Genomic DNA, 144,179 nt, shown 5'->3' with positions numbered 1-144,179 from the left:
AAGCTGATGAACACAGTTAGAAATAAATAACCCGGATCCACCAATGGATGGGGGTGGGGGTTGGGATGGGGGGTGGGTCCCTTCCTCGCCTCTGCTACTTTCCACACAACCCAACAGCCAGGCATTCCCCAGCTTTGCCGGTGGGGTAGGAGTGCTGCAGAGGTCCCAGGATTAGACACCACAGGACTGGGCTCCTCCTTTCTATCTAGGTAATCCCTGCTCACTCTTCAGAGAGTAGCACTACCATTGAGCATGTCTGGAAGCCTGACTTACCTCTTCTCACCAGCCCTGTCCCTGCATACTTAGACCTCTGTGCTACTCCTCACGGAGCTCCCAACCCTCTCTTGGCAACATCCACTGACTTCCCTGTGAGTAACTGTGCTGTGGGACCCCCCTCCCCAGGATGCAAGCTCCCTGAGGGGAGGACCGTGTTTGCCTTTCTCACTCATGCCTCTTCAGCTACTGGCACAGTGTTCTGCACTTCGTAGATGCTCATTAAAAATGCTAACTAAAACCATTGAAGTAATAAAGAAAATAGTAAATTGTAGCAAACTATAATGCACAAAAATCCCTTCATTCATCATATCCCTATCCGAAGGCCATTAATACCAAAGATTTTCAAAATTCTTCCAGCTTTACCCTCCTATGAATGCATACATTTGCGATTGGGTTTATGTGGTATATGTAGTTTTGGATCCTGAGTTAACTGACATCATAACACTGACATCGTTATAGAACCTTTTTCATATTAATGATCTACTTGCAATTTGTATATAATGCTTATAAAAACACTTCAATGAACATCCTTTTGTATAAGGTCAAGTCTATATTTCAGGTTGGGCATATTTTTGGAAATGGAATGACAGAACCCAAGACATAATGCATTTTTCTGTATATTATAAAACACCAGTCATGCTACTGAAGCATATGTTCTATTTCAGCCAGCGCATGGACCCAGCATCTATCTGCAAAACAAAGTGAAAACGGTTGTCAAGAATAGTACATATTTTTAAACTTTGGCCAGAAATAATAATGAAACCCTAAAAATATTTGTTGGTATTTGGTTAGTATTGTGGTAGGTATTTGGTTAGATTATGCAAATCGGGTACCTATTATCCATTTGTATAGTCACAGAGACTGTGGGAAGATGCAGCGATTCTTTATCACAGTGCTACAAATGTAGCTCCTCTTTCCTGTCTTAGAAGTTCTTTTCACACACACTGGCAAACCCCATATTCCCTCACCCTATCTTTTTAACTTTTCTTGTTTTATTCCACTTCCTTTTCCTTTATCTGCTGTGATAAAACAGGGACTCCCAAGAGGCACAGGCTGAAGAAAGTTTGGGATAATTTCACAAAAGAGATAAAAGCTGATCTTTACTATAAAACAGATGAGTACTTTGTGGGACTCTAGATGGAAGCTTTTTCTTCTTCTTCTTCTTTTTTCTTTTGTTTCCTTCTCTATTGCTAGCAAGTGAGCCTATGGAAATGTCTTTGTCCTCTGGTACATTCTGATGTCTTCCAAGTAGAGCTGCAGGACTGCGTTCCTGAGCAGAATACTTATTTTTCTCAGTGAGATTGCCAAGTAATGCGTACCTCAAATTGTACAGAAGCTGTTCATTCATTCATTCTTTGAAAGGGGTTTGTTATGTGTGTGTGGTATGTGTCAGGGCCCCCGATAGGAAAGATCAGTCCTACCCTCAGGGAGCTTGCAATCTAGTGGAAGTGATAGAGCCTGTAATTGGGAGTCACCACAAATGGGACAGGATGCGGCAAGAGGGCTGCCCAGGGTAGTGAAATCCAGTGAATCCTCTGATCCCAGAGGACCAGGTGTCTTGGGGAGGTGGTGGGGGCTGTGGGAGTCACAGACACAGTAGTGCATTTACCTTCTCTGATATGGTCTCACACATCTCTGAGCCACACTGCTTTGGGCACAAACCCTACCACTTTATTTTGACCAAAACCTTGGAGAGCTGGGGAGGACACGGGAGGAGCCCAGGCTTTGGAGACAGAAAGACCTGGGTTAGAAATTCAGCTCTCCCACATTCGCGCTCAGTGACCTCAAGAGACTCCCTGCACTCTCAGAGCCTCAGTTGCCTCCTCTGTCAAACAGGACAAGTAACACCTAAGCAAGCGGCTAAAGTAGGATGTTCACGTCGAGCACTGTGCGCAGTGTGGATGCTGCTCGGTGTAATCGTGCCACATTTCACCCTGGCTGCTGCTCAAAGGCTGCGTGTCTATGCACACCGCCCAAGGGGTGGGTGGCAACACGCACACCCCGCCCTCTGTGAACGGGTGACCTCCCTGGCCACGGAAGCAGACAGGTCATTTAAAAAATGTAATTTTCGCATTGACATCCTTCATGCTAAGTCCAGGGCAGGCTTGTCCATTCTGCTCAGAGAGAGCTCGGGGCAGTAACCCAGAAAGGAGAGGCAGCCCTCACTTTGCCATTCTGCGCCCGGGCTGCTGACAAAAGAATTGTGCAAATGAACCTTTAAATCCGTAAATAGTGCCCCCACAATGCCGGGAAGAATGCAGCGGCGACAAAGGGCAATATTCACAGTTTATCTCAGGGTGATGGATCTGAATGGACGCATGAACACGGGTTTGTTAGAGAAAGAGCGGGCCACAGCCCCCCGCCGGGAACCCAGTGGCCGCAGTCTGCAGTGCAAACAGTCAGTCTAAATCCCGAACAATTAGGGGAAACCAAGCTGCCTTTATCTGAACTTCAACTTGTTCTCATGATTGATATGGGAAATGAAAAGTTGTACACTGCTCAGGAAGGCTCCGCTCACCCTCGCTGCACGCGGGGCCTTGGAGAAGGCACATAATGTATATTTTATACACACGGCGTGAGTGGCCATGCGCCACCCAGGTTAGTGCATCAGACTGGCCTGGGGCCATTCACTGGTCCTGGTCCCCGACCAATCAAACTTCTCTCTCGGAGTTCTCTGAAAAATCCTACCCAGTAACCTCAGTAAGCCACGTTCTCTAAATTTGCTCTTAGATATACAGGTGCATTTTTTTTGTGTGTGTGTGTGGCAATTAAGTCAGGTGTCATTGCCTGGGTCTCATCCAGTCTGTGAATCTGTCTGCTCCTCAGCTTTGTCAGCTGTAAGATGGGGATAGGGCCAGCTTCTCATAAGTGTGCATAGTGTTGCTCATTTGGACCCTAGCCTGTAGACAGGAAGTGTGTATTCCGCCCTTCAGTATCTATAGCACCGGCTTTCGCTCAGTACCAGTTGCTGCTGGGTAAGGAGGATGGTATGACAATATGGGCCAGCCCCTGCCCTCCCAGAAAGCTTCACTGTGACTAGTATGCAGAGCAAGGTGGCTGGCACCCTGCTCCTCAAGGGCAGGCACTGCGCCTGGTTCACCTTGGAGGAGTCTATGGTCTCTTGGCTCTGGGAGAAGCTTCCCTAAGTGTTTGCTGAGCTAAAGTGGACCACACGCCATGGCAATGGCAACTGATGTGGTGTGAGGAGGAGGAAGTCTCAGAGCTGGGTCTGGAAGGATGATGGGATTTGAGAGGCTGATCTGAAGAGAAAGGGCATCATTCCACCCCAAAGAAAGAGCACCCCAAAGACTGACCCTTTAGCCACAGGGGAAGCTGGGGAGGCTGGAAAAGTAAATAGCCCATTAAGGGCTTGGAAAGTAAGGTCAAGAGTTTGCTTTTTGCGCTGCAGGTAATAGGGAGTGATACAAGGTATTGGAGCAAGAGAGGACCTTCGGACTCATGCTCTGGGAAGAGTCCTGGGATGGAGGCTGCCTGGGGTGGTACAGTGGAGCAGGAGGGGCCTGCACAAGTCAGAGTCAACCAGGCTTGGCGACACATTGCATGTGGGCAGAGAGGTCAAAGGTGACAAAGGTTGTGAGCCTTTGACTCCTGTGCCCATTCATTAATTAATGAAACTCTTTACCCCTTTCCAGCAGAAAGGAATGTCAAAATTCCACACGCTCCCTCACTAGTTGCCAGGAAATTATACAATCAATCAATTAATTAACTACTCACATGTACTTCAGTTACCCACATGTCATTCAATTCTTGCCACACGCTCACATGGGAACTCTTCTCACTTATAATGTTTTACAGAGAGGGAAACTGAAGCCCCTATTTTCACTTCTTCACAGGTGAGGAAACTGAGGCCTGGGCAATTAAATGATTGACTCGCCCCAGCCGGCGACGGGATTTGAACCAGGTTCTGTCTGTCGACAAAGCCATTCTCTGTTCTTTATGCTAAAGTGCCCCTGGCGAGGCTGGCCTGGAGGCGTGCATGGGATCGCACAAAAAGACCTGCACTGAGGCCACCGCCTGCAACAGAGACTTCCAAGGACCCTCTTCAAAGCAGCCAGAGGCATTCAGCACGCCCGGCATTCAGGCTGGAAGTATTTCCCATTGTCCCCACCATCAGAGGTAAGTGACATCTTGAACGGCTCAGGAAGATTAAATAGCCCGGCTCCTTCGGAAAGCTTAAAAAAAAAAGAGTGAGAGAAAGAGAGAGGGAGAGAGAGAAGAAAGGGGCCAAGTCGCCATTATGGAGCTGGTCCTTTTTGTCGGTGAAAGAGCTTTCAAGGAGCACTATTGGAAGAAGCCGGCCCAGATAAGAAGACAATGACAGAGAGCCGGAGAACTCCGAGGAACCCGGGGCTGGGCGCCGTGAATGCGGATTACTGCGGCTTGGAGCCGCCAAAGAAAAGGGGAATCCTGGTCAGGATGAAAATGAGGAATTACTTTTTTCCCTTCCCCTCTGAGCCTCCAGTTCACTGCGCAGCAACAATGCGTGATGGGGGGCACTTGACATGCCCCTCTTCCAGGCCATGTTGGCGCCCCATGTGGGGCTCCTGGGGAACAAGGGCGGCGCAAACCCAAACAAAGCCGATTTTAACCCAATAAACTCACCCCACATTCTCGAATAGAAACGGTGAAAACTCAGGCTGCTGAGTATCTGTCCACTGCCCCAACACATGGCAGAATAAGGCGTCTGGCTTGGCATGTGTTTGAACATATGTAAACTTTGCCATCTGTAAGATTTCCTTCTGCTCCGTTTGGCATTCAGTGAGGAAGACGTTGGATCCTGATGGCGACTGTCAGGACTTCCCCAACAGAGCTTGTTGTAGAGGTGACCCAGGTGTGTTTTGATTGCACAGGAAGGCAGGCGCAAGGGGTGGCAGGTGCTCACTTCCTAGGAGCATGATTTGCTTTTTAAGTGTGCACTGTCCTAATCTATCCCAATTGCTTGTACCTTCAACTTTCAACCAGGAGCATGCACCAGGAGCCACTGGGGAAAAAGAGCTGTAGACTGCACGTCAGAGGCTTTGAGTTCGAGTCAAGGTAACAACTTACTGATGGTTTTGCAAGAATCACTTTGCTTCTCAGAATTTTTTTTTTTCCTACAATGTTTTGAGAACCCCGTTGTTTGGATAAAGGTAGTGAGTACTTTACATAATGCATTCTCTGCATCCCCACAGTGCATAGCATATAGTAGGTGCTTTGTAAGGACACGTAGGAATGAAAAGAGTCTGATTGTGCCTCCTCAGAGAAAAATAACGTAAGGTAGTTGCAAAATTGTTTTCAAGCTGCTAAGTGCATTTTCAAATGCAAGGTGTACTATTTATTATTTTACTGTATTTTCTTTGTGAAAGTTAGTAATTCAAAAAACCACTTAGTAACAAGTATATATAGAGCCCCAGTCCCTGTATGAAATTTACCCCAATGAAAATTCAAGACTGTATTAATTTACACAGGGTCGCTAAAGGTTTTAAACTCTCTTATCTTAAAAATAAGCAAGAGGTAGGTGCTGAATTCAGAGATGCGCTTTTCTGATGAACAATGTGAATGGTGAACCTGGAAACACTTCATCCCTTGACACGAGTGTCCACTGTTTTTCATACCCATGGGGACCTTGTGTGTATTGAAAGGATACCAGCTTTTCTACCTCATTGTAACTCATCACTTTAAATTTGGATTTTGCTTTCTGTACTTTGCCTTATTTTTTTTCTCATTTAAAAAAAAATCTCTTTCTAACCATTAAATACTCAAAGAATGCCTTGAGAATTTCATGTCACAGTGGAGAGAGAAGTGGAAAACTGTAGATGAAGAGCTTTTCTAGCCTTCTAGAATCCCTACCTCTTGGATTCTGGTGGCCAGTGTGAGTCTCACTTTGCAGCCCTCACTGAGAACATCTGTCCTTCCATGTGGAGGACAGAAACCCTCCCACAGCCACCCCACTTGGCTATGGATTCACTCTCACATGGATTCAAGGCCAGGACCCTCCTGAGACTAGAAACCTGCGACTAGGGCCAGGACAGTGAGCTGTGGAACAGGCACCCCTCCACCCAGACCCCCGTGAGAGTCATGGAACTGCCTGGGGCTTGGGTTCTTGGACAAGAAGGCCAGTGCTTTGGAGGAAAGGACAGAATGAGCCGGGAGCCTGAAAACTGTGCAAGGTGCTCTCTGCTGGGAGAGAACAGGCTGGGCAGCAGCGTCACTGACAGCAGACAAGTGACAACTGGCGTGGGCCATGGAGTCTCAAACTGGACCACCACCTCTCTGGGGTGTCTCCTGTGCCCCGACTCTACAGGTGCAAGATGGGGCTGTAAGGGCACCACCCCCTCTACTGCTGTGAGATCCTTAGATCACGTATGTGGACCTGAGGACTGGGCCACCATGAGTTGTGGAGAGGGCTCAGATGAATGGCAACTAGTTCTAAAGGTTCCTTGGCTAAAGAGTGGGAGGAAAGTGGGAGAAAGGCTGGTAGCTATGAGAGACTGATGGAAAAGTTTGAGGGCTGTCCATTACATCTCTTACAGAAGGTTCACTCCAGGAAACGAGTGTTCAAGAGGCTTTGTGAAGGGAGGTATGGGGAAGCTAATATCTGGACTTGTTCTGCTTTGCCTCCCCTGTCCCTGTCCTGCTCTGGGATTGCTGGTGGAACACGAATGGCAAAGAGACTTTGTGCTCATGCCTGACTTAGATGAAGAAGGCCTGGGATGCATGCAAGAAGAGGGGGCATGATCATTGTTAAAATGCTGTTCTGGAATTCACTTCTGTATTTAGCTTCAGTATTTGCTGGCTTCCCAGGTTGTGTGGTGGATACAAACACCACTTTCCAAGTCCCGGTAGCTCATGTCAGCCAGCCAAGACTTGCTGCTCTCTCAGGTTGACTATTGATAACAGGTTTTCTAGAGTTCTGCACTGCTTCATGAGCTTTCTGGCAGTTTTTTTTTTTTTTAAGCCAAATTTTCTAGTGGTGAAAAATATTAATCTTATAACCACAGCTACTGAGTTCTTGTTAGACAGAAATAAATTTTGACTTTCAAATGTTTCCAGTAGTGAAATTTCTCATGTAAAATGCATATTGCAGTTGATGGTACAGGGACACACTAGATGTAAGAACCAACATCTTGTGTTTCTGGATTTTTTTTTTTTTTGCACCAGAGCTTGAATCTAGGGATGCTTAACCACTGAGCCACATCCCCAACTTTTTTTCTTTTTGAGACAGGGTCTCACTAAGTTGCTGGGGCTAACCTTGATCTTACAATCCTCCTGCCTCCGCCTCCTGAGTTGCTAGGGTTCTGGATTCTTTCAGTTAATAGCAACAAACATACTCCAAGTACACTACCTGGAATAACATGGAAGCAGTTGAGTTGCCAGATTCATGTTCTGTACGCTGTAGTCTGCCATGTTACACTAACAATAGCCTAGCTCCTTTCCAACTGAGCTAAGTGTGATCCTTAATGGATTACTCCTATCGTCCGATATCTGAGGTTGTCTCAGTCCTTAGAAGACTCAGCTAATCAAATCCAACTGTAAGTGGCTGCCACAAAGAGATCCTTCCAAATCCACAAGTAGGATGGAGAGCAACTTCGGGAGTACCACAGACACGTAGGAGGACAATTTCAGTCTTCACAGAAGCATAAGGCTGCCTCCACAAGAATCTAAGAAATGGAAGGCAAGAGCAGACGATCTTATTAAATGGAACAAGGAACTGCAGTGCATCTTCTTCCATAAGAATCTATCTTAAGACCAAGGAGGGAGAGCTGTAGCTTCCCAGCTCTATATTCCTGGTTTTCACATTTGCTATTTCCCATAGTTAGTTCTTGGATCTGACTTCTAGGATAGAGTATTTCAGATCTCCAAATTCTCTTTCTATAGAGCAAACCTGTGAAAAATCTGATGTCTTTTCTTCTGGAAGGACAGAGATTCCAGTGGCCAGTTCTTTGTCTTTCCTTGCATAGTACAACCTTTTAAGCAAGAACTCCCACTATGCCCATAGAAGCCATCCTCTCCCATGAGTCCCTGGGGCTTGGCCTGGGCTGAGCTCCCTGGCAGTCCTGCCACTGCCTGGCACAGCGTCTTCAGCTTCAGCATTACTCTGAGCTTTGGGGACATCAGGGACCTCCCAAGGCTACTGCTGCCAAAACTCAGATTGCCAGGACCCTGCTGGCCACGACAGATGTCAGAGCCAGGCCTGTGGCAAGCATTCTGCTAAGGACCTCCTTGGTGCCTGGTAACCAAGGGCCAACCTCAGTGGACATGGTACATGGGACATGAAAAGCAGTGTCCCCTGGGGACTTTCCACATCTTGACTTAGGGGACAAGGCTCATAACACATGACCCCTGGGGATATAGTCTAGGCTCAGCAAGACAGAAGGAATGACTGGTTCTAGCCACTTTCCACCCTTGCTGGCTGCACCAAGAATGAAGGTCATCAATGCTGTCTCATACTTGGCAAAACCATTCCAGGGCACTGCCTGGAAGGCCTGTTTCATATTTTCAGGTCCCCACCACTGATTGGCCACTTTTCATGTTTCTTCCTCTCTCTTCTTTTTAGAATTGAGGTGACATCTGTGAAACACAATGTGAGCCACGTCGCGGTGAACAACCCAGTGAGTTCAGGACATTCACAGTGACGTGGTGCTCTTACCTCTGTCTCATTTGAGAACATTTTCATCACCTCCAAACAAAACCCCATACCTGTTAAGCAGGTATGTGAAATAAGGATTTCCCTTTCCCCTTACTCTCTGGCAATCCCTGATCTGCAACCTGTCTCTGTGGATTTCCCCATTCTGAATATTTCATATAAATGGAATCATAAAATATGCAATCTTTTGTGTCTGACTTCCTTCACTTAGAGTGGGTTTTCAGGATTTCATGTTGGAGCATGTATTCACAAGTACTTCACTCCTTTTTGTGGCTGAGCGATATCCATGGTATGTATTCAACACAATTTGTTCATCCATTCACCCATTAGTGGACATTTGGCTACTGTGAACAGTATTGCCATGGACATGGGTACATGTGTATTTGTTTAGTTGCTACTTTTCAAATTTGGAATGTAAAATCAGGGATCTATGGGATGGAATTCCTAGGATATGTGGTGATTCTGTATGGTTGTTGTTGTGGTTATTATTATTATTATTATTATTAGATGCCAAGGACTGAATCTGGGGTGTCATGCAGGTTCTACCACTGAGCTACATCTCCAGGACTTTACATTTTTTGAGGAATCACAAAATCATTTTCCAGAGTGGCTGTTCCAGTTTAGAGTTCCACCAGCAGTGTACCAATGTTCTGATTTCTCCACATATTGACACTTGTAATTTTCCATTTTTTAAATTATAGCATCTTTGTGAATGTGAAGTGGGATCTCATTGTGGTTTTGATTTGCATTTCCCTAATGGCTAATGACACTGAATATCTTTTTATGTGCTTGTTGGCCATTTGTACATCTTTGGAGAAATGCCAATTTGAATCCTTTGCCTATTTTTAAGATTGGGTTGTTTGTCTTTTTGTCATTTAGTTATAAGAGTTTTATATCTATAATATATAAAACTGTGGTTTGTCTTTTCACTTTCTTGGTAAGGTCTTTTGATGTACAAAAGATTTTAAGTTTGACAGAGTCCAATTTACCTATTCTTTCATTGTTCATGTGTTTGGTGCTATATCAAAAATTCCATTGCCAAATACAGGGTCATGAAGATTTACTCTCATGTTTTCATCTAAGTTTTATGGTTTTAGTTCTTATATTTAGGCCACTGATTTATTCTGAGTTAATTTTTATATGTGATGCGAAGTCATTTTATCTTCCTCATTCTGGAACCCAGGTGAAAGATCCATCCTCCCTCTGGGACATGTCATTTTCATGGTAGAGGGAAAAAACAGATTCTGGACCTTACGAGAGCTTTTAAAAAAGCTATTTTTAGCATTTGTTATATGGTGTGTCTGCTCCTGTTGCTTTGGTCAAAACTGGCGTCAAAGGGGCATGAGTGTTCTTCAGGAAATTATTGAATAAATCCACAGCCAAGGGCAAAAACATATAATCTCCTACAGGGAGAGAAAGGTACATAATTGGCACCAATGATGTGATGAGCTACATGTGCCCTAGGAATGATGCTGCATGAGTCAGAAAAATAAAATTCAGAGTGCAAATACTTCATGTGTAGGTAATATTTGAACATTACGTGTGCAAACTTATCCCTTACCTAAAACTGCTATGGCCAGATGGTTTTAGAATTCAGATTTTTTTTTTGTTATTTTAGAAAAGAAATAAAGTATATTTATCACATGTTTATTCAATAATACCCCCAGCAGGATCCAGGGCAGTATCTTGTAATTAATACCCTAATATTTTTGCAGCAAAAAAGATGGCTGCCCACAAAGTAAAGCCTCACTTCAATTCAGATCAAATTATTTTACATTAATTTTTGCTGCCAAAATTGTAAAGTAATTTTAGGTCAACTCAGGTCTCATTGCAAAATGAGCTTAAAAAAATACAGGTCTTCTCCATTTTTCTTTTTCCCTCCCTGGGAGTTTCTTACACTTTAGACTTGCAGACAAGTGATCATTGACTTGCGTTTTGGAGAGTCAGATATATTTCTTAAAATAATTTAGGAGTGTTGTCAACAACCTTGTGCCAGTCTTCTCCTGATTGTAATCAGACAAGACTTTTCCAAGAAAGCTGAATGACTTGTGGGGTCCTATTTGTCACTGGCTGGTGGCCATATAGTGGCCATGGGTTGAGTGGCATTTCTACTCTGTAGGAAGCTCTAGGTGAAGGGACAAGAGCATGTATGTGGCCTGGTCCCTGCTCTCAATCACTTATGGCCTGGTGGGGGTGACAAGCCGGGTTTCATGGCATGTGGCTGTAGAGTTGGGCTCTAAGAAGAGCTCAGATGAGACTAGACTGGTGAGGGGTAACCAGGGAGCTACTTGGAGAGGTTCAGAGATTTGGTTCAGGGAAGGGAGGCTCTGAGCATTCCAAGTGGGGAAGAATTCAAGGAGAAAGTTGCTTAGGCCAGAGAGCCCAGACAAGGCCTGTAGAGGAGCCCCAGGCCATGGGGTGGAGAACCTCCTATGCCCAAGACTGGTTCAGAGGCCGATCTTCTACTTTGATATTTATGGCCAGAACACTTTTATAACAATCCCTTTTTAGTGGAGTTATTACAGGCCATCAGACGTGTTTGCTGGAAAGTTTAATTAAAATGGGCTTCCCAGGGAATTTTTGTAGGGAGCAACTGAGTTTAAGCTGGTCACTTGGCACATAGTAAAGAAGGTTCCTGACTCCAGGGAGGGGTCTGCCAGAGGCAGGAAAGGATGCGAGTGGGGATAGGGAGGCAGGGACAGAAAAAGAGTGTGCTTATAGAATCTTGAAGGAATTCATGTATGCTGTGGGTGAGCAATGGTTCCTGCTGTCTGGGAGCCGGTCTCCACCAGGCCTTCAAATTCAGCAGATTTCTGTTGCTGACCTCTTCAAGGGGATCTTCCAGAAAACTGCTCCCTCTTTGTCTAAGTCGGGTCTCCCTCCCTGTTTCCTGTGGGCACCTTCCTCAGACCTGCAGAGGCCTATGGCAATTGAAAATCGCCTTGTGAACCAAAGCTAACAAGAGGTAAATTCTAATGGGAGGTGGACCAGAAAGACGAAGCAGCTCCAGGGAATGAAGGCATCCACAGGGCCTCACTGAACACCTACTATGTGCTGGAAGAGACACAGGCAGTGTTGTTGTCCTGGATTTGCTCTCTGGTTGGTGACCCAAGGAGTTCTAGCAATGCTTATGGAGAATCCACCATGGTCTGAGCCCTTGGTGTGAGACCAAGAATAGCTGCTTTGTGATTGGCTGGCATCCGTGGTACATTTGTAGGGAATTCTGACAAAGCTATGATGGGATTAAATGACAGGCTCGATGATTGGAGGACCTAAGAAGACACCATGCTGTGTGCATTTGGGCTATGACCCGCCCTGCCCAGGATCCCCAGAGGAACCGAGACACAGAGATAGTGCTTCTGCACTCAGGCATTTTAGGGCTTAAAGACTTGGTTTCCTCTGCTGAAAGTCTGAAAAACCCTGGAGTAAATGACCTCATTCAGGAAGCGCTCTGCAAGCACTGGAGACCTCTGGGGGCCCTGTACTGCTGCTCACTACCCTGCCAATTCTCCTTTATTTGATGTCAATTCCACCAAACCCTGAGCATTCAGAAAGTGGCACAGAGAGGAGGTGGCACCTGTGATTCATTCAGGGTCCTCTGTAGCTATAAAGTATTGTCTATCAGTGATAAATTTGGGGACTTGGGCTCTGATTGGCCTAAGGTTGCTCCAAGTGTCCAGGATGCCTTGCTTCTCCCACGTGGCTGCCCGTGGCTGGGAAACCTGTGGTTCTTGTGGAGAGACTGGCTGCCCGTCTGCATGTTCATACCCTGACTGAAGACAGACACTGAGGGCCACTCTTCCATCTGTGATCTGAGATAAGGGGGAAGGGAGAGTACTACTGGGTATCTCAGGCTAAAGGGAATCCTCAGATAGGGCCACAGAGATGGAAATTTGTTTTGGGGGGAACTGATAGTAAACGCAATAATGTTGGGTAGCATGTTGGGCGGCAAAGGAGCGTCCATCCAGATGGGAAGCCCAGATTAGGCCTGAGGATGGGCTGGGAATCTCAGGCCCAGGAGTGAATGGGGGCCCCAGCCCCAGGCAATGCCCTCCCATCCTCTGTGAGCCTTCTGTCTGGTTTGTTACCCCAATCTCACCCTGCTGAGGAGGTGGCTGCCAGAGATCTCCTTGCAAAGGATAGAACATTCTATTCTCCTGTTCAGAATCCATCGACGGCTTCCTACTCTCTGCTGGGAGCCGTGGGATATCCAGGTGCAACACAAATCCAGCTGTGAAGGTTTTCAGAGGAGGCCACGGGTGAGCTGAGTCCTGGGGTCGAGAGATGTTTAGAAGACAGTCATCACAAGTGCTTGGCTGGGGAGGCAGAGTGGGGGGCAGGGCACTTCCAGGCAGAGGAGTCATGCAAAGGTGTGGAGGGACCTGGTGGCAAATAGAGCCATGGGGCTTGCAATCCAAGGGTGGGAGGGCTGGGGTGGGGAGAAGACTCAGGCGAGAGAGGTACAGGAGTGGGTCCCAAAGGTCTTGTAGATAGTTCACATGGCATTGAGAGACCCATCTGGATGGATGCCTATGGTGATATTGCATATAAAGAACAAGTTGAAAAACATAATCAAAATTAGTGTCTTTCTGTATTTGCTTTTCTGGCCTCCTTTTCCACTCACTATTACACTGTGAACATTTTCATACAACACGAAAATCCTCCGGGAATGTTTCTGGGACTGCATAATACATAATTCATTAAATAGACACATCAAAGTGTTTTTCCTATTTCCTAAATTTGCAATATTTATTTTTATTTGTTAATACTAAAAATGATGTGGAAACAGATGTTCTATGTGTATGTCTTTGATTGGTATCTCTAATAATTTTTCTAGAATTGATTTCTGGAAGGAAAATGTCTGAGTGAAGAGGTGTGGACATTCTTTTTAATATTTTTTTTTTTAGTTTTAGTTGGACACAATACCTTTATTTTATTTATTTATTTTTATGTGGTGCTGAGGATCGAACCCAGGGCCTCGCATGTGCTAGGTTGCTCTACTGTTGAGCCACAACCCCAACCCCAGAGTGTGGACATTTTTAAGCCTCTTGATTCCTGTTGGTACATTGCTTCTACAAAATATTATGTACGCTTATATTATCTACCTTCAGAACACCAGAATACTTGCCTCATTTTCCCCCTGTGGACAGTGAGATCAGCCATTTGGAAAAAGTAGACATTTTGAGAGGAAAAAAAATTTCTAGTTACATTGATTGGATTTTTATTGATTTGAGGAAGTCAAACATTTTCAGATATTTATTGTTTTTAGTTAGCTTTTTGTTGCTGTGACAAAAAATGTCTGACAATAATAACTTAGAATAGTAAAAGTTTATTTTGAGCTCACAGTTTCAGAGGTTTAGTGTGTGGTGGGCCGAATCCATTGCTCTGGGCCCAAGGTGAGGCAGATGGTCACGGCAGAAGCGCACGGTAGAGGAAGACTGCTCACCTCCTGGCATCTAGAAAGCAGAGAGTGAGGGGACAGGGCCACATGAACCCCTACAGGGCATGCCCTTAGTGACTCACCTCCTCCACCCGCACCCCACCTGCCTACAGTTATCACCCAATTAGTCTGTTCAAATTAGGACAGATTGATCAGGTTGCAGCTCTTGTAATTTAATGATTTTACCCCTAAACATCCTTGCATGAGCTCAGGATCTTTGGAGAGGATACTCCATATCCAACAGTTATTCACCTTATATATTTCTTTTGAAAATTGTTCACTTCTTTTCCCCAATTTCAGGTGGACACAATATCTTTATTTTTTATTTTTTTGTGGTGCTGAGGATCGAACCCAGTGGCTCATGTGTACTAGGTAAGCTCTGTGTCACTGAGCCACCACCCCAGCTCCTTTTCCCCAATTTCAGTGGGATGATTTTCCTTATTTACTTAGAAAAAGGCTTTGTGTATTAAACATCTAACTATTAGTAGTTGTTTAGTTTTTTTTTTAAAGTCTTGCATTCACTTCATAATCCCATGGATATTATAATTTAAATATCTAGATGGTAGCTTCTATCACACTTAATGACTGGGTTGCTAGAGTAAGGGAGGCCAGGAGGGAAAGGGATCCCAGGGAGGCTGGTAGGTTTCTGGCTTGAACTTTGTGGAGAGGTGAGGCCTTCAGACGACCAGGAAGCTCAGGAGGAAGTAGCAACGTAAGGCCCTCAACGTGCGTTTGGTCAACTGCGGCGGAGCTGTCTGAGAAAGTTAGGGATCACATCTGAATCTCACTGCTTATATGTAGCCGAGAAGTTTTATTGGAAGAATAAATAGATATCTTGATTTAGACCTCAGAGAGTTTACAGAGAGTTCTGGGAGGGGACATGAGTTGTGACTTTTTGTCAAGGTCAGAAGTAGAGCCCAGGTCTCCCAGGTCCTGTTCAGGGGCTTGCACCTTAGAATCAGATGGATTGGTGGGGTCAGGGTCAAACCTGTGATGTAAATGATTTTTCCACTTCACTATGTCTTTTAAAAAATGGAAGTCTCATCTTCATACCCTTCCCAACCTGTCATTGCCTTCTCTATGTCTGTGGAGAGGTGGGCCATTTTTGGATACCGTGAGCAGAATTAATCTTGGAGGCGGGCAGAGGAACTTATGAAATGTTTATCATCACAAATCTGCTCTCCATCTGTATTTGTGAATTTAGTCTTTTCTACAAGTGGCATTAATATAGCATAATGGACTTTTCCATTACACTGGATTAATTCATAGGAACCAATGTGGTGGGCACATTAACGAGGCACAGAGAAATTAAAACCTTCAGCAATTTGTTCCCATTCTTTCACATTTAGAGGGAGAAACCACCACCCCAAACAACAGCATGCCCACTTTGTGAGCAGAGCTTTCTTTTTTTTTTAAATATTTTTTTTAGAGATTGATGGACTTTTAATTTATTTGTTTATTTATATGTGGTGCTGAGAATTGAACCCAGTGCCTCACACATGCTGGGCAAGCACTTTACCACTGAGCCACAACTCCAACCGCAAGCAGGGATTTTTTTTTTTCTGCTTCTGCTTTGTGACTTGGTAAAATTGGATAAAACCCTGATGTTTTATTTTATAACATGCCTATAATTTGCCAACTTGGGCATAAAAATGCTCTCCCACCAAATAAATCATGAAATAATGTTTTCTCCTTGGGGCTGGATTATTTCTACAGGTATTCATCATGCAGGATTTGCAGTGTTGGGGGGCGGGCAGAAATGTGCCTGTGCAGGTTGCCAAGAGCCTGTCAATCTCTTTGTCATCCTGCTGTCTTGCTGTCTCTGCAGCAGCAGCCTCTCCTTGCACTGGGTTCAGGGAGGAAGTCCCCATGCTGCTGGTCTTAGCATCGTCTGCTCAGAAGGTCCCCCACTCTGCATGCTGCTCCATGGCACATGAGGGACAGGTGCAGGTTTTCCCACCAGGAGATAGAACTGGGCAAGCTGCCTGCTTGTCATAGTCTGAAAAAAGCCTTCACTGGAGGCTCAGCCTTATGTCCTCCTCACTCCTGCTAAGCATCATGGCAGTGAAGGAGGTTGTGAAACTGAAGGACAAGAGGGGACAGGGTCCCAGGTTTCTCTGAAATTAGACACAGAACTTCTTTGAGAGCCTAAGTCTCCTCCAGCTCAAACAAAGTTTGAGAGAGAGAGTCCATTTGCAGCAATCTCCATGTAATCCTAATTTTGGGTCAAAAGATCACTTTCAGAATGCCAGATGTGATTTCAAATGACAAATAGTTATTATTAAAAAAATTTTTTTTTTCAATGCAATGTGAGAACTGAATCTCTGATGTACTTATTTGCTCTGATTGAGTTAGTTATTCCAAACTGTAGAATTCCATGTCAGGACTCAATCACACACAAATGTGAAGAAGAAAGGGCCTGAAGGAATACCCACGTGCCCGTGGTCCCACATTCCTGGCCTGGGCAGGCCTGGTGGGGACTGTGCAGTGAAGCCCAGCCAGCTGGCTGCTTCGGGGACCGCCAGCCCCTCTCCAGGCCTCCTGGGCGTTGCCTGGAAACCATTCAACAATGCCTCCCAAGCAGCCCCCGTGATGATCTTTTCTGAAGTGGCAGCTCCTTCAATTATTTTATTTCCATTATATTATGTTAATTAAATCAGCAAAAGAACAGAGCACATGCATGTCCAAAGTGGAGCGGCTGTGAAGGGTTAATCGGAATGGCCCTGGCTGTGCCGCAGAGCTGAGAGAGCGGGAAGCTACACCCTCTTCCACCTGGCCCGGTCCCCACGAGTGTCAGGAAACATCACAGGGCCTCTCTCACATCTATCTGCCTTAAGCTTGGCCTCTGTTCCTGCAGCTCTCCAGAGCCGCTGGCTGTTTCTGGTGGGTGTTCTGCATCTGCAGCCCCTGTGGGAGGGATCCTCGGGCCCTTTAAAAAACCATTTAGCACTACAACCAGCCTTCATAAAGCATCTGCTTCTAGAAAGCGAGCTCCAGCTCACTGGCGGAGGCCAAGACAGTGCAGAAGACATGTCACCTGAACACTGTCAACAATGATTTTAAAACAGCACAGTGTTTTGTTGCAATAAAATTTTATTGAATCTCCAAATAACAGCAGGACTTCTTTGTCAGAGCTGGGGCAGGGGCAGCATCTTTCAGGCAGAGCACAGGCTGACCGCCAGTGTTTAGAGCTCTTCCTCCCCAGGGGTCAGAGCCGTGGCTGATGCTGGTGGATGTCACAAGAGGACACAGCTCTCTGGCCCTGATACCTGTGCAGATGGCTTCAGGGTCTTGGAGATTTCTGCACTTGAGACAGATGCCTTTCTCTCTCCATTTACTTGACTATGTAATGGACATAAGCTCCTTGTTTGAGATGTCTACACTGTGGGAAGGTGGTTCCTTTGGTGAGGCTGTCCACGGTGTCTTTGCGTTTTAGTAAACACAGCGTTCAGAAAGCATCTCTCTCCTCTCCTCCAGTGGGTGGTGAGATGTTGTTGAGGTTACCATTTCACTCCGGGGCTTCTCTGTGTTTTGCAAAGCCCTGCTAGGGACCCTGGGGGTCTTCCTCTGCCCTTGTCTCCTGCGTGCTTGAGGCCTGTGGTTTCCTCTGCAGTCCGTGAAGGCAATACCACAATGATCCCTTAGATTCCCTGCAGCTGTGGCGTCCTCTTATTTGAAACCATCAACAAAAATAGCAGTGCAACGCCTTGTGTTTAAGATGACTGCCCAATTACTCTAAAGTTTATTTCCTGCTCCCTCGCCTTTCCAACATTGCAAATCTCCTCAGTTTTAAAATTAAGTTGTAAATGAGATTTGAGTTCCACATCATCCGCTTTGTTCTCTCTCCAAGAGAAAGTCGAATCTACAGTTCAAAGAAAACGAACACATAACTGAAATTCAAAGGCGGTTGGAGGGATTTTCTTTCTCCTAATCTTGGTTGCTGGACTTGCCATCTGATTAACCTTCCACAGCCACCACTGGGAAGAAGTGAGTCCCCCATGCAACATTCTCAGACTTTCCCCTTGTTCACAGGCAAAGCCCACAATGGCACTGCCACCGTCATTGCAGAAATCATCGACTGTTTCCATCTTTAACTTTTTAAAAACTCTCTTGACTACACTTGGAAACCCATATTCTTGTATCCGCTTTGCTGAGCAGGAAACCGAGGCACAGACAATTTTTGTAAGTTGCTTAAGTACTTACGGCTAAGTGATGGGCCAGGACTCCAAGGCAAGCCGTCTGCTTCCACAGCTCTCTGTCATGATTCCTGATCTTGACACCTCTCTTAATGATCTTCCACTTCACGTTCCTCTGGGTGCTCCAGTCTCCTTCAAGGCCACCTCTATCCACATGCTTTTGGTGATGGGGAATCCGTTCCCTTTGAGGACATCCTCTCCCCATTCTGTGCACACATGTGTGCTGGCCCCTCTGAGTGCCATTCCTCATGCTCAGTTCTGGGTCTTACAGGTGCACACACCACATGGCTCCACTGCCCAAGGTGCTGCCACATCCTGGAACAGAACGTTTGTTAGAAAATTCTGTCTTTATGCGATTGGAAGAATCTCTTTGTAAATAAAGTGATCTGATGAGTCTACCCCAGCCGTCCTGCTGTCCTGGGAGGAGGTCTGAAGTTCTCCATATTGCTTCTGGTCTTCCCCTGAGCTGGCCTGACCCAGTCAGGAGTGGCGAGAGCCTAGGTCTTGAGTAGGGAGGAGAGTGAAGAAAGCTGAATGTTCCCAGAGACATCAGGGATCCTGGGGTAACTGGAATCCCGCTAAAGCGGAAGAATGGAGGAGAGAGCAAGTCAAGGTGGCTCTGTGGGGGACAGGGTTGGGGGCAGTGGTTAGAAATTCAGGAGAAAACTGGGTGAGATCAGCAAAATGTGTTTCAGTGGTATTTCTCGGACTTGGAAAGCTCTGGTTTTTTAGGTGAGATTCTCCTTTAAACCATCCTCCTCGAGACCACGAATCTCCGTCTGTTCTCTCCATTGGTCAACAGACATTTACTGACTAGCAGGTATCTTCAGGTTGCAAAGATGACACTACCTCTGCTCTCAGAGACCTCAGGGTGGGAGACAGAGTGGAAAGCTCTCTGATGACTTGTGCGGAGAGGGAGGGAGCATCACCTCCCTCCTACAGGGCTTCCGCCTTCACAGAGTAAGTAATTGCTGACCTGGTTCTCAGAGGATGGAGAGAAATTTCACTGGTAGAGAAAGGCCTCCAGGCAGAGGGATCAGCGTGTGCAAGACGAGAGGCATGATTTGGCGTGTGCTCATGGCATTGTGCGTCGGGACGGAGCCTGACAGGAGGTGGGACTGGACCAGGAAGCACACTTGGATGCCATTTGAAGCCTTTGGCTCTGTGAGGAGAGAGACCTGGATGTTCACAGACCCCTTTGCCACACTGAAGCTGGAGGGTGGATGCAGTGGCCCTTGCAGCAGATGCAGGCGAGTGCCCACAGGAAGCGCATGCACGGAGATGCCTCAGGGCCATCTCTGACCGCGCTCAGGCAGGAGAGCCAAGCTTACGGGGCTGTCTTCAAGCTCCATTAGTCTGCCCACGTCTTTTTGCTTCAAATCCCACTTCAAACACACAGCGGCTCCTCAAATTCATAATGATCTAAATGATTTATAATCCTGTTGGGAGCCAGCAGGGCTCCTATCGGGTGCTAGGGTGGCTCTGGTGCATCTGGCTGTACTTCCTGGTGAGTCTCTTTCTCTTTGTGTGTGTGTGTGTCTCACACACATGTATGCACATGCACACACAAGCACACACTTGGCCACATAGTCCTTGCCTTGCCTTTAGCCCCCTCTGTGCCCATGTGGGTCCTCCTGGGAGAGCCCAGTGACCCTGGTCAGAGGCCAGTGCCCAGTCACTTTGGTGGAGTGTTTCTTCACATCTGGGGGGTGAACTTGTGTGCTTAGTACCAACTCATGCACTTTACCTGCATCCTGTCTAACCTCCTAGGGTCTTTTAGTGAGGGGAACCTAGGGTACAGATAGGTCAAGGGACAGGTGCCCATTCACATTAGGTCAGTGAGTGGAGGAACAGGATTTGAACCTGTGATGGTGGGCCCTTTTACTCTATCCCAGGACCTGTCAGGCACGCGTTACCAGCTCCTCTCTTCTCTCCACACCTGAGGGAGGGATGAAGAACACACCCGTGTGCATCTTGCTGTATTTGATTCTCTCTCTCTCTCATGCCTTTTGTATGTGCTTTTTTTTTTTTTTTGCCAAGTCATTTGAGGATAAGTTGCTAATATACAGTTTCACCCATGACATTCTTCATCTACCTATAGCATGACAACAGCTTTATTTCAGTGCTGTGAGGATGATTCTGGAATACCGTATGTACAAAGACCCTCATGTGATGCTTTAAGGCATTAGCCTGGCTCTTCTTTAACTGGCCATTCAAACTTGAAACTACTTCTTTGCCCCTCTGAGCTTCAGTTTCTTGTTCTGCAAAAAGCGAGATGGTCAATCCTGCTTTGTTAACCTGGAGCGAGCTTGGAGAGAATTAAAACAGGCGATGAAGGGAAAATAACTTACAAACTCTGAAAAGGCATGCATGTGGCAGGAACTGTTCCAGACCTCGTGGTGTGTGCAGGTGGGGGCAGAGTCTCCCTTTAGCAGGTTTGCAACTGTGATCTTAATCTGGAATCATGGCACCAACTTCTAAAATGCTCCTGTTGATTTCCTTTAGGGAAGTGAGGAAGCATATAATTTTTGGTTTAGACTTTACAAGGCATGTGGCGATCATGACCTCCCAAATGGACCTTTTGAACATCTGTTCCCCTGACTCACCAGCTCCAGGAGGGCAGACACTTTGCTTTGTCCACTGTGCATCCTTAGCCCTAGAGCAATGCTAAGCATGTGGTATATTCTTAATAAATGTTTATGGGAAAGTTTTCAAATTATTAGCCATAACTCTTACACTGGAAGACACATGAGAGACGACAGGGAGACTTTATATCTGTATCCACATTGCTAAGCATAACATGACACAAAGCCTATCAAGTGATTGAACAATTAGGAGTCATTATTATATCCTGACCTTAACATTGACTTGAAAGTTTACAGTGTGATTCTATTTCATTTCATACTAATTATATTTCCTCTAAGTAAATACAAATTGAATGCCTTGCAGTCAGCTTTTGCTAGATTATGCTGTAGTAACAAACACCCACCACAATTTCACTGGATTATAAGAAAAAAAATACTTATATGTTTTTGCAGGTTGTCAAGCCAGTTGAGGCTCTGATCCAGAACTTTCTCATCCTGGGACTGAAAGAATGACCTCTTACCTTCGTCTTGCAGCAGAGGGGGAAAAAAAAAGGAAAGGTCAAACCAGGCAATTGACAGTGATGTTGACTGTGGCAACACCACTTCTGCTCATATCCCACTGACCAACCGAGTCCCATGACCAAGTCCGGGGTCCATCATGGGGTGAGGTGTGTGTGCCATGCAGGGTCCTGCACATAGCATGGCAGGGGGCGGCACACCATCCTTATACAGCAGGGGAAGTACAGTCTTCTATAGGGACATAACAACACTCTGACCTCTATGGAGATCAAATGTCATCTCTTTTGAGGTTCCATAATCCCAGAAGACCTGATGAGAATTTAAGATGAAGCCACCATTATTAGAAATCAGGAACCTGAGATCCTGAAAATCAAAGGGACTTCAGCATGGATGCCACAGGGGCCATTTCCCCTGACTGTATCACATTTAAATAAGAACCAGAGAGCTCAATTTTTCTTCATCAGTTGTGTGGAACAGAGAATGAAGTTCCTTCTTCACCAGGTTGAGCTTTCCCCAGGCTGCCCAGCACAGGTTCCAGAGGGTACCAGTGGTCAGAAGCACTCAAGGCTGCTTCCCTCCAGGAGCCCACGTAGAGACCTGGGTAACAAGTGACAAGACCTACGATGCAGCTGCCACAGGACATACCCAGGGCACCTGCAAATGTATAAGGGGTGGCCCTGCTTCCATATGGAATGGAGAAGGCTTTCCAAAGATGGTCTCAAGGGAATGGCTAAGGTCCAGATGGGCAAAAACATGGCCTTCTGGGAATGGAGGGTGGTTCCAGGTGAACTTGGAGCAGGGGTCAGGTCAATTGGTGGGGCTGCAGAGGTTGGATGGAGTCAGAGGATGAAGGGCAAGAGTGTCGTGTAAGAGTCTGGACTGGGTGATAGGGAGTCAGGGAGGGTCAGACTTTTCTTTTAGAAACACCACTTTGGAGAGGATGTGTTGAGGGGTGGGGTGGGGCTCAAGATTAGATTTCTCCCTGTGACAGTGACAATAACCTCCTCCATTTGTACACCCTTTCTTTCTACCACACATGTGCACTGTACACCTGATGGGACTCCCGCACCCCTGGGTAAGAGCTGCGGCCCCTGGTTCCCTGTGTGAGGTCTATGGCCCCTGTGTTGCAGAGGAAGAAACAGAGACTCAAATTGATTAAGTCACATGTCCGAGGGAACACCCTTGCCGGTCTGCTTTACTTTGTGTCCCTCTTTCTTTCTGGTCAACCACTTGCCTCTTTAGACAGGTAAGAAATGGAGGTCCCCACTTATCCCAAAGGTGGTTGGTTGTCCTCTGTTTAGCAGCCAAGTCTCACTCTCAGCCTAGGGTCTGCCTTTGGTATCGTGTTGCCTCCCTTAGGAAGGACCCTGGAAAATGGTTCAGCAAGTATTTGTTGGTTGAAGGAAAGGTCAGGTCTGGGCTGCACAGAGCCACCTGCATTAGAGCCCTCTGTCATGCCAGTATTCTGTTTAGCAAGAAGGTTTGTCAAACTGAGGCCTTGATTTTTAAAGGGTGCTGTTGTTATTTGTGTATTTTAAAATTATAGCCTTTTAAATTTTGAGATAATTGTGGACTCTTGCTACTTTGTTCGGCTGCCTGCACGCTGGGAAACCCTGGATGGGTTTCTCTTCTCTCACCGGGGAACTGGGGATGTGAATGGAGTCTGCCATTGAGTTATCCCAGCAGAATTCCCAGCACATATTAGGTTGCCTGATTATTCTTGCTCTAGGAATGAATACTCTTAAGCTTGCTACATTTGAATAAGGGGTTTCATGCCTTCCTCCAAAAGGAGGGCCATTTTCCAGATTTGGTACCAGAATCAGTATGGGAGTGGTATGGTTGTCCGCGGGGGTGGGGGCAGGAACCCTGGAACCTTCATTGTGTGGGTGGGCTGCTACTCCCCAGGCCAAGGCCTCTGATGATAGTCCACATCACATGTTTCTATAAATGAGAAGCCACAGAAAGCCTGGCTTACCACATCCCCACTTTGCTGGGGCCCTTGTTCAGAATACAACCTGTTCAGCTGTCCAAGATGGACGCAGCCTGGCCCAAGTTGCCTGGGGCCCTGGCGTCTCCTTTGACATTCTCTTTTTTCACCCTCCAACAGAGAACTCCCGAGGCACTGGGGACTGGCTGTAGTTGCTACCAGAGCGGCTGCTGCTTCCGGGGTCCGGGGCCCAGCCAGTCACTCTGTGAAGATGAGACGCTTCTGAGCCCACTATTGCTTGTTCTTGATCCCTCGGTGACTCATTTCCTGTAGCCTCAGGACTCTTTGGAACTTGTCTGAAGAAAGAAGGGCAGGCTCTGCCCCTTCCCGAGTTTACTTCCCTCTGAGCCTGAGGCCCCTTGCAACGGCTGCTGTCATGGCTGTGGTTGGGTGGCCTCCTCACCCCAGCGGAGCCTGGGAGTCCCCCAGAGTCCGCCTGGAGGCCCTGGTAGCGTGGGCCTTTCTCATATGGCTGCAAGGAGGTCACTGGGGTCACTCTGTTGTGAATGCTTCATCATTTCTAAGGTCAGTGTGAAACCTAGTACCATTATTTGTTACATGATCCAGTCACTTGGGCTTTTTCTTTCTGGAAGAATAACTGAAATAGAACCAATTATTAATAAAATTTCTAATTATGCACTATACGCTATGGAGGCAATTGCCAACATACACCATATGATTATGTTCCAGAAGGCTATAATGAGTTTTTTGTCAGAGAAGACCACAGCATTTTTTTTTCTCTTGAAGTTTTTAGAGAACTGAAGACTGTCCCATGGACATTTCTGGTCCTGTGGGTCCCAGGTTGGTCTAAAAGGCCTCAGAAGTCTCCTCCTAAGTCCTTCATTTAGGACTGATATCAATTCTAAATGGAAAAAAGGAAACAATATTTCATCAAGAATGATGTTTTGGTGGCCACTTTCTCTCTGCCAACAGCGTTATCCATTATGCTTTAAGGTGACGCTGATCTTTCTCTTGGAGACACGGGAGGGAGACTGGCCAGCCCATACTTCATCCACTGCTTGGCCTGTCCCCTCTCTGAGACCTGAATTAAATTTGAGTGATGTTTGTTGTGTTCCAGGCCTCTGCTAGCTCCATGGAAGATATGGAAATAAAAAATGACAGTTTCTGCCTTTGGGGAGTTTGTTGTCTAGTGAGGGAGGCATCCGGAAATGGTTGTAACAGAATTAAAAAGCACTTTGAGAGCAGGGGCTGGGGAATGGGGCAGGTGTGGGTGGCTGATTATTTTTAATTAGAAGGTTTAGAAAAGTCTTCCTCTAGGAAGAAGCACTTGAGATGGGCCTTGGAGGATGCTAGGGTTTCAGTAAGTGGGTTGGGTGGTAAGGCGGGCGTGAAAGGAATTTCAGGAGAAGGAGGGTATTAGCAAGGTTTAGGCTGGGAAAGACCAAGGTATATTTGGTGAGTGGTGGGCAGGGCCTTTGAGAGACTCAGGGATTTGAAAGGAAACACACACTGTGTCCAGGCCGGAGGGTCCTGTGGGTGTGGAATTGACCTGCTCACCTTCCTCATGCCAGTCTGTGCTATGTGCTGGGGATTCCAAAGAGAAGTAATTCACAATCTGGCTATGCAGAGCCTATGGTTTTGCTGTGGTGGTTAGAAAAGTAAAGAATTGTAAGACTATGATTGGTTAAACAATATAATAGAATTAAGACTCTAATAGGATAAATCCTTATCGATATGATAGAGATGAGGTCAGAGGAGGAAACAGCTATCCAACCTGGGAAAGAGAGTCATAGAAAGCTGAACAGAAAGAAGGCCCCCAAGCTCTGAGTCTTGAGGTGTGGTAGCAGTTCAACTGAGCTCTCCTCGAATTTCTCTTTGTGCAGTTGTTCTCATCTTTAGATCACGCCAACCAGGGAACATTCAGCAACGTCAGGAGACAGTTTGGATTGAAGTCAGGATTGAAGTGTGTGGACTGGTGCTGCTGGCATTTGGTGGGCGGAGGCCAGGGAGCCTGCTAAACATTAGAGTGCATGGGGCAGTCTCCATGACAAAGAATGATCCGGTCCCAAATGTCAACAGCACCAATATTGAGAAACCCTGAATGGGAAATGCATCAAACTATACCAGACAGGGTACCAGGAGATGATTGAGTGGCCACCAGCTTCCTATGGCTTTGGGCAGGTGAAACGTGTCTCTGTGGACTTCATGCTAGGGACTGAATGTTTGTGTCCCCCCAAAATTCATAAGCTGGAGCCCTAGTTCCTAGTGTGATGGTATTTGCAGGTGGGACCCTTGGGAGGAGCCAGGGTGAAGTCAAGGTGTAGTCCCCATTGTGACTTAGTGTCCTTACACATAAAAAGACAGGTCATCTCTCTCAGTCGCTCTTTCTTGCTCTCTTGCTTTCTGAGGATACTTGATTTTGGACTTGCCAGGCTAGAACTGTGAAGATGCAGTTTCTGCTGTTAAAGCCACTCCAGCTGCAGTATTTATGCTAAAGAATCCCGTGCACACTGAGTATTGTGCTAGATGATAACAGAAAAATGTAATAAGTTTTATAATATCCGATTCCCTCACTTGGACCCGATTCAGCCAATTTCCTTCACATTGGTACTCAGTCACACACAGCCATGCTCTTGGCTGGAGAGACCCTTCCCCTGGCCAAAGCCCCATGCCCTTGGCCTGACTTTTCTAGCCCTCCCTGATAGCATTCCAGTGACCATTTCTCATTGTTCTATGACTCCTTTCCTCAGACTCACTGTGTACTTGTGTTAACTGCAGGAAAACACTGTTGTTCCCCAAATAGATACCTCTAGAGGATGGAGACTGTTGCTAAAAGCCTGATCTAAATGCCTAGTTCAGGTAAGACCCAGTGAACAAAATGGCAGACAAATAAATTGACGTTTTAAGAAACTCTTAGAAATATCAGAAGGCCACACTGAGGAAGATAGTAAGGCAACAACTCCCATGACCAAAAATAGAGGAAAACATTTCCTTAAAGAGGCAAAAGGGCTCTCTCTATGTTGGCAAATCTGAGGGGCCAAATTTGAGATGTCACTCTAAAGAGATGAGACGTGAGTTTTGGGATGGTCACTTCTAAAAATCTGGGTCACTTCTTTGTGGTTCTTTTGGCTTTTCCCAACAGCCCTGAATAGCAGGTGGGGGTGTATCAGTTAGTTAGTGTTCAGGTGACACTGTAGCAAAGCATCCCCAACTCAATGATATGCCACCAATGCAGTGAAGCATATTGTAAGTACTTTCTCAGGATCTGCCTCTGGATCAGCCAGAGTCAGCTGAAGCCTCAGCTTTGGCTCTGAGACTTCATCGCAGGTCCAGGTCTGTTTTTCTTTCTTGTACCCATGAGCCATCCAGCATATTCTTTTCATAGCAGATCAGGACAGCAAGGGGAAGTCAAAGCCTATGAGAGCGTTGAAAGCAAGCCTCTGCACCGTGTCTGCTCATAGCCTATTGGCGAAGGCAAGGCAGTTGCCCAAGTCTGAAGTCAGCTGGGCTGGGACATGCACCCTCCCTGAAGGAGAGGGCCAGCGGTACACATATGCACCAACAATCGCCTCATCCATCACAGGTGGACGTGTTCCTCCTTTTCTTTAAATCTAGGAAGCAACCTCTCCCTGAAATCCCCCAGGATCCCCTGATGTCACATTGGTCAGAACTGTATCTTGTGCCAGTCCAAACCAATCACTGTTGGCAAAGGAGAATGGAGTCACTATGATTGATGAGACCAATTGTCACCAGGCCCTGGGCCAGGACCCTCTTTCTCTGAATGCTGAATGGAGCTGGGCTCTGCCAGCAAGGCACTGGGGGTAATGATGATCGAGGAGGCAGTCAGTGATGCCTGCCCAGCCCCCAACTCTGAGCAGTCAAAATCACTCCCTCTCTGGGTGGAGAGGAGGGCTGGAATAGAAAATCTCTGTGCGGCTACAGTGAGTGAGAACCGTGCCAGCTCAGGTCTTTCAGGCATGGCTAGCTGGACACCCTCGCCTCACCATCCCCCCAAGACAGCCTACCCAGCACCCCTGAGGCAACCCCCTTCCAGGCAGACTCGCTGGGCGGAAGGCTGTGGGTGCTGGTGCTGCCTTGCGGTTCCCACAGCCCAGGCGCCCTGCTGCACTGGTCATTCCTTGCTCAAGGGCTTCTGTTCTACAAAGTGATTCAGCAGCTTCCCTGAGCTGGGAGACCAAAGAGCCCTGGGTTACTGTACCCTACGCCCCCTCTTCTCTGGGCTTCCCATCTCCACTGAGAAATATTCCAGGAGTGATGCGTATTCTTGCCCAATTTCCTTTGCAAGAAAGGGGATGAGGAGCAATGGACTTCTGGGTGAATTTGGGCTGGCATTCAGCTTCCCGGAGCACCCCAGGCTTGCTCTGGGCCCCTGGGATCCTCCAGGAATGTCCAGCTGAGCCACTTCACGGAGGCAGGGTACCTAGGTTCTCACCCTAGAACAGCTTCTAAGTTGTTGAATGAGGAGGTTTTGCACAGCCTGAAGCGTTTGTGATTTGGGGAATCTTGCTTTTTCTTTCTTTTAATTTTCTTTTAAAGAATACAAATTATGAATGAGTGCCAAGTTTGGTAACAAGTCTGTGACAAGTAATTTTATGTGGCCACTTGGCTCGGCCACGATGCTCAGATATTGGGTCCAATGTATCTGGATGTTTCTGTGATTCTGGGTGAAGCTAACATTTACATGGGTGGACTTGGAGGAGTGTGGGTGGGCCTCATCCTATCAGTTGGAGGCTTTGATAAGAAAGAGACTGGTTGCTGGTGAAGAAGAGGAAGGCATTCTGACAGCAGCCAGCCCTCAGACTCGGGCTGCAGATCTCCTCTGGGTCTCCAGCCTGCTGGTGTGCCCTGCAGGATTGGTTCTTACCAAGCCCACACACTCACATGAGTCAATTCCTTTAAATAAGTACCCCCTGCCCTTCTTCCTTGCTCCACACCCTGTTGGTCCTGTTTCTCTGGAGCATGCTAGATAATGAAGGGCAAGTGAGGGGCTCTGATGTCCAATGCCTTCACTTCTCTGTGAAGTCCTCCTTGGGGCCAGCCTGTCCCCATTACTGGCCCTCACTCTCCCTCTGTCAGATGATGCTGAGAGTTGGCCCAAAGGAGCCTGACTGGCAATGAGGCCCCAGCACATAGCCCCGCCACGCCACTGTCACCGTGGCTCACTCCTGCAAGTCTTCAAGCACCTCTCTCACACAGTACAGTGTCAGGGACCCTGGCATTGTCCCCACACCCCTGGGCCACACATGGTGAAGTTGAACAGGACCCAAGGTTGCCGCAGACCCCGAGCCTGGCCACGGTTTGCTTCTGTGCTAAGTTCTTGTCAGCTTGCTCCTTGCTGGGAGTTGTCACCTGGAGTTTGTAGAACAAGAAAAATGTGGTGGTTCAGAGATTTTGAGCTGCAGTGAAATGCCCTCGCCGGGGCTGGCTGTTGTCTGCCTACTGAAGAGAAGGCACCTGCCCAGGAAGTGTCTGGGGTAGAGAGAATCAGGCATGGAGCTCGTGGAGCTGGCTGCTGGTTGCAAGGTTGTTCTGAGGGGCTGAGTGACCCTCTTGGTCCCTTCTTCTAGGTGGTCTGAGCTGTGTGTTGGGACTTCTCTGTGTGATCTGATATCCTTCCAAATGTACTATTTCCCAGCAGAGTTGGCCACCCCCATGTGCTTGGGGACCTGGCCCTTCTGGAAAGACAGAGGGATGAGGAGATTGCACACAAACTGGACCACAGACAAAGAAGCAAACAAGTAAGTAAGTGAACAAAGCCATTAGTTGGCATTTTTGGTTTGCAAGGACTGTTCCTATGCTTTGGGTAAGCATTGGTGTGTGCATGTGTGTGTGTGTTCAGGACTGGGGATGGGGAGGAAATGACCCTTGCTTGCTTTGGACACATTCTGCAGGGACCCCTTTGGACAATCCCGGGCAAGCAGCCGGCTTACGGGCTGCAGGAGAGGGTCATCGGGCCTTCAGCTTCAGAGGGAGAATTCCTCCGTCTGGCTGGAGAGCAGACAGTGCATGAAAAATGGTGGCAAGGGGTCAGGAGGCGAAGGCAAGAGAGAAAACACTTTCATCTATTATCCCGGGGTCAATGGGCTCCCTCCCATCAGGGAACCTTGAGGCCGGATGAATGGCCCATCGCAGGAGGTGCAGCATTGTGTGGACCCGGAGCCCCACATCACAATCCCCAGCTCAGGACAATAGCGCCTAAGAAAGTGGTGGGTGGCTGGCCTCCCAGGAGCCTGCCTCTTCTTATCAAAGGGCTTTCACCGGGAACGCCCCGGCCTGCTTGGGAAGGAGGCCGAGTGTTTGTCCAATAATGTGGAGGCATTTCGGGCCCCTTCCAAATTCCCCGTCATGGCGATTAGGTGGCCCGTATTGAATTTCATCCAGACCCAGTGTGGGTTTCTCAGCTGTTGCTGCTCCCCAGAAGCCACACATATTCTTTGAGTTGGGTCATTTTTGTTTGAAGAACAACACATTCCTGTTTAAAATAAAGTCCGAATCCTGTGCTGAAAAGGAGACACGCATTTCCTCAAAATAGGAAGCCTGGACGGCCACATACGCCCATTCAACCACAGCGGCCTGTGTCCCAGGGCGCCGGCTCCTGGTTGGGGCAAGACCCGGGTCTTGCTGTCTTCCTGGCACCTACTGTCCTGCAAGTCAGTTGTGAATCTGATATGGTGCCTGCCTTGGTTGGGTTGGGACTGGTTTGCTTTCTGTGTGTACAGACAGATGTCCGCTGAATGGAGAGAACCCAGTATCCCTGCAGTTCCTGAGGCTCTCTGCCACCTTAGGCCCAAGGATGGAGCCTGAGATAGAGGTGAGCAGTGGCCAGAGACTGGGTTTTGTGGTGATTGTCATACCTGGCGTGGCGCCTAGAAGCTCAGATCCTCAATGAGTATGCTTAGTACTGAGCAACCCCTGGGCTTTGGGTCCAGCTCTGATACTTATTACATGGACACCCCCTTGACGATGGTGGCTTTCCTGGTGAGAAAAATGCCTGTCCACAGGCCAGGACTTTGTATGAAATGGAATTTGTTCCTCATGGCCTCTAGCCCTGTGAACGGCTCTTAGGCACAATCGGTTGGTAATCGACTGAGCGAATCTGTTGAGTGCCAGGCCTTGTACAAGGAGCTGAAGAAACAAACACACAGACTGGTTTGCTGTCTGTGCTGGGGACGAATTAATATAAGATGAGTGGAAACCTGTGTCATGACTGTCATGGATGAGCTACACGTAAAGCACACGTTGTGCTGTCAGCACCTTGAAGGAAGGGTTGTGAGGAATTTGTCTCCAGAACACAGGGTGAGTCAATGATGGTGCACTGGGTTGAACAGTGCCAACCCAATCTGTGTCCACCCAGAACCTCAGAGTCTGGCTTTATCTGAAAACAGCATCTTTGCAGGCCCATCTGGATCAGGATGGGTCCTAGACCCAATGGCTGCTGTTCTTTATAAGAAGGCCAAGCGGAAGCAGACAGAGACTGGAGGGATGAATCTGCAAGCCAAGGTGTGCTGGCCTCTAGTAGCAGTTAGGAAAGGCCATGGACTAGTTCTCCCTTGGAGCCTCCTGAAAGGACGAACTCTCACAACACCTTGGTTTTAGCCTTTTGGTCTCCTTCACTGTGAGAGAATAATTTTCTATTGTTTTAAGTCACCAAGTCTGTGATAATTTGTAATGGGATCCCAAACAATTAAATAGTGTGCTGTCCATGGAGCTGCATGGAAAAGAAGGAAGGAAAGTTTCCATGGTGGATGGAGTGGGAACCATGTCAAGGGGTTAATGAAGGAGCCAAGTGGAGCTGGGCACCACAGAGAAAGGGGTATGGGGGGAGAGAGGTATGAGAGCATGGGAACTGCAGCCTTGGGAACAGTGCATGACGGGAATGGAGGGCAAGTGGAGCGGGGAAGGTGGGGCAGGGCCAGCCACGGGGAGAGGCGGAAGGTGGGCTAAACAGAGAACCATATTAAGAAGTTTGGATTTATGCTGTTTCTGCCTTCCTTGCCTCTTTATCAAATCTATACACCCCTCTAAACCCAACAAGGTGAAAAACTGAGGCAGGAGGATGGCTAGTTCAAGGACAGCCTCAGCAACTTAGCAAGACCCTGTCTCAAAATTAAACAGACAAAAAGGTCTTGGGAGGTAGTTCAGTGGTAAAGCACTCCCCTTCAATCCCAGAACAAAAAAGTGAAAAACAAAACAAAAACAAAGAGACAAACAGCAACATAAATAAGTCCACACAATCATGCAGAACCACAATAGGTCAGTGGATGTTCCAGGAAAAACCAAAAAGATTAAACTGCCCATTTCTCCACGATAATCACAGAAAATAATAGCACATATAGATGCCAGATTATAGTGGAATGATATGTACAGGTAAAATTTTACAAATAAATTTTTAATGAAATAAAATGGTGCATATTAGAATAATCTACTTTCCTTTTCCATAAAATGCATAGCAAAAAAGGAAACAGCTTTCTCTACTGCGAGGGATTTCTGATATTGCAGAAATACTTTTTCAGTAAATTACCAACATAGAGATGCTTCTTCTATGGATTGTTCCAGTTTGAAAACCAAGAGCTCAGAAGTACCTTTGTACTGTAGGATTGAGAAATTCTCTACCAATGAACTAATGCACAAATAATAAATCTATCTATTATCCATCTACCTGACCATCCATCCATACACTCAATCTGTCCATTCATCTATTTTCCAATCCATCCTTTTTCCATCCATCTATCCACTGGCCCATCCACCCATCCACACACTGATCTATCCACCATTCTCCAATCCATCGCCCAACCATTCATCCACCCATCCATCTGTCTGTCCATCTATCATCCACCCATCCACCTATCCACCATTCACTCAACCATCTACTCAAAAGGAATTCCTGATTTCTGTTCTAGTTCAGGTACTGCTCAAGTCCTGTAGGAAATGTGGTGTCAGGCCATTTCCCTTGTCCTGAGAAGTTCATAGTAGACCCCGAGCGGTAAGTCACATAGCTTGTGTCTGACGTAAGGGAAACAATTGACCCACTGAGTAATTTCCCTGTAGTTTCTGAAATTAAGCTTCCTGAGATCTAATTAATTTTTTTGAGAAAAATTTCTAAAAGATCCTTTGGTGGCTATTTCCTTCTGGTTCAGAAAGCTGATCCCTGATCCTCTCCCACTTCCCAACCTTTATAGCCAGACCATGAATACATTAGTGGGTCCCATAAATTCTGAGTCCTCTTCCAAGAATGCTTTTCCTTGTCTGACAAATGCCTCCTTGCCCTTCAAGAGGGGTCAGGTGGTTCTCCTCTGTGACTTCTACCTGACTCTTGGAAGAAGTGGTTCTGTCTTCTCTGTTCACAGAGCACCATGTGATTCCTGTAGCCCGATCACACCATGTTGTAATGACCTTTCCATAACCTCTTTTCCTGCTGCACAGGCAGGACCCTGCCTGATTCAGCACTGCATGGATGAGCTGGAGATATCAGTGTGCTGTAGACAAGGACAGGTGGTGGGACCAGGAAAGACCTTCCATGGGAGGTGGACCTGGGCTCCAGCATAACATAAGTTAGGATGGAGAGAAGAGAGAGTGGAAGGGAATGTTCTAGCTGGGGGAAAGGTCTTGAACTGAGGCATGGACAGAGTTTGTGTCAGGTGTGCCTCAATAAAGGGAAGGAGACATGACCATGGAAAAGGAAAAGGAAAAGAAAAAAAAAATCCACGAAAGTCCTATTGGAATGGGTCTTAACATGCAGGCAAGAGAGTTGCACATTTTTTGTTTTTAAATAAGGAATAGGAAGCCATTGATGGTTTTAGAGCCAGGCAAGTTAGTTTAATTCAAGTTCTTAAGATTTTAGGACCTAAGAAATCCAGCTGGTGACTAGATCTTGTGGTCTGATGGAAGGGATGTCAAACACCCCAGTGCTCCACAGGGCTGCATTCCTCCTTGTCATTTGCTTCCTGAGCGAAGCTGGTGCCCATATTCTTAAATGCCTTCCCAAAGGCTCTCTTAGTGACCCCATTGGACATTGTTTCCAGACTGCTGCAGCCCCTCTGCAGATGCTGTTCCTGTTTCATCCTTCATGCTGGGCCTCTCCTTTGATCAGGAACCTGTGGGTGGCAGGTGTATCTTGCTACATAGGAAGCCATCCTCAAACCCAGTGGCTGAAAAGATCAACTCATTTTGCTATTGTTTCTCCCTTTGCTGGGCTCAGCTCTGGGTGTCTAACACAGTAGTAACTACCAGTGGCAAAGGGGTTGGTGTCATTAGAAGATTCTCTCACTCACCTGTTTGGTGACTGAGCTGGAAAAACTCAGACCTCTAGGGCCAACAGCTGGGGCCATGTCATTTTCCCAGGCACTTCATGATGCCTTCTCAGTGAGGTCTTTAATGACTAGTGTACCCATTAGTTACATTCAGGGCATAAGCTCCCTAGATTCCAGGGAGACTGAGTCATCAGGGTGCCTCTTTGGCATGTCCAAGACACCCCTTGAAATGTAAGCATCAGGTCCTGCTAAAGGGTTGTCTTCCCTGCAATCTGACTTACACAGGCAACTGGATGGTGGTTTTAGAAATCTGGCTACATGCATGCCTCTCCCCACTTTGCTGGAGTGATGTCCTTTTACACTCTAACACTCAAATGTCTTTGGACCATGCTTTCCACAGAAAGGTGTAAAGTGGCCTCCAGTAGAACAGCAGGGAGGTGGGTCTTCAGTTAACTGAAGAAAACCATGGAAGACTGTCAAACAGATGCTTTAAAGCACTTGCATACCTGACAAGAATTGCTGGGCTGGGGATGTGGCTCAAGCCGTAGCATGCTCGCCTGGCATGCGTGCGGCCCGGGTTCGATCCTCAGCATCACATACAAAGATGTTGTGTCCACTGAAAACTAAAAAATAAATATGAAAAAATTCTCTCTCTCTCTCTCTCTCTCTCTCTCTCTCTCTCTCTCTCTTTAAAAAAAAAAAGAATTGCTGTGGGTCAGATTTAGCTTGTAGGAGGTGTATAGCTATGACCTTGACTTTAACCAAAAAAAAAGCCAACCACTCACCTCTGTATTCAAGAGCCTCCACCCATGGTCTCTTCTGGCACCTATTGTCCCTGTTCTCCATGCTCTCTAAACGCTAGGGCTTATCTTAATTTGACCAGCGGGACTTTTGCTTCCTCCTTCCATGATCCCAGTTGTCTTTCCTTCCACTGGACCACTTTCTCTAAGCAGCAGAACCTCACTTGGGCTGTCATAGCCCATCCTTCTCACACCTGACCACCTTCTAGAGTCTTCCCTCAGTCCCTTCCTTGATCATTAAAGTTATTCTGCAGAACTAATTTATCATAGGGTCTAAGGGCTGTCTCTTTTTCTGTTCTCTTGAAGTGCTGAGGAAATGTTTTTTTTCTGCTTCTCCTTTCCCTTCACAGCTACCATGGAAGTTTCCAGAGTTCGGGGACCTGGTACTAAGCCTCTTTGCCTGATGCTTCTAAAGACTTACCACAAAGCTGGCTCAGGATAGGTGCTCAGTAAGCCTCCAAATGGGACTGAATTTCTTTGAGAAATTTACAAGTTTCTTTTCCAGCTCTTGTGAATGTGGTATGAAGGTTGAACTTGGAAGCATCAAGGTAATCCATGAGTTGCTCTTCTCATTTGGACTTTGGGTGTGAAATTATCTTGCTTATATTGGAAGACCCTTGATGTTGCTCTGTGTCTGCGGAGCCCTTTGGCGCTGGCCCTGTACATCTGCCGGGCTGCTTCTCTGGCATTTGTGTTGTCCCCTGCCTGGGCAGCTCTGGTCTTCTCTCCTGCTGGTTTCCTCACAACTTATTACTCAGGTCTGAGCATCTTTTAGGTACCCAGAGTTTTCTGATTTGTCTTTAAGCAGGGAAGTTTGGGTCCATGACAGATCATAATGCGGTATTAATCAGCTTCAGAAGAGACTCAGATTGTCCCAGTCTCATCAGTCTCTGGGATGTCTTTTGGCAGGAATAGCTGGATGGACAAGGATATTTTTATTAAAATTAGAGAGATTGAGGAAGAGCAGGCATGGTGATGGAGGAGGAGGCAATGAGGAATTCGGAACATTCTTAATTTGAGTTGACTATTCACTATCCAAGGGGAGATGTTGAGTGAGCTGCTGAATACATGGAGATCAGCTCAAGTTGGGACTTTGTTGCAGAAAATGGAGATTGCTTTTTAATATCCATCACCCCATTTTTTTAGTAATGAGAACTTCATTCATATTCCTTAGCTTTCCATGCAGCCATGTGGCTATTTATTGGCTAATGAAATAAATAATCATAGGGAATACTCTTTAAAAAGGAGTCATTACATTTTTTCCTTTCTTCATCCTGACCTTTGTAAATTGTCTGTGATGACTGGTGCTCTGGCAATTATCTTGGATCAGGAGGACTAGTGCTGTGTCTTATAGAAGGTGAAGGTGGAAGATGGAGAAAGTCTGTCCACTTGTTTTAGTCAGCTTTTTTATTGCTGTGACCAAAAGACCCAAGAAGAACAACTTAAAAGAGGAAAAATTTATTTTGGCTCGTGGCTTCAGAGGTTCAGTCCACAGTTTAGCCAATTCCATAGCTTTGGCCTGAGGTGAGCCAGAATATTATGACAGAAGAGCATGGTGGAGGAAAACAGCTTAGGCCATAGCAAGAAGAAGACATAAATAGTTCTGCTCCAGGGACAATATATAAACCCCAAAGGCATATCCCCAAGTGGCCTTCTTCTTCCTGTCACACACACTTTACCTGCCTCCAGTTCCCACCCAGTTAATCCATATCAGCAGATCCCTGCTCTGATTAAGTCACACCTCTCACGATCTGATCCTTTTACCTCTGAACATTCTTGCATTGTCTCTTACATGAATTTTTGGGGAACACCTCATATCTAATTCATAACATTTTACATCTGACCTTCAAAACTCATGCCCATCTCACAATGAGAAATACATTTAGTAAATACGAGTGTCCCCACAGTCTTAGTAGTTTCAGCATTGCCCAAAAGCTTAAGTCTAAAATCTCACCTGAGACTCAATGAAAACTCTTAGTTGTTAAAGTAAAGAACTAAAGTAAGTTGCCTATATCCAATATATAATGGCCCAGAGTAGACATATCTATTCCAAATGGAGAAATAGAGGCATAGAAAGAAGGGATGAGACCAACGCAAGTCCAGATTCTGGCTGGGCAAACAAGTCCTATAGCTCCATGTTTAGCATCTAGGGCAGATGGCATCACGATGTTCTTCCCAAAAGGCTTATGTAGGTCTGCCCCTGTGGCCTTCCTGGTTGGAATCCCTGTGGCCTCTCTCTTGGATTGTCTCTGCTCAATTCCTACAATTTTTCCTTAGAAGATGTTTCACGTAACTGGTATCTTTCAATATTAGGGTTCTTCACTGTAACTTTGACTACCTTCTCAAAGCTTATGCAGAATCCTTTCAGGGGCAACCAATAGGGACTCTGCTACACTTTGTCTGGCCTCCCAGGACTTCCTTTAAAATCTTGATGGAAACCTTCATGACCCCCTAACTTCAGCATCCTGCAAACCCAAAGAATCAGCACCACATGGTTGCCACAAAACCCTGTCACCATCTCAAGCAGTTGCTGAGACTCTAGGAACCATGGCTGCAGTAGCCTATGAGTGCTTGGGTGGTACAGCACAACAACAACAACAACAACAAAACCTTTCTAGGCACCTCATGTGAACAGTGTGTCCCCATGGTCTCTTCTAAAGGGAATTTTTACTTGAGCCTGAGATGGGTGTGATCTTGCCAATTCCTGAGATGCTTGTAAGTCATCTTTCTTATTGTCTCTGTGCAAAGTACTTAGCATCTCTTTTAATATTTTTAGCACAACTTTCTTAAGCCCAGATTCACTTGTACTTTTCTGGCTAACCTGCACATTTTTTCAATCTTTCTATTTTGATTTATGCTTCTAATTATCACAGTAAACATAACTAAAATCCGCCAGCAATAGCCATGCCACTGACTGAATGCTGTACTGCTGACTTGAAATTTTCTCCACCAGATTAATTGTCCATCACTTTTAAATTTAGCTCACAGAAAATCTCAGGACATAGACAAAATGTAGACAACTTCTTTGCCAGAATGTAACAGAATAGCCTCTATTCTAATTTCTAGTAGAGTCCTCCTTCTCCTCTGAAACATCATAAACTATGTCTTTACTGTCCACAGTCCTGTAGGCATTTGGTTTTCTGAGCTCCCACTAGAATTACCTATTAAGCTCGACTCACAACATTCTGAAGCTTTTTCAGTTTATATCTCTAAACTTTAAAAAATTCCCCCCACAAACCAGCTCCAAAATTTTTGAACCACATAGTCAGGTTAATCACAGCAATGACCCCACTTTTTGTTACTGATATCTGTTTTAGTCAGCATTTTTTGTCACTGTGACCAAAAAAATCTGACTAGAACAACTTAGAGGAGGAAGAGTTTTATTTTGGCTCATGGTTCCAGAGGTCTCAGTCCATGGTTTGCGACTCTATAGCTCTGGGCCCAAGGTAAGGCAGAACATCATGGCAGAAGGGTGTGGTTGAGGAAAGCAGCTTAGGACATGTAACAAGGAAGCAGGAGGAGAAAGCTCTTCTCACCAAGGACAAAAACATAAACCCGAAAGTCACTCCCCCAGTGACTACTTCCTCCCGTCACACCCCACCTGCCCAGAGACCACCCAGTGAGTCTCTATCAGTAGATTAATCCAGATTATGTTATACCCCTCATAATCTAATCATTTCACTTCTGAACATTTTTGCGTGTCTCAGCATTAGCTTTTGGGGACCACCTCGTATCTAAACCATAACTTTATTGGATGATTGTGTTTTCTCTACACAAGCCCCAGATGCCTATATCTGCATTTCTTTTATATGGGAGCTAAGTAATTTTTCATCTTATTCTATCTTATTCTACTTTAGGTTATACTTTCAACTGACATACAATAACATTGATCTTTTTGAGGGCATACAGTTTTACGAATTTTAATGCATGTATAGATTTGTGCAACCAACAAGGACAATTAGGATCTAGAATGGTTATTTCACCCTGACTAACTCCCTTGTGCTGTTCCATGGTAGTTACACCTCCCCACTTTCCTGAGCTACCTGCTTACCACCGATCTCTTCTCTATTATTGTAGTCCTGTATTTTTTAAGAGTGCTATATCAATGGAATCATACAGTGTAAAACTTGTAAATACTGGCTTCTTTCATCCAACACAATGCATTCAATATTCATATATATTGCTGTATGAGTCATTTTTTCTATAACTGAGTAGAATTAAAGGACATTCAAATTTTTTCCTAGGTTTTAGAGATTATCAATAAAAATATGCATGCAAAGATTTTTGCATGTATTTAAGTTTCTATTTTTCTAGGGTACATACATAGGAATGGTATTGTTGATCTACATGGTAAGTGTATGTTTAACTTTATAAGGACCTGTCACCCTGTTTTCTGGAATGTCTATATAGTTTTGCAGTCACTAGCAATGCATGAGAATGTCACTCATTCTGTATCCTCATCAGCTCTTGGTGTTGGCAGGATTTTGTATTTTATTCATTCTAATGGGTTTGCTGTGCTTACTTCATCACGGTTTTAATTGCATTGTCACCTTTTCATCTCTAGGTGAAATGTTTGCTTATTTTTTTTTTTTTGCCCATTTTTATATTGAGTTGTTTGCTTTGTTACTGTTGGGTTTGGAGAGTTCTTTATATGTTCTAGATATAGTCCTTAGTTGGATATGTGACTTGAATATCTTTTCTCCCAGTCTATAATTTGGCTTTCATTCTTATAATAGTTTCTATTGTCAAGCAACTGTTCTGAACTTTGATGAAGTGTAGTTTACCAAATTTTATTTTATGAATCATAGTTTTGTCTATGTTTTTAAGCCATATTTTTCAGACCTAGTGACTCAGAGAGAGTCTAATTTTGATGAGATATGCCACCAACGCATAGACAGTATTCAAAGACATGGCATTGCTTTGGAGAGATGCACTCGGAGGCCGTGGTCCAGGCTTTCCCACCTCCCAAGTTGGTGCCTTCCTACTGCACCTCATTGCCCTGTCAGAGAACATCAGCCCCAGAACTGCAAGGAGGTGCTAGCCCCTGCCCCACCCTGGGGAAATGGCCCAGGCTTGGTCCTTGCCCAGGCTTGGTCCTTGCTTCCACTCAAGCATCCCACAAGTACTAGTTGAGCTTCTATTGTGAGCTGAGTTCCCTCCTACGTGCATAACATGTGTCATGCTGGGCCAGTCAACAAGGTCTCTTCCATTCTAGAATGCAGAGACAGACTGTAAATAAAAAATAAGAACATGCCCAATAGTGGCAAGTGTAGTGATGTGACCCCAAGTCTCTGCACTTGGTGGCTCCAACGTGGCCTCTCCAAGCAGGCTTTTTCTCATACAGACTCACCTCCCCCATTCCTACTCCTGGCTGGCCTCACAGGAGTCATCCAGCGAGGTCTCTGGGGGCCCTGAGCTCACCAAGACCAGTGCTCAGAGGACAGGCCTGTCTTATTTAAGCTCCGCTACTGCTGTGTTGAAAGTCTTCTTTTTTGAACAAGGCCCTCCCTTTTCATTTTGCTTTTGTCTTGGGAGGAGGTAATGAGTCTTACCCCCACTGCATCCAGACAGGCAAACACATGAAAATAGCCACCAAACTTGCCATCTCTGTATGCCACTGACCATCCTGGTGGACAAACTGGGCCACTTATTTTGATTCCATTAAAAACCTATCCTTAAGGTATATTGCCCGCTTTGAGAATCCACTGGACCAATAATCCATTGAGAGTTGTTGAGTCCACCAAACCTACCGTCCCTTTCACCGTCACTATAGGTCTTCTCGCTTGGTTAGGTTTTACCTAGCAGAATTGCAAATCCCCCATTCATAGACCTTACAACTGTGTCTGGCGTTGGTGGTGGAAGATGGATCCTGTCACCAGGTGTATAGTCAATGAGTGCTGTCAGGCAGAGTGCTGGTCACCTGCTGTATTCTTGGATATTCGATTCTGTCATGATTGATTTCAGAGCTGTAGGAACTGCAGCTTTTACAGTTGTATGGTAAGCAATGAGGAGGGTCCCTGACCACCTTCAGTACCTCGGGGAGGGGTCCTGGTGTTACTGTTTGGACCCTGATTCTCTGTGTTAAACAGGCATGGGCCTTGTGACATCTTCAATCACCTTCGGTGGCACAGCGATCCTCCCCTTCTCTAGTGATCTGTAGGCTGGATGTACCTGGTGCTCAAGGTCTGGGAGACCCCCAAGTGCAGGAGGCCCGTGGCCTTCCAGGGACGAATATCCACATGGAGAAGGCAGCAAGGATAGGAGTCTCTGCTTCTGCAAGGAGAAGGAAGCTCTGTACATTCTTTGGACTTGGCCCCTCACTGCCTTGGGTGAAGGGGATCAAGCAGAGCCATTGGAACTGGTGGCACTCTGGGAACCGGAAACAGGCTGTGTGGCCCACGTACTGGCCGCTCTGCCCGGCCCTTCACCCACATTCCTCCCTCGCCGTGGGCTCCTTTGGAAGTGGGCTTCCGGACTCTGACACATGTTTCTTTGTCTGGCCCCAGCTGTTCGAATCTGTCTTCATTCATTAGGCAGGAAGGGAGTTCTCAGAACTGCCTCTGCAGTCTGATGTCATGGGGCAGCCACTCTCAAATTAGAGATGGCAAGGCAAGTCCTGGGGACCCGTAGGGAGCACCCACAGCCCTGGAGGCTTCTCTTCTGGCATGATCTCTGTCACAGCCTGAATGGCAGGTGTCATTATCCTCGTGATACAGAAAAGGACACTGAGACACAAAAAAGCCAAGAAGCATCCCTTCTCTATATACTTAGGAAAAGGCAGGAGCTGAGCCCAGGGGGAGTGTGAGTCCAAAGTCACCTCTTGGAGCACTTCACCCCCTGGGTTCCTATCAGCAGACAGCTGCAGCCGTCTTCCTGCCCTTGGTTAGAAAATATCTTGACCTCTGGGAAGCAGCGTGCTGTCTTTGGGGAGCGCACAGGTTCCTGCCTGAGGCAGGCTCACTCTCCACCAGCGGGGCCTTGTAGCCCAGTGCCACATGGGAGGTGGTGGGGGCGGGCAGCACTGTCACCCATAACTGCACAGACACATTAGTCAGCAGGATCCTGCTCCTAAAGCTCTCTGGTGCTGATAGCAGGAAAGGCGTGCACTGGGCACAGCTTAATTAATTCTGACCTCACAGATGGCGGCCGCCTGCTTGGAGATGACTGCACACAGGCCAGGAAGGGACAGTGGCGGAGGCTGAGGAGCAGGGTGCATTTGAGTGACCCCTTCGCTCTGCCAGGATGAAGTTTATTCTCCAGTAATCACAGGGGACGTTCATCTTAACTCTCGCTTGCTGTCATCCTTCTGGGAGAGGCTGCCTATGATCCCAGTTTCCATAACAGAAGGGAATGGACCTCTTTGCTTTTAATCTCATAGCAATGTCTCAAATCCTTGCATCTTTTTATGGGAGACCTGAAACATCATAGGAAATCTATACCCAGGGTCCAATCACCTGCAAGGACAAAGGGGACATCTGGTTATGTGACTTTGAACATGTCAGGATAGCCAGGCCTGCTTCATCTTCTTCTACCCAGGGGCCTAGAGGCCTCAGCATCCTGAGAGTCCTCAAATTCTCAGTGCCAAGGAGGAGCGCAGGCTAATTCTCAGCAATGGAGACCCTAGAATTCAGAAGGGCAGGCTTTTCCCGGAGTTGAGGTCATTTCCAGAGTTTGGCAAATATCTGCCCCATTAATTGACTCACTTATATCTTACAATAACAATGAAGGATACCCCATTTCATAGGGTAGGCTACCACAACACAGAAAGTTAGACTACTGACACAAGGTCACACAGCTACTGAGTGTCAAGGTCAGAGGACATCCCTTTGCTCCACCTGGACCACTGACATTTCAGGCACACCCTTCCTTTCTCCAATCCCAGTTGTCCTCCGTAAAATGAGGAGGTTGTGTGTGGACACTGATTCCTCGGGTTAATAATGGCACCTGCATCATAAAAGCACCCGAGAGGACTGTAGTCCAGTACCTGCCCAGGCCTTTCTGTGCTCATCTGCAGTGGTCCACATTGTCTCCAAGCTGGAGCTCAGAGATGGCAAAGGCTCTGGCCCCATTCTGAGGGGCTCACGATCTTCTCAGAGGGAAGGCACGTTAAAAAGAAGCCATTAGGGCTGGGGTTGTGGCTCAGTGATGGAGCGCTTGCCTAGCACATATGAGGCACTCGGTTTGATCCTCAGAACCACATAAAATAAATTAAGTTTTTTTTTTTTTTTAAAGAAGCCATTAAAAACAGGCACACACACTCCGACAGGCAAGCGAGCAGGGAGTGGTGGAACAGAGACAGTGCTACCTCCTGCTGACACTGACCAGCATGCATCTTGGCCCTGGAATCCTCACCTTTGACATGCAATGGTCCTAACCTACACTCTGCAGAACTGTGGCCCTGTGACTTCTGTCAGGAGCCCAGTGGATATAAGAGATCTGCAGAGGGCCTGGGCTTCCTCCAGCGACCCTGGTTTCTTCTAGGTCATGTCCACCTGCCCCTTTCTCAGCCCTTTCCAACAGATCACCTCGGGGGCTGGTGCCCTCCACTGGGGTCCTCTGCATTTATTTTCTCTTTCTCTGTGATTTGACCCCAAGTTTCCCTTCCAGGTTATCCTGGCACATTGAACCTTCCCCAAGTGGTTGCATGTTGGGGTGGACAGCAGCCAGGGCTCTGGAGGGCCAGAGGGTGTAGGCTTGAGCCCAGCTCTGCTGCCCAGGTGGGTGTTAGGCAAACCTCTCTGAGCCTCAGCTTTCCCACCCACACAGGAGCTCTCCTGAGAGCACTTGTTTTACAGGGCTGAGGGGATGCAAGCAGGGACCGGAGAGCACTCCAGGCTGAGACAGAACTAAGCGAGTGTGCCCTGCCTGCTCTCTCTCCTGCTTTCTCCTGGTCCTCAAATGCAAGGTCAAGGACAGCAGGCTTCCCACCCTGTATTTCCTCTTCAGTTTTTCACATGCTAAGGAGGGATAGCCCAGGACCGTTTGTTCCCTCTGTCCCCAGTCCTGAAGAGGGAGTCCTGGGGGCATCCCACACCAGCTGTGTGCTCATAAGCAAATGACTTACCCTCTCTGGGTCCAACCTTCCCCAATGGTAAGATGGGGCTAATGATACCTTTATCACAGTTTTTTGGAGAAGAATAAATGAGGTGACCTAAGGCAAGGACTTGGCACATGATGGACCTTCCTCCTCCCCTGTCTGGAGGCTCAGTGTCTGCAGCCCTGAACACACTTTGGACTGTAAATGTCCCACTGACCTTTTCTGCCATGGCCTGAGGAGTCCTCTTGCTCCAAGGAGGGTCTTCTTCCAGGGCTGTGGCCTTACCGCTTCCCACCACCCAGGGCCCTGGGTCCGAGGAGCTGGAGTCCACAGGGATGAAGGTACCAGCTTTTGGGGTGGACTGCATCTTTGGTATCAACTTTCCTTCTCTCCTAGGAGTGTCTCACATTAGCACTCTAAGTCAGGCATTCAAAACTAATGAAGAGGACAATGACAATTTTAAGTGACAAATGCTGTCTTTGCACAAGTGCCAGGGACTTGCTAAATATGTCACTATCTGGCAAGATGGAGACAGTGACCTCAAGTGGCCTGAACCGGCTTTCAGGGTCAACCTTCTTGGCTGCAGTTTACAGAGGACGATTCACAGGCTCCGGACAGACACTGGGGACCTGCCGGCAGCCAGGGCTCCCAGCTCAGGGGCAGCTGGGGCTCACCGTGAGGGTGTCGGGCAATGGGGTTAGCTTCCTGAGGCCACGTCACAGCCCACCCAGCAGGTGCCCCAGTGCCCCGCTAAGGCCTGGCCCTCCTGTGGCCCAAGTGCTCCCTTGCTCATGTGCCCAGGATCCGGGCATTCCTCGAGGTCCACTCCTCCTCATGCTCCAGGTCCTCCCTGGGCCCCTGTTCTCCCCGTGGTCCCTGTCCACTCTGATCCACACCCTCACTGGAATACTCACCCTGCCTGGGTCCACAGTCACATCTTGGTCTATGTCCCCCCATGCTTTGGCCCCAGGCCGTGGTCTACCTTTCTATAAAGGCCTGTTCTGGTCATGGTGAGAGGATAATTGCTCCTTTCTCGGTCAGAGGCTTGTCAGCAGTTGAGGCTGGATCTTACCCTAGTCAAGAGGAGACTGACGGCCCGGCTTTGAGCAGTGAGCAAGGTCTCCCATGTCACCGCCAGGTCTCCCTTCCCTGGCTGTCCTGTGCTAGTGCCCTACCTCAAACCTCCTCCCCACCTCTGCTCCACTGGCAGGGCCTGCTTCCTCTCCCAGGTCCCCTCACAGGCCACCTGTCTCCAGAGAGAAGGCCCTGGTGCCCTCAGTCACACAGGCACCCTTCCCTGTGCTCCTGCATGCCTGGCTTTCCTCTGTGGCAGTTCCCAGAAAGTGTCATGTAACTGTCCCCTCAGTAATCTATGAACACATGAGGGAAGAGGCTGGCCTCGGTCACCTATGTGACCAGGTGTCTGCAGACACTTTAGAACAATGGCTGGGGCAGCCAGGTGGCCTGGCTTTTGCTGTGGGAAAGTAAGCCTGGAACTTTTGGTGGCTTGGCTCAACATAGGTTAGTGTCCCACTCAGGAGGACGTTGGGCCCTGGGTACGGCCCTCCTCAGCCATGCTGCTTGGAGCTCTGCTCTCAGGAGCTGGAGAGGGGATGTAAAGCTAGACCCAGAAGAGGTGCCTGTCACTTCCACCCATCTGGGTGTCCCCAGGCAGCTGCAGAGCAGTCTGGGAAATGCTGCATAGGTTCGACCTTTGAGGAGCACTCCACTTCTCTGTGGAGAGCTTAGAGAGGTGGTCCCTGTGTGAGGGATGACTTCCCAATGGAGAGGTCTTCATTGAGGAAGCTTCCTGGCCTGGAGCCTTAGAACTGGCTAGCAGAGGGAAATACTTCACCTCTGCCAGAGACTCGAGTCCAGACAAAACTCAGCTTTTTGAAAACAAGGGGCAGGGCCCTGGAAGCTCCCGTTTAGCCCTGTCAGTCTTGAAGCAGCGCGGGGTTCCCAGCGCTCAGCGTCCTTTGTCCTCTGTGAGCCCCCTTAGCCTGGAGAGGTGACTTCTTTATTCTCGGGAGCTGCTATTTATAACTTCCAAAGGACCCCTACTCCTTTGGTTCTGTACCGAGGCTCAGAAAAAGAGTCTGCCCTCCCCCAGGAGCCCTCCCCACAACACCAGGCCTCTCTCCCCCCCCAGAGCCATCCCGTAAATAAAGGATGAAAGGCCCCGTAATTATTACCATTCGACAACACAGAGACTGTCAAAACCAGGAGTCCAACAAAAGCCTTTACATAAATCACAGCTGATACAATGGCTCCTGGCTGAAGGGGAGAGGGGCTTAGCGTCTCCGCACTGCTGAAAGAAGGTTTGTGTCTGGAGGAGGAATTGCCAGAGTCAGGCAGCCCCTGGGGAAGAGATGGGGCCTGGTGTCTGAACAGAGGGCAAGCCCGTTACCCGGCTTGCCCAAAGACAGAGGCTGTGGAATGGAACGCGAGAGAAGATCCAGGGGCAAACTCCAGATGTGGCATCGCCATGGTGCCAGGGTGGCCCAGATACTTGGGACTATGCAGGTCACACACTCCACCAGCTGGTTACAGCCTAGCCTGGCAGGGGGCTACCTTCTGCAAGGACACGCTGTTCTGCGGGAGCCCGGCAAGGTTCTCCGCAGCCAGCGACGGGGAGCAATCAGCGGGTCGTGGAGACGTTCAGGGCTCCAACAGAGGAGAGGCCTGGCTGCCCCGGCTGCCCTGGAAGCTTCCGGAAGGTAGATATGCCTTGCAGGAAGGTCACTTTCTAACAGGCAGACAGGAGAGTAGGATTCTTTGGGCACCAGTTCTGTGGTCGTATCAGGTCACATTTCTTAGAGTGTGTCCCCAGAGCTGAAATTCCTTAGTGACCCTGTCAAGGAGCACTGATTTGAAGGACAGGGACCTCTTCAGGGCTTTGCAAATTTCAGAAAAGCAGGAAAACTGGCGAAAGCTTCCGCATCTTGGGGCGTAGTTATTCTTTTTGAACAAGCCACTCGGCGGCACATCAAGAATTCATCGGCCTATAACCAAAACTGGTGGCTGCTTAGGTGACATCAGCTTAACTCCTACGGCTTCCCCCTTGGAAGATAAACAATTCATTGTCTTTAGATATTTAAAGCAAGGGAAGGAGGGAGACCCAGGACCGGGAGCCATGATGTGGGGTGTCTGGTGCAGAGGACACCTGCAGCAGGCCACACAGACCCATGAGAGGAGCTCTTCAGTGCACCTCCTGGGTGGAGTCTCTGCCCCACTGCTTGTGACATGGTGATGATCTTGGTGAGTCATTGAACCTCTCGGGGCTTTAAGTACAGCAGAGTATTAACGGGGCTGTAAGGATGAACTGCCATGTCCTGCAATCCCAATGTGAGAAGGATTCGTTTAACGTCACCTTAAAAAGGTAAGAAGGCTGAGGCTCAAAGGGGACCCGTGGGCTGGGCTCCCACAGACAGAATGGCAGAGCCATATTTTTCTCATGCTGGGTGTTTCGGCCTCGGGATGCTGGGATGTGACCAGGAATCTGATCCCCCCCAGAGTTCCCAGGGGATCCTTCCTGCAGCCTGGGGGCCACTCATGAACAAGCAATCAGACCCAACTCTTTCCTACCACGGGTCCTTCTGCTCAGATTGCCCTCAGCTGGTGGGGGTTGTATTCCCAAGTGGCAGGATCCCTTCTTCTCCAGTCCACAGGGGCTTGTTGGGGTGCAGGGCACAGCCGGAGGCAGGTGGAACTGCTTTCGCAGGCATGGTCGGGTTCCCTCTGATCTCTATAGGCCTGGTGAGCCTTCACCTCCTTCCCCCAGAGCGTGGGCTCCACATGGTACTGCCACGGTGTCCCCTGGGTCATGTACCAGGAGACGCTATGTGAAGGGTCCCTTTGGACTCGTAATCCCCTGTGCCATTTCCAGCAAGCTGCACCCCAGTGTTCGGAATAAGGCATCACACCATGCAGGACACATGGAAGATCCCTGACCACACATTCTTAGACACCAGTGAACGATCTGGGGCAGACAGTGGACCTGGTGTGTGTGTGTGTGTGTGTGTGTGTGTGTGTGTGTGTGTGAAATACAGGACACAAGTCTTTCATGAGAATAGAGTGGACCGGAAAAAAGGGCAATGGAAATAACTGGTCTCTGTGGGGGCTTGAGAAGCCATGGGAAGGAAAGAGGCTGTGGGAAGTAACAAGAGTCAGACTGAAACTAACCTACCAGGAAGCACCCCACTTACATGGAAAATAGTGCCCCAACTCTGCTGTCAGGACCCAGGCAGGCTGCAGTCCTGGGCACTGCCATTCTGGGCACTGTGGTCCTGGGAGCACAGCCGCAGGCCTGGGAGCCGGAGTCCTGAGTCCTGGGTATTGGAGTCCTGGGCACTGTGGTCCTGGGTGATGGGATCCTGGGAACTGGAGTCCTGAGATCTGAATTGGGTGCTGCATTCCTGGGTGCTGAAGTCCTGGGCCCTGTGGTTCTGTGACCTGCAGTCCTGGGTGCTGGGCCAGGCTGATCCTAAAGGACTGTCACAAGAGATTGTCCTTCCAGAGGCTACAACCTGGGCAGGCAGCATGATGGTTTTCAAGTTACGGTGTGCCACCCATCCGTAGATCCTGATGTCGATTTGGCATTTCAAGATTTGCCTCAAAAATATATGTGAAACACACACACACATACACACACAATAGAAAAGAAATTAGAGTGCATTACACATAGTAATGTGCATATGACTTCCCTAAACTTTTGTTACATGTATCTATAGAGGGATACACTCTACAGTACCTATTTTATTGTATGGCTGAGAAGAGAGTTGGGCATTCTGCTGTGGCATTGCAGTCTCTGGAGGAAACTGAGCACTCTGCTTGGCAGAATGGAATTCAAATGGCTGCTGTGGGACCCAGGGCACGTTGCTCCCTCTTGAACCTCAGATGAAGCCAACAATGAGGCCCTAGCAAGCCACTTCAGTGGGGTCACATGAGATGGCACTTGGGGAGGATGATTTCATATGAAGCAGGCTCAGCAAAGGTGCGTCCACCTGAAGTGGGGTTTCACGGTGGGGCCAATCAGGCTCCAGTGATGGAGCTGTCCCCTGTCCCCTGTTGGTACCTCTGTGCCGCACTGCCGATTGCTCTGTCAGAGGTCCCTGTGTCCATCCACATTGAAGTTCAGGACAACCTCCCATTTCCACGTGGGTCCGGGGACCTTCTACCCCCCAATCCTGTGTAGTAAATTGAATCTGGTACCAAGGCTTGGGGGTGGGAAGAGGGACAGGGCAAGTGCTGAAGACATCTGTCCGTTCGTCTGTCCGTGGAGCTGTGCTGGTGACTGGACCACCCTCCGCTCGCCTGTTCATTCCCCTTCACGCCACCTGACAGACTGACTCACAGAGCCAGCCTGGCCAGACCTGCCCCCTGAGTTGGTGGCACGGGGGAAGATGAGGGAATTAACTTCTGGCCCGCTGACAGTGGCGCAGCCTGCCAAAGCCGCCCGGGTAATTTGGTTCCTTTCCTTTGTTGACTTGGTGCCAGCGCACAAGAGCGGATTAAGCAGGGAAATTCTGCATGGAGAACTCTCCCCCTTGGCGCTCCGATCCCATTGTCTCCTGAGAGTGACAGCCGCTGGTGGTGCCAATGCACACCGCTCCACTGGCACATCCCCAGAACAGATCAGCTTCCCGTTCCTGAAAAGAAGGATTTGCTAAAGAACTGGAGTCAAAAGAAAGGAGAGGCAGGAGAAGACCAGGCGGTGGAGTAAAAGTTATGCCTGGTTTGTTAATTGAAAGAGCAAGGTCCTCTGGTGCTAACGTCAGTGCCTGCAGGCGATGGAGGAGGATTTCGATTCTGCCCACCCTCCCTGAGCACCTATGGGTGCCAGGCACTGGGTAGGTGCTGGTAGGTGAGATGGAGATGAGCCACTAGAGCCTCTTAAGAGATGTGTCAAGGAGGCCTACATCCCTAAGCACACAGCATAAAAAACTGGGATAATAATAGCAAGTTGTTTATTGAGTGCTTATTATGTGCCAGGTGCTGTTCTAAGCATTTTATTCACATCAACCTCTTTAATGATCCTAATAACCCTGTGATGTCCATCTGATTGTTATCATTATGTCCCTATTCTAAAGAGGAAGGCAACATAGGCATGGAAGGGGTGGGCTGCCAGTGTTAACAACTGCGCTCTGAAAAAGCACAGCATTTGTCAATTTCCATGGTCAGGCAGCTCGCAGTCCACCCTCACCAACAGTTCTCTGGGCTCTCATCTGCTTTGTCCTCTTCAGGCTGAGATGGGTCCAACCACTTTTGGTTCAAGAAATCTGTGTTTCCCATGACTCGTTTTCTGATGCAGAATATGAAACATTGAGCCCCTGCAGTGTCCCAGGTCAACACTTCTGTAGCCACTAACATGATTTGTATCCTCTTTTTGCACATGAATTTTTACTGCATGGCAGAATGTTTGTGCAAAATAGTTAAAATTCTACAGCACAAGAGTAAAAACACAGGGTCCTGCTGCCACTTTCCCCTCCTGTGTATCCTGGTGCTGCTGCCTCGCCATTTCAACCTAGGTTTCCCAGCTGTCCTGTTAGAAGTCTTTAGTGGCTGCCACCACTACAAATCAAGTCCGGGGCTCTTTAGCCTGCATTTGAGACCTGCCAAGTGCTTGTGCATGCATCCATCCTATTTGTATAGACAGGGACTTTGTATTTCTGAACATCCCATTTTATTAGTTGTTCTAAGTTTGCAATGACACCTCCCTCGTGAAATTTCCCCTTGTTCCTTGCCTTGCCTCACAAGGCTGGACTTGATGCATGTTATTCCAGGTATTTCTGCATAAAAATCCACTTTAAATGTTCTTACATGAGCTTGGCATTAGATAAATTGTTCTAAAACATGAAACGAACCATAGAATTATCCATTTAGGAATTCCAAAATTCCCCTTCAAATATGCTTTGCCAATTTTTGATATTTAAATAGTTCAAATCCAGTTTTGCTATTGAACTCCCATTCTTTGTGATCTATAGGGATAAAAATGGCTTCAAGGGAAGGTATATGGGGCATCTCACCCACTAAGCTCTGGAGGTGCTCTACAGAGGCCCTAAATGACATCATAGCACACACTCTCTATTACACATCTTCATAGGTGCAGTAGCTTGTTCTTAAGACCTCGTTTCTGGCTATGCCCTATTCCATAGCAGTTGTTTCCTACCTGGGCTCCAATCTGTCCCTTCACAGTTCACCCTCTCCACTGTAGCCTAAGGGAACTTTCTGGAGTAGAGAGACACAGGCACGTCAGGATTCTGCTTCCAACACAGCTGACTTGCTACCTGAAAAAATAATGTCCAAGTACAGCATTGTCAAGCCCTCAACAAGCTGACTTTTGTGTTTCTTTCTTGCTTTATTGTCCAGTATGACATTTCCTCTATTATGCTCTTTCAGGTTAAAGTGGAGACAAAGACGTGCACCAGAATGCTATGCACAGCTCTTGCCCTAACAGATGCCATTAGCAGGCTCTTGTAAAATATCACTTTGAACTTCAGAATAAATGTATTTAAGAACAGACTCCAACCATCCATCCAGGATACACTCCATCCATCCACCCATCCATCCATCCATCCATCCACCCATTCTTCCATCCATCTATCCATCCATTTATTCATCCATTGATCCATCTATCCATCCTTCTGTACATTTACCCAACTGCCTATCCATCCATCCATCCATCCATCCATCCATCCATCCATCCATCCAACCATCCATCTGCTCGTCTATCTAACCATCCATTTTTTCAGAAGTTAATTGCTTGCTTTTTCTGTACCAGACTTGAGCTCTCATATTGTATGAGCTCTGTGGTGCTCATACATTGGGGACCAACACAGTCTTAGGTCCCATGGAACTTAGAATCTAGGAGGGTACTATGGCTATTCCCCCAACATGCTTGTGCATTGTCTAAGACTCCACAGTGTCCTTCTTCTAGAATGTCATTATTTGTGTTTTCTATCTCAAAAATGCTTCATCAATGTTAAGACCTAGTTCAAGTCCTTCTTTCAAAGACCAACACCATCTGGAGGATACAAATCCAAAGAGATGTACAAAAAACCTCATGGAGTCAGACAGGTCTGTAAAAGTTGTGTTTCTCCTTTACTACCTGTAGGATTTGAAAAACAATCACAATCTCCCAGGGCCTCAGTTGCCTAAACTATATAAAGAGAAAAAAAAAAAAGAATAATTGCTTATCTCATCTCATAGGAGAGTTGTGAGGTTCAAGTAAATGTTTAAATGTCTCAGACAACTGACATTCTGTTAACTTCTTCCTTCCTTGTACATTTTCTAAGAGCCTGCTCTGTGGCCCAGCCTTATGTTAGTCCTGTGGTCCAGATTTCAGTGGACCCTTCCTACAGAAGCATGTGGCTGAGAGTGGGTAGCAGGTTTGGAGCGATTACTGCACAGTGAAAGATGTGTGATGGGAGAAACCAGCACTGGGGGCCGGGTCGGGGGGGGGGAATCAAACAGGAAAACCATGTGATTCAAAAATAACTAGAGCAAACACTAACATCACACTTGCTATGCAGTTTGTGCTGTTCTAAGAGCACAGAATGCATTAATCCACTTAATTCGTATCCTAGTTTGAAGTAGGCACATTTGTTATCCCTGTTGCACACATGACAGAAGTTTCAGCCAAGACGGCATGGCTGGTAAGTGGTGGGGTACGATGTAAAGCTGGCACATTTATAAATGAGGGGTACAGCAGGGTGAGTGACGTCCCTTTTGACAGGAGTAGTGAGTGAGGTGGTTGGCATGTCCAAGCAGGAGGGAGCAGCCATGCAGGCCAGCTGAAAAATCTGCAGTCTCCAAGGTTTCTCAAAGCAGGGACAATGTGGGACAAAGCCAGGCCTTCTAGAAATATGGTCTCACCTCCTTTCTTCTCCTCCTTCCTGCATTTCCTTTCATCCCTGTGGACACAGCCATGCTCCTGAACATTGGCCTTGAACAAGTCTGCTTCAAAAAATGGTCAGAGATTAGACCCAGGTTTTGGTGTAAGGAGTCATAACATTGCCTGGCTGCGGTCACCCATTCTGACCCAGCACATCCAAAGAGTGTGTGGGGAGAGAGTTGTCATTCCACTAGATATTTACCTATTGGACTCTTGGATACATGATAAAAAGTTGCTAAGTGGCTAAGTGACATCTTTTTCTTTTTGTCTGTATGACCCTAAAAATTTGAGTATTTGACACCATTCTGTCAATAATTGATTTAATTTGCCCCGAGCTGATCTTTGCTAAGCTTCCAAGCTGGGTGAAATCAATGATGTCTTTTCTTGACTCTCATATTGTATTGCTTTAGGGAATTTTTCTCTGAAAAGCTTGCATTGACTTTTCCTAAAAGAAGAAGTGACTTGTTGGACTGTAAATGAAATCTCTTTACAGAGAAACTGGGAGGTGTCCACAGTGAACACACAACAGCCTAGACCTTGCACTTGAAAGAGTTCCCAGAGATCATCCAGTCCAGCAGTTCCCCGATCTGATCAGCCACCAGAATCATGGGGGAGCTGTGGACAGAGAGACCAAGAACAGGAGCAACAGAAACTGAAGAATGAAGTGTGTGGGTCTCTGGATGCCTGGGGCTCTGTTCATGAAGACTATGTCTGGGGGCTTCTGGAGGCCCAGCTCTCCCATGCAGCTGACACCCATAACTGCAAATGTCTGAGGACACATGTCGGGGCTGAAACACAGCCTGAGATCCCAAGGATACCCTTTTCTTTTCCTGAGCTTCAGAGAAGGACATTCTGTCCATGTAGTGTGTCTTCAGGGTTATATCTGTGCAGGGGGACACTTTGTCTTAATTTTCATGAAGTCTGGCTTTTATAGGCACATGGGGACATTGCTACGAAATCCCCAACATTACAAATGAATTAAGTGTTGTTCTGACTAATGGTCATATCACACTGCTCCAGAGATAGTCCATTCTGCTGTGGGAACCCTGTGATTGTAAGTTCCACTTCTTTCCTCCCTTTTCTATTACCTGGTGATTATGAACCCTGCCCCGGGACCTGCAACCTGCTGAATTTCCAATCTCCCTTTCCTTGTGATGACCCTCAAGAATTTGGAAAGAGTCAACCTGTTCTCCCCAGTCTTAGCTTTCTTGGTAAGAATAACTCTAAATCTTTCAGCCATTTCCTGAATAACCTGGTGTTGATTACTCTTCCCTGATGGTGATAGTCATTCATATCCTGTATCATCTTCATGGGTTCATTCATCTGTCTACTCATTCGTCAGTGCATGCTGGGAAACTGGCTCATGGTGCATTGGTGAACTTGTCTGAGTCTAACGAGACAAAATGCTCTCACATACAGGCTACACAGAGAAGGTCTACTCCTCACAGACAGGCAGCAGGGACAACAGAAACCTAGGCTCCTGACAAGCTGGTTCACCTGGCTCAGGAGAACTTCCTGGGGTGGCTGGAGTCTGACTGCATGTGCCTCACTTGCACGACAACTCAAGGACCCAACAAAGCAGCCCTCCCTGGGTGATATACCTTGGGGGTCACATGACATGCTAAAGCATTAAAGAGTATTGGGCTTCTAGTGTGGGGGTGATTGGAACAGAGCCCCAGTGCTTCTGGCCAGCCCCTCTCTCTCAAGATGCTGGATCCCTAGCACCTTCTCTAGGTATTCTCACAAACCGTGAGTGTGAAAGAAAAGAGAACTGGGTTGGTCCCAGGTCATCCAGAGAACTGTCTTTCACACATGGAATGCCTGGTATTGACAGTCATTCATCAGATTGTTACCAGTGCCTACTACATTTCAATCTCTTCCCAGGGCTTGAGGATATACTGATGAGCAGAATAAAACACGTCTTATTTCATGCATCTTTAAAGATAACAGACACATAAACCAATGAAAAGGAGAGAATTTCAAACAGTGTTGAACGCCGAGCACTTTGTAAGGTATTGAGAGGAGGGGAGATGACAAGATACTTTCTGCAAGTTGCTACAGTCTAGTGGGGAGAGTCATCCAATCCTAGAATCCCCACCTGGCATGGTTAATCCTGAAATCAAGGCTTGTCAGAGGACTGGAGCTGGGGTGGAAAGATCTAGGGAAGAAGAGGAGGGCGCCTTCTCTCTGAGATCAGGCTTCTCTCACTGGGAGCTACCTATTACCCAGTTGGGTTAGGGTTTTTCTTGTTTGTCTTAAATAACTCCGGTTTTATTATGTTGTCGCAAGGTCATGCTGGGTAGACTTGATTTTGAGTCTGTAGTTTTTCTTTCTTCTTTTTTTCTTTTTTTGAGTGGAGGGAGAGTTCCAGAAAGAAAAACAACAACAACAAAAAAGAATCCCATGTTGCAATCCCCATCTCTGTCTGGGGGTCTTGGAGCTGAAATAGCTTGTGCACTAACTGTTAAGCTATGCAGAGATGGGAGATATTTGGCTCCTTCAATCTGGTAGGCTTGGCAAGGCAAGTTCTTGGTAACAATGACTTCCTATATACCATCCACAGTATAAAAACTGTGGCCTGTGTTTTGTCTTGCTCTGTGCCCTCTGGGGCCAATTCCAGCGCCGAGCTCCCTTTGAAGTTTCTGAGCCTGGATCAGCTTCACAGACTCTGAAGCCAGATGAGAAATGGGCCCATTATTAATGGGGGCAAAGCATTTTCACCCTCTTCACTCAGTGTGGGTGGCATTGGGCTTCCACGGGATACTCAAGGGCAGAGTGTCAGGCTGCTTGGAGCACTAGTGCCAGGCTTGGCACTGGCTTCTCTTGGGACCTGTTGGCACTGAGTGTCAGTGGACCAGTAATGACTTCTCTGTGTGTAGCTGCTGCTCATGGGAGGTTACTATGGCTGGACCATGGGCTTCAGGGGTCGTGTGTGAGCAGAGCTGATTCATTCATTGTTTAGTTGATTGATTTGCTCATTCAAACATTTACTGAGCGTCCACTTGGTGCCAGATCCTGTGTCCCTCCACTTCTCAAGGAACAAAAACCTAAGATTGTGGTGGAGAAGATGGGCGTGTCAGCCAATTCCTGCAAAGCCCAACCATGGCGGCCAGGGTGAGTTCTGGGATCTGGAGGTGAGGCTGGATGCAGGAAGTCACCAATTCTCCCTGGCTTGGTGCTGGGTAAAGGCTCTGTGGAGGGGGTGGTGTTAAACTCATTTCAAAAGGTAACATCAGAAACAAATCTGGGTGTGCCACATTGACACAGGAACCTGGGTGTGCCACATCGGGACCCAACACTTCAGATTCTGCTCACAAATTCTATCCAAGCCTTTTGCCTGGCCCATTGCTGGGCATGAGAAACGTCTTCCTGACCTAGTTCTATTTAGAAAGCTGCTAGGGAGACCAGAAGGGGTGCCCTGGTCTAGTAGTCTCAAACCTGAGTTTGAGATGATTCCTCTCTTCCCTTCACTGGGGTTGGTCTTATTCACCTATAAAACTAGAAGCACGGACTGCTTCAGCAATATTTCATCTTTGAACAGAAGAGTGGAAATGGTTGACACAGGGATAAGGAGCTGGCATGTCCTGCCAGGGGGCCTCCTCCCTGGGGCCCCCCAAAGGAAAACTGGGCTTCCCAGAACATCACACTAACCCTGTGATCCAGTGACTTCCAAAATCCCTTCCAGCTTAACACTTGGACTTGGAGCTTATTCTGAGTCCAAACTCTAATTCCCAGCTGTGAGGCCGTGGGCAGTTCACTCTTCTTCCCTTATATTCCCATCTGTACGGTGACAGGATCATACAGTCAACCCCAGCTGGAAGCCTCACACCTTCTGATTTTACAGACCAAGATCTAAAATCCAACCATGCTGACTGAGTAGGGGCATCTGGTTCTCAGAAATGTTGCTGTCTACCAGTTACCTCCTGTAGACCAGGCCCAGGGAGATGGCTGCAGACTCTACTCCACCTCTTGTAAGGTAGTTAACATTTCCATTGTCTTAGAGATGAGAAAACAAGCCTGAAGATTCTAAAGGACCAGATGAATTTCTCCAGAGTAGTGGGGAGACATAGGGGAGGGGAGGGGGACTCTGCCTTTCAGTCTGGGGCTCTTTCTGTCTTTCCAAATCTTTTCTCCCACGGGAAATGTGGCCCTCTTCTCTGAAGGTAGCTACACAAGGGGCAACCCTGGGCCCAGCCCTAAGGAGCCTCTGAGTTCTCTGATGTCTGTGGTCTCTGCTGGCCCAGAGTGGACCTGGCTGCAGTCAGGCCACACACCCAGCAATCCCACCTGAATGATGTGTCTCATGGGAGCTGCTTGACTGGAGGGGCATGAGGGGTTGAGAAGTGTCACCTGGGGGAACCCTGGGCTCAGAGTCAGGGAAGCCTCCGCTTCATTCCCCGTGGGGGCTGGCATGGGGTGCCTCAGGCCCACTCAGAGTGTCCTTGCAGTTTGCGTTTGGAGCAGTGAATGTTATCCAGGAGGTAGAGCTTAAACAAGGAAGGCTTAGGAGGAACGGGCATACCCCTGTGTGTGTGTGTGTGTGTGTGTGTGTGTACGCGGGCCCGTGTGTGCGCTCCAAGCAGTCTGACACTCTGCCCTTGAGTATCCTGTGGAAGCCCAATGTCACCCACACTGAGTGAAGAGGGTGAAAATACTTTTCCCCCTTTAATAATGGGCCCATTTCTCATCTGGCTTCAGAGTCTGTGAAGCTGATCCAGGCTCAGAAACTTCAAAGGGAGCTGGGTGCACTCGGCGTGTTTGCACCGTGGATTTCTGTGCAGGAGGCCACGTTTGGAGGAAGCCTAAGGACATGCGCACATGTTTCTGCACCCAGCAGGGGTATGGCTAGTGTGTGGCATGGGTCTGTGTGTAGCGTGTGCACTAGAGAACTGTGCACAACCTGGGCATGGAGACCGCCCACTCGGAAGGAGGCACTGTTTGGGAATAGAGATCTAGTTGATATTTATTCCTAGCACTTTTCTTGCCTCCCAGGTGATAAATGGTTCTTATTTTGCCTATTACTTCAGGTCCTGTCCATAGGATGAGCTAGGCTGTCTAGTACATGCTGTTTTGGCCCCGAGGAAGGCCCTTGTTTTGAACAGAGCAAGGCCGGACTTGGATGAGAAGTATTTTCAACCCCCACAGGGGCTCGTAGCAAGCTGAAGAGTCTTGCTCTCTGAGCTCAGCAGGGAGCAGGCTGGATCCCTGGGCCGGACGGGCATGTGTGGTGCCACAGGACATTAGAAATGCAGCTCCAAGGGCCTGGTGGGAGGAGGCTGACTGGGGGTTCTGGTCCTGAGGCCTCTGTCCCCACGTCTCACCTTCCCCATGTACCAGGACCAACCGCCTTCCTCCTGCAGAGCCAGGGAGAGTGCAGTTATGTCTTCCCTGGGGTCTGAGCTCCTTTGGGATAGCTGCTATAAAACCACTGGGGATTATTATCACAGGGACTCCAGAAGGTCACTGGAACGAAAAGGTGCATGCTGCTGTCCCCAGGCCTGGGGGCACCTGCCTCATGCTCGGCTTCTTCTTCTGGTCTCTGAATCCTTGAGCAAGGCCGAGGGGCTCCATGTCCTGCCCACCCCGTCAGAGAGAGATTCCGGGGAGTTGCTGGGCTACCCGTCTGCCCATCCAGAGGCGGCCTTGTATCCTCGAGGACACTGAGGACCAGAGGCCTCATTTCCTGTGATGGTGGGCAGCAAGGCCTGTATTAGGGAAACCTTCCGCCAAAGCTGCTCTGAGGAAGTTCAGCAAACACCCACCTTGACCAATTGTGAGCCCTTGACAGAAGGAGCCGGTACTGGGAGTCCTCTGCTGCAGGCCCCGGCCCTCAGGCTCCTGATCTTACTTCATCTAGACAATCCTGCAGGAGGCAGGACTCAGGACACATGGGCCCTACTCTGGAGAAACGCTTCGTCCCTCCCCGTAGTCCTGTACCCACGATGCCTGGCCTCTGAGACGTTTCATCATCTTCACTGCAGAAGAGGGTCTTTCCATTTTGTTCTGTGGTTTCTCTGGTCTCCATGTTTCTTCTTGTCTGATGCAGAAGGTGCTGACTGTGCTCCACTGGTCCCACTGGGGGGTGAGGTGAGGAGGGGAGGCTCAGTGTGGAGAACCCTAGTCCACTTAGCACTTGGTCCTCGCCACGCCTCTCGGGGATTCCTCTGGTTATCAACCCTGCATCCCTCATGGGACCGTGCTGCTCTCTGGCCTTCAGCACATGTGCCCCAGTGCAGTGGCAGTACCTTGTCAGGTGACTGGAACCCAGTGATGGTTTGGGAAGAGTTACGGGGGGACTGATGGCATAGCCTGAGAAGCACCTGAGGAGCACAGGTGAGTGACAGGGGATTTTGAGGGCCTGGCTGGGCACACTGTGACATGCGGCAGCATGTGCGTTGTCAAGGGCACAAAAGCCAGACCAGCAGAGCCCCCGCCAGCCTGGGGGGACCCATACCTCCCTCTTCAGGTGTGAGAGGTTGCATAAGTACAATTAATTGGTGTCACTCATGGAAGCTCATTTCTCTGAAGCCACTGAAAACTCTGAATTAGCCAGCCCTGAACCCCAGCTCCCAGGGGAAGCAGAGTGGCCTCCTGTGAGCCCCTGGCCATAGCATTTTTATGAACCTGTTAATGCAGAGTCTTGATTTGTCTGCGTTCTTGTCAGAAGATGCTTAATATATATTGCCAAATTATGAACCTGGGACTCGTGGCCAACAGTACTGACCTCATGCCTGAGCCGCCTGTCTGACTCACACACCTTCCCCATGATGCAGGCCGCAGCCTCCTGTTCTTAGGAACACTGGATGGCAACTTCAGGCCTATACTTGGGGCCACTGTCAATGTCGAAATCACAGCACAAAAATGTCGAAAAGCGTGGCACTAACTAGACTGCAGAAGGGACCCTTGCTCACCGTTGAGGGCCACGGCAGGGGGCAGAGTAGTGCCTTCCTGTCCTCAGCTGGAAGCTGTGTGACCTGAAGCCTCCGCTGTTCCTCCAATGTCTGCAACTCTCTGTGAAAGTGTCACAGATATCAACTTGGGACTTACAAATACATTTTAGGAAGTAGGTCAATCTGCAGTTACGGGATCTGTAAATACTGCAGGGCAGCTGCGATCCCAGGAGGCCTGGAGCCAGATTCTAGGAATTCTCTCACATGGAGACAGAGCTGTGTCACAGAAGTCCTGGCCTGCCCAACCCCCCAGAGGGTTAGGGAGGGAGACCCACCATGTGCTGCCCTCCTGTTGTCATACGGAAGCTCCCCTGTCCAACAGGTGGGGACTACTCCCTGGTGCCCTCCATAGGAGCTGCACCAGACTCTGTTTTTAGATCTTTGTGGAGCCGGGGAAGGGTGACCTCACTGGAAGGAATAGAAGTTGGGCTTAGGCAAGGGATGGACTGAGGCTGCTCTGCCCAGTGGAGGCCAAGCCCAGAGCAGAGGCTGCGGCTCTCAGTGGTGTGCTGGACCTCTTTCTGATTTATTTTCCTATCTCCAGTGTTTAGTCAAAATGGTGCCTTAAGTGTGAGGTGGTTTCCACTTGTGTATAGAGCAGGGCTTGGTAAAAGCCAAATGCAAGGAAAGAATATGCCCTGGATTTCAATTCACTGCTGTTTCGTGTTCCTGACACAAATAGGCTAAGCCATGAGCGGCTATTTAGTAGTCCATGGAGATGGAATTATTTATATCCCATAAACATCCCAACAGCAGATTGGTGGCTGCCCTTGGCATGCTGCTGCTGTTTTCAATGAACTTTGGATCTGTAGACTTTCATGACTACTGAATTTAATTGTTCCGCATTTCTCTGTAGAGTCACTTCTTCACACTCTTACATTTTTGGAATGATTTCCAAGAACCTCTGGCCTCAGCTTCTCCTCCTTGCTCTTATGAGGGTAAGCTTTCCTTTGCCTGGGTGGGTCATTTGTTTGAGAGACAGCCATGTGTGCATGAGCAAGAGCAGGCAGGTGGAATACCAGGGTAGGTTTGGAATAGCTACATTATTCTTTCTGGGGAGCAGGGTTGTGGGATTCTGGACACTTTGAATACTTTCAGCACAGAGTATTGGCCATAAAGCTGGGTGGCTGTTTGGAGGCTCGACTCTGACCTAGTTTCTTCTTCTGCCAAATGACAGTAGAGATAGCAGCCATCTTTCTTAAGCATCTCGTGAGGGTGCGATGTCGAACAATGTCTCCAACTCTAGGGGTTGCAAAGCGCCAAGCGCCATGCTGTTTGCTTTGTTAAACAGTGGTCTGGACACAGGGTCTGGCAAAACTGAGCTTATCTTTTTTTGTTTTTTGAAAATGATGGAGAGAACAGCCTCATGGCTTCATAAGAGCACATTTTATTCTTTGGTTAACAATCAAAATTCTGCATCCTAAAATGTGGCCTTGGGCATCTCATGTTATTGTCTGGAATGTATTTATGACCTAAATAAATACAATATTATGAATTAATAAATATGATCCTGGGATGCGCAGATATATGTAGTACATGTGGGTTTATACGCAAATATACATACTTGCACTTTGTGTATATATCAACTTCTAAATGTGTGTTTCTTTTTATATTGAGAACTACCAACTTGGAATGAATGTACTTCTAGATAGCGCTTATTTCTAGGCCCATATAAATTCCTGCGCCAAAAGTTCAAATACGAGGCAGTGCCTGTGGATAAACATGGGGTCTTCAGACAAATGTCCTCTCCATCTACGACTTTGACTGCTAAGAAAAGGCCCATTGTCTCAACCTGGGGCAAGAAGGGAACCCAAAAGCAGGAAGGTCTCGCCCCAGCTTTTCCAGGGACTTGAACTCTGACCCTCTGGAAGGTACTTAATAATCTCTCTGCCTCAAATTCCTCCTCTCTGGACTGTCCCACTCACAGAAGTGGCCATTCATACAGACTGTGCAGCCAGTCCCGGGGGTTGGGGGAGGCCAACGATCACCTCAAGATTTTGTCTTCTTCTTGTCTTGAACTCTTTAACAGAAGCGCAGCTGAGTCAATTCCTGTCCATCCCTTAAAGATGCTTGTTCTCCGCAGACCTTCAGGGCAGAGCAGTTAGAAGCTGGAAGGACAGACAGCAGCCAGGAGAGAACACGCTCCTGCCTGTTTTCAATAACGTGGGCAGGAGCCTTGGTGCCGAAATGGAGGCATTTCCTCCAACGTCCTCCGTTCCAGAATGATCCCTTTTACAAATCTGGCTAAGAAAACACGGGCAAGGACGCTGAGAGCTTCATGCCCTCCTGGCCCCGCCATTTATCCAATTTACACTGATCAGACCCACATTGGCAAATGAAAGCCCCCTCTTTCCTTCTGTTTGTATGAGTTACTCACGGGGGCAATTTGAACGGATTGGATTTCCCCTTGGAAATGCTGGTATTTCCATGATTTGAAAAGTCTGGCTCAATTAGAATAATCTTCGGGCACTTCCTCTCCTTTTATGCAGGTAAATCATGGATAATTTAAAAGCAAAAGAACCTTTCGGACCATTGGGCCTGCCTCTTTCATCTCCTGGCCCTCGTAATTGCCCCTCCGTTGTGAGACCTCCGTGGTGAGTAGGAGAGGCTGATTAAGAGGTGCAGGGCTGGGCCAGGCAGGAGGGAGGGTCGAGGGCCACCGCACATGGCCTCCCCTTCAAAGACACTTCCTCCGCAGCAGGTATGTTAAATACCAAACCTGAGTCGGGTTACGCTCTCAATTGATGCCATATGATCCCAAGTGCCCAGACAAAGGCAGGCCGTGATTAGAAAGTTCAAGACTATGAATGCTTCTGGGGGCAGAGGGTAATCAAGTGCCTGGAGATGGGGAGGGAGACAGTAAGGCGAGCTGACAGCGGTATGTGCCACCCCCCACAACATGTTTGGAACCAGAGAAATTGTTCTTTTACCTCGCTGCCCACGCTTCAATCTGGCACGGGATGAAAGCTCCGCTTCTGCAGAGTGTTGTGAGGACTGGGGAATCACACCGAGGAGCCTGTTTTGACGTCCAGCTTTAATTAGGCGTGTTTGCATGTTCTCTGGCTCATCCACCTTGGAGAGGGGAATGTGCTGTTGTGACTGCTACTGGGGGTGGGTGGGGGCACCGAGGGAGGTAGGGATCCAGATGTTCACAGCTGGGAGAGTGCTGGGAGAGGGCAGCCTGCTGGAGAGCCTGCTCCTTATGTGGATGGAGAAACTGAGGCCCAGGGTCACTTGGTCTGGATGTCTGAGCCATGGAATTCAGCATCTCCGCCAGCCCCCTCCAGCACCCCAGCTGCAGGAGGTCTGGAGGTCCCGTGGCCTGGAGGCCTCAGCCTGGTTCCAGCCTCCTTTGGCCCTGCCCAGGCCTGCTTGTGCTTCTTCAGCCTCAGGCAACACCAGAGACAGACCTGAGACTCACTTCAGAGGTGGGGTCCCCTGAGGATCTCCATGAAAAGCCAGGCAGGAGCAGGAGAGGATCAGCAGATGGAGAAGCCACATGTTCTGGTGTATCCAGCAGTGTGTGGCATCCGGGTGGTCAGGGTGGGAGATGGTGCCGGGATCCCAGAGCTCAAGTTCCAACTCTTATCCAGGTGTCTCTTTCTCACCCTGGTCTCAGTTTCCTCCTCTTTAACTTTGTAGTGTGCAGCTGATGGTGTGGAAGGATCCTGCCAGTTCTCAAGTACAGAGTCACTTGCAGGGTACATGCCATTGATCTGCAGCTTTAGCAAGACCCCCTATGGTGGGTGACTCCTCACTGCAGGGCTGCAGACCTCCAGAGAATCCCCCTTCTGATAAGCCAGCCATGGATACCAGGAGTGCACCGGAAACAACAGGCAGAGTTGCAGAGCCATAGCTAGCCCTGTCCAGACCCAGGGGCAGCGTCTGCAGCAGAGGGAAGGTGGGGGAGGCCTGTGGTGGAGGATCACAAGACCCAAGTATGGTGCCAATGGAATTCAATGAAAACCAAACCAACCAGCGGTTATCGGGCGACTTGTTGGAGCACTGGCTCCTCCACAGTTCCTGTCAGGAAGTGGAGAGACAAGACGCTTTCCCTTTTGTGTTCCCAGATCTCCCGCCTCACCTACCTATGGAAGTGCTAGGAACCCCGTGGTGAGATGCTCAGCCTCTTAGTGGCTTTGCCTTCATTCCTTTATTGCTTCCCTGGTCACTTTTTCTTCTGGTGTCTTTTTTAAAAAATTAATTTATTTATTTTAATTAGGTAAACATGACAGCAGAACGCATTTTGATTCATTGTACACAACTGCAGCACGACTTTAAATTTCTCTGGTTGTTCATGATGGAGTGTGGCGCCACCTGTGCAGTCATACCTGTACCTAGGACAGCAATGTCCACCTCATCCCACCCTCTCTCCTGCCCTCATGGCATCTTATTTACACATGGCCTCTGCCACAGGCGGAGAGTTCCAGGAGACAGGCACTGGATGAGGCCCTGGAGCCCCTCGCGTCCCCACGGGTCCTGGCACAGGCCAAATAGTGCCTCATGCTGTGCTCATGTACCAGCTGAGCTTCCCTTGAAGGTAGGTCCCGGCGACCCACTCCCTTCACAGCAGAATGAGTTCTGGAGCCGCTGACTTCACGGGGGATCGGGGACCTCTTTGGCTGGAGTCCCCCTCATAAACAGGGTCAGGAGTTACAATTTCACAACTGTCTATTCTAAGAAGATAGGCTCTAGGTACAATGGATGACACCCAATATTGAAATGTAGCTTTCATACAAAAATATTCCTGTAATTGATCCTTGAAAAGAAAACAAAAGGAGTTCCGCTTGGAAAGTTGTGTGTGAATATACCGTTAGCACAGATCTCGGGCATGGGAAAATGTCAGCGTGCCCCTCCCCTCCATTTAACTTTAAAAAAACAGGTTGGGGGTCAGGAGACAGTGTTCAGGATAATGACAGCTGATCATCACTGGGCACTGTCCAACTCCTGGGTACTGTTCTAAGCACTGAGGTCTCCCCCATACTGTACTCACTACCACGATGCTCTGAGTCAGTTACTGTTACTATCTCCCTTTTACAAATGAAGAACCTGAGACACAGAGAGGCTAAACGACTTGTCCAAGGTCACACAGCTAGTGGAAGAGCCAGGACTCAGACCCATGTAGGCAGTCTGGTATCCGAGCATGTGCTTGTAGCCTCTCTGTCACTCTGTAGGAGCTGGGCAGTGAATGTCCATGCCTGAGGACACAGGAGCTGGAGAGAGAGATGTCAGCCTCCTGTGGAAAACCTGTGGAGAGGGGCCAAAGACCACCTATTAGGGATGGGGTGAGCCGTCTCCCCATCATTCGGGAGCCAGGACGCTGGAAAAGTCCACGGCATCCCTGCAGCACAAACACTCTATGGAGGGTCTTGCTGACTCGGATTAGGAATTTTCTGAGTGCTGGGCCTCCAGAGACAATTCTCAGGGTCAGCCCCATTCCTGCATGCCCCTAATTAAGTTAAAAGAGAATCCAGGCCCCTGGGTGCTCCTTTCTCCAGGAAGCACTAGAAAAATGCAGGGAGGTAAAGAAGTTCAAGGTTTGGGTATCTGCTGCCCTTGGTTCTGCTCAGGAATTCTTTAGCTGATTACACGGCTCTCATTTCAACAACACCAGCTTTGTGTCCTGGGCTATGGGAAGACTCCTCTCTGTCACCGCCGCCGCTGTGGAGGGTCACCCTGCCGGGAAAGTGCGTCTAGAGGAAAGTGTTTTCACCAGATCTTAAAATACTCGAGGGGAGACATTTTTCTCAGGAGTTTGTTGTGTTCTTCTTTTCCCTTTTTTGTGTGTGATAGTTCTTTCAGGCCCCTGCATTCTTAGAAACCCCTGGAATGACACTGAGCTGGAAGTTGGGGATGAAGGAAGAATGTGTGTGCTTCCTTTCTGGGCCCTGGTGGCTGGTGACTCCCCACCTACGTGCAGTGCTGAGGACACAGACCCCTCTGAGGCTCCTGTGGTGGAGGCCCAGGAACTGGCTGCACTCAGTTTTTGTGATGAGAGGCTCCTACCAGGGGCTGAACCGAGGTTGCCTGTGTGTCTCCCTGCCCTTCCTGCAGGGTGGCAAATGCCCAGGAACTGAAAATTTTGGACAAATGTACTATATTTAGTCACAAAGGCAGCACAAAACCAGGCTGCAGGAATAGTTCTCATTTTTCCAATTATCCTTTGCCTTTTTTTACTTGAATAACTCCTGCACTCACATGGTGAGGGGTCCTGAGATTCATCCTTGGGACATGTACAGGCTAATTGGGAGACCCATATTTCACATGACCAGGGACATTCATTTCCTCATGCTAGGCCTGGGGTGAAGTCCATGGAGAGGTGGACTTAGAGATGAATCATGAGAAGCCTTTGTCCAGTACTGACGTTGATGCCAGCCCTCTGCTGAAGTGGCTGCACTTCCTGGGTCCTCAGGCGAGACTGTGCAGCCCACTGCCAAACGAGGGGGAGAGATGCTGAGGAAGGTATCCGGTCCCTGGTCGCATGTTGGTAAGACTACCATCAAATACCCGACTTTCTGGCTCGCACCAGTAACTACACACCAACACTGCTGAGTGCCCATCCTGACCCTACCTGGGGAGCTCACCACCTCTGGGGGCAGTCACACGTGCCCAGCCACAGCAGGACAAGATAAAGAGGGCCAACATGCAAAGAGAAGCACAGACCACCAGCACGGCAGGGGCCCAGAGGCGAGGGCCATCTCTACGAGGCCTCCTGCATTAGGAGGGACCGTCAGTGAAGAGTTAGAATTTCCCTATGCTTCCTCGTGTCTCTCCTCTGTGCCTTCATAGTCGTGAGACCTGCAGGGCCCTCACTCTTCGTGCCGGAGTGTGGCGGAGGCAGGGCTGAAGCGAGTGGGAGCTACAACAGCACGCTTTGTCGGATGGGGCACTCAGCAGGGTTGGTGAGCAGTTACTGCCACAGGCCAGAGTCAGGCCCACCTGGCTTTGGATGCCAGCTTGCCACTTACCAAGGGCCTTGCCTTCCCAGCTAGATGCAAATCTTCACCAGCTGGGGGACTGGGGCTATCGGCTTTTCCTTCTCCAGGGTGTGAAGGCCACCATTGGGCACAAGGGTATAGGGTGAAAAGAATGAAGGGCTTGGATTGGAATTCTTGTGACAGGGTGACATAGTGATGACATTTGGGGGCATACTGGTATCAGAAAGGGAGCAATCCACATAAGCATGGAGAAGGAAGAGACTCCTGTCCTGTCAGCCAAAGCAGATTCAAGAAGGCGCCGTGACCAGTAGCGTCAAATGCAAGGGCAAGATCAGGGATCCCTTGGAGGAGACCCAACAGATGTTCTTCAGTATAGTGTGTGCTGGGCAGGGGGTGAGGATGAGTTCTTCAATGTGTTTAGCTCTATGACCTGGACCAATTGCTGAACACCTTTGTGCTGCGTTGTCGTCGTCTGTAAAGTGGGGACTGCACCTTGTAAAGTCAGGAGAGAAGTCAGAGGAATCGTATGTGTGAAGCGCTTAGTGTGGAGCTGAAGGCTGGATACAGTCTATGAAAGCTGGTAAGGACCGTGGCTTTCAGGACAGAAGAGAACCGAGCATTCGCGTAGGGGAATGGAGATACGAAGGAGAAGGGAAAACGTGGGATAACTGAGTGGAGTGAGGTCCCTGAGGAAGGGTGGGGTTGAGGACACAGGGAAGAAGATGGTCCTGAATCTTGATTTGGAAGGAAGGTGAGACTGGTAAAAGCTCTAAACGATGCTCCTTATTTGCAGTAGTGACAATTTGCAAAGCACCTCAAACACGGAGGAGTTGGTGTATACGGACAGGGTGTGTTTTTCCCATGAGCTTCCTTTTGCAACAGTTTTGTCAACAAGTCAATGCATAACCTTGTTCCATGTATGCTTCTGTTTAAAGGCACCGTGTTTAATATATATTCTTGGTTCACTGACACTGAACTCAAGGCCACCGGCTCTGCGACTCAACGCCTGCATGGAGCTTACCTAACACCTCTGTGAGGTGCATGGCAGCCTCCTTGGGAAAGGACACCACCAGCACTTCTGCAATGTGGGTAGGGGCATGCCACACGGGGAAATCACCAATCAACAATGAAAAGCATAAACATGTGGAAAGTGAAACTCGATTGACTACAAAGTAGACGCTTGTCAACAGTGTGAGGGCTGAAGCAAGAAGTTGCCCTGCAGACTCTTTCCACCTTGGGGGACACGAGCATCAGCGGCTCAGATTTCTCACCCCATCTGCACGTCCACGGATGACTGCAGAAGTGCCTCCAGTGTGGCTTTAGGAATTAGAAATACGTTTTTGTGTTAATTTGCAAATATGGAATCCATGCACACGGGGCTCGGCCACATGAAAGTTTGCAGTGATTGGAATGAACGTGGGGAGATGTCACGTGGAGGCCGGGGACTTAATTTTCTCCTTGAAAGAACAGTCACAATCTTTTGGAGAGGAAGTGAGAGTGGGGAGAGGAGGCTTGAGAAGAGTAACGCAGTCGGAATGGGTGGGGGATTGGCAGGCCCAGCCCCATCCCAGCTCCCCCCCCCCCAGGAAGAAGGCTGTGTTCAGCTCTCCCCCCAGGGCACCTCTTGGCAGCGTTCCATGGAAGCTGATTACCTGGAGAAATGCACCAAAACTCCCTGGGCTGGATTTCCATTGAAAGATGCAGAGGATTCTTTTCCTCCCCAGGAGAGAGAATGAAGAAAGAAACAAATAAAACTTTATTTTCACCCAACAAGCAAACACCATAGCCTCCAACCACAAATTCTGAAGCGCACGAGCCCCATGCCATGGAATGTGAACTGAACACGGCAGGAATCTGACACCCCCACGTTTTCCTCAGGCCTGAACATGGAGCGCAGTGTCCCAGAAGGCTAATAGCCTTATCCAGTGGTTCTTTGCTTGGAGCCACAGGGTGAGGGAAGTGGGCCACTTCCAGTGGAGGGGATGTGTCCCTAGAAGCTTCTGGGAAGGTGGACACACCAGTTCTTCTCTCTTACCAGCTCTCTAGACGGGCAGTTGCCAGGCCAGGAGAGGCATAGCCATGCTAGTTCTAAGTGTGATCTAAGGACCTGCGGCCTCTGCTCCACCCAGGAGCTTGCTAGGAAGACGGTTTTCAGCCACAGAGCAGACTGAATGAATCAGCTCTGTGTGTTCACAGGACCATCAGGTGACGAATGCACTTGAGACTGAGAAGCATATCCTAAAGGCCTTTGAAATGATAATAAAGTCCTGTGAAGGTGGACTGGGGAGGTGGTTCAGCAATAGAGCACTCATGTAGCATGCTCAAGGCCCTGGGTTCTGTCCCCAGCACGGCAGAGCAAACACAGTTCTAGGAAGATGTGCCCTTAAGTAAAGGAAGTAAGAGATCTAGGAGCAGATGGCATGTTAGTGAGTTGAATGCGAACCTGCATATTGATGCAGCTCCCTTCCTTGGCTTTCTCACGAAGGCATATTCCATTGGTAGCTGGTCATAATTAAAGGTAAAGATAGGAAGGAGAAAGAAATCTAACGTGTGCATAGGTACTGAAGGAAAAAGAGAAGTGCGATGGTGGAAAAGGCAGACGGAGACGATGCAGTATCCGGGCAAACAGAAGACAGGTTCAAACAGTCCTAGTTTCAAAACATTATAGACGACACTCATGTTATTGATTTTTTTTCTTTGATACTAGAGATGGAACCTTTGGGCGTTCAACCACTGAGCCACATCCCCATCACTTTTATTGAGGGTGGGGTGGGGGACAGGGACTCATTAAGTTGCTTAGGGCCTTGCTAAACCGCTGAGGCTGTCTTTGAGTTTGTGATCCTCCTGCCTCAGCCTCCTGAGCCACTGGGATCACAGACATGTGCCACTGTACCCGGCTTTGATTTTCATTTTTAAAAAACCCCAAGAAACTTAAGATTTTAAAACCGAATTAAAGTCAATATGAAGAGATTCAAAATAAGCTGGCAGAGATGAAGAAAGAATAGAGTAAAACGAGTACAGAGATAAAGGTACACAAAGACAACCAAAAAATAAAAATAAAAATAAAAATTAATGGGTGGTCATGGGATAAAAGGAGTAGCAAGGGAGATAATTTGTCCCCAGTCGAGCGTGGTGTGGCTGCAGACCGCGAGGTCTCCAGGCCACTGTGTTCAGGAGGTCATTCCCAAAGACCCAACTTCCTGGAGGCCTGAGCTGGCACTTTGTGGTGTGAGCCAATTCCTAGAAGGTGCTGGATCAATCCATAAACAGAGACAAAGTCAGTGTTTGGGGCACTTATTATATACCAGATGTTTTCTTATTTTCCCTGGGTGCTTTTAATAAATTAAAGAATAAAAAAATTGTGAAACAATTCAACTTAGTAAAAAAAAAATTGTAATGCAGGAAAAAAACAAAAGAAGGAAATTTAAACAACCACATCCCAATGCCCAACAGGAACACTCTGAAAAAGCATTGCACTATTTCCAAAGATTTATGAAAAGGTAGGGGAAAGGTAGGTCTATTTTCCCCCACATGTGATTATATTGTATATTGTTTTTACCTTTTTTTCCCAGATAACATACTGTGACCATTTTTTTCCATTATTAAATATTCGACATCATTTTAATGCTTCTAACTTTACATTGAAATGCTTTGATTTACTTGGTCTTTTGTGGCCCTGGCTGGCAGTTTACTAAGTATTTACTTAGTAAATATTTGTCAAATGACTGACTTGAGTGGATGTTGAATTGTTTGGTTGTATTTCTAAATATTTGCTGTTGCAAACAGCAATACAGCAAACATCCTTTTAGCTTTACCATTAACACATCTATCATTATTTTCTGAAGCTTAATCCTCTAGAATTACATAGGTATGGAGTGTGACAATCTTTAAACTTTTGAGAGCTTCCAATTGTTCATACCAATTTGCACTTCCACCTATGGTATAGGACTATGTATATGTCAGGCAACATTTAGTATTTTAGAGAGAGAGAGAATTTTTTATTTATTTATTTATTTATAAGCTTTTGGCGGACACAACATCTTTGTTTGTATGTGGTGCTGAGGACCGAACCCAGGCCGCACGCATGCCAGGCGAGCACGCTACCGCTTGAGCCACATCCCCAGCCCAACATTTAGTATTTTAAAAAGCTTTTTTTTTTTTACTTTGATAGATCAAATATGGTATTTCATTTTAGTATGATTTATAATCCTTTTATGCTTAGCAAGATTGAACATTTTTTCCATGCTCATTGAGCATTTATATGTCTTTCGTGACCTTCTTATGTATGTTGCTTATTTTAAAATTTTATTGTTGATCATGTTATAAGTGCTTTTTACATTTAAACTATTAATCCATTGTGTGTATATAAAACTTATAATTTTTCTAGTTGGGCATTTAAATTTCTGTATGATTTCTAAAGACTGCCTAGTCCCTCTAATCTTCAACTTCCTTTTCTATGCTTTGATTTTGTGATTATGAAGTCCTTATCCACCTCCAGAGTTTTGGAACTATCCATGTACTGTGTTATTACCCCCATTTTGCAGGTAAGGAAGTTCATGGACTCTAAAGCCAAAAAAGTAGCTCATGACTCCCAATTTCAGCTTGACTTCGGATTCCTATGCTCTTTCTGCTGACTCTGGGTGCCTCCTTTATCCTGCAATGCTTTGAATTACCCATGTCGGTTCCATGGAGCGACTGGTGTACCTAACTGTGGAAGCCAAGAGGTCTCCTGCCATGGGGAGATTCCACATGAGAGACTAGAGCTGATCCCAGAAAGTCACGGGCAGTCTTCTCTACTGGCCTTTGCAGGAACATGGCTGGCTCCCAGTGGAGGAAGAAGTTTCACCTGCTAGTTAATTCCATGGAGGCTGCAGAGGGAAGGGAGAGCTGTGATCTTGGCCTCAGATGCTCTGTGTGATCCCCGCCAGTGCTCCCAGTGCCCATCAGCCCTCATGCCAACCTACCATGCTCATCTCCAGGCTTTGGGCAGGAGCGGCACTAGAGAGAGGGCATGTTCTCCCAGCATACTTGTTAGACTTGCCCACACAGAGAGGATGCCAGGCAGGTATGAAGAGGGGCTTTTGGGGAAACAGATAAACAAAACAAACCTAACTTTTGTAAGTTAATTTTTTGCTTTCTCTAAGGGTTTCCCCATTATTCCTACAAACAGTTCTCATGTGATCTAGAACTGGCATATTGTAAAGTAGCAATGAGTACAGTCTTGGAAGGAATACTTTTCCCTTCTCTTTTTATAAACTTCTCTTTGAAAATAAAAATCTCTAATAGCTAAGCGTTTTAACTATTTGTCTTTACTGTGATTTATTTTCACTATTTCCCTTAAAAATCAAAGGAGGCAGTCAGTATAGAGTAACTGAACAATCACTTATTGAATCCCATGTTGCCTGATATAGGAAATATGACCTGTTTTGTTTGTTGCTATTTTTCCTTAAAAAAAAAAAAAACCACACACACACACACACTATGGTACATTTATTCAATAACAGAATACAGTCGACTCTTTTGATTGATAAAAGGATGAAGTTTTAATAATTATTCAACCTCCTGACTTTTGGGAGAGGAGTATTTGGCAGAGATTTACCCTGTAACCTCAGGGAGACTTCCCAGTGGTTGTGGAGATTTCTTCTTGGCCATAAACCTGGGATGCTGCCCCTGTAGGTGTGCCAGGCCTGGTGGTATGGGCTGGGGATCGTGCATGGTGTTGCGGGGGAGCTGATGGAACTGTAGTTTTCCTGGCAGTAACACCAAACGTCTTCCATGATCTGTGTCACCTGCTACCCACTGAGCAAGGGACTGGGGCGCTGAGGGCAGCAGCATCTGTAGCTGCAGAACTAAGGCATCTCCATGTTAACCATCAGACTGCGGAGTCCTGACTGGGCCTGGGCCCTGGGTCTACCCTACCTAAAGCAGCTCCAGTTGGTCATGAGGCTATGGCTGATCTTCAGCCGGGTGGGAACTGGGCTGGTGTTCACACTATGGGCTGCCAGTCCAATGTAGCTGTGCCAATTTGTTCTTAGATCCTCCCTCTCTTTTCACCTTTTGATTTATTTTATTTTTTCTCATCGCACAGTAATAATAATATACTGTCAAAGGGAAGAAATCGGAATAGAGTAGATTGAACAGAATGTGACCACAGAGGCCCCTGAGTGAGGAGGGGACCCTGGTCCTTCTGTGTCTCTGGAAATGTACCCATAGCCTGCCCACTGAGAGCTTCAGTGCCTGTACCCCAAAGGCTCTAGGGCAGGACTTCTAGTAATTTCCTCCAAATTCTCCCCATTCCAGGACCGAGAACTAGGAATCTGAGGAATGTGAGATGATTCTGACTTTTAAAAAAGGCAGGTAAAATAAATATCAAGATAACTTAATGGAACCCTGAGCACTTATTCTCTCCACGTGCTGCCCCTGGCTTTAAAAGGTAGCAAAAGAATTCTTATTTGTGTATTTTCATGTCTGTGACACTTGGGTATCTCAGTTTCTCCCAGTCAGTTCAGGCTGGGGTGTGCATTATTTTGTTTTTATGTTGGCATTTGTGGAAGGTGCCAAACCTCTTGGAAATGCAGCAAAGCTGTTAAGAACTGAGTTCAAGTTCAGCTGTGCTGCATCAAAGAGGAAGAAATGAAAGGATGCAGAATGGGGGTCACATGGTGGAGAGGGGAGCTCCAGGATGCCCTGTCCCCTGTCACAGTCCTAGAGACCATATTTTCCTCATCCAAGCTGCCTGCACTAAGAATCTCAGTGACTTTCCCATTACAGTTTTCTCCATTAGACACTCCCAACTCTGGAGCTGCCAGTATCCCGGCAACCCTGGCACGCCCACCCCTGAAACGGGCATCTTTGCCAACTCTATGCTTGGTTCGGATCTTGCATATGGCGTGCACAGTATGCTTGCAACAGAGCCTGGGAAGACAGAGGCCCGCGCTCCTGCTTGCTGCGGGCAGAGTTGGGTTAGCAGCAAGGCTCCTGCTCCTCCAAGATGTCTCAATCAGCAGGGCCTCCACAAACTTTTTTTTTTCTTTTCTTTCTCTCTCCCTATTTTCTTTCTTTCTTCCTTTCTTCTTCCTCTTCTTCTTTTTTAAAACACTGTCTTCTCATTGCTTGTGTTCGAAGGATCAGACATGTGAGGGATTCTTTCATCCCTTCCAGGGAATTTGTGGGGAGCTGAACCAGGACGACAGGATTTGGAACCTGAGAGGGTTCCTTTTTGTCTGCAGTGGCCTGTCACCAGCCAAATCCAGTGTGTAGGTTAATAAGGCTTAAACTTTAAAGGAAGGTTGAACATCTGATTGACAAGCTAGTGAATGAGAGTCCAGGGGGAAGTTCTGGGCTTGGAAAGTTACCCGTTTCCTGAGATGCAATTGAATTTTAAAGAGCCTTCCTCTCAGGCAGAGGCGGACACCTCGAGAGGTGAACTTGCATGGAAATATCAAATCACTCTGCTAAATCCGTTTCCAGTTCGTCCCAAGATTGGAAATGAAACGGCCTCACTGAATTGCTACTTATTGTTTTTGAATCAAAGAGTGGCTAGAACCTGGTCCTCAAGTCAGAATTATCAGCTGTGAATGCTGAGGCTCCCGCACCAAGGTGGTCAGACTCAGGCTTGGGATGGCGCCATGGTGCTGAGGGTTAACGAGTGTTTTGTTCTCTCCAGGGCCAGTAATGTGTCAATGCATGTTACCTTGAGAACTGGCAATACCTAAAGTAAGATTGTTTAGGGCTTATTTTTTTAGCATGTCCAAAATGATATTTACACTGCAGCTCGACATGTTGCAACTTTGCTTCATAGATTTGCTTCATAGATTCTTAAATCAGCACAAACTATTGGAAGGCCAACCCGGAGATGTTCCATCTGGGTCCCGAGACCCTGTGCACAGAACTCTGATCCTTGGCTTCCTATGATGGTGACTCCCACAGCAAGGCTCAGAATCGCCTTCCAGACAGAGGAGAGATCCATTTGCCACCCAGGTACTGTTTTTGATAAAACAATGAAAAATACAAACGGTAAGTTTTTAAGATAAGATGAACTGATCCCTCTCCCTAACACAATTGGTTTTTATTTTCTGTTGAAGTGTCATTATCTGTCCACATATATACATACATTTATAAAATTCGAACCATTTTTAAAAATAACACTTTTGTCTCAATTTTTTTATTCATAATATTATACTAGACATATTTTCATATTCTTAATAATTACTATTTTTGAAGGCTGTACTACATATATATATATATATATATATACATATATATATATATATATATATATGAATGTTCATTTTCTTTTTGAGAGTATTTAAAATATTTACTGATTTCCCAATAGTAGCAGGAATTTGGTAAATCATATTTTTATTTACATTTTCAGAAATGAAAAAAAAGGTACAAAAAGCATGAATAACTATGAGTTTTGCTTCATGCTGTTCTATAATTTCCTAAAGGGACTGTATCAATTTATGTCAAAAGAAGATCAGTGAACCAATTACACCTAATTTTGCCACAATTGGGGGTAATCAGGTTTTTAAAAATCTGGGCAAATTTTTATTTATTTATTTATTTAGTCGCAAAATGATACATCACGGGCAACTTTAATTTGCTCTTCTTTGGTTATTAATAAGGTAAACTATTTTTTTTTTGCCTTTGCATTTATAACCATCTATATTTTCTCTGAGGTGAAATATGTGTCCCTATGGAATTTTTTTTGAATAAATGAGTTTTTTTAGAAGTCCAGCATCTATGGTTCACAGAATTACTGGAACCACTATTTCCACCAGGCCTTTGCCAGGAGGGTTTATCTTTATTTTGTTCACAGAACAAGGCACGTGTGAGCCACCTTGTACATACATTCAAGAAATTGATTTGGGGCCATGTCTGTCCAGGCCAAGGAAAGCACATTTCCAAGTGCGCACAACCAGGCTGGGGCTCTGGCCCCTGGTCCGTAGAGGTGCTCTTGCCCAGGGACAGGACTGTGCCGGCACTCTGGCGTGTATCAACCAACCGCTCTCCAGAAGCTGAGATGAATGCGGGAAAACCTGGCCAGACCTCCAAACCCCACATGCTTAGATTACCAGACATGTAGATGTTTGGAAATCTTTGGATTCTGGAACCTTCTTGCCTTCACTTGGACACGTTAAAGAAGGACACAGGCAATTTAAGCAACAGGAATGTAAAAGTAACACATTTTCTAGTGAATAAGTTGATGATTATCAGAGATGGATCACTTCAGTCAGTCCAGGTGTGTGGAGCAACAGATGATACTGTTAACATTAATATTTATCACTTTGGGGCTCTTATAATCCACAAGGCCTTTTATGCTTGTGATTGCTCTTCTGTCACCCCAACACCTGAGAGGTCCATTTTCTCATACCCAAGGTACAGAGTTAGAGAAGGATAGGAAGGATAATCAGAGACACCCAACTAGCTAATGATCTGAAATTTACTTTTCAAGTTCATTAATTTGAAATTCATGAATTTCTGAAATTTCATAAACATTAGTATTAATCATGTTCCAAATACTGCTAAACCCAGTAGAAAAAACAGCATTAAAAAAAAAAAAAGACACAGTTCTTGTTAAGATGCTCAAAGTCTTACAAGGGAGACACATGGAAAATGTAACAGAGCGTGATTAAAAGTAGAATAGGAAGTAAGATTGGAATGGGAAGGGTCAGGAGGCAGGCTCCTGACTCAGTTGGGCAACCTGGAATGCTTCCTGGAGGTACTGGCTCTTTAATGCTGAGTTTTGCAGGATGAATGAATAATATCAGTCAGGAAAAGAGTGTGAACATTGAGTAATTGTTTAAAAATCATAAATGGCAGGTTTATCCCTGGAACTAAAATTTAAAAATGAAATCCTATTATCTGTTTGCCAGTAGGCTGAGTATGTCTTAAAATTCCAGGGGGGTTAAAAAAAAGAAAAAAAAAACTCTATCATTTGCTTTAAAGACTTTGGACACAGACAGCATGTGAGAAGAAAATAATACCCCCAGTGAACTAAAAATAAGTATTTGAAGGGACAGATGTTTTAGGAGTTAGGGACAGGATCAGGCATTAGTGGCTACTGAATTCAAGGAGAGGGAACGAGGTTCAGAGTGAACATAAGCACTGCTGCTCAGGTGGAGCTGGCCTATAGCAGGTGAAAGACTCATGGCTCCAGAGCAGAAGCACAAATGTTGGTTTGATGAGAGGGATCACCAGGCCAGTGGATAGGAAGATGGTAGATTGAGATGTCATTTATCTATTATCTTTAAGAAACCAGATATATCATATGAATGGATTTTCACATAACAGAAGTAGAAATATTATCTTTATTTTTAACTTCTTGTTGGAAGTCATCTTAAAAATCAACAACACACATTCTTTCCATCTCTTCTTGGTCCTGTTACCTGGTGAGTGATTGAACCTCTTTGCCATAGTGTCACTCTATGGAGAACAGAACAGATACCTGCCTTCACCTTCAAGGGTGGTTTTGAACACAAAGTGAGTTGATGCAAGTAGAACAGAGAGGCTGGCCTATAGCAAACCATTAACATAGTGAATAGTATCACAATAAGTAAGAAGCATCTGTATGAGTCCATTTTTTTTTGTTTCTATGACGGAATACTTGAGGTTGAATAACTTATAAATAAAAGAGGTTGATCTAGCTCAGTCTTGGATGCTGAAAATCCTACATCAGGTGGCTCTATCAATTTGGCCTCTGTTGAGAGTCTAATGTTGGTTGGCTTCAGGTGGGAGCATACCTGAGAGGGGGCCATCACATGGTGAGAGAGAAAGGCAGAGAGTGACACAGAGGTCAGGCTTGCTCTTTTGCAAGAGAAAACAGGGTCCCAGGAGAACTCCATCTGTTTCTTCCAAGGGCAGTGTCCTCAGTGTCCTAACTACTTCCCACTAGTACCCACCATGTAAAGGTCCCACACCATTTCCTGACACCGCTGCCCTGGAGACTGGGGGGAAAACCACACTGAAGCCACAGCAGTATCTAACCAAATCTACCTATTTCTTAGGGATTTGACTTCTGGAGGGAAAAACGAGAGTCTTCTTGGGTCTTAGTCTGCCAGTCTGAACAGTGAAGTCTTGACCTTGAGGCGCTCCGGGACCCTTGCAGCCTGACAAGTCCCATACTGTGCCCACCTGGTGGTTATCACAAATAACCTTTACTTCACTGGGCTGCTGCACATTGTTACTGCGTGTATGTGTGTGTGCGTGGGGGTGGAGGTGCATGTGTCCTGGACACTAAATGGCCTCAGCATATTGTCAACCTTTCTATGGCTCCATCTTCTTCATTCGTGAACATTGCTGCCCTTCTTGGTAGTTACACTCCTGTGACATTATAAAGCAGGTACTTGTCCCGGGTCTCTGCTTCCTGGCATGCACTTCAAGTATCTCTGGACTCTTTAAAATGGTCAGTGTCTTCCCGAATGCTAAGGAGTTGGCTGGTGGCAGTCCTAGGTAGCTTTAGGTTGAGGGCTGGTCACAGGAAAGACCAAGGCAGGCCAGGGCTGGGAGCCTTCAGCCTCTGAGAAGAAGCCAAGCTGTTCTCAAATGACCAAGGCTTTACTTAATCATGTCTGTGTGAGTAAGCATCCGCACTCCCTCACCCCCCACTAAAGGACAGGGTTTGGAGAGCTCCGGGATAACTGAACACATGGAGGTTTCTCGAGAGTGGAGGTGGGCGTGGAAGCTCTCGTCCTCGTCCTATGCATCTCTCCATCTGTAGTAGCTTCTGTAATATCCTTTATGATACCTCAGCAAGTGTGAGTAAGTGTTTCTGTGAGTTCCATGAGCTGCTGAGCACATTCATGGAGCCAGAGGAGGGGGCCACCCAATTTATAGCCAGCGGATTAGCAGCACCTGTAAAACTGAAACAGTCCCGTATTGTTTGTGGCTCGCATCTGAAGTGGGGAGCCAGTCCTGTGGGATCACACCCTGTGTGATCTGACGCCATCTCCAGTTGACAGTGACAAAATTGAAGTAGAGGATACCTAGCTGATGTCCTCTAGATTGATTAGTGGCTGGTGGGGAGAAATATCAACACTTCTTGGTGACCAGAGGAGATGTATTCTGTACAGACAGGTAGGGCATTAACTGGCCAAGTGAGAGAACAGGAAAGAGCTTGGGTTTTTCCAATGTTTCTAAACCCTACCCTCCACCACAGTTTTACTTTGTCTGTAAACATCTGGTGCCTTCTTGCCTGCTAACCTCTGGTTGGCTATAATCACTAGAGACCTGGATCATATAGAAGCTGATTCAATGAACTCACACTCACATGTATGTTCATATCTATTCAGTGACACATGGACATTCATATGCTGGGGAGAAAGAGCTATATGGAGGCAGGGGTCTTCAGTCCTGAGGATGGGGAAGGGGCTGAGGGTGAGAACTGAGAAAGAAGTCCCAAGAGGACTCCAGCAAGCTAGGGGAGCATTCAGAATCTTCTAGAGAGTCAGGAGTGAGTTTGAGACTCGTGATCATAGAGAAACTGTCAGAGTCCTGAAATTATCACAGCCTTTTTATGTCAGGTGTTTTTGTTAATCATGGCTTGTCCAGTGGGGCGTAATTATTTAATTGTTGTTTTAAATTATTTAAAATTAAACGTAAGCTATTTAGATAATAGTTATTGTTTTAGTTATAGTTGGTTAAGTACCTACCATAAATGAGACCCTTTCTAGAGAAGTCTTATCTGCATGCCACCTGATCATTACAGCAGCTCTGTGAGGGAGGTATTATTAACACTCCTTCCCCATCCATGCCTCATGCAAAGAGACTGACTCTTAGAGCAATCAAGTCACCTGTCCAGCAATGGCTGGAGTTAAGTGTTGTAAGTCTGAGTTCTACTAAGCTAATGGCCTTTCAGGTGCCAGGGATCCTATGAAGTCCTTCCAAAAGAGAAGGATTCTTAGGGTTTTTGTTTTTGTTTTTATTTGAGACATTGGGGACCTGGAGTTGGTGAGCTGGCTCATTCCGTTGTCATTCTTAAGGGATAAGTGAGTACAAATGCCAGGAACAGAGTGGGAGGGAGCAGAGATAGCTTTTAATGAAAGGAATAAGGACAAATCCTCAAGGAAGGTCCCCTGGGGACTAAACAACAAGAGGTTTCTGGGGTGCCTGAGCATGTAGAGCCTATAGATCTAGAGGAAAATGTCATCTGCCCACAAGATTTCTGGGGTGGGAGTCTTGGGTCCATTGCCCCTTGATGGTCAGTCTTCTGTTTGTTCATTTCTGAGCTGGTGGTTGTGCTCAGCGTGGGTGAGGGGCAAGGAACGGAGATGCCCCATCGATAAGGCCAACCTTCTACCTGTGGCTTTATTTCAAAAGGCAGAGAATAATGGTCTATCTACAAGTAAAATGAGAGAATCCAGACTGCGGTTCAGTAGGGAAGCCCACCCTGGTGCGTTAAGCCAGGTGATTTGGGAAGGTGCATGTTTCCCCACACACCTGGTGCCAGGAGGGAACCTGAAGGACTCCTTAAGGCAAAGACTTCAAATTTGAGTCTCTGCTTCTCTTTGGAACTTATATTTGCTTTCCCCTTCCCCCTCCCTGCCCTTTCCCTTTTTCTTCTTTCTTCAAAATCTATTGAGCACCTTCTCTGCTCTAGACCACGCTCTTGTAATGTAGCACAGCTTTCTGCCCTTGAGGATCCTACACTCCCATGGAGAAGCAGTGTCATCACAACCATGAAACGGGGCCATGAGGAACTGGGGGAACCCCAAGAAGAGGCCTCTGACCCACCCCAGGGGGAGTTACGGAAGGATATTAACTGGTTGGAACTAACTAGATGCACATGAAGGAGGGAGAGTATCTGAAAGGAGGAGCGTGGATAAGGGACAGAGGCAGAACCCCATGAAGCCTCTGGGGAACTAGAGAAGGTCATGGAGTAAATAGTCCAGGGGAATTGGGTACCATATTGGTGGGAGAGGTCTTCGTAAGGCCAGATTATGGGAAGAGCTGGGCCATATTGTATAGACAATGGGGAACCAATTAAATAGGGGTTTAACAAGGGCTGACTTGCTGGAAATATTGTTAGAGCTATTTGTTTGGCAATTACGTGGAGGGCGGAGGTCGAAGGGAAGGAGAACAGTGCTTGGAGGGGAAGCAGGGTCTCATGATCTAAGGAATCCTTTGGAGTGGATTGAGGCACCCTTTGGAGTAATGTCAAAGCCCAGGAAGTGCACATGTAGCCTGAAGCATCAGAATCCTTTGGTGGGACTCAACGTATAAGAGCCAGGCCTCCTGGCAAAACAGGTGACGTCAGTGAACCTCAGAACCAAGATTTGCAGGGACTGAGTTGTTGCAAAAGTTAACTTTGGTTTTCAAAGAGTGTGGGCTCTATGCCAATCTCCTAAGTGCCTCAAGACCTCCATAGAGAACACAGCAGGAAAGAAATACAGAGACCCAGAGATAACTGATTACACCAAGTCAGACAGGTATGTGCAAAGCTTGGTTTTCCCAGGACTTCCACCTTTATAATTAGTGCCCCTTTTTGCTAAAGCAATTATCCACTTAACTGCTCCAATGAGAACTTAGGCCACTGTCAGCTCCTGGGGTGCAGAAGTAATTTACTTCCCTCTGCAGATTGTGGGCATGCTTGTTCTGTGTTCAAACAGTTCTATTGGCTACTTGCCTACTGGGTATCTAGGTGCTTCGCCCGCTTTATCTCACCCAATTTTCATGGAAGCCCCCAGCATAGTAGAAGCAATCCCACTTCACATTCGAGGAAACAGATCACTCCAGTTCAATTTAAGTGGACGGGGATGGTGAGTAGTAGAGCCAGGCCCTGAACACAGGAGTGAGACATCAGGAACATTCCTGGGCTGTGGGACCTCTCTCAGGGCATTGTGTTTCGTAAGACAGGCAGAAACACCCAACCTAAGATCTGGGGTTTGAGACGCTTTCCTGTACTAAATTCAGGGTTGGAATGTGCTAATTGGGGAGGTTGCCCAAGGGCACATGGGTTGGAGCTTATATGAAACAAAATGCTGTAGATAAAAAAGCACTTAACGACTCTGGCTGAAAGAGTCATCAATGGAACCTAACATTATCAGTAGGAATTGCTAGGAGGAGCCCAACCCTGAATTTTTCTTTTCCAATGATCATATATAATTTCCAGGCAAGTGTACCAGGGGCAATTGGGGGATCAGCCCCAGGGAGTAAGATTTCATGCATAGATTTAGGGAGAAAACAATAACCCCGTGCTAAATATTGTTCTGATATAATTGATTAACTTAATCCTCAACTAAAAAGTGTTCAAGTCAAGATTCTATCTCAGATAGTTGGCTCCATAACCAGCATCTGCGTGCACCATGTTCTCTATGCTGTTCATAGGGACAAGAATAATCTTAGCGATCAGAAACCTAAACTAGACAGAGAAAACTCATGCCTCACTCATCTGAGAGTGCGGGCCTTTTAAGAGATTGCTTTCCATGTGAGACTTCAAATGACATACATTTGTTCCAAAGAATTAACTCTGTGGAGCATGGATAAGAGATTTTTTTTTGTAGTAGTCTAAACAAAAGCAAAATTTTAATTAGGTAGTTACTCTTAAGAGCTGTAGGCCATTAATGGCTTTAAAAATTACTCATTGCATTATTCTATTAGCATTAATTCAAGTATTTCCAAAGAGAAATTTTGAAAGGGAATGATTTTATGGAGTGTTCATATTTATACACACTCACCATTGAGTTGGCTGCTTGATAACCTCATGCCATATCACCCTCCCACAAAGTTAGTGGTTGTTATCACCCCCATAGGTGAGGACAAACAGCTCAGAGAGGTGGTGTGACTTGTCCACATCTATAGAGCTGAAAACAGGGGCATAGAGCCAGTGGCATTTACTCTATCAAGTTCTAATACAAGCAGCCACAGGAACTTTGTGATTAAAACTAGAAAACACTCATAGCTTGAATCTGCATCTTCCATGCCTTTCAGATGTGACCCTGAACTGTTTTCCTGCTGTAGCCAAGATACCAAGAATATACCCAAAGGGTAGAGCAATTCTCTAAGACTTGCAGCCTGGAGTTATTTGAGGTCAGAGCAGGCCGAATGATAGAAATTCAGGTAAACATGGGGTAGGAATGTGTCTGAGGACAAAGGAGATAAAATGCTCAAACATTTTCATAGGATCAAGACACTAATTGCTAGAGTGTTAATAGAGTTGGAGCCTAGTCCTTAATCATCAATTGACTCAAGCAGGTGTCTTATATATTCTCTGCCATGATGGGGACAGTTCTCAGGGTCTGAGAGCACATTGAGGAAGAAGCTCTGCTTGTCAGAGAGAGGTTGAGAAGTTGATATGAAGTTGGGTTCTGATAGTAGAGATGTGGGATGGGGGAGGTAAAGACCATGAAATGCACCTTTGACTAGAGAAAAACACATTTTTAATTAAAGGAATGAAATGATTCTTGAGGAAAACTTCAACTTTGAAAAGGTGGATGAGCAATACAACTTTCTGTGATAATGAGAATTTTCTATTTCGGTGCTATCAGAAATGGTAGGCACTAGCTACATATGGCTGTGGAATATTCAATACTTGTTAGCATGACTAAGGGACTAGATTCTTTGCTTTATTTAGTTTTAGTAAACTAAAACTTAAATTGCCATGTGTGGCAACTGACTACTGTATCAGACAGCACCATTCTAAAAAAAAATTACGGTGCTAGATTTACAGAAAATCTATAAATCACATTTTATCAAAAGCTGTGAAGATTAAGATGTAAGATGGGAGAGACCCTTCTCATAGATTGGCAAGCATCTATTGAGTCCAGAGTTTGTTTGATTATATATAAGATAAAATATGTACAACAACAGGAAAGACAGATATGCATCCCAAATAAATATTATAAACACAGTTTAATTCCAAGGCACTATTGGGTGATTCCATCTGTCAGGTTGTTTTATTGTTGTTGTTTTGGGGATAAGAATGAAGCTGATAATTCATGGGCAGATAAAGATAAATTATTTTGTTTTTTTGATACTGGGGATTGAACTCAGGGGCACTCAACCACCGAGCCACATCCCCAGCCCTATTTTGTATTTTATTTAGAGACAGGGTCTCACTGAGTGCCTTGCTTTTGCTGAGGCTCTCTCTGAACTTGAGATCCTCTTGCTTCAGCTTCCCGAGCCACTAGGATTACAGGCATGTGCCACTGTGCCCGACAAGATTAGATAATTTTGATCCAACCCTTTGGAAATTCTCCTCAAAAGAATGATTGAAGCATTATTATCATTAATCATATAGGAAGAGTTTATTACATAGTTAACTCTGAATTTTTGAGTGGGTTTTTATCACAAGCCTTAAAAAAGACCCAAGTCTGCTAACTGCTTAAGATAGGTCCTGGCCAGTTGTCCAGGATGTCAGCATTAGCCCTCCTCTCAGGTGGCCTGCCCCAGCAACATGCTTGGTACTCAGGATCACAGTCACTGCCCCCCGACCATCCTCCTGGATGGGGTAATGCTGACTCAGGAAGGCAGAGGGCCGGTGCTTCCCTCTTCCCTTGGAGGAGGTGGGAGTAGGCCCCGATTCCTCCCACAGAAACCCAGACTTCCCAAAGCAGGAGGCATGAGGGCTGCTGTGCATGGGGGATGGGGTGGTGATCTCCCCTCTGTCTTGTCCTGCAGGCATCTGTGCGTCCTCCTTGGAACAGACGGTTTTTCAGGCCCCACTAATGGAGCAGATCTTCCCTAGCAGGGGACAGAGTAAATGACTTAATAAGCCTATCACATCTTAATTTTTTTTTTATGATTTTATATCCTGGAGTACCAGTGGGGGAAGGCATGGCTTTATTATTACTATTAATTATTATTATATTATTACAGTTTCCCAGTCTGGCTCTTTGATGTTTACAAGTTCAGACAACATGTGGTTTCCAAGCCAGATTTCATAACCTTAAACTACCTTTCCATTTGGCTTCCATCCATCCTATTCTGTTTTAGATCTTGTTTATGTTTGGCTTAAATAACGAATTGGCTGTGGAGTTTATTTTGCCGCATGGATGTAAGCATGAGATGAAGACAGCATTTTGGATGGTGTCCGCATTGAAGCACAGCTACAAAGCTTGGGTGTCAGTGCTTGCCAGGCCCTGGCTGGGTGGCTGAGTCCTGGGCAGCCCATTGCGTTCTGCTTGGTTCCTACCACCCACCTCATAAGGGTGTGAGCCTTATATGTAGAGTCTGGCTTCTCTGCTCAAATTAGAAAGACTTTTCTGCAAGGATATTTGGCTTTGGTCCCCAAAAAACCAGATGTGGATGTTTGTGGCATTATGTGAAATAACATGAAAAACTATGCTGGGTGCATGTCACCATGGATCCTGAGTGCCAAGCTGAGGTTGTATATACTGGGTCAAGAAGGGCAGTGTGGTCCCTGGGACAACAGCTGAGGCATCATTTGGCAACTGGCTACAAATGTGACTCCTGGATCCTGTTCTAGACATTCTGCAGCCAGGATCCTGGGTATGTGGCCCGCCAATCTATTTTAACAAGCCCTCCAGGTGCCTCTGATGCATGCTCAAGTTTGGAAACCACTGGTGTAGGGAATGCAGCACTATTAGAAGAGCATGAGATAGTGGAGTCATTCATACACATTTTAGGAATTTCTCATCTGAAATGGCAGAGACCCTGGAGCCAGTGGAGAACAGTTAATCGACTTAATTGCAAAAATTTGAGCAAGGATTTGATGAGTGTCTGAGCCAGGATGTAGCAATGGGGCTAAAACTCCTTGAACTCATCTGCAAGGTGGTAAAGAGGTAGAATTTACAGCGCTTGGTCATTGATAATTACTGAACATGAGGACGAGAAGTCTACAATGTTTCCCAGCTTCTGTCTTAGGTAGCCATTCATGCTATTTAACAAGGCAGAAAAGAAGGAGAGTGCCTTTCTCCTAGAATCAAGAAGAAGCCAGAGGACAATAATTCAATATCCAGTTGTGTGGTTTTGGCCACTTGGCCAGAACTCTAGAGGATGGATTCTGTTGAAAGGCAGACAATAAAGTATTGAGCACATTGTCACGAGCAGAGTGAGACATATTGAAACCACACGCCTCGTGAATCAGAATGCGTGTTGTGACGGTTCTGTGCTCGCTACCATCAGGCACCTGTACTTTTAGTGGTAAGTTGGCTGTGATGATTCACTTGAGACATAGACAGAGTCTGGCTAGTGTAGGTACTGGCTTCATGGAACGCTGGGCTCTCACTGTGTCACATCAGATCACTGACGGAGGCGACTTTGCCAATACCACCGAGCTGGTTTTGCTCACGGTCTGCATACATGTATGTGTTAAAAAGCCAAGCAAAAGAATGGGCATTCTGTGTGGTCACAGACTTCAGAAGGTCAGAGCAGAATAGACTCCTAGATGCTGACGATGTCAGTGATGTCATCAAACCCACTTATTTCAAACCTGGGAATATTAAGGCCCACAAAAAAGAAAAAAATCTGTTCCAGGCCAGGGATTCCCCTCAGGATAGAGTATGGATGCTTTTCTCCAGGATCACTTCTAGGCAACCCTGAATTTTGGGCCACATCTCACATAATACCAGCGAGAAGGATGAACACCTACTGAACACTTCTGGGTGCCCACAGGCCCGTGCCATTCACTCTCCGGGCATCATCTCATCCAATCTCCCCATCAACATGGGACAGTGGGGACTGGTATTATCCCCATTGTAGTAGATAGGAAAACAGAGGCAGAGAAAGGTCAAGGTTTTGCCCAAATTAGCTCTGTGCAGTACTAGATCCGGCATCTGAAACCAGTTGCCTGGTTCTAATGGGATTTCTACCACGATGCTGTTTCTCCTCTTTCCCGAGCCCTTTAAGAAGGGTTGGCTTCACCTCTGTGTTTGAACAGCCTCCATGCCGCCCTTCCTCACAACCCTGACCCCTCTCTGTTTTATTATGTCACCTATATCCCCAGGAAGCCCTGCACTTTGTCCCCATGGTAACAATCACACTCCTCTTGCAGCCTGTCTCCCATTTGATTGCAAGTGCAAGGGGACCCTCCCTATCCATCTTGCTCACCACCATGAAGGTGCCTGGAATCTACTAGGTGCTCAGTAAGTCCTTTTTGAGGAGAGGAATATATAGAGGGTTGTGGGGTTTTGGTAGGGGCCTTGAGCAGGCCATTTCTGTTCCCCCTCAAAGCCAACCGTGCTCTTGACATGTAGTGGGGAGCGTAGAAGGTGTTTAAAAGCATGAATCAAGAGGATTCTTCATAGAACAACTGGGTGGTCCCAAGCAGGCTCAGGAGGATTCTGCTTTCAGGAATAGAGGAGGCAGTTGCCACTGGAAAGAGAGTTTGGAGAACCCTGGACAAATGTTCTGACAGACACTCTGACAGGAGCGAGGGGCGAGAGGAGTGGGGTTTGCTCCTGCCAGGTCCCCTTCTTCCCGGAGCCCACAGATTGCAAAGCCACCGCCACTGAACCTCAGGTTGAGGTGTCTGCAGTGCCTGTCCACGGTGGGCACCCTGCACACGCCAAGGGGATACTCAGAAGAAACGCTAACGGTCTTTGTTAACATTTATTAGGCCCTTCCCACAAACCAGCCACTCCGTGTGTTTGACATGGGTTATGGAGTAGGCAGTCATTAGCTTGGAGGAAACCGATGTCCTGGGGGATGGAGTTGTCTGCTCTGATCACACAACTGCAGGTGACGAAACGGGATCTGAGCCTGGCAGCCTCCCTCGCGTCTAAGCACTTCCCCTCCCCAAGTCAGCCAGCTGTGGTGGAGCACTGCATCTGCACAGCTGGGCACCAGACACAGGCTCGTCCTCAGCTCATCCCTCTGGCTGTGTCCTCGGGGCCAGGCCAGGCGCTGACTGAGAGGAGAGACATCAGTCAGCCCCGACAGTAGCAGCGGGGTGAAGAAGGGTTCCTGGCACAGGGGTGGGCAGCCTCTGAACGGGGTCGATAGGCATGGGTGCAGAGGGAGAGGATTGGTTTTCCTTCACCCGCAGGTGATCTCTGCCTCTTCCTCACCAGCTCTCCCACACGGATGACCCAGGTCATCCTGCTTCTGTGAAACATGCTCAGGTATGGAGAGTGGTCCTTTAGCATTCTGGGCACATATTTCCTTGAGGGGTGGTGGGCAAGTGTTGGTGGGGCCAGTCTAACAGCCAGAGGGTCACAGAGCTGGGAGCAACCTTGACAGGTCTGTACTCCTGTCACCTCTCAGCCAGGGAACGGGAGCTCAGATGCCTGGTAGGTGTCCACTGCTGGAACAGGAAGGGAGACTGGGCAGGGCTGAGCTGGGTCCACTCCCAGCAGGCCTCACCCAGTCCCTGGCTGCCTGGTCGTGTGGTCCCAAGGAAGGCCTTCACAGGTTCGCGTCTTTTTTTTGTCTGTGGAGAGGATGGCGATAATACACACTGCCCCTGGGGGCCCTGAATGACAGTTAGTGGATGAAAGAGAGGAAAGGCAGCCTCCGGGGCTCCCTGCTGCGACTGAGCTGCCACGAAAGCGGGTTTCTGACCCAGCACTCTGGCGACGTCATGCCTTCCTTGCAGGTCTTAGTGGTGGTGCTGTGTGTGGAGGGGACTGCAGATGGTCAGAGCCTGGGAGGGCTGAGGCCAGCAGTCCTGTCACTCTCTGCCCTCCGATTCTAGGGTGAACTCTGGCCCTGGCCCTCCTCCTCCTGCCCTCCACCCACTAATCCTAGCCTTCCATGATGGGGGTCCTTGGTGATGAGCCATGTCCTGAAGACAGGGTCTCCCGTGCACAGTTCTTGGGACACTTCCAATCGGAATGTGTGAGAGACTTACTGAGCGAATGCTCCTTGAATTAGAGCCAGGAAGGGAAGGAAAATCCTATCTGAGGACTTAACACACACTAGGATTGTGCTAAATACTCCACACGAGGACCTTTCTTTCTCAGAAAAGGATTTTGAGAGAAGGTATTTTTAGGCCCTTTTACTGGTGAAGATATCAAGGCTCAGAGCTGGGACATGGGTAGGTGACTAGTCACTTGTCCTCAGCTAGGTAGTGACGAAGCCCAGGCCTTCTCTTTTGATGCTGCCACTGACCCCAGACCCTTCAGTGGTCTCTCTGCTCTGGGTTGCTCCACAGATTGCTCCCCAGAAGACTCTAGGGTTCCTTCCTGTCTTGGAACAACCATTTTGGAACCTGAAATTTCTCTGAGCCAATTCTTGTGCTTTATCCTCTTATCTCAGAGTTTTGCCAGAAAAACTGGAGGCCTCTCATGGACAGACAGAACTGATCGTCTAGGAGTTCTACCTCTAGGTCTGTACAGATGTGTGCGGGTCTCTTCTCCTCTCTGAGCCACACTTTCCCCTCTGGATTTTTCTAGAATAATGTTTTAGGATCTTCCCAGCTCTGACCCCATTGCCTTCCTTTACAGAGCAGCTCTGGGCACCCGCCCCTCTCTGACATCCCACAATTGTTCTCCTGGAGGCTTGGCCCTCTGGCTAGCCTGTCTTAAAGCACAGCACCACCTTCTGGTAACGAGTTTACTCCCTTTTTTTCTCTTTGGCTAGTGTCTGACTCTTGGTGCCTCCCTTCTCCAGAAGCTAGGCTAAAAACCTGAAGCCCGATCACCATGCCCTGGCTATGGGCATCTCTCCTCAAAGCTCCCCAGCAGGGCCAGCTGTGAGGTGGAACAGACCCCAGCTTTCTTCCACCCAGAGGTTCTGAATCCTTTCCTGGTACTGAGCTAGTGCCATGAGCCCAGAGTTGCCACCAGGGATATGTGCCGATCAAAGTAGGAGACCCTGTTCCAGAATTCAATGGACTACCTGCTCTGTGTGTTCCTAAGCAAGCGTCTCCCTCTGCCAAACAGGGTGCAGAGACCTGAGGACCAGAGGCAGCAGCAGAAGAAAGTACACATTGCCGAGGGACTTATCCCCTTAAAAAGCAAGGGCAGAAGTGGATGAGGTCTCTACATATTTCTCCTTCTCTGCTCTTCCATTCCCTCTTTTTTTTTCTTTCCTTTTTTGCACTGGAGTTAAAGAAGAAATTTTCAGGAAAAATATATATGTGGTCAAGTTTTAGAGAGTCAGAGTTTTTATATTCCAGTGGCTTTATTTTCATTGAAAAATAAAAAAAAAAAAGGAAGGAAAGGAAGTAGAAGAGGTATACCTTTAGGGTTTCTTCCTTCCGAGGAAAATACGAAAGGACTCTCTGAGTCCGTTCCTCACCTTGGTCCTTCTGGAACACAGCTCCCAAGCACATCCCAGGAGCTGCTCGCCTGGCCTCAGACTCAGGATGGCCTGGGCATTCAAGGCAGGGAAGTGGGGATTTCCCCCCAGGACCTGTCAGCTCACTCCCCTGGGGACCGAGTTTGAGCTTGTCTGTAACCTGGAGAAACCCAACTGCTGTCAAATAGGTCAGGCTATGGGTGGCTTTAAATTCCTGGAAGTATACTTGGTATTTCTTTAAGGGATATTTGTTGATCAAAGTAGGAGACCCTGTTCCAGAATTCAATGAACTACCTGCTCTGTGTGTTCCTAAGCAAGCGTCTCCCTCTGCCAAACAGGCTTTATTCTTCAAGGAGAGAATAGAAATGGAAGTTGTTCTACATTTTAAAGCTCATTTGAAGCTCATTCCCTCCCATGATTCCAGGAGTTATTCGAGTGCTTTCATCCTGATTCTACCATTTCCACAAGTAACCTGTCTCTTAATGTGTTTCTCGGTTGGAGGAGCACCATGCATCTGGGTAGAGTGTGGGGCAGGGGTGCTGGAGCCCTGTGCCACCTCATGCTTCTGGGCCCTGCGTGCTTCCAGGGTTGTGGGGAAGATCGCAACGTCATGGTGGAGACTCACAGCTCTGGATATGGCGGGTCAGCACACACAGGTGCCTGCTCCTAGATTGTGCTGGGGAAGGACAGGGAAGGCCGAGCCACTCAACAGGATGCATATGATCCTGTGCTGAGAGTCACTGGTGGCCACGATTAAGAACCACATCTTAGCTGAAATGAAAGAATCCTGAGCCATTTAAAGAGAAAGGTAAGCGTGATTCCAAACTGTACATCTGTTTCTTTGTCTCCACCTGGTCTGGTGGTCCATGTCCATCCTACGTCATGAGATGGCAAACATGTACACCTCACACACGCAACTAGTGCCTTGGTGCTGAATGGGAAGGGCGACCCAGAACAAAGCCAGGAGAGGGCTGCTCCACAGCCAGTCCCCAGCCCTGTGGTAATTGGCAGGAACTGTTGGTAAATCAGTTGGAATTCTGTGGGTATGGGCACTGCGCTCGTTCAAGACACCCATTAACGCCTTTGGTGAGGAGCCAGAAGTCCCAGCGCAGTGCACCCGTGCTTGACATAGCTTGTCCGGTAGGGAAATTAACATCATAGAACTCAGTTAACAGAGATGCTGCAGATTTAATTAGTTCCTTAACAATTAAAGAAGAATTATGAGATCTTGAGCTTCAGCTCTCCGGCTTCAAGAGCAACTTGGGCGGATTGATGTCACCGTCTAAGATCTCCGCCGAAATTCTGGGCTGCCAAAGTCGATTTGGGAAATTGCTCATGTTCCACTCCTTCCAGGCAAGTACGTACACTTTCCTTCTGCCCCGAAAGGAAGCACTTCCTGGTTGCCTCCCAAACCACCTCCAGAGCCTGGGGCCCCAGAACGGACCTACTTCTTCAGACTGCTGGCCTCCCTGCCTCTTCCCATGGCCCCGCACCTGCCCTGTCACCCTTTACCTGTAGGCGGAGCAGCATGCATAGGTGCAGGGGCCTGGATTGCACTGGGGAAGGGCAGAGTAGGCAGTTACACCCCTCGGGATGTTGGCACTGAATCAGCCTTCTGACTTCCTGTCATGATGTGCCTCTTCAAAACCTGTGGGACATCCTATAAGAGGAAATATGGCTGCTAGGCTGTTTATTTGGGGTGGGGGGATTTAGCAGTGTTTACATCCTAAGGTAGGTGACTAAGAGCAAGGAGAGCTGGAGAGGTCCCCTGTTCACCAGGAGGGCGGGGGGCTGGTTTGGACTTAGTCTTCTGGTTATCATTCACAACTGAATTCCCATTCACAAAGGATTTAATTGGCAAGAGGCTCGCGATGGGCTCCAGAGATCATAGGATTCCAAATCAGGTAGCATTCACAGCCTTACGACTGTGGGTCTTGGACCTGCAGCATCAGCATCACCTGGGGTCTTAGCAGGAAAGCCCCACCCGGATCCCTGGCATCAGAATCTGCCTCTGAGCCAGATGCCCAGGCGATGTGTGAGGGCATGAAGGTGTGAGCAGGCTGCTGGATGACATTTTATAGCAACCTCTCTCGTTTCAGGCACCCCACCTGGGCATTAAGCTGGCTGCAGAGACCAGCATGGATCCCAGGTATTCTTTTTCCTTCAGGTGAGGGTTGGGCAGCCCCAGGCATATGGCTCCCTTGGCTCAGAGGACCGCTCCCTGCCCAGCCCTCTCAGGCAGCAACAATCTCCTTGAACCTTCCTTGGTGGTCCAACTTCAACGTCTTGGCAGTGCAGGCGAAGACACCACACCACACTGACAGATGGCCCCCAGTAGAACAGAGAGAAGAAATGTACATTTATCAAATTTGGGTTGAAAAGACCATGTTCTCCCAGCATAGGCTGTCACACAGCTGTCACGCAGGAGCATATGGCCCAGCAATGAGGGCACGGGCCCGCTAATCCCACTCTTGGAGAGATTAGCTTTGACGAGTGAGGCAAGTTGTGGCTGTCACCAGGGTGCTGCCTGGGAGGAGGTGGTGGGGCAGCAGGACTCTGGTTAGTTCTCCCATGATCCAGGCTCTAGAAGAGACACCGTGGTAAAATGACACTGATAAAAATAATAGCAAAGACAGCAATGACAATAAACCTTCCGTGTGCCAATCACCTGCTATGCTTCAATTAACGCATTAGGTTACTTAGTTCTACAATTGTATTTATTTCCCATGGGGGCCCTTTCAGGAAGGTAGCATGGTCTCCATTTTACGGATGAGGAAAACAGGTGTCTGAGATGCAATTGTGGTCCCTTGGGTGGTGGAAGAAAAGATCCCTTCAGTCTCTGGGCAAGTCAGGCCACACTCCTGCTCCATGTGCCCCTTGACCCTCATGTGAGGGACATGCTGACCATGAAGCAGATGAGATGATGCTTATGGCCAGGGTCAGGACTATAGATAACAGGACAGGCAGGGTCACACCATGTGATGCTCTGTTTGGTCCAACTGCATTCCCAGCATAGGTGATGCCAAAGAGTGGGAGCCAGGCTTCCCAGTTCATGGTCCCCATACCATACACGGAGGTGACATCCGTGGTGAGAGGGATATGAAAGCTGAGATTTTAATAGCAGGAGTGCTTTCCTTCTGAGCACCTATTAAACACCAAGCTCTCCTCCAAACACAGGTCACTTAGATTGGCCAGGTAGGGGCACGGTCCCCTGCAGGTGGAAGATATTGAGGCTGTAGAAGCTGAGGAGAGACAGGCAGGTGGCTTCTGCCCTAGCTGCAGAGTAGTGGCCTTTGCTATCAGCTAAGGTGAGTCCAGGTGGCTCATGCTTTAGAAATGGCTATCTTTCCTCATTGGAGGCTGTTGTTTTTAATTCCATGTATATTTCTTACTCAGTCCAGGATCGGAAGCTGAAGGGATGAAACACAGGCCCAGGTAGCAACTTGCATAGAGATGATGTTCTGGTAGGAACGAGGAAAGAGTGTTGAGAACCATATTAGAAATTAAAACACGCCTGATTGTATTATGTACTTGAAAAAAAGATCACACAGGTCATTTGTTGGTCAAATCTTGGAGGGTTTCCCCGGGTGACATTTAGAGAGCTCTTTATCATCGGAAGTACTGGGAATCAAACCTAGGGCCTCCTACATGGCAGGCCAGTGCTCTATCGCAGAGCCTGAACCCTCCAGCCACTGAAAGCAAGCATTTCAGTCCAATGGGTGTTCATGGACTGTGCATATGTGCCAGGAGGGCAGACATGAGTGAGTCATGGACCTTGCCCTCCAGGAGCTCATCACCGAAGGGGGACAAACAGGCAAGAGTACACTCTGCCGAAAGTTCTGGTTTTACCACTTATGATTTAAATTATTATAAGAAAATCCAAAGATTCATGAAATATGCCTTTCTTAAAACTTATTGAGGCCCAGGATAGGCAGAAGGATGTTTGCCTATGTCCTAAGTGTCCACACACAGATACCAGGATTCTGTAAATATGTCGCCTTGCAAAAAGGACTTTACAAGTGTGACCAGGTTGAGGAACTTGAGAGGGAGAGATTAACCTGACTTAGGCAACCCTGCACAGCACGAGCCCAAGGGTGCTCAGGAGTGGCAGAGGGAGGCAGGTGGGCCAAGTCAGGAAGGAGGTGAGGACCAAGCAGAGGTTTTAGTGAGGCAGGGACGTGAGCCAAGTGATGCAGGAAGCTGGAAGAGACAAGGCAGCCGAGCACCAGGAGCCTTCCGAAGGTGCAGAGCCCTGATGGCACGTTGATTTTAGTCTCTTCAGACCCATTTCAGATTTCTGAACTTCAGAACTCTGCGCTTATAAATTTGTGTCCTTTTAAGCCAGTAAGTCTGTAGTAGTTTATTAAACAGCAAAAGGAACCTATTGTAGGATACAAGTGGCTTGTACATGTGAGAGTGGCAAGAGGCATGTCACTAGGCTGATGAGCAGACCGGTCAACGGCCAGATGCCAGCCCACCAGTCAGTGGTACAGTGCCCATCATATAAACAATGACAATCATAGAGTCATTTTTTTTACCATATTTTCTGATAAAAAAAATTACAAATATTTTTTTATCAGAAAATATGGTATTTTTACAAATTGGGGAGGTGTGAAGACGTCGCAGTCTATGCTTTGGGAAGGCCTGAGCTGCTCAATTGGGCACAGTATCTACCGAGGGATGAGCTGGGAGAATCACAGAAGGTGTCCTGGAGGAAAAGAGATTGAGCTCAGTTTGGAAGGGGGGTTAGGATTCAGTCAGATGTCTAATGACAAGGATCAGGTCAGTGTGGACAGGCCCACAGACTGTGTGCAGCTTGTATTAAGACAGTGCAGTCCCCAGACCAGGATATTTTATGATGTGATAAGGGATCTAGATTTGACCTATCTGGGCAATCATGGCACACAACACATTTTCAGTAGAAGTTGAAGTGGTCGGTCTGTACTTTAGAAAGATCATGTTGACCAGTGAAAGTTGGATTGGAGGACTCGTGATCATTAGGAGAATTTCAGACGAGAAGGTGAGAGGTTCCCTAGAAAAAGTAAGTTGCTTTCTTCCAAGATCAGCCTGTTTCTCAGAGCTGTTCTCTGAGATGTCTGCTCTTACCTTTTCAGTTGCGTGGGCTGGCTCCTCCCTCCAGCCCTTTATCTTTCAACAATAATGTGACTCATATGTTTTTTTCTAGTTCGGAATGAGCCCTGACAGAAGCACTCAGTCTCTGTGAATAATCGAAAGAATCTGGGCCTGTTGCCTTCTGTTTTGGAGACTTAAAGCATCCTGGAGATTTTATTCAAGCCTGTATTATAGTCTGTCCAAAATCACCTTGTGCTAGAGGTTTGCCTAAACCCTGAAAAGACTCAATACCATTCCATTGTTCACAATGTACAACATCAAGATTCTGGAAGCTAGAGACAAAGGGTACTAGCAGTGATTGTTACAGAATTCAGAACAGGTTACAAGGCAGATTGCCAGTATTTTGAGAATACTTCAGTGATAACAGTGAATTAACATCAATTCATCCAGAATGACATTTGCCCTTGCACCCCCAATACTCCAAAGAGACCAAGTAGTAGGGATAAAAATGCAAAGAACCTACCTCCTTAGTTTGAAACAACAAGAACAGACAAATGAATATTAATTGTAAGCCTGTTGTGTGCTTGGCACAGAGTAGATGCTGGGAATTGTCTTTAGATGTCACATGGCAGGAAAAAGTCCTTGGGAGGAAAGTCCTTGGCTTGCCCCACTTGGATCCCTGGAAGATACTGAGCAACTTGGCTTTGGAAATACTGAGCAACTTTGGCCCAGGGAGTCAGAGAAAAGGCAGGGCTTCTGAGAGATTCTAAATATGACCTGAAGACTAACATGTTAAGAAGGTGAAAAGCACTCAATTCTGTGACCACATTGTCAGAGAGTATTAAGCAGTTGACTCTTGAGCCCATTTACTTATTATTGAATAACGTTTCTCTGGGTGACTATTTGTGCACAAGCTCTGTGCTGAACATAGAGGATGCAGGCAGCCTTCTTTAACAGGTGTTTCCCTGGCAACTGGTCTCAAGGTAGAACAAGAAACAATGATAAACAATAATTTTGTGCCCAGCCTCCTTCCATACCAGCTAGATGGATGTTTCTGGTAGGCTCAATGTTGCAACTTGCAAAAGGATTTCTCAACAGCTCTTTGATAGTATTTAGCTTGCAAAAGGCATTTATTCCCTTGTTATCACATTAAGATGTACTTTTCAAATATCACAGCTTTGGGTTCTTTTGCAGACAAGTGAAGAAAATCATCAAAAACATCATCAAAAATTGATGCACCCAAATTTAGCCCTATTAAGAAATCTTGGTCTCATAGTCTCATGATGAACGTGCGCACGTGCATGTACACACACACACACGCACACACACAATTTTCTGCCCCTGAAATGGTATGTTCAACATATTGCTGACTATAATTCATTTAAGGAAGCTCTTTGAGATAATGGTGGTGATCTTTCCTGCACTATTTGTCTTGAAGAGACATTTTAATTGGATCACTTGTTTCAAAACTTGAAATGCACACCTCTTCTTTATCAGATTCTTATTGAGTATGAAAGAAGAGAATAATCATAAATTTCATGGTTTCTTTAAATCCTCCATTAAGTTCAGGAGACACACTGTTGACAACTGCCTGTGGGCTAACAGTGGCGTGTTGACCTCAGGTGTAACCTTTTATCTTTATGTGATCATACTCTTTCTTGTGGAGAACATGCTTCATCTTTTTCCTGTTCGATTCCTGACAGCCCACAGGCGATCCTCACCAACACAGGAAGACTGGCTGCCTGTAGCCTGATTTCATCGCCACATACAAAGCCGTGGAACACCCTCCCTGCGTGGATATGCTGTGTGTGTGCCAAGGGCTCATCCTTTTGCCAAGGGCTCATCCTTTGTCCTCCCATTGGTGGTGAGGACAGCTACTCTTCCACGTTGTGTGCTGCTGGGATTACTGATCATCCATCAGTATTTCCTCCTAAAGGAAGTTTGCTGCTTTTTCTCCCTCTCTCCTCTCTGAGCACAATATTTGTCAGTAACATTGTGGGTGGTTTACAAGCTCCTTGGCAACAGTGGAATCGCACCTGGTTTCTATGCTATGGAAGTTTGACTTTGAACAATGCTCTTTCGGTTCTTTCTCTTCTACAGTTAGTGATACATCTTATTAATTTTCTATAGGGAGCATTTTACCCAATTTGTTCTGAAACATTTTGATTGGCTCCATAGAAATGTCTCTAGACTTTGTTCAAATGTAACTATGCCATGCTATGACGCAGTTTTGTCACAGTGTGTGAAGAGGCTAAGAATGAATGGATCCTCGATCCCAAACTCACATTTTTTAATATAATCATTCTACTTACTTTTCTTTCTTTTTTCTTCTTTCTTGTTCTGGCTGCTTGAGCAAAACCATGTGGAGCCATACTCTGTGTTTAAGCTGCATTCACTTGTTCATTGATGACCGTAGAGATATAAGAACAATCAAACTCAGTTTCTCTTAGCACACCCTCACAACACAGAAGGCTTCTGGGACCAGGAGTGTGTGTGTGTGTGTGTGTGTGTGTGTGTGTGTGTGGTGGGTGCTCCCCACATACCAAGCCAGCAGAGCTATTCTGCAGTGGTCGCTCCAGTTGTGACCAGCTGGGTGCCCTCTGATTCAACACCTTCTGGATGGACGTACAGGTTGAGGGTACTGAACAGTCACACAAGACAGCTCCTGCTTCAGATGCCAGTCACAGGTCAAGGCCTCTGGGACTTCTAACCAGCCAGATTTCATTTGGAGTTCCCACAACCCTTCCCTGGGTTCAATTAGTTGACTAAAAGAGTGGCTCACAGAACCCAGGGAAACGCCTGACTCATGTTTACTAGTTCACTAACAAAAGAGACAGTCAAAGATACCCAAGAGCACAGCCAGATGAAGAGGTGGCACAGGGCGAGGTCTGGCAGGGAGGTCTGAATCCGTGGAGCTGGCAATGCCAACCTGGAAGCTCTCCAGGAGTCTTTGGGCAGAAGCTGCACTCTGCAGGCGGGATTGATTATATCACTGACCACTGGTGACCAGCTCCACCTTTGGCCTCTTTCCCCTCCTCAGAGATTGGGGGTGGGACTGAAAGCCCCACCCACTGATCCTGCCTTCTTGCCTTGGTCTTTCCTATGGTCAGTCCCACCCAGAAGCTACCGGGAGTCAGGGAGCAACCCCACGGCTGCTGCCCCTGGCATCTCACTGGCTTTACAAAAAACACTCTTCACCCCAGAAACGTCAATCATTTTAGGAGCCTACATGTCAGAAAATGGGGGTGAAGACCAAATGCACATTTCCCAATATCACATTGTTCTTACTGTGAGTTATAATATTTGCTCTTTTCATAAAAACTTTCATGCTTCAATAAGCTAGCTTTGAACTATTAATCCATCATTGTAGGGTTTGGGGATTAATACAACAAGTGAAGAACGTGTATGTACTTTTCACAAAATGTCCAATAGCTGGCCATGAGATAAAAAAGGAACATGTAAGATATCCTGTTAATAGAGTATCTTGGTGACATAATCATTGGGCATATGATGGTTAGGGATGATTTCTTTAAGAAAATTCTCAAGTAACCTTTCATTTCCAATTTGTGAAGTGTATGTGAACGTGTTGTTCCATCGTGTTTCCCCGCAGAGCTGTCCCGCCACCTACAGATGTTCCCTGAGACCACTGGGAATCACCAGGCATCTATGGAGCCCACGGAGAAGCCCTGGGTCCCATGGAGCTTCCTCTTTTCCCTACGGCAGCCTCAAGCTCCAATGTGGAGTCCTTGGATATCCGCTGACCCCCCACCTCCGACACTGGCACTGTTTGTCATCCTGTCTTCACAATGAGTCCCCAGTGCTCACAAGACAAAGTCCAGACTGCTCGGGGCAGCACTCGAGGCCTCCATCCACCATGTGTGTGGCTCTCGTCTCCCTGTGGTGACTGTCTCCCAATTCTTTGCCTATACCTGGGGGCCCTGTGCGTGTCTGATCACTCATGTGACACGTCCGTTCTCCTCCGGCTTCCTCAGGCCCACCTGTGAACATACGATGAACAACCCCTTCCACCTGGCAAGTGCCAGTTGTCCGACCACAAAGAAGCGTCACCTCCTGCCTTCACATTGACAGAGAAACCCTGATACCACAGGTTTGAGGGTGACTGGTTTTCTTTGCAGCCCCCTAGAAACAATTGCTTTTAAGCCCAGGGCTCTGGGCCAGCAGAAACTTTAAAAATCTGCCCTTTTGTGACACACTTAATGGTCCCTTCCTCTAATCCTGAGTCTCCATCTGAGCTATTTTCCTGCCTCATCTGCCCCCCGCTAGGGCTCCCCGCTCCAAACCCAGAGAGTTCTGGGGGCCTAGGAGGAGTCTCTTGTTCTGGAAGGTCATGGCTGGGGTTAGTTTCCAAGGGTTTAATTTCTATTGATCCCAGGGTGTTCTCCCATCCCTCAGGCTCACCGAGCCTCTGAGTCCACCCCTTCAGCTGTCCAGATATCCCTGCTGGAGCCCACACTAGTGAAGACCTAACTTAGTTCTGAACTGTGGGTTTCCATTCTAGTGCTCCTTGAACTTCTCAGACCCAAGTCCAGATTCCTCAGGGAAACCTTGGAGGTTTTCCACCACATGTGTGGCATCTAATCTTCGCTGCTGGCCTCTCCACAGCCCACACGGAGCCTGGTTCCCGCACACTGGGCCACTGCTCCATGGGGCGTGATGTGTTGTGACGGCTCCAGACCTTTGCTTACAAACTCAGGGACCTCCCCTCTCCAGGAACAGGTGCCTCTGCACTGGCTCTCGGCAGATTCCCACCAGCTTGGGATTTGACTTTTCAAAAGTAAAACCACAATGACTTTCAAGGATCTGTACCCTGCGTAAACACTATGCCCAGTAACTGCTCTTCCTTTCTCGGTGTTCCTTCTGCATGATGTTTGATTTCTGTTTTGGTTCCTATTTTATTTTATTTTTCAAAATTGCTTGTAATATATTGGTCTTCTGGTATTAAGCTGAGGAATTCTTAAGATCAGGAAACATATTTTTCATCTCCCAGGTCTCCTCTGCATCCAGTTTGGCGTAGATACCATGTAAATGTCTGTTTCTCGGAACTGGGATTTTTTGTTGTTATTTTTATCTGCGATATTCATATACATAATTTATGAATCCACTTTGGAAAGAAATGAAAATACAGAACAGGGACTTGCTGTTTCTGTTGAGGGTATGATCTAACTATAATAGCCGGCCTTAACTTTTAAGGTTTGTGCCTGTGGCAATGGGCAGAGGAAAGGGAGAATGTCAAAGAGCTTGCTGTCCTAGGGGACAGAAACAAAAACCAAGGTAATAGAGGGATAGGAGTGTCAGAGGAAAAAGAGCACGTGACTCTAAAACTCATGATCTGACCATCTCTGCAAAACATCCCTGCTGCTCTGGGCAAGGACAAAATGATGGTGCCAGGGAAAACAGGTCCCTTGCTGTCCTAACCCAGGTATTAAGGGTTAAAGGCAAAAACAGGCATGCACACACATGGCTGTTTCCCTTGCAAGATCAGGGCGCTTCCCAGCGCCGGGCTCCCCCACCCATGTTCCTGTGTGATGATCCTTTGCCACACACAAGACTGTCATTGTATATTCATTCATTAGAGATAATGATTTTGAGTTTCTGTCCCCACTGACCTGTGGACAGATGGCTAGCATGAATGCCATGTTTATCTGGACACCAGATCAGCTCCAGCAGCTCTCTGATGGGTCTGATCACCGCGTGGCAGCTGTATCACAGACCTCCTCTTTTCTCCTCTCCCCCTGGGGGGCTGCCCAATGGGTGCACTGCATGTGAACTTCTGCAGAAACGGGCCTTTTGGTCATGACCAGTTTTGCTTTCTTTTCATGACCAGCCAATAAATGTCAGGATTGCTTAGAGCTAATCGTTTCAGATTGGAGTTAAAACAATTTGAAGTTGTAGCTTGTTGGAAGCATTATTTAGTTCTGAATAACAATTGCTTCCCTTTCTCCCTTCTCACCCTCTCTGCCTTCATATGTCAGTGTTCAAACATAGCATAAAAGTTGAACGGAAGGGTTGAATTCGTGAATCATACCTGCTAAATTCTGGGATGCCCTTGAACATCCTACCACAGTGATGTACAGAAGGATGAATTCCTGGCTTCAGTAGCTGGTGTGGACCCACTTAGTAAAAAACAGGTAAACACTAATTCAATTATTTTAGACCAATAGATTTCCATGGTGATTATTTTCTTTTAACAATTTTTTTTTTCTTTTAGGAAGACGATTTGTAATAGGCTTTAAACATGTTATTTGGCTGTTCTAAACTCACAGTAGCTTTTAGGATCGGATTTGTATGTATGAATCAGGGAAATCGATTTTGAGTTAGTTACCTGTTGTGGAACTTCTCGTAAGGACAGTTACACGGAGGGTTTCTGGCAATTGTTATCATTCCATTAATTCATTCAAGGAACAGCTTTTACTTGCAAATCCCAGAGCAAGACTTGACCTGTATATGTCAAGAGAGTTTCCTCTCTTTCAGGGAAGACTGCCTATCTCTCAAACTTTGTGAAGTTTGAAGAAAAAAAGGGAACCCAAGTTTATAAATCCCTACGAGAATTTAGAATTCATTCCCTGCCATTAGAAACTTCCCACTAATCATCTCCTCTGCAATATTGGTATTTTTAAAAGCAGGTCCTGAATGTGTTAAAAATCTTTGTTGGATGATAGCTTCCCTCCTCCTCTGCCTCCTCCTCTTTGTCATCACCCCTGTGAGTCAAAGTGGCTCCCCCTGAGCTCAATTCAACATAAAAAAATAACAACAAAAACCACAGTGAAAAATGCAGCCACAGATTCTTAGAGTCCAATCACACGTTGCTTCTGAGACTTGACATCATTTGTGGTTTTCTAGGTTTTTAAGTGGACGATTTCCATCTACCCATGCTTAGGCTTCAAGTCCCACTCCAGGGCCTCTTCCTCCACCCGCTCCCACTCCAGCCTCCTCTTGGCATGGGACGTGGTCCTCCTCTCCCACCTGCATCTGCATTCTCCTTGTCCCTCCCACCTGCTCCCTGTGGCTGGAAACTCTCATCCTCTTTATAGGAAACTCACCTTTCCGCTCCTCCCTGCAGATGATCAAGGCCATGGATGGACTTGGATGGACTTGGCTATGTCCTTTGGCTTCACTTAAAAAAAAATCAACTTACTTTATTTTATAGAACAGTTTTAGGTTTACAGAAAAATTAAGGTGGTAATGCAGAAAATTCTCACATACTCTGTAGTCTTCCCCTCACAATTAACATCTTATATTAGTATGGCATATTTTCTATAATTAATAGATCAATATTATTCATACATTAGTGCATTAATATTAGGATATTATACATTATTATTATTAACTAAAGTTCAAGTATTATTCAGACTTCTTTTTTTTTAACCTAGTGATCTTTGCTGTCCCCGGAGCCCATCCTGAACCCCACATTACATTTAGTTGCCTTGTTTCCTTAGGTTCCTTTTTCTGTGAGAGTTTCTGACTTTCCTTGATTTGATGACCTTGACATTTGGGGAACACTGGTCTGGTAGTCTGTAGAAAGTCCCTCTACTGAAATTTGTCTGATTTTTTTTTTCATGATTAAGTGGAGATTGTGGTTATCAGGAGGAAGACCACGGAGGTAAAGTGACAATTTCAAAGTATCAAATCAAGAGAATAGACCATTTATGTGACTGATGACCTCGATCACTCAGCTGAAGTAGAGTTTGTCAGGTTTCCCATTGTAAGATCTCTCCCCTTCCAATTCATGCTTCAGGACAAAGACATGGTATGTAGCCCCAGCTAAGGAGCCAGGGGTTCTGCTGTAGCTCCCTGGAGGTGGAATGTCTGCATCCAACATCTGTGACAGCTATTCTTCTGCATAGGAGACTTGCGTCTTTTCCTTCTGGTTTGGGCAGGTTCCAGGCCCATCCTCAGCATGGAATTCCTCCCTGAGTCAACCAAGATGTGAGGTCCTCAATGGGCAACCTGCCCTCCTTGGATATCTCCCCCTCCTATTCACCCAGCTACCCACCTTCAAAGCACATCCCAGGACAACTTAGCACAGCTTACAGTGTAAAGTGAATGCTTCTGCACACAGGCAGGTCCTCTGGCATGTGGCATTTCCTATGTTCCCATCTATCCACCCCTCCCCATCCCCTGCCCTGGCACTATATTGGATCCAAAGCAAATGAATTATTGTTCCACCTAAAGATGGGCACTCTTGCCCTATTACTCCTTTTCCTTCCACATCCCCTTCTTTCTCCCTGGGCCACCTTTCAAGCTTTAGAGACAATACAACCTTCTCATCCTTCGGGAAGTTTCTCTGAGCTAGGGAGAGCTAACTCTCCTTTGCACCATAAATCTTTCTTGGAACATTCTTCTAGCAATACACTTAGCAGGTGGCATTTTAATTATTTGTTCATATGTCTGAGTCTTTATAGGATGAACAGTTTAATGTAGGGATTCTGACCTATTCATCTCATTGCTACCAGGCTCCAAATTTAGTATCCATGATTGGCACAATCACTAGGTGACTTTTCACACACATACCTACAACTCTTCCACTTGCATGGTGACCTTCTAGAGGACACGACTGTTGTCCTCACTGTACACTTGAAGGCTCACCTACACAGGAGGCCACTTACTATTGTCTGGTGGCTGGATAATAGGGAGAAGTCCTTGGTCTGGTTCCTCCTTGAAGGTGGGGATCCCTCAAAGATGAAAAAATTTAAAACCAATGCAAGAGTAGAAAAGAATAATATATCCAAAGAGTTGCTGATTACAAATAAGCCATTGAAGTCACTGACTGTTTCATCTGAAAGCTGGTTTTGGTTGCAGAAAAGCGCAGACCATCCTTTATTAGCAAGTCAAGAAAGCTGCAGTGTGATCACACATAATTGGAAAACTACAAGAGCTCAGAATTACTATATTGCAAAAAAAAAAAAATTCTCTTTTGTGCTTGACCGAGAAACCCAGGCATTGATTTATCCCCATCTTCCTGTGAGGAAGCCTTTGGAAGATAATCGGATTTCAAGGAAAAAATACAGTCATGGATTTTCCTGTTAAATGAGTACCTCAATGGACTTTCGGAAATTTCATCCACAGAGGTGTCAGAGGTACCCAGAAAGCCCTCATGAGGGTGATTTGGGTTTGTGTCAATCTGAGTTGGCGACTCTGTCATGCTGAACGCCACTTACTCTCTGATTGTTTTCCTGGCTGTTCAGGAATAAGGTCTCCAGGTGTGCGGTCACAACCGGGTCATAATATCCCATAATAGGCCATTAGTCTTTCTAAAGGCATGGGCAGCTGAGAAGTACACACTCTTACATTTATCCAAGTGATTATATATTCTCTTAAAATATTAGATCCTCAGCACTTTCATACACCACTAGTGGGACTGTAAATTGCTACAGCCTTTGTAGAAAGCAATTTGATAATACATTTAAATGCCTTGGAAACACTCATAGGCAGTAATTTTATTTCTGGGTGCATACATTTATTTAAAACAACTTGTCATTAAGGGAAATTTCAAAACCAACATAAGAATAGAAAGGAATAATGGACTCCACTTTCAATAAGTCTCAACTCATGGCCAGTCTGTTGTACATACCTTCTCACTCCTGCCCAATTGGCTTATTCTGAAGCAACCCAAGACATTATGTCATTTCTTCTGTGAATATTTTAGTGCATAACTTTAAAAGACATGAACTCTAAAAAATAATCACCACACCATCATTACCCTAAACAAATTGATCCCCTAATATCATCAGTTATTCTGTCAGTATCCAAAATTCTGTAATTATTTCACAAATATTTTTATGCCTGGTTTGTTCAGTGTGAATTAAAACAAAGTCACACAGAGCATTAGTTTTATATGCCTCTTAAGTCTCTCGAGGTTTTGGCTTCCCTTTCCGCTTTGCTTTTCTTTGCAATCTACTGGTTGAAGAGACTGAATTGCTTCTACTGTAGTTTGGCACATTCTGTGTTTGGCTGTTTTATATTTTTTCTGCTTTTGTTTGACCTGCTGCTATCCCACACCTGTCTTCCACTTACACACCAGTGGTTTGACATAGTGACTTTTTATAGTCCAGGTTTTGGGCTTTGGGCAAGAGTAACTTGCCCAAAGGAGTTCTGTATACTTTACGTTGGAGGCACATGACACCTGGTTGTCTCCCCTTTCATGATGTCAAGATTGATCATTATACATTCAGGTGACTCAGTTATTAAATTTTGCATCAGCTTTTTACCAAATTATGTTAGTAGTCACCCAGAACCCTATTGCTCAGCTTCATCACTTCATTAGGGTCATATGATGGTGATATTTGATCTTTCTTTCATAATTTACTCTCATCATTTGTCCATTCATTCACTATTTATTTATTTATTTATTTATTCCTTTAGAAAAAAAAGTGTTTCAATAATAGGGTGTATTTTGACAAACTATACATATATGGAGTATAATATTCTAATTAGGATCCATTAAAATATACTCTACTAATATATATATATATATATATAATATATATATATATAAAACAATAACAACATGATAAACCTAGGAAAAGAGTATGGACTTTAATCTCAGTGTGGAATTAAACATTTTAAAATTATAGGTTTTAAAACAAAAACAAACAACGAAAACAAAGAAAATGTCTTATGTGTCTACTGTGTTCTAGACATTGTGCAAGGTAGTAGCTATATGGAGATGAAAAAATGGGATCTATGGTCAGTAGGTAGAGAAATCGGTTGTCAGAGAACAGCGGAAAAAGTGTTGCAATTAAAGTTGGACAAAGGATTGAGAATACATCAAAAAGAACACATTCTTTCTTTTTTTTTTTGTGGACAGTTTTACAAGTTTTCGCAAACGAGAGAATGTCTGACTTCACTCTTTAAGGATAAGTAGGTATTTCTGTTTTCCAGACAGATACATTGGCAAACAGCATGCATTCCTGGCAGTGAATAGGAAGAACAGTAGGGGGAAAAAATCACAGAAGTAGTAATGAAACTTAGTGGATTTTGGTTGGAGCAAAAATGATGTGTGTGTGTGTGTGTTGGGAGGGTGTCAGATTGTTGGAACCAGGTTTTGAATAAACATAGGTACCAGTCAAATATTAACCTGTGATCCTGTAGGCAACAGAGTTCTTCTCAGATACCAATCTCTACACTTGTGTCATTTAATAAGCTCACTAGGTCCAATTATGGTTTCTCTAAAACTTATTCTTCAAATCAGCCAGTTCATATGATTAATGCCTATTAGTGATAGGAGAACAGGAATTGTATTTGGGGAGTGTGACCCTTTTATAAATTATGTAGACAACATTTTATCAATACTTACAAGCAATTTGTCAGACTTGATCATCCCATCTCAATCCCATCAACACACTCTAATTGTCTCCGGGATTGATGGACATTTCATCCTCTGTGATGCAAACCAAAGCCCAGTACTATTGCAAGGTCATGCTGACTGATTTAGAACCCAAAGACTTATCATATGGTGGACACTTTCTATATCTTACTCTGAAGTACTATTAATATCCTGTTATATGAGAATTTTTATCTTCATTATTTATGGGAAGATACTAAGGTTTGGTGACATAAAGTGCCTGGTTCAAGGTAACACAGATCAAAAGTGGTGAAACTGAGATTCAAGTTCAGGTCTCTTTGCTTTCAGATCTGGTAATGGGATGAAAAATTCTCTTACCTCTTCTTATGAAAAGGGTTTACACGAATTTTAGAAGTGATTTGGAACCATGGCTCCTCCACTCAGGATCTCCATGTTCTGTGAGCTAAGTGCTCTTCCAAATCTGGAAGGACAAGACTACTGCCCTTCTACCTCAGGAGTACACTTTCTAATGCATCTGACAGATAATAAACAAGTGAACCAATATAGTTGAGGAAAAAACAGAGCCAGAAATTACCTGGGAGGAGGGATTACAGAGATGGAGTGGAATATACATACTGGATCAGGAGATTGAAAAGCATGACAAAAATGTACTCATGGTGAAATGGACCTAAAATTTAACAACTCACACTTTAAATGTACAGTTCATTAGAGTCAAATACATTCACATTGTTGTACAACCAACTTTTCCAATTGTCTGTGTCTTATAAATCTGAAACTCTATTCCCACTAAACAACTTCCCAGTTTTCCCTCCCCCCACACTACTTTATGTCTCCATGAATTTGACTTCTTTGTGTACTTCGTATAACTAAAATAACACGGGATTTATTCTTTTGTGTATGATTTATTTCACTTAATTCCATTGGGCATACCACACTTTTTAATTCACTCACTATCAATAGAGATTTGGGTTATTTCCAATTTGGGGTTATTGTAAAAATGCTACTATAAACATAGGTGTACGAATATCTCTTTGAGATTTTGCTTTTAATTATTTGGTATATATGCCCAGAAATGGAATTGCTATACTCCACAGAAAAATGTATTTCTTTTGATGTGTTCTCAACCCTTTGTCCAACTGTAATTGCAACACCTCTTCCACTGTTCTTCAACTCTCAGATTTCCATATTTCCTATTGACTACAGACTCCAAGAGTCTTACTCATCACTATATAGCTACCATCTTTCACCATGTCTAGAACACAGTAGACAATTAAGACATTTTCTTTTGAAAGAAAAAATAAATAAATAAATAAGTGGTGAATGGATGGATAAATGATGAAGGCGGTTTACAGAAACCACTGGATCACATAATACTTCTATTGAATTTATTTTTCAGGAATTGCCATATTGTTTGCCATACAATATGGCATTTTACATTCACATCAAAAGTATAAGGATTCAAATTTCTCCAATTCTTCAACATTCGTTATTTTCCATTTTTATATAGTCATCTTAATAGATATAAGTGGAATGGTACATAATTATTTTTTACATAATTTACATAGTCACAAAAGACTACCACTTGTTACAGACTTTTTCAGTCCTAAATCAAGGTTATGAAGGGCTAAATAGCTTATAGGAAGGTTCTGTCCCTCATTTGGAAAGCTCAGGGTTTAATTCTTGAGGAAAGTTTTCTTCTGTATAAAGTTGCTATATAGTTTATTGTTCAGTGGCTAAGTCATCCTTTCCCTAAGAAGCTCCATTTTCCCTTGGAAACTTGAGTAAGAAGGATTGTTAGGGAAAGACTAGACATAGATAAAAGACTTTTTCCATCTGATAAAGAACATCTATGAAGAAACTATGACTAGCATCCTATTGAATAATGAAATGTTGAATGATACTAAGCTTGAGAATAAATCAGAGACACTGATTTTCAATTCTATTCACAATTGCCATGAAAATCTTAGCTATTGCAATAGTTAAAGAAAAAGAAATAAGTGAAGAGAGGGCTGGGGATATAGTTCAGGTGTGAACATCTACTAGCATGCACAAGGCCCTGATTTTATTTCTAGCACTGCAAAATAAATAAATAAGTAAATAAATAAATAAAATTACTTGAATAAGTATGTGAAAGAATCTCTGTTCACAGACAACATGATTGTATCTATAAAATTTAAAAACCAACAACCAGAATTAATAATAATTGGTTGCATTTTATATAATAATGACAAAATAAACTTCAAAAATATTCCATTTGCAAAAACATCAAACCTTCAAAAAACCCCAAAATAAATATAACAAAAAATATGCAAGACCTCTGTAATTAAACTAGAAATCATTACTGAAAGAAATTAAAGAATACTGAACTAAATGGAAAAATGTACCATGTTCATGGATTAGAAGGTTAAATATTTTTATAATTTAAATTTTTCTCAAATTGGTGTATAAATTCAATGCAATTGTAATCAAAATTATAGCAGGCTTTAAAAAAAATAAACTGACAAATCAATTCTGAAATTTATCTGGAAATGCAAATGTCCAATTATAGACATAGTAATGTTTAAAAAGAAATAAATATAAGATCCTATACTGAATGATTTCATGAAAATACAAAGTTACATTGATTATGAGAACATGATATTGGTAAAGGATATGTATACACGTCAGTAAGACAAAGCAGAGTTTTGAAATTATCCCACACATATATATGGTTGTTTTATTTTTTTGGACAAAGATTTCAGTTGAAATCTTTCCAAAAAAATGGTGTTGAAATAACTCTAAAGAAAAAAAAATTAACATCAACCCTATCCTATGCTCTACTCTAAGATTATGAAATGGATCATTTACCTAAATGAAAGAGCTAAAACTATAATAAAACTTCTGAAAGAAAATACAAGAGAAATTCTTTGATTTTGAGGCATAGGAAAACATTTCTTAGATTATCAAATATAGAAACCACAAAAATGATAAATTGATTTTATCAAAATTAAAAAAAAATAAAATTTCTCTTCAAAATTTGGTTAAAATAAAATGCAAGCCATAGGAAAAATATTAAAAGCCTACATTTTATAAGAAAAACTTGAATCTAGAATATACAAAGAGAGTAAGACAAGGAAAAAAAATCCAGCAGATTTAAAAAGACTCTTAGAAAAAGAAGACTCTTCATACACACACACACACACACAGAGTCACAACAAATATCAAAGTGTTCAACATCATTAGTTATTAGCATATTGCAAATTACAAACAACGAGATGCTATCACCAACACTCTAGGTGGGTAAAATGAGGATAAGCATACAACATAACATTTACTCCTAGGTATTTACCCAAGAGAAAGGAAATTACATATCTACAAAAGAATTTTATTCAAATATTCACAGTAGCTTTGTTTGTAATAGATGAGAATTGGAAATAATACAAATGTCCATCATTTATTGAATGAGAAACAAATTGTCATATTCATACAATGGATTGCTTCTCAGCAATAAAATGAATAACTTATTGTATGCACAATGACTTGGATCAAACTGGAAATAATTATGCAGACTAAATGACTCAGGCAACTAAAAGAGAACACTCAGTATTTGATGGCATTTAAATAAAATTCTAGAAAATATGAATCTGTTTATAGTGACACAACATCAACCAGTGGTTTTCTTGGGCTAGAGGATTAGGAAGGAATAGATTACCAAGGAGGGAGAGGGGAATTTTGAGCAGGCAATGGAAATGTTCTGCTTTTAATTATGGCATCTCAAAAGCCAAAGTCATTCAACACTAAAAATAATTGAATTTTATACATTGTGCATTAGCAGTTTATTACATTAACTATATTTAATAAAGTAGATGAAAATGGAGAGGTGAGGATGAGGATGGTGGAGATGGGTGTGTATGGAAATAGAGGTGCCTATCCTGGACAATAGTGAGTGTCTGGTAACCCAGAAGAAGAAGAGGTCAAATCTATTCCCCAGGGAAAAAGGTACAGTCATACATTGCTTATGGCACTACAAATCGGTGCAACAAAACTGGAAAGCACTCTGGAGATTCTTTAGAAAACTTGGAATGAAACCACCATTTGACCCAGCTATCCCACTCCTCCATTTATACCCAAAGGACTTAAAATCAGCATACTACAGTGATGCAGCCACATCAATGTTTATTTATAGCAGCTCAATTCACAATAGCTAAACTGTGGAACCAACTTTGATGCTCTTCAATAAATGGATGGATAAAGAAATGGTGGTATATATACACAATGGAATATTACTCAGCAATAAAAGAGAATAAAAGTATGGCATTTGCAGGTAAATAGATGGAGTTCGAGAATATCATGCTAAGCAAAGTAAACTAATCCCCCCCCCCCCAAACTAAAGGCCAAATGTTCTCTCTGATTAGTAGATGCTGATCCATAATAGGGACTTGGGGAAATGGGAAAAATGAAGGAACTTTGGATTGGGCAAAGAGGGAGAGGGAAGCAGGCATGGAGGTAAGAAAGATAATGAAATGAGAAGGACATCATTACCTTAGGTACATACATGATTGCACAAATGGTGCAACTCTACATCGTGTACAACCAGAGAAATGAAAAGCTGTGCTCCATTTGTGTACGAAGAAATGAAATGAATTCTGCTGTCATGTGTAACTAATTTTAACAACAACAACAACAACAACAAACCCCACTCCCCAGGTTCCATCTGTGACCTGGAAGATTTAGGTCAAGGGACCTAGGTGGCTTTTAGAGGGGGCTACCTTATCTTTGATCTGAAAGTATCAACAGCAGAAGATGATTTTTGTTTTTTCTGTTTTATTTTTTTTCTTTTCTTTTCAGAGGCTACCACCTTGATGGGAAAGAGTCTGGCATTTGGAATTAATGGTTGGGGTTCTTTCAGAACTTTTTTCTTGACACTGAGTAATGATTCTCCCCTCTGTGCAGGTTGAAATTCAAATCTCCACATTAGGAGTTGATATGAAAATCAAGATGATCATCTGATCATCTTGGGCTTCACTGACATTTTTTTTTAATTTAAATTTTCTTCCTCTTCTTTTTTTTTAAAAAGTAAAATGACTTTTTAAAAAACATATTTATATAAGATAATGAGGGAATTTGAAATCCTTGACATGAAACCTAATTTCATTTAGGATCTGGTCAAGTCTCCTGTCCTCTCTGCAAACCACTGTGCCATGGACAAATACACTATGCCGTGGACCTGTGGGCCTTTGTTCCATTTTCCAAACACACAAACTCTTGCTTTGTGCTTTTTCTGTGCTCCTCTTGGAAAACCTTTCCCCACCATCTCTGCCTAGCAAGTCCAGTTAGTTCTTCAAGTCCAGTCTGGTGTTAGTCTGTTTTCTATCTCTGGGGCAAAAATGCCTGAGATCAACTTTTTAAAAGCAGGAGATACTCATTTTGGCTCATGGTTGCAGTCTGTGGTCTCTTGGCTCTATCACCTTTGGCCTGTGGTGAGGTCGGACGTCATGATAAGGTGTGTGTGTGGCAGAGGAGCTGCTCACCTCATGGAGCCCAGGAAGCAAAGACAAGTAGGAAGGAGCTGGGAGCTTCAAGGACACGCTCCCAAATGACCTGAGTTTCTTCCATTTGACCACAGTCTCTAAAGGTTCCATCACCTACTAAGAGTGCCACAGGCTGGTGACCGCACCTTCAACACATGAGACTCCCGGGGACACTTTAGGTCTAAACTGTAACGTGGCTCAAACATGTACACTCTCTCACTCTGAGGTCTCTTCTGAGTCACTTGGGAACTTGCTTTCTTCTCTGTGAGATTCCCTGGGGGCCACTTTTGGAATTTTGCTACAGATCTATCTCCTTATATTATAATGATTTATCTTTTGGTGACTTCCTTTCACCACAGATTATAAATTTGGTCATCCTTTTTGTTTATGTATTTACCCAACCCCAATCTACATGCAGGAATTACATAAAATAGTAAAATAAAGAATAGACCATTGAGGTCAGAGAATGTGCTAGTCAGTGTTCCAATACTATGACAAAATACTTAAGAATCAATTCAAATGAGGAAAGATTTATTTTGGATCATGGTTTCAGAGGTTTTGGTCCATGGTCAGCTGACATTATTGCCTGTAGCAATGCAGAACACTATGGACACAGGGCATGGTAGAGCAAGGAAACTCACCTTATAATGTCCAGGACGCAAAGAGGGAGGAAGTGGGCAGGGACAAGGTATGTCCCTTTAAAGACATGTCCCCAATTGACCTATATTCTCCAACTAGGTCCTACCTCCTAAAGTTTTCACCACCTCCCAATAGTGCAATCAGCTTGAGACTAAGACTTTAGGGAATGTTCTGGATTCAAGCTATAACAGAGAACATATGAATTAGAGCCAGAGATGGAGCAGGCTTAGGTGTATTCTTTTCTAAGAGTCTACTCAGTTGCTAGAATTGAGCACCTTGGAGGCAAAGTAGAAACAAAAACCATGAGTTGCATGGCCCTCTATGTCCCCAAAGGAAAAACAAAAACACTTCCCAAACAATGCAAAATTTTTCTAGCTCTCTGTTTTTCTGTTTGACATCATTATGGTGACACTGAAAGAAGATGTTCTGGGTGACACCTATAAGCAAGGATGGGAGCTAATTGCACAGGACTTTTGGGTCCCTCCATGAAAGCCAAGAACAGGATAGAATAGATCTAGCCTAGCCACCTGAAGAACTATGGATGTGACATTGAAGGATTCTATAGTAATAGACACACATATTAGCAGTTTGTCATTAAAATGACTAAGTCATAGTTCCCATTCTAAAACTGAGGCTGAGAGAGCTTCAGCGATGTGTATATGTTCTTGCAGATGGATAAATATATCCATCCCTTCAATAGACATTTTTTGAGTGTATCAAGCACTTTCTTGCAATGGGGATATGATTAGCTAAGAAAACAAATTTCTCACTTTCATGGTTCTTTCCTTCTAGTGGGAAGAGATAGATAAACAGCCAGACTAATAAGTACTTGTCATAGGAAGTGGTAATACATTATATGAAGGACAACCAGTAAGGGGGATAAAGAAGTGGGCAGGGATAGACTTTGAGGTGTCAGATGATGGGGGTGGGCTTCTCTGCATCTGTGAGAGACACCAGAGGAAAGAGAGGGAGGGAGCCATGGAGAACTGAGAGAAAGTATTCTGAGGAAACAAGAACTGTGCAGTCTTGGAAGAGGATACAGAAGGAGTCGTCCAGATGTGGCAAGAAGGCCAGGGTTGCCGGAGCAGATGGGTAAGAGGGAGCATGGTGGGAGATCTATCAGAGGGACAGTTCACATAAGGTCCTGTGAGCCATAACAAGGAATTTGAATTTTACTGAAAATTATGGGGCAACATTAGGGAATTCAGAGCATAGAATAAATGTGACCTGACTTAACATACATTAGTTTCCTTAGATTGCTGAACTTTGTGACTTTAAGCAACAAAATGTTATTCCCTCACAATTCTAGAGACCAGATGTCTAAAATTTAAGTGTTAGTAGGGCCTTGCTTCCCCCAGAGACTCTAGGGGAGAATTCTTCCTTGCTTCATTCAACTCTCGGGGGCTCCAGAAATTCTATGACTGTGGCTTCATACCATCAGTATTTGTCTCTAACTTCACATCAACTTTTCTGTGTCTCTATCTTCTCTTTTTACTCTTTTAAGGACACTTGTCCTTGGGTTTAGGGCCTACTTAGATGATCTGGGATGATGTCATATCAAGGTCTTCAATTACATCCATAAAGAAGACCCTTTTTCCTTCAGTGTTCACTGGGAGGTGGACACAGCTATTTTGAGGTGACCACATCATCCACTACATGTAGTCCATAGAAGGGTAAGGTAGAAGCAGGGAGATCAGTTAGAAGGCTCATGCAATTAGTGGTATGATGTGACTTGAACCAGACAGAGAAGTAGAGATGAGACAAGAGGATTATGTATCTCAAACATAAGGGCCAACTTGAATGAGACTTGCAAAAGAAGGCTAGGTAACAAGAATTTCCCCAAAGGTGGGAGGAAATTAACATTGCAGCAATGAAGATAATTATGACAGAAGTAAGTTTAATTAGATGGTGGGCAATCAAAAATTTGACTTTGGTATTATATGAAGTCAGTTTAATCCTAAGAACCAAACCAGACATTAAAAAAACTACAGACCAATATCATTGATGAATATAGATGCAAAAATCCTTAATAAAATATTAGCAAACAACATTAAAAAATACATCAAGAAGATAGTACACGATGATCAAGTGGGTTTCATCCCAGGAATACAAGGCTGGTTCAACATATGCAAATCAATAAATCCTCCACATAAATAGAGTTAAGGACAGGAATCATATGATCATCTCAATAGATGTACAAAAGATCTTTAGTACTATCTATCACCCATTCATATTAAAAACACTGGAGAAACTAGGGACAAAAGGCAGTTACTTCAACATTATAAAGCCTATCTATGACAAACCCAAAGTCAACATCATGCCAAACTGGGAAAAACAAAACAAAACAACAAAACAAACTGAGAACATTTCCTCTAAAACCAGAAACAAGACAAGGATGTTCACTCTCACCACTCCTAGTCAATATAGTTCTTGAAACTTCAGCCAGAGCAATCAGGCAAGAGAAGGAAATTAAAGGGATAAAAATAAGAAAATAGAAAGTCAAATATTATATCTGTCTACTGATGACATGATCCTAAATCTAGAAGACCCAAAAACTCCACCAGAAAACTTCTAGAACTGATAAACAAATTCAGTGAAGTATTAGGATACATGATCAATATTCACAAATGAATATCTTTCCTATACTCTAATAACAAATCTGCTGAGAAAAGAAATCAGGAAAACTATCCTGTTCACGACAACCTCAATAAAATTCAATGAAGAAAATTAAGTTTTAAAAATACTTGGGAATAAATATAACCAGTGGAGTGAAAGACCTCTACAACAAAATTTATAGAACACTGAAGAATGAAATTGAAGAAGAACTTAGAAGATGGAAAGACCTTTATGTTCTTGGATAGGAATAATTAATATTGTTAAAATTGTCTTACTACCAAAAACAGTATACAGATCCAATGCAATCACCATAAAAATACCAATGATATTCTTCACAGAACTGGGGAAAAGAAACAGTCTTAAAATTCATCTGGAAGAATAAAAGACCCAGAATAGCCAAAACCATTCTGAGCAAGAAGAGGGAGTTTGGAAGCATTGTAAAATCTGATCTCAAAGTATATTACAGAGCTATAGTAACAGAAACAGCATGACGTTCACTTCAAACTAGACAAGAAGACCAACGGGAGAGAAGACATAGAGACAAGCCCACATAGTTACAGTCCCTTCTCAAAAAAGAAATCTAAATGGGATAACAAATATATTAAAAAAAAAAGTTCAACATCCCCAGTAATCAAGGAGATGTAAATCAAAACTACATTGAGATTTCATCTTTCTCCAATTAGGATGACAATCATCAATAATACAATCAGAGATGTTGGTGAGAATGTGGGAAAAAGGTACATTCATACTTTGTTGGTGGGAATGCAAATTAGTACACTACTTTGAAAAATCTGTATAAAGATTCTTCAAAAGACCAGGAATAGAACTACCATATGACCCAGCCCTCCCATTCCTCAATATTTATCCCAAAGAACTATGATCAGCACACTGTAGCGACACAGGCACATAAAAGTTTATAGCAGCACAATTCACAATAGTCAAAACATGAAATCAGCCTAGATACCTGTCGACAGATGAACGGATAAAGAAAACATGGTATGTATTCACAATGGAGTTTTACTCAGTAATAAAAAAGAATGAAATTATGGTGTTTTCTGGTAAATGGATGGAACTGGAGAACATGATGCAAAGTAAAATAAGCCAGACTCAGAAAAGAGTCAGCCTTCCACATATGACATCAGACTCATCAAGAGTCATATGTGGAAGCTGGAGCAAAGTAAGGGGAAAAGAAGGGCAGATCCCATGAAAATAGGATGGAGATCAGTGAAGGAGAGGAAGGGGATTGATGGGGAGGGAGAAGGGACAGGAAAAGGGAGAAAATGTAGAATAAAACCAGTAGAGGAAGGAGAACAGAGGTAGGGAGGAGGGAGAAGGGAAGGGAAAGAGGATGCTCTGGGGACTGGAATGGAGCAAATTGTATTCCATGCATGTATGACTAGGTCACAATGACCTCCACTACTATATATAGCTATAATGTCCTGCTAAAACATTTAAAAATTCAGTTTTTTACTCACTGAAGTGGTGCTGTTACAGAAGTAGTTGCATTTGTCTGTCCAGAGTTGAGAAGAGAGATTGGTGCTTCAGATGTAAGTTGGTGAGTCATTGTTGAGACAGAGATCTTAGTGAGATCATTGAGGGAGGGAGTTTTTTTTTTTTTGAAAAGGTAAGTTAGCAGGTGGAGTCCCGGGCTCTCTAGCATTGACCAGCCAGGAAAAAGAATGAGAAATCAGGTAAAGAGAGAAGGAGTAGTCAGTGTTGGAGAACCAAGAGTTGGAATTTTAGATTTTAATTTAGATGGCAATCCGTCTAAATCCAAACTCCTTTCCCAACAGCTTATAGAGAGAAAGAGCTGTGAATCATACATCTCTCTCTCTCCCCCTGCCTATCAGAAGGTCTGGCACAGAGCAGATGTCAGTCATGTTTTTGCTTTGTGGCAGACACAGCACCAGGTAGGGTGAGTGTATACAATGGGGACACCCAATGGGACTAGGTGGAGCAGGGTGGAGGTGCCCAGCAAACCAGGGAGGACCTTGGCTTTGTTCTCCAAGCTGACGATGGCATTTGTGGAAGTTGGCATACGTGGAAGCCCTCACCCAGACATCAAATCTTGGAAAGAAAGCCAGGCAGAGGACAGATCTCTGGCATGCAGAGTGGGAAGAAATGAAAGGCAGAAAAGATGGGACAAGAACGGGGCAAGTGGTGGGCACAGTGAAGACACAGGCAGGACGTGGCTTAGAGGAGGAGAGCAGAGATTTGCTTCGTATGACCCGGGGCTGCTGAGCTTTTGCTCTTATTGGGGTTCTATACCTTTCTGCACCTCAGTTTCCCCTTCCATAAGTTGGGGATGGGCCCAATGAGATCAGGCAAGTGGAAGTACCTTGTAAGGAAAAGCACTGTGACCAGGGAAGGGCCCAGTTTTGAAGGCGGGATCAACAGTATGAACTTGGAAAACAATCATCTCCTGTACAAGGATGCAGGCACCTTTGGAGTTTCTGATCTGTGCAAAGCTCTGTGTTCAACTTTGGGGGAGTAAGAAGGTCCAGGTAAGACCCTGCTTCTCAGGGGTTGGTTCTAAGGAGCAGCAGGTGGGTAAAGCCAGTTCACTTACACATTGTGTCTTAGGCGCTCCTGATATTACCAACTGCTTCCTGTGTCAGGGTTTACACTGTTGTAGGCTCTGAAGATGGAGCAGTGAATTACAGTTATCCCAGGACCTGGGAGGATGTCTTTAGAGCTGAAGGAACCTGAGTTATGCAAGATTTTGCACCTTGAACATCACCTGGAAGTTCACAGAAATGCAAAATCTTGGCTCTGCAATCTAACTCAATCCCAGGGGATTCATAGATACATCAAAATTACAGAATCACAGTCACTGTTGTTATTTGAGAGAAATACAGTTTGCTCTGTGCACTATAGAAAGTTTAGCATCATCCGAGGTGTCCACCTGTCAGATACCAGGAGCACCCTCTCTGCAGTTATGAGAGGTGTGTCCAGATACCCTTCAAATGTCCCTGGGGAGCATACTCACTCTGCCGTGGAGCACTACTACATCAGATCAGGGCTTCTCCTGTGGTCCCAGGCTGTGCCTCAGCACTACTCCAGAAACTCTGGGGGTAAGTTAAAGCAGTCCATGGTGTTTAAATATGAGCACTGGGAGCTGAGACCCAGTCAAGAAAAATATGGACCGAAGGACTCACGCTCACAAAGGAAGCCCGTCGGAAGAGAACAGAACTCAAGGATCCTGACTCCCTGGTCAGAAGGCCTTTCCCCACTAGAAAGATGACAAGGTGACAGCTGGTCTCCCAAAATGGCTTCTGAGGAATTCCACACCTACAGGGCATGTTTAGACCTGTCTTTGATCAGGTGTCTTGGTGCATGCAAAATGCTCTCATCTCTGAGATGTTCTGGGACACTCTGCCCAGCGGGCTTTGCAGGCAGATTGAAAGAATTCACCATGGCCCTCATTTTCTGGACAGCAGCAAAGAATTCTGAACCCTGATCTTCCTCTCTCTGTCTGCTGTCTCCACCCCCAACACCCCGAGGTCAGAACATTTGCTGACTCCTTTTCACAGGGCTCCATAGGTGATGTTGTCCTGTCAGGAAACACCAGAAATGTCAGCACTCACACAAAAATGTTTGTCACGGGTGATAACCCACGTAGTCACTCAAGCACCACAGGACAAAAATAGGCAGAAGGAGCTTTTGAAATTCTTTCGGGGAAGATAGGTGGTAAGTGGGCTTTGCACTCGGCCTCCTCACACTGTTAAAAACAAGCTCTGAACATGGCTCCTGGTGAAGGCAGACATTGTCCATGGAGGGCTCTCCTGTTGTGTCATGGCCCAAGTCCAAACAGCACATGGTCCATTCAGGCCCATTATCTGAGACCGACCCAGTAATCCTGTAGACAGGGGTTTATCTGCACTTTGCAGCTGTGGAAACTGAGGCTCAGAAATATCTTATTATTCCCACTCATTTACTCAATCAGCATTTATTGGATGCTGATGTTTAGAGCCACGCAGGCTTGGCCACGTGCAGTAATTCCCTCCTTTCTTAGGAGGCTCCACGAGGGGACCGGCCTCTTCAGGTGTGCCTTTGCTGCCCTTAATCTGTAGTTCCCATAAAAGACATTGGCAAATCATTAAATGATTTCAACAGGAGAGATTCATAACATGAGTTTTATTTGAAAAGTGATTTTTGTCCATTGTGGGGAGAATATGTTGGAGAGAGGCTGTGTGGAATTGGAGGTCTGTCAGGAAGTGATTATAGCAGTTTGTCTAGAAAAAGAGAAGGGAGGATGGGGCCTTGAGCAGCAAGGGGTTCACTCCCTTTGGGACCTGGAGTTAGACCCTGTGTCTTTCTGTTGAACCATCTCTAAGACGAGGAGTTGGGCCAGAGCTGAGGTCCTTCCTGGGATCTGAGTCTTCCTCGGGGTGGTCCTTGGTTAGCTTTGAGGTTGTGCACAAATGGTTAGCACTCCATCCACACACACCTTTGTCCAACAGTGAAAGGGTTGTGGGCTTCCACTTTATTCTGAGAGGGTAATAACTCCAGTGTTTTGATCTGCCCCCCCCTCACCTAAATATGCAGGGGCAGCCTCAGATCACCTCTGACTCAAAACCTGGGCCTTTTCAAGGAATAATTGTTATGGTTTGGATATGCACTGTCCCCCCTCTCCCCGAAAAGCTCATGGGAGACAATGCAGGACTGTTGAGAGGTGAAATGATTAGATTAGAGCCATGACCTAATCAGTGGATTAATCCGGTTGATGGATTGATAATTTGAAAGGGCGACTGCACTGGGGGGTAGTGGCGCGAGGCAGGGTGTGGCTGGAGGCACTTTGTCGCTTGCTTTCTGCTTCCCATCTGCCTTGGCTTGAGCAGATTTCTCCTCCATGCCCTTCCCCCGTGAAGCTTTTCCTCACTTAGACCCAGAGCCCTGGAGTCCACTGACCACGGACGGAACCTCTGAAACATGAGCCCGAAATAAACTTTTCCTCCTCCAAATTGTTCTTGTTAGATATTTTGGTCACAGTGACTAAAAGCTGACTAATACAGTAGTGGATTCTCAGGACGCTCCTGTTGACTGAGAAATCAGCCAGGGTGAGAAGGGCATCCTGACACCGTTCTGGAGCAGGGTGACCTCCTCCTGTCCTCCATGCACAAGCACAGAGGTGACACAATTCAGTGGCCTTTTCTGAGCAGGAGTGTGGAGGACATTGCTGCACTAGAATGTGGTGACCAAGTGAGGCCACAGCTGAGACATTGTGACACTGGTTTCACCTGTCCAAAGGCTGCCTGAGGCCATCACACCACCCTTCTCTCCTACCCCATGAGGAGGACCCACTTTGGGGGACTGGTCATATTTGCCTGCCACTGCCCCAGCCCCACCCCCACTGCTCCTTGACCCTGGCTCCTGCCTTCTCCAAGGACTCATTCTCTCTCCCTTTTCTTCTGATGCAGTGGAGTTCTCTGGGAAAACAAAATCTGAAGTCAATCTCATCTTCCATTCACATGAATTGAGGTCACTGGGTCCTGTCTCCAAAGGGAAATGTAGCTTCAAGCTGCAGTGAGACTGAAATTTTGTTCCTTCTAGTGAAAGTAGGTCAGGCACCAGAATGTTTAGGGGCTGGGGTCTTTTCACAATGACCCTGAAATCCCAGGGGCAGAGAAACAGCTGCTCCTCCGAGTCTGTGCCCACCCTCTCCTGCCTGCCAGCCTGCGGGCTCTGTCCCAGCACCCCGCAGCGGAGTGGCGGGGGGTGGGGGGGCGCCTCCCCTATGACTCCCGCATGCCCCATCTTGCTGGGATTTTTCAAATTTCTCTGAGGAAGCTCTTTATGGTGTCTGACCCTGGCCACTGCAGAGCTGAAGAGACAGCAGATTTATGGCAGGCCTGGAGAGCCATAGTCCAAGGATGCGTTTTCCCTGCTTTCAGGCGGTAATTTATTTTTAAATGATCTTTCTGTTATTTATGGGTCTCGGTGACTCTGATGGCCAGAGTGAACTGCATCTTATCAGACTAGCAAAACTAACTGGATTAAAGGGAAACCCTCACATTTCATCAAAAGGAAGACTCAGAACCCTGGGTGTTTTAGAAGGGCAGCTGATTTGCAATGTCTAGTCTCCTTTTGTCCTTGAAGCCTCAAGGCACAGCTCTGGGGACTTGCAGGGCTCAAACCTCCTCAGTGGAGACCCAACCCTCAGGTTGCTTCCTGCCTTGTGAAGTGGGGCTCTCAATACCCACTGCAGATGCCCATGGTGACAGCCAGGGGGAAAGAGCATAAAACATCTGGCACTCATGTGCTTAATAAACGCTACCTACAGGACTATGGTTCTATTCTTAACCTTGCTCTTGGCTCTCCTGTGGGAACGTACAGCCTAGACCCAGGATGAAAAAAAAAATTAGATCATCTTTACATGGATTTGCACACTTTCACAATATAAATGCAAACAAAAAACCCACTTGCAGTCCCGAGCCCTGGTGTTGGAATCACACTGGAAGGTAGCGAGGCAAGGCAGGAAGGCAGTTTATTCTCTACCAGAAATGAAGATCTGCTTCCACTCCAGCATAATTACAGTTAGCGGGGCCTTGTCTGAGGCTGATGATTCTCAAAAGTACACAACTGTCTATTGTTCTCCTGCAGCTCGTTACCATGGTGATCTAATTAAAGCAGCATCAGATGCTGCCAGCCTGTAGGTAGGGGCCGCATGTGCAGCTCCTAGTGGCGGGGGGCGTGTGACCTTCTCTCTTTAGGGGCTTCCCTGAATTCTGAACAGGAGCTGGTTGTCCAGGATGCAGCCCTTCACTTTGGAAAGGTCTTTTGGTTACGCGCCACTCCCCTTGGTGTTTTCTAGTGGAAAGAGGAGAAGGCAGGTGCCCCAGGCTTACTCTGTGACCTTGAGGAAGTTGCCTAATATGTCTCATTCTCAGTTTCCTCCCGTATAACCATGCGACAGTACCTGCTTTTCGGAGAGAGGGAAAGGTCTATGAAAGTTGAACAAGATGCAAATGAGCCCGCTCATCATCGCCACCCTTCAGCTGGATCCCTCGGTGAAGGCAGGAACAGGGTGAGCTGAGAGAGAAAGCATGGGCTTCACCCTCTGGCTGACCCAGGCCATGGTGAAGCAGCGGGCGAACGACCTCCCTGGGTCTCCCACATGGTCTGTAAGATGGGGACGAGGTAGTCAGCTCACAGGGTTAGGAAGAGCGATGAGACTGTGTGACATGCCTGGCACCTGCCTGGTGCACAACGGGCTTCCAGTAAATGACAGATCCATGGAAGGACAACCTAATGCTCCCCAGGACAGGGCCCAGTGGCCATCAGGGACCAGGCCTCCCTTGTGGCACGAAGAGCTTGTCTCTGGAGGATCCTTCAGGGTTCAATCTCCGTCAGTGGGATTCTGGGAAACTCAGTTAATTTCTTCACGGTTTTGGTCTTGTCTGTAAAGCAGACAAGAGTTGAGTGAGTGACAATTCTACTGAGAATACACTTGATGCTGAGTCACAGGCTAGCCATCATCCTTCAGGAGCCCCGTCCCCCTCCGAATACAGTGCTCAGCGCCGTCCGCTCACAGGCTTTCTCCCATCCTAATATCCACCCTGCAACGTGGCACTGTGGCTGCCTTGGTTTCCATAAGGGTAAACACAGATCCAAAGAGGTAAGGTGACTGTCTAAGGTCATGCTGCACTCAGGTAACGGGACAGGGATTTGAACCTAGGCTCCTAAGGGCATCACCCCAAGTTCCTGCTTCTCTTACCACTGTACTCTACTGCCACTCCCTGGATTGTTACTGAAAACCTGTGAGGTAGGCACCAGGCCCCTGTGTAAATACAGGAGTGAACAGGGAGAAAGGCAGCGTTCAGCACAGTGCCAACTGCTGGTCAGTAGAGGGGCAGGGACTCTGTTGACCTCTCCCCAAATTCAAGGGCAAACGCTGTCCTCTTCCATTGCCCTACACCAGCTCTTCTGACCATCGCTGATATTGGCGAGCTAACCACCTGCCAGAGCCCCGCCCCCTACCTCTCCTCATACCCCCCCAGCATTCCTAGGGTCCCGTGTGAATAGAGCAGTGTATCGTGGACATGTGCTAATGATTATTTACCCGTCCCATCAAAGGCCTGATCTTTTGCCTTGTAGCCAGAACAGTTCAACACCTCGTCCACCCACCACAGCCCTCATTTCCTTTTTATGAAGATTGGGGACCAAAAACATTTCAAAGGCTACCAATTAAATGAACCCTGCCGGGCCTGTAACCACAGTGCACCTTTGGAGAGGCGGGGAGTTACAGCCTCAGTAACTACAGGCCGGCACATGTGGTCTTTATGATTCCACAGTTCTTGCCCCAAGACGCTGGCTGCTTCTCCTGGGCTCCTGATGCCCTGTGTTCTGTCCGTCCGTCCAAGCGACAGGGCCATGGCTCTACCTGGCTTACTCCAGCTGGTGCCTGCTCGTCGTGTGTGTCCACCTACAGGACTCAGGACTTCATAGGCTAGGACAAACTCATGGCCATAATCTAGGAGGAAGACTTTACCTGGGAGGAAGTCTTTCTTTTGCACATTCAATTGCTTCCCTATGCCAGATTGTCCTACAACCCCAATCTCACAAGTTTTTTCCTTCCCTCCACAGATCTCCACTGCCCCTAATTAGAACCTCATCATCTGCCTCCTGAGGTATGATAATTGTCTCCTAAATGATCTCTCTTCCTCCAATATCTCTATCTTCATTCCATGACACAATCACTAAAGGGATCTTCCAGGGCACTTAAGTCTTTGCTGCCATATTTAAAGTCATTCAACAACCCCTGTTGCCTACAGCATAGGTCTTTCTGGGCTGGCATACCAGATTCTCTCTGATGCAGCCTCTGCCTATTTTGCTAAATCTTCCACTGCCCAGTTTAAACTCTTCGTTCCAGCAACGCTGAGTGTGTGAAGTTCCCTATGCACTGCACGTCCTTCCTCACCTCTGCACCTGGGTTGATGTGCTCTGCTCAGCCTAGGATGCCTTCCACGTTCTTCTCCACAAGACCACTTCTGTTTACTCCCTGATATTCAGCTCAGGCATCACCTCCAGTGGGCGATGACCTAATGGTCATCCAAGTTCATGATCCTGCTTCCCTACACTAGAGTGAAGGTGGTGCTCTTTCTCCATAGCACACATTGTTTTACACCCAGATAAACTGATAGACTGATGGATTCTGAGCAGGACCTCAGCCTTATTCATTTTTGTAGTTCTGATGTCTCACTTAGTTACTGATTCAGAATAGATATTCAATAAAAGTTTGGTGAACTGAGCCAAGAGTGAGTTGGCTCAGAGAGAAAGGAACAGCTGGCAGTGGGGGAACAAGGTCTTTACCACTTTAGGCCCACCTGTGTTTCACTGATCTTGAATAAAAAAAAAATCACATGTCCCTGGTCCCAAGGAGGCTGGTGTTGGACAAAATAGAAGTGTGTTTATGCTTGTACATGCATGTTTTATCATCTTAGCCTCAAAGCAAGAATGGGCTGAATCTTGCAGGGTTTGGATCACATGCCTTGGTACATGTCTCAGGATTGGAAGCACCTTCTTCAACATTTCCTTTCCTTGCCAGAACTAGAAGTGTTTCCCTGAGTTTCAACTCAATAGAACCACCATAGAATGATCATTCACTATGTGCCATAAATGGCCATGCGCCATGTACGGGGGAAAGTCCCAGAAAGACAAGAGTGAATCACCATCTCTAGTCTCTGCCCACAGAATGGTTAGGTGCAGGACCAGAAGATGTCATAGATAACCATAATACGTAGGGGTAGTGTTCCCACCCAGGGAAACCTGGGGGACTGCAGGGAAGCCTCTGTGTCCAGTCACGGGGGATAAAGGAGGGACCTCCTGAGTTCATTTTCCAAACACTGTTAGACACAATCCAGGAGAACGGGCAGAAGAAGCTGCCGCTCGGCTGGCAAGCATACTGTGCTGCTGTCTACCTTGTGCCAGGCTGCTTGGAGACCACAACCAATCCAGGCTGCTCCCACCCTGCACCCAAAGAGAGAGGGGGTCTTGCTTCATTTTCCAGCATTTTTCCTAATAGCCTCTCTCTGCAGCAGGGTCATTGCTAATGCTAATAATTCAGGACTCCCCCTTCAAGGCATGCCTGTGACTCATTGCTCTTAAAGCAAGGAGCACAATGGTAACATTGATAGGTGTGGCTGGTGACATGGAATGAGTGGGGTGCCATGGGGTTCCAGGGTTAGCATTATCATATACGAACTGTCTGACTTAAAGTGTCCTTACTTCTATGACCCTCACTTGCCCCATATTCACAGCACATTCTGACCTCTGTGACCTTTGGGGAGATTTGGTAAGCATCTCCTTGTAGCCAGTTTTTCTTCTGGAAAGCCTGCTCATGCTCACAGGACGGGGTTTCAAGCCCCAGCGTGGAGCGGCAGAGGAGTCTGAATTTTGGGGTGTCAGCAATGAGGTTCAGAACAGGGGTGACCACATCTAGATTTCCTGCTCTGGGAAAGCAGGGCTGTGGCTTTCTGGCAACATTGCAGCTTAGACAGTCGCTGTGGACACAAAGCTTCAGAATTACCCTACAATGCACACAGGTCACGAAGCAATAAAATGCCTTTTAAAATGTCATCTGCTGAACTGCAGATTCCAACTAATAAATCCCCGTGACCTGGAGGTACCTGGGGGTCAAACATTTGCAATATGGCCCCTGGAGCTGCCCTGCATCCTGGAAGATGAGCCGGCTTTATGAGTTTGCTGTTTGATGGTTGCCATAGAGTCCAGCACATCCACGCAGGGGGGAGGTGAACAGAGGGACGCTGCAATGTCTTGTCATTAGCCCAATGTCCCAGTGAATCATTTGTCAGCACCCGCAGTTTGGAAAAAACTGGGAGCCGTGGCTTTCCAAGGATTAGATCTATAAATTGTATGATAGCATGATGACCATCTGGGCCAGAGGAAATGGAGAGGGGCCACGCTCAGTTCTCAGAGTGAAGGAAAGCAAGAGAAGAAGAGATAATGGCAGCAACAGAGAACATGGCACCTCTGACTCTGGAAGGTGCGCAGTCAGGGCAGCTAAACCATCTTGCTGAATCCCAGGAACTGGGCACCAGACCCCCCTTTGCCTGGCAACGACAGTGAGGCTCCAGGGCTTGCTAACACTTTTCCCTCCGAGAAGAGGCAGGGTTGGGACTCCAAGACGGGCCTCTTTGATTCTGTCTTTATTTCTCTGCTCCATACCGGCAGCTCCATTTGGTGCCAGAATCATTTCGTGTCATGGGTAGAGATGTCCTTCCATGAAGAGAGGAGGCAGGCCATTCCTCCCACTTTACAGATGCGTAGGCTGAGTCTTAGAGAGTGGAGAGAGTTGTGCTGAACCAGCCTTGAGAGAAACCTGGCTCTGGGTAAGCTGAAAGGGACGAGGGTATTCCAGGCAAAGAGAGCAGTGAGCACAGGCCCAGCAGCTGGCAGCCGAGGTGTCCCGAGGGCCTGCAGATTCAGAATTTGGCTGGAGCAGAGAGTGGCATTCTTGGCCATCTGGCCAGGGCTCTACACACAACACTTTGGGTTCTCATTAAGTCACCTTTGTGGGGTGTTCTTTGATGAATCCTCAGAAGTCAGGTGGTTCCTCTACCACCTGACACTAAGGATGGACCATAGCTACTCTCTCCAGCCATGCCTTTGTGAGGTCTGTGGCCAGCTCTCAACTCCCCACACATCACCTCTCTCCTGATATGTCTTTCCCTCTCTCCTTCTCATTTCTCATGTCCCAGAGAATCCCGCCTCACCTTCAGGGCCTAGGTGAAGCCCCAACACCTCCAGAAAAACCCATCTGGATTTCCTGCTCTCTGAATCCCTTGACGTAATAACTACCAAAGAAAAGCAGCTCTAATAGGTACTGAGGCACATAATAACTATATACTGCATAACAATTTATAGACAACATATAATTTATGCATAAACTGCTTCTTTCTCTTCTGACTTCTCACTCTCCCCTACTACTGAATCTGCAATCTCTACTACGTCCATGTTGCAGAGAATACCAAGTCTCAATTGGGAGATGTTGCTGTGGAGGTCAGGAAAAAGAAAAAAGGAGGCTTGACCACATCTTGGAGCTTGGTGATATGATGATATCATTGCAGCACTTTCTGTTGACTGTAAAAAATACTAATGGAATCAGCCTGCCCGTTGGTGTGTGATTGCTCCAATCTAATGATCTCCCAGAGGTGAAAGCTCTACTTTTTGGAACAGGGGTAGTATCATGCAACATTGCAAAACGGCCAATTTCTCTATATTTGACACAGAAAAACATTCCCTACGTGCACTCTTTTGTGTCCTGCTCTTGTTCTGATCATTGCATCTTCAATTAGACCTACAGTTCTTTGGGGGCTGGAATGTCAATCTTTGCAGTGTCTCACCCCCTGGCTCCCATGGACCCAGGCGTCCTGGAAATAGTACACGCCCACACTCTCCAGCTGGACTTCTCTTTCATTGCTGCTCCCCAGGGGAAGGAGCAAAGTGATCCTAGAGGCTCTTCCTAGTGGAAATAATTAAGGTACAGGGATGCATTGCAATCTGTATGCAAATGTTGTGGGTTAAAGCTGACTATGCCATGGGGAAATATTGATAGGGTCTTAAAAATAATGACCGGTTAATTAATGGTGAATTAAAACAGGGTTTCTGGAAAGTCCTCAGGACCTTTTCAATTAGAGAATGAATAAGATGTGGGAGTGGCTCAGTAGGTTGGTGCCTGGCCCTCAACTCTGCTCTGGGAGGTAAGAGAGGTGATAGCCACTGTCTCTTCTTTCTCACTCTGAAGCTGTGTATTCCTGGGACATAGGATCCTCCATGTGACCCCAGACAGAGCACCAATCCTAGGTTCAGAAGTAAAACAAATGGGGTGCAAGAGTTCACATTTGGAGCCAGAGGCACCCAGAACTTAGACTAAAAGGTGTGACTGGACAGGTTATAGAATCTTTTGACAGCTCAGCATTCACATCTGGGTAGTAGAGATAACAACACAGACCTTCCAGGGTTGGATGAAGACGTATGCAGAGAACTTCTGAAAGAGCTGCTAGCTCAGTGGGTGTGTTATAAATGTTAGTCCACACCCCATAGCCACCTCCTTCGCTTGACACTCACCGGACTTTACCTCCTGACTCTGTGGACGTCTGAAACTCTTCTGAGTGTCAACTCTGGGCTCACATCTGGGCACTGGCTGCCTCTCCTTAGAAGCGGTTGGTTGGTGGCCTAGTAACAGGATTTTAAGAAATTGAAGGCGTCCTGCGCAGAGTAGACTTAAGTAAGGCCTTTCCAGGACGTGTCCCCTCCCCAGCCCAGCCCAGCCTGCACTCCCCTCACTCCATTGTATCTGTCTGCATTGCTTTTATCGTTTCAGCAAGACCATGAACAATTTCACAAATCTAAGTTTGAGGTCAGAAAAGGTAGGTTCTAGGGAGTGCGCCTCTTTTCTGTGACTGGGACAAGTCCCTGAAACTCTTCATCTCAGTATCCACCTCCTTCCAGTGGGGAAATAAGACTACTTCTTTGTTTCACTAGAGATTGAAAGTCGTCATGTGTTTATGGCCCTCCCTGCCCAGCTATGGGGCACAGTAGCTGCTTCTGCCACTTAGAGCTCTTCCCCGGCTCTATGGCCTCTCCTTCCCTTCCCAGTGATGGAGAGGGATCACTCCCACCGTCCACTGCAGACTCCTGCTCTGTTGCTGCTGTTCCTCTCCTGACCGGGGGTTTCTCCATTTTACTCAATTTCACCTGATTTCCTAGAACTAGCCTCATCTGCCCTCACTGCAGAAGCCTACTTTCTTCCTCTGATGCCAGAGGCCAGAGTTCTCCTCCGTGGGGACACCTCCCTGCTGCAAGGCCCTCTGTCTCGCTCTGCTATGAAGAGAGCTTCAGAGTGGGAGACACTAAGCATGACAGGTGATAGAAGAAGTGCCTTTCAGTAAGTACCTACTTTGAGCTTGATTCTCTGATAGAGACTTTATGAACATTTTTTTTTCTTACTCTCAATATCCAATGCTCACACCCCATTTTGCTAAAAAGGAAGCAGAAGCTTACGGGTGAAGTCACTGTCCACATGTGCAGCGGTGGACCTGGGGGAGCCGGTTTGAACCCAGATCCTTCTCATCCCTGAGGTCCTTCCTTCAGATGCATAAAGCAGAACCAGTTTGGTTGGTGGGCATCACAGGAAGGTCTCTTGGCTCAAGGGGAGGGTGCTCTTCCTGACAATGAGAGTCGCTCACTGTGGATTGTCACCTTTTGGGGTGATGCAAGCTGGAGTTGAAAGCAGTCATTAGGGACCGCTATGGTGGGGGGGATTCAGGTCTCTTGCAATCACAGACTTCAGTGAAATCGGAAGCATTTCTCTCTCCTGGCTCTGCCTGCTTATTGAGGTGCATTCTCCTCTGATTGAGGCCCAGAGCCAGCTCAGGGCTAAGAATCACTCTTGCCTTTCTGTCCTACCTGCCATGGTGTCTCCACGGTAGACCTAGGAAGCCAACCACTGCACCGACCCTCATCTGGCTGCTGCTGGGTACCTGTCCACCCAGCTCTCAAGCTAGACAGATGGGCCTGACTCCCTGTGCACCCAGGCCTCCAACACCCACCAGGGTGGGACCTAGGGGCCCCCTGCCAGCCTGAGTGCTCTGTCTCCGGAAGGTTCCCCGCAAGACGGGCCCCACAAGGGGAGGTTTTGGCTGGCCTGATTGCATGACAAACACCACACATATTGAAACACTCTGGCAGTTTCCCGGTGCTCCCAGTCAGAGACCTGACCCTTCTGACCTCCAACGTCTTATTAAAGCCCCTGGAGCCCCAGTCTCCATGAGGGAGAGAACCAGCAACCCCTGGACGCATTCTCTTCCCTAATTCATTCAAGTAAGCCCGGCTGAGTGGGGCCTGGGCCTTTGATGTTAAAGGCCCCTAATTGGAAGGAAGTGAAGTGTTAGGCTGTCAGCCTTTTAGCCTCTCATCAAATACTTTAAGAGGTATCCACACAGTGCAGTTCTCACACTGGTGCCGGAGAGCGTGGAGTGGACTGCTTTTTGTTAAAATGTTTAAACTTTGCATCTGTCTAACAGAAAGTTCAACGCAGATGTCACAGTTCCTGGTGGGCTCTCTCCCTTCCCTCCCCCGGGCTCCCTCTGGGCTTGGGAGCACTACCCAGGTCTCTGGGCCCACAGTGCTTGCCCACAGGAGAGGAAGGTAGGAGCTAATTACGGACCCTCAGCCCTCAGCCGGGGGCCTGCAAGCTCCTGGTTGGGGCCTCCCCCGGTGGAGCCCTTGATCTCCCTGTTTGGGATTGTGTCACTCCCCAGGAATGTGGGTTGCTCCCCCATCTCAGCCTCCCAGAGTGTAACCCTTTAGTCTCGCCTTTTCATTTTATAGCCTGCCTGCGCCTTCCAAGCCCAGAAAGGGAAAGTGACTTGCCCAGTGTCCTTCAGGGAGCCGGTGGCAGAGTCGGGCCCCTAAGCCAAGATTCCTGACCCTCAAGACAGGGAGATTCTGCATATTGCTCCGTGCTTCTCTGTAGGCCAAGAGCTAGGATGGGAGCAGTGTGACTTGAGAAATGAGATTTTTATATAATAAAATGACACTGGGCTAGAGTCGGGGGCAACAGGCTCAATCAAGCCATTCCAGGGTCTGAGGCTGGCACTCGAGGGGGCAAGGGATAGAAGTGACTCGGTTCTGGGGAGAGGAGACACTGGAGAGACACCAGCCCACAGGCTTACATCATAAAGAAAGAAAAGGAGGCGAGAAGAGGGGTGGGAGGCAGAGAAGAACAGAGCAGAGGGAGGAGATGGGGTCCTTGGGGTGGAGATGTCTTCAGACAGGACATGGCCAGCAACAGGCCTCTGGGAAGCAAGGGGCGGGGTGGGGATGGGGAAAGGGCAGAGCACTGGCAGCACAGCGGGGGGTGCAGTGGGGCTGGTTAGAGAGTGAAAGCAGACCCTTTCTTCAGGGTGCAGAAGAGGGCAGGTGGGGGCAGTGAGCAGCTCACCGACAGCTGGGGTTCATTGGCCACCAAGATTTTCAGGACTCTCAGACCAGCATGTTTGGGATGCAAGACACAGAGAGGAGCTTCCCGGCCAGGTGTGGACTGCACACCAGTGCTCCTGACTCCTGCAGATTGCTCTGATGATGGCAGTAAGTTTCTAGCTGAGAGCAGCAAAATGAACCCCTCCTGGGGCTCTTGAGGATTCTTACAAGGTCCACTGCAAGGTAGTAGGAAGCATCAAATGACTGATAAACGTCATTTCCCAACCTCTCTTTGACTTTCCGCAGCGTCATAGTAGACGCTGGGCTCTGGCGAGCCCCTCTTCCGAATTCTAGATTAAAATACAGAATATTAGAATCTGAAACAACACAGATCTGATGCATTCCTGGTCCTGAGTTCGCCTCTTTCAATTTATAAATGTAATTATGGCTGGTTTGCTGCGCTTTTAGAGAATTCCTTTACTTATTCCTTTATTCCAACCAGACTCATCACATTCCTGCTTTTGGACTGAATGAAATATCTCATATACCATGTTTTTATATCATTAGCATTTCCAGAACAGGAAGGGAAGAACTGATGTTCTTTATTTTAGTGTGAGAATTACAAGGGGGAAAGTGGGGGTCTTGTCCCCATCAGGGACCTTTGGATAAGAGCTGGTCATGCTTCCCTGACTCTACATGAATGGTCATGGTTTCCATTTCAGACACCATCTCTGCCCCAGGCCACCAGGAGCCGGCTCCCTGGCCATGGAGCATGTGTGTCTGACCACATTCCAGGCTAAGGCAGGGCAATGCTCTGGTTTTAAGATAGAAGACTGAGATTAGCCCTCCCCAGGAAAGCCCTCAGCTCAGCTCACTTAGTTGGAAACCCAGGGCTTACAAACTCCCTTGGATTCTGCAACATTTATTTTTAAGATCTTAATATACTAAAGGGCTGGAGAACAAGGGCGAGAAGAACCAAGAATCCACAGGGAGAGAGGCTGAGGCGGGCAACAGTGGTATGACAGGCAGCAGGCCCCAGGCTGGCTCAAGAGATGCTTTGATCTGATAGATATTCACCTTAGGTAATCCCATGGCAGCTTTAGGAATAAATTCCCAGGACAAAGTGTTTTTTAGAGAAATTGCTCGAGAAAGGTCTGGCCCAAGGGCCAAAGCACTGGCTGGGGAGCCAGGGGCCTGGGCTGGTGTCCTAACATTCCACATGTGTGCTTCTAAGTCCCTTAAAACCTTTGAGCATTTCTAAAATGAAGCTATTAGAGTAGATTAGCCTTAAGATCTGTTCCAGAGTGAATGTTTCATGATATTGCGGGAGCACCAGAACACATGGAATAGTTTAATTATCATTACTAAATATAATGGTCCCCAGGTTGCCAAGAATTTGAACAGAAACAGGGAGACAAGGCTCTTTTGCTTAAGCCTGTTTTTGTAGAGTTCCATGTCATTTTCCGATTGCTCTATTTCATCTGAATATTCCATGTCAGTGTGACCCAACCTTCTCGTTCCGTCCCAGTGATGATCCTACGACATTGGCAAACTCACCTTTCCCACGTAAGGAAATCCAGGCTGAGAGAAAACTGATCGTCCTCCATCTCACAGACACGGAAAGCAAGGGCTGTCGATCGGTGTCCTGAACACTGTCCCCTGCCACCAGAGCCCCCAAATCCTATGTTGTCAGGTGGGAGCCAAGAGCTGCTGCTTCAGTCATGAGATGGAATTTTTCACTTTTCCTCCATTTGTTTGCATGTCATAAAAAAAGCTATGAGTGATTCTTTACCTTAGGAGGTGCATAGTCACGGTGGGCAGGGGTCAGATGCTTTTCCTGGAGTTCTGATTCCATGGACATACTTTAATCTCGTCGAGTCAATTCATTAGTATCTTCTAAGACTTTAATCAACTAAAATTTCTGTGTTAAGGCAAAACCAAACAAACTATTTTAAAATGAAAAAGAGCCATTTCTAATCAACTTGACTCCCACTTAAGGTACTCTAGCTAGAATCTTCTTTGGTCCCTCTCTAATTGTCTAATTAATGCAGTATTAAATTGACACCAAGCAAATGGGAGCTGAATTGTGTGCTAACAGTTTGGGCAAGCTGAGAAGAAGCGTAATTTCTGTGGGTAAGCCAGATGGGAGGAGGGAACAGGAAAGGCTGTGTGCATGCTAATTTGCAGTTTGACGGACTCTCTTTGTAAAAATAAACACTTTCGCAGAAGTCTAAGGAAAGCAAATGTCATCCATTTCCTATCACACAATGCCTACTTGTAGATATTGAAAACGTGCTCATTACCAACTGCATTTTACACGAGTCACATCTTATGAAAGTGGAAAAGTTTGCCTCTTTATACTACCACTGCCATGTTGACTGAGATACAAAGAGATTTGAGCTGAACTAAGAGATTCACCCAGCACAGTGTTGGGAGGAAATGTTCAAAGTTCCTTGTCCTGGTGCTGGCCAGAGGCCCAGGGGACTGGCTGAGCAGCCTCCATGTTACCATGCTTCAAGATGCAAGATACCCACAGAGGCACAATCTGGCAAGGGTACGTTATTCTGGCCTGCCTCCTCCATCCATCTGAGGGAGAAGGAAAATTTGCTGCACTCCATCCAATACAGGGTTTAATGGAATCAAGATCAGTGCCGTTTTCACATCCTGAGCAGAGCTGGACATGGAGATATGCCTCCCAGATCCTTCAGGAAAAGACTTGCTGCCCCAGCATTTACAAGTGAGGCCAACAGACAACCTCCTGCCACTTTCAGGGCTGCTGTGGTGGCAGACAACTGCCTCGTACAAGGTCACACACTTCTGGGGACAGCCTGTATCAGGTGACAATGCAAGGTAAGAGGGACGTGGGGACCCAGCCATTTCATCCCAATGCCGAATGCTCTGAGGAACAGTCTCCCCAGAAAGCCCCCCCAGAGGGTGGCCCTGCATTTCATCTTCTCCCTCTGCCACTCTGCCTCCATCTTTGATTCAAAATTGTTGTTCTTTAATAAACATCTTGCCCTCCAAACTCCCTTTCAGTGTCTGCTTTCAGAGTCCCCGACTGGGATACTGTATTTCCTACTTCTTTTACCCCACCATTTTTCTCTAAGGACTGACAATAGTATCCTGTAAAAATAAAGAAATCCTTATATTAGGTTTTATGAATATTGGCGTGAGTTGAAAATATTTTGTCCTCTTTGGGATCTGGTATTTGAAGGTGGGCTGGGAGCCCCAGCACTAGGTGACTCTGGATTTCTCCAGCAATAAGGGACTACGGCTTTGTGTGACTGTGTCCTGTGGTAGCAGAGAGTAGGGACAGATTGTCAGCAGTGTTAGGAGTTAACTCCTAACCCTCAGGAGCTAAGCAGATTGCTCTAGGTAGAAGCCTCTGGAGACACAATCAGATTAATCTAGATGGCCCAGGCAATTGTTTCTGAGTATATTGAATTAAGGCCAAAGGTCAATTCAGGGCTTAAAAAACAAACAACAAAAAAATAAACAACAAAAAAAATGTGTTTTCCAAACTGCCTTCCCAGGCAGACAAAGGCTGTAGTGCCAAAGCTGCACAGACATCTCCAGTATAAAGCTGGGTGGCCACATACTGAGCTAGAGGGAACCAACAGCCACCAGTGCAAATGGTAGAGGGGGAACAGCCTCCCAAGTGACCTTGCCTATCCCACAAGACTCCCAGGGACCCTCTTCAAGGAGCCTTAGTTAGGATACTTGGTGCAACAATCCACAAGAAATTAAACCCACCACACACCCACACTATCGCTGGGACAAGCTCAGGATGACTCCAGAACAGGAGAAGGAAATACTGTAGCTCTGTATTTACATGAAGCTAATTGTTGTTTTGGCTTTATTGGTGGCTTAGAAAGATGGCACATAAGTAAAACCTAAGCTCCTCAACTACCAGTACCAGGCCAGAGCTGCAGACCCAGCGGCAGAGGAAGTTTGTTAACTCAGAAACTGGCAAAACAGGAATTATTAGAAAACATACTGGCATCTGGTGATTAGAGGAGAGAGGACCCTAAATTGAAACCAGGAGACAAAACCACTGTGGACTTTTTCAGCAAACCACAGGGTAGGATGCAATTTCAGCTGAGCTGAAAGAAGCAGGACTTAAGAATGGAGGAAGATTAAAGATAACTCATTTAAGAACGTTCCAATGGTCCTGATTTGGTACTTGATGGTCCATTAGAATTCTTGGAAAGTATAAAAGGAGAAATGCATTGTTGCTAATTACCAAAGGGTCATCAGGCAAACACCTTCTGGCCTGCCTTCTTGGTGGCCATTTGACACGTAGGTCTCAGTTTTCTCAAGGACTTTTCTTAGAATCCCAGAGTACTAAAGGATGGGAGACTTAGAGATCCCTCCATGCCATAGCTGGGGAAATGGAAATCTAAAGGGGATGGGACTTGTCCAAGTTCACTCAATTATTTGACATCCAGCAAGATTCAGTCTACCTGCCTGCTAACCCACACTTCTTGGGGGTTTCAAGAAGTCAAGAAAGAGAATGTCACTTTACACCTAAGCCTGCTCTAGTGTCACAATGCTCATCCCCAAACTTGGATCTTTCAGAGGTCAGGATACAGTATCTCTGGCCTATGCCACACTCTCCACTCTTGACAACCACACCAAACCTCTCTGGAGCCAGAGACGACATTTGTGCAATACCTCTTCCTTGATTTTGGATATTGATGACCCTGAACTGGTTGGTAATTTGGGAAAAGCACAACAGGAGGGAAGAGGAGAAAGCTCTGTGTACACTCAAGAGTAACTGGGGGTGATGTGGACTAAGAGTCTATTGTTCTCCTGTCTGCCTTACCTGCCCTTCCTGGAAATCTCTCACCTTGCCATGAAGCTATGAACAGGACCCAGTAGTGACAGTCATAGTCACACTAGGAGAGAGCTGACTATATACATCAGACAGAGACACAAGCTCTTGAGAGCCTGCCGTCCATTGGCTCAAAGGAATTAGCAGAGGCCCATCATAGGCACTGACTGTGAGGAGTGGGGCAACTAGGGGGCAGTCATCTCCACCTGCCATCTTTCCAATAGTTAGCAGTCGTTTTACAAGTTACTAGGTATATCTTCAAAGATTCAGTCTTATTTTAGAGATTGCACAAAGGCACAACTTCTAAAGTTCTGTCACCTCTCAGCCCATCATTCTCATCAAGATGCAGAGGGTCTTAATTATGACTTCAAAGGGCAAGGTGGCTCCTATCTACTGATGTCACCACATTGACACACTGGCTAGTTGATGGCTTAAATGTTTCTGTGCTTCGTAAATCTATGCCAGCAGGAGGAGGCTACAGCTGATTGTAATATGGAGAGTCTGTGAAAACTGAGATGTTTAAGACAACAGTGACTGCAAAAATGCTTATGGGGAATGTGAGACTTGTGGACATGAGCTGCTCTCAGGGTGATCCTGTAGCATTCTGTGTTGCAAAAGTCCTTATCAGGGCCTCTAGGTTTATTCTCCGGCTGCTCAGCTCAGAGGAGACTCTTTTAATTTAGTGCTGAGCTTTGTAAACTTGGCTTCACCTTCTGAAGTTGAGAAGGAAAGGAAGGCTGGGTGGTGGTAGCGCTGGGAGTGGGGGTTTAGCTTACTTATGCTCTCAACTATGCCTCTCTTCATGTGTCAAGAGAGTCTCTGGTTTGCAATCATCAGAGAATAAGTCTTAATTCTTCTGCTGGGGTGAGAGAAGAAATTGAACAAATTGAAGGTTTTACAGCATTGAATAAAATTTCAATGCATCATCCTGCTTTCACCCATCTAGAGGTATATAGAGCCACAAGTTATAGCACCTTTGAGATTTCTTTTAGTGGAAGCTTTTCCCCCTCACTGGTTTAGGATATTGCTTTCTTGAATTGGCCGGGTCAGTAAACCACTGGTCCTTCTGCATTCCAGCTTTAAAAATTTTGTTGCAATTGTTTTTTATTTCAATTTTCTTTATCTTTGCAAAAAATATATCAGTTATTGGCATATTACTTGGGTTATTTAATGAGGGTAGTGTGTGTTCTCATTCCACCATCTTTAATCTTCATCTCTTCTCACCAGGATAGGATGAGTGTCTAGTGGTAACACTGATAACTAAAAGCTGGACACACCAAAGCAGGCTCCATCATGTTCAGAATCTCTTTGGACTTTTGTCCTCCTCTTTCCCTCAGCAATCCCTCTCTATCCGGAGTGATTAATCGACTTATCTAGCTGTATCTATGTCACTTGGGTACAAATCTAGATATTCATGGATCCAGAAAAGGGAAGAGATGACAGACATTCTAAGTAGAAAAGCGGGGATCAGTAAAAACAAAGGCAGGGGCAAACACGGAATTTTGGTGGACACAGCGACTCAGTGACAGGAATACTGGTGTGTTTTGGCCATATGAGATCCATCTGAATGGGTGAATCAAAGTTGTCCTCCTCGTCACTTCAACAAAGATACCCCATGTGTAGGTTTTTAGAAGGGAAAGCCCACTCTATAATTTCATACTTTGCTCCTTCTATTCCTGTTGTCTGGAATACAAAACTTCTGTTTTTTATATTCAAAAACACTGCTTTTTATATGAAACCTATTATACACCTTGCATATTATCCCCTTACCTGGGACATTGGCCACTTTTATTGCATTCTCGTGGTTACCCACATCGTCTTCTATTGTTGAAATAAATAAATATTACATGTTTTTCTCAAGGATAGGTATTGTGTCTTATTCTTCTCATATATCATATAGAGAGTAGTCAGCAACTTGAGTCAAAATAAAAAATAATTTATGCTAAGTAAGTTATTATTTGCTCATTTATTCCTTTAGTTTTTGATTCATTGAGTTATTGAATAATCATCGAGGCTATCAATGATCAGATCAATCAAAGAGGTATTAATACCCATGGGGTAAAAATTCTCCAAGCTGCAATAGTTAAGAAAATTATTTGGGGAGTTAGGTCTTAAAGACTGGGAAATGTGTGAATAGATCAAGAAGAGCCTATCCATAGATTTTCCATTTAAGAAACTCACAATCTTTAGGGGAAAAAGATACTACTTTTTAAATTGACTAGAAAATATATGCCATGTGGTTTAAGAAAAGTTTAAATTCCTATGGGAATACAAAGAATGGAGAAGCTCCACTTTTGGTGCATTTTAGGAATTTCATGAAAGAGCTATTTAATGAGTATTTTTATCCATCCATTCATCCATCTATATTTATCTCAAAAATGTTTACTTGACACTTCAACTATATGAAGCCCTGTGCTCATTGCTAAAATGGACCACATAAGTAAGACACTCTTCCTTCCCTCAGGAGTTGCCAGGTAATAAGTACTTTTTACAAAGACTTTCAAGATGGCACATGTATGGACAAAATGGGACCATTTTTCTGGCTCATGGGAATTCAAAATGGTGTAGCACTATGGAAAATAGTCTAACACTTCCTTAATAAAACAAAACAAAACCAGAATTAGCATATGATTTGGCAGTCCCAATCTGCATATATACCCCAAAGAATTGAAAGCAGAGACTTGAACAGATATTTGTACATACTCACTCATATCATGCACAATGGTCAAAAGGTAAAATTTTAAAAAAGGTACAAATAACATATATGCATATTGATAGATAAAAACATAAACACAGTGTGGTTGTATGCATACCGTGACTATTATTCACAATTGAAATTCTGATTTATGCTCTAGTTTCAATCAACCTTGAAAACATCAGGCTGAATGAAATAAGTCAAGCCCCAAAGGACAAACATTGTATGATACTATTCAGATGAGATACCTAGGAGACTCCAATACATACAGAAAGAAAGTAGATGGGTGATTACTAGGAGTTGGATGAAGAGTTGTTTCATGAATACTGTACAGTTGGGACAAAGAAGAATTTCTGGAGATGAATGGTGGTGATTGGTGCACCACAATATGAATATACTTAATGCATTGAATTACACAGTTAAAAATGGTTAAAATTGAAAAAAAAAAAAAACTTAGGTATATTTTACTACAGTAAAAGTAAGAAGGGCTTTCAAAAGACCAAATCTTTGTCTGAAGATGCCATGCTTTTTCTGTGACTTTGAGGCCAGAGATATTCAGGGCAAAGACACAGCATGTGAGATTCAGGCTAGAGGTTAGCTGGTTCTACTTGGCAAGACTTCTGGCCTGTGGCCAATCCCAAATGACATTGCCTGGTCCAGGTTGGTATGGCCTTAATCCTTCTCAAAGCTTTTATAAATATCTTCATAAAATCCTTGCTGACAAAGTGGGGAATGTGAAACTTTGCCTTTTTGTAATTAGAAAATGTTATCTAATAATGAATAGAATATATAGTGTTGTCTGAAAAAGCAGAGATTGGATTCAAGACAAATGTGTTGAAGTCTTCAGATGTGGTAAAGAATTTGTCAACTTTTTTTTATACCTTGCTTCACATATGTTGAGCCCACTTTATTAAGTTAAAAAATATAGAAGTTGTAGCTTCTAAATTAATTGAAATTAATGTCCTAGGTATGTATGTATGTGTGAACGGCTTAATCACTTACATAGTGGCCCACTCCATCCTTAATAATGTTTTACATCTTAAAATATATTTCACTTTGTTAATACAGGAGAGAGAAAGAAAGATGGGGGAGGGAGAAGGAGAGGGAGAGGGAGAAGTAAGAGGAGGGAGAGGGATTAGCTAAAGTGGTTTTCTTTTAGTTAACATTTATCTTATATTTTCTCCATCATTTTATGTTCAACCTTATGTCTTAGCGTGTCTTTTGTAAACACATATGCATGGATTTACAAAATGAAATTTAATTTTGTCTTTCTTTGGTTGAATTTTATCCATTTACTTTTACTTGAATTATTGATGTACTGGAATTTGTTTCTTCCATTTTAGCAGATTATTTTAGTGCTTCCCACTTTTTGTGATTAAAAAAGTCCTTTATTATATTTTTAAAAGTTGACATCTGTATCGACCTACATAAAATAAGAACTAAGAAGTATCTCAGATCCCTTGGACCACTCATCCATGGATTATTATAATTACATTTCTTTTTTATTTACTCTTCACTATTTTTTTGATAACAATAATTTTTATCACAGTATTACATTTTTAACATGTCTTCATATTTGAATGCCAGGTAGGCTAGAAATTAAATTTTGGATTCTACATTCTTTTTTTTTTTTTAATTCTCTAAAAATGCCATTTCATTACTTTCTCAAATCAGTGTTGCTCCTGAGAAATCAAGAGTCATCTGGTTCTTGTTTCCTCATGTATGATTTACACTCTTCCTTCAGAAATTCTAGAGTTTTCTCTTTGGTATTATTAATATTATTCAAGTAGGTCCAGATATAATCTCCATCCCTATCTTTCCTCTTTCAGTTTAAGGTCTTTTATCTTTTTCTGACTCTGGGAAATTTATCTTCATTACATATTTAAAAAATTCATTTTTGATAGTTTCAGTGTCTACTGGGCAAAACAGAATATTCTAGGTGTGATCAGGAAAATGGAGATGAGCTCTCCTGTGCAGATGAACTTAAGTCCTGATAAGCAAAGACTTTTTCCCCTTTCTGGTAAACATCTATCAGAATGTGAGTGGTTTTACCCACAAGTGGTAATGCTTAAACTTTTTATATTGATTTATATCTTTTTCGTTTTCCTGTCTCAGCTCATGGCCAGCTTATCAACTGTGAGCTCTTGCTTAGACCATTCTGCCTCTCCTTGGCAATCTATTTAGTGAAAATGTACATAAAGAAGGTATTGAGCCCGGCATGGTGGCACACACTTGTAATCCCAGGGTCTCAGGAGGCTGAGACAGGAGGATCACTAGTTCAAAGCCAGCCTCAGCAAAAAGTGAGGTGCTAAGCAACTCAGTGATACCCTGTCTCTAAATAAAAAAATACAAAATAGGGCTGGGGATGTGGTTCAGTGGTTGAGTGCCCTTATGTTCAATCCCTGGTACCCACCCCCCTCCCCCACAAAAAAATAAGGAATTGATAGGCTCTATGTGGGGCACTGAAATATGTCCAATGAATGATGAACATGGATTTAATGAACTTTTGCTTCTTCTAGATATGACAAATAAATAATTTGTACATTACAATAAAAAATAAATTTTTAAATCCCTGTAATTTATATACACATATTACTGTCAGTGTGGGTCTTTGGCAAATCATGGAATATTGATACAGTCTTGAATCGGGAATCAGAAGGAAGAGGATAGCTGGGGTCAGGGGTGATGGTGTTGGTTACAATGTGACCCATAGGGCTTTTCTAAATGCTGATTGTATAATTCTGTGGGGCTAATTTGACTTCCACCTCTCCTACTATCTTGTTATACAAGTATGTACAAAATAATTATCTTGACTGGGTCTCTGCTCTCCATCTGTATAGGAGATTCATCTAAAACAACACCATCAACAACTATAGCACCCTCTCTCTTTAGAAAACACAGTTTCCCATTTTGAAGGAAGTTGAGTCTCTTACAGGTGTATAGTATCATGGTTTTGCAGAAGTGCTTGCGACTGAGTAACTTAGTTCCATTCTTAAAGCTAGTGTGATTACAATCTCCCTTGAGTTACAGGCTGGTTCTGCAAGGCCCCGACTTTTCTTACTTCAGCCAACCAAGATCTTGCTGCAATCACGGTATAATTGAGTCTTTAGAGTCAGATATAAAACACAATAACATCTGATTGCCTGCTGGTTGTGTACTAACTCTGACGGTTTTTATGCATCAAAACCAGTGTGTGTCTCTCCAACAAGCTAAGTAACTGGTACAATATATAAACACTGTAGTGTTAAATTTACAGGCCTATCCTATGGTAACAAAAAAAAATTTAAAAAATGTTTTCATTCACTTATTTTATTCCTAAAATAAAACACAGATCATATTGAACATGTTGAGTTTCCATCAGGAATGAGTTTTCATAATTCAGACCTTTCATAGTGATTTTTTTTCTTGTACTCATGAAGATTAATATTGCTTTGTAGAAAACCCTGGGAAACCCTACTCAGCACTGCCTACCAAAGTTTTCATATCTTCTAGGTCAAAACTCTGCCTATGCTCCTACTTCAGGGTAAGCAATATTTCTCAGTCCTGTACGGTTTCCTGGCAACCTGTGGGCCTTAACCAAATGAAAATTGACCCTTCATTCAGTACAACCTGTTAAGAGCAATGACAAAAACAGTCCTTCTTGGCTTAATAAATCATTTAATTTATAAATTTCAGTAAGATAAAAATAAAGTTGTAAAAAGTTCCAATTTAAATAATAGAGCATTATAAATGTAGATCTTTGAAGAGAAATGGGATATTGATTGAAGGGGAAAAAATGGCATCTCTTCAAGGATTAGAAAGAAAGAGAGCTATGCTAGATATAAAAGTATCAGGGACATTGAACCAAAAAACTACAGGACATTTTTGTAAGTTGTAATTTAAGATTGCTTGTCATCATGGTTTGGGGGTGGTCCTGTGTGGCAGGTAGAGTGACAAAGAGGGTCATGCTCATGTAGAAAAAAGGCCCGAGGCCCAGGCTGCCGAGTCCACATTGATGCACACTCAGGGAATGTTTGTGATTCACCAAGTAGGGGAGCTTGAAGGCTCAGACCAGCTCCAGGAAAGCCTCAGCCATGACAGCGTACATATAATTGCCTGAACATCTCTGGCATCTTTATCTCTGCTTTTTTGACCTCACATATATCTATAAACAATGAATTGTCTTCAGTGTTTCCCAAAGAGAACACTATTGGTATTTTGCAGGTGCAATTCTTCCTGTGTTGGACAGCCCTGTGTATCGTAGGAGGTTTACCATCTTGAGCTCCCTGCCCACAAAAAGCTTAGTAATCAAACCACAGTTATCAGGACAACTAAAAACACCCCAGCACATTTCCAAACACCCCCTAGAGGGCGGTACTTCCTCTTGTTGGTTACCATTGGCACCTGTGATCTCTGCAGTCTGTTTCATCTCTGAGATGTGGTATTTTTTTCTCTACCTGTCAATCACTTTCACCATTCGAAGAAATAAGCTGGGGAAAACAAACCTATTATATTTTGGAAGGCTTGTAAAATGTCATGACTCAAGCCCATTATGGTCAGTACCTTCTGGAAGATTCCTTCGTCTCTTCTGGTAGGGGCAGTTTCCATTTTGTCACTACTACCTGAATGACCTCAGATTGTGAGTTCTCTGAGAATGCAGTCTGTCCCTTATTTATTCTCTCTCCAGTGAACGCCATGATTCTGGTTTGTAAGAGGCACTCTACAAAGTGTTGCCAAGTGAATAAACAGATGAGAGAACATTAAAGTTGAATCATTTGTCTTTTTCCCCCAGGAACATTTTCTCTCCAAAGGGTTTCCACTATGTTTTCAGTGTAGTAATAGACATGCAGAGCAAAGAGAGTACATCAGCTAGACAATAACAATAACATGACAAAACAGTCCTACATAACACGAAGACCTAGCCCCAGTTGTGGTCATAAATATTGTCCCTGAAGACCTTACTCAGAGCTGGCCCTGTTTACGTCCTCTTTATTTGCCTTATTTTATGTCATACCCCTCACAGACAAAGAAAGCAATGACGGGTGGAGTGTAGAGACTTGGGGCCTCCACTCTCAGCTGCTGTCCCTGTGCGGGACCCTGAGAGTGGGTATTTGGCATAGGCTAGCCCAGACCTGCCTTACAATCATTCAATCAAATATTTTTTTTTTCTTTTCATTATATAAGTGAAGAAACAGAAAGTTAAGATATCTTGTCCACCTAAGCAGGCCCTGAGGAGATCAGAGCTAAGCTGATCTGAGTTGGAGGCACGTGATTTTAACCATTAGGAACAAGACTGGTCCTGGGCCAGCAGCTGTTGGTCTGCTCTAGGGGAATGTAGGACCTGGAAGAAAACATTTGGAAGCTATGCAGCAACCCGACTTTACGCTTACAAAACCAAGCCCATGACCAATGCCTCATTGCCTTGAACAGATTATAGGCCCTGAAGTATCAACACACTGTGGGGTGGGGTACAGCCCCCTGGCCTTCTGACACAGGGGAGTTGAGAAGCATTGCCTTAGGTATACCAGAAAAATTGGGCCATCTATTTTTTTAAAAAAAGTATTATCATTTTTTTATAGCTATAGGATAAGCTGAAAGATGGGATACTAAGAATGTAATAGTGGAAATTTGTTCAGATTCTATTTTTAATAGTTTATCTCAATTTTCATTTAAAAAATTTTTAGTATATCTTGTACATAGAACTGAGTTGTAGTCTTATAGTACAATTCAAAATTGTTCATAGTGTAGTCTCAGTATCATACATGACCCTTTTCAATTTATGCACCCCTATGATAGGAGGTAATAATACAGCAAACACTCATGAATCACCACCGTCCAACTGATGCTGCAGGCCAATTCCTTAACTTAGGACTCCCTAAAAACTCCTCATGATTCTCTCTGCTTCCCTCTCCCCTTC

This window comes from Marmota marmota, unplaced genomic scaffold (genome assembly GCF_001458135.2).
Source record: "Marmota marmota marmota unplaced genomic scaffold, marMar, whole genome shotgun sequence".
NCBI classification, from domain to species: Eukaryota; Metazoa; Chordata; class Mammalia; order Rodentia; family Sciuridae; genus Marmota; species Marmota marmota.
This window is presented reverse-complemented; position numbering follows the sequence as displayed.